The following is a 115,292-nucleotide window of genomic DNA, read 5'->3' as shown; positions in this document are numbered from 1 at the left end:
AAGGCTGGCTGATAGGACAACTGCAATTCCCCAGGGTACTGTGTACTCCTTACCTGGCCTGCCCCACTTCCTACACCTTACCTTCCCCTACCCCGAACCACTGCAGTTCAGTGCCCCCTGCTCACCTGAAGTCCTCTGCTCCCAGATACATCTCCCTCAATAGTACTGGGGTGAAGTGAATATATTGTTTTCCTCCTCTTACTGTTTCCATCAGGTCTTGCTGTGTTATTTGGTTATCAACATTAGATTCTAGTCTGGGTTGAAAAATTTCCTTTGGAGGAAGCATCTAAAATGGTGTCCAGCTATTTCTACTCAGGAAGGTTCCTTGGTATACTTACCTGACCTATTATCTAGAGGTGGGAGCTCTGTTGTCCATATGCTTTTATTCTAGAGATCTTCAGGTTTTCTTGAGCCTGGATTTGTAGAATGTCACCAAGCCCAGGTCCAAATCACTGCACATCTGGTTTGTTGGAAGGGTTGCACTGGCCACACAGACATGGGTGGTTGGGGGGGGGGGGAGAGGCATAAATGCAGGGTGAAGTGACAAAGTTGCCAGAACAGGTCCTCTGCTCAAAACGAGTGTTGCGGGATCTCGCCTTAAAATGGAGCAGTAAGCTGGGGCAGAAAAAGAAAATTGTGCTCCGTTGGGAAAACTTAGCAGTTCTCAACCTGTGGGTCCATAGATGATGTTGGACTACAACTCCCATCATCCCTGAGCTCTGGCCTTGCTAAATAGGGGTGATGGGAGTTGTAGTTCAACATCATCTGGGGACCCACAGGTTGAGAAAGGCTGTAAGGCTTAGAATATCTGCAAATCTCTGGGTGGTGACAAAAGGTATGGCCAATTGCATTATTAGAAAAACTGGTTAAAGAAGTAAGGGCATTAGCCAGGACATGGGACTGATGACTTCCTTGAAGTCTCATATCCTTCCATGACATTTTCAATCAAACATGGTATTCACCAATCACATCTACAATTATTGTGTAGAGTATTTCCTTGATTCTCTGTTTACCGAGATTTTAAAACAGAGGGAGAGAGGGAGAGAGGGAGAGAGGGAGAGAGGGAAAGAAAGAAAGAAAGAAAGAAAGAAAGAAAGAAAGAAAGAAAGAAAGAAAGAAAATGGCATTCCCACTCAATGATTGTAGGACCCACCATGCTCCATGCCCTTGCCTCGAGCATCTTCACCACCTCCACAAAATCAAACTGGCTGTGCCAGTCAACCTGGGGACCCCTCCCCTAACAGCATGAATGTGAGGGAGGGTTCCAAGATTGACAGGAAAAGGCAAAAAAAAGGAAAGAAATCTTTTGGTGTTTTATTTTTTACTTTTATGAGCACATGAAAGAAGGAAAGGTAAGGCCTTTAAAGGGGACCCGCCACCCCCAGGAAAAACTTGTAGGGAAGAAACAAAAACAAAAAACACCCAGACAGTCTCAAATACACCGAATACACCAAATTTAGAAGGAAGAACAATAGAAAAAGAAAAACCACGCATAAAATGTTCACATATAGGGATTTCCACCAGAGAAGGGAGAAAGAAGCAACACAACGCAGCCGCAGTCAGGGTTTAGGTCTGGAGGGTGGGATGCCTCCTCCTACTTGAAGAAGCTCTGAAGATCCTGCCACCAAGCCCAGAGGGAGGCTTCATCCTGTCCGCAAAATGCCTTCCAATCTAATCTAGCAAATGTAGCATTTGCCAGCCTAAGATCAATTGATCAAAGAGCTGCAGTAGGATAGCTGGGTTTATAACTCATGAAACTTTAGTTCTTAGCAGGGTTTAAGGATGGCCCTTGGGGAGAGGAGGGCACATGCATAGTGGGCAAAAATTCAGCATGCTCACCCTTTTCTAGTGGGAATTTTCAGAGAAGGTATAATAGCTGTCATGATAGAAGTTTATAAAATTATGCACGGCAGAGTAGATTGAGATTTTCTCCCTGCCTCGTAACACTAGAACTTGTGGACACCAAATGAAGCTGAATGTTAGAAGATTCAGGACAGAGAAAAGAAAGACTTTCAATTACGGATCCCACAGGAGGCATCCATGGCCACTAACCTATATGGCTTCAAAGGATCATTAGACAATTCATGGAGGAGATGGCCATTGATAGCCTATGATGGCAGCAATGCTTCTGAATGCCAGTTGCTGGGAACCACAGATGAAAAGGTTCTGGTGTTTGGGTGCTACTGGGTGGCCAGTGTGAAAACATGATGCTGGACAAGATGGGCCACTGGCCTGACCCAGCAGGGCTCCTCTGATGTTCTTGTGCATGTGTCCCTTCAATTCTGGGTCTCAAGCATTGCTGTCATTTGGGGTTTCTCTTAAATCTGAAGCAGAGTTCTTCAGTTGTCATTATGCCTCATTAGAGCACTGGAACCATTAAACTGAAAGAGCCAAGAACTCTGGTGATTCAAGCGCACTGTAAAAGGAACTTTAGCAGCTGCCATCCTCCCCGCACCTCCTGCAGCCCCCCCCCAGGGAATCAGGATACCCTTCTCTGCCTGCAGGCCAGTTAAAAGCAGCTTGTTCTGGTCTCTATGACGCTTGGTTCTAGGCATATTCAACACAAGGCCAGACTTCCCAGCATTTCTGCCACGTTTTTTGCAAAATGTTACTAAGTTAAATTTATCATTGGCCACTGGGCCAAAGCTATCAGAACCACCAGCAAAAGGTGATTAGATTTCATTCAACATCCGAGACCTGCAACTCTTGATTCATTTAAAGCTCTGGACCAGAGTGGAAAACGTCTTTCAGCCCAACGGCCTTATTTCCTTCTGGGGAACTTTCTGGGGCCTACATATCACTGGTGGGAGGGCTACAGGGGGAAATCGGCAGAGCAACAAATGTGTACTTTACAAAAGTGCAGCAGGCTTGTTCCCTTACAGGCAAGAGAAAGGCACAAAAGCAAGAGTTCAAGGGTATGTTCCATTCAGTCAAAAAACCCCAAGGGGGGATAAGCTGGCTGGTGCAGGGTGTGGTTTGGATAAAGTTCAGAGGGCCATAGAGGCCTAGGTGATCATATTTGGCCCCTGGGCCCAAGGCTCCACATTCCTGCTCTAGACAATGCCAATATGAAAACCCAGTACCCGCTGTACCTTGCTCCCCACCCCATGGCACTGCACTGCGAGTTACTTCCTGAGGTTCCAGTACTTGTCGTCCCGTCCCCCCCGCAAAAAAAACCCCAGATCATGTGGCAGGCTGATTACATGTCATTTTCTTCAGATCAGTATTCCTCCAAGATATGGTGGTATGATTAGGTGGAAAGATTCGTGCAATAGATCTTATCCACCTGGTTGCAATATGCATGTGTTCCGCACCACGAAAGCAGCAGGTAAGTGGTTGTGGATGTTTGTGAAAGCAAGACCGAGTTTCCCCATTTCCGGTACTAGTTTTTAATACAGCTTATGTTTTAAAGGGTTTTTTAATCATTTTTAAAAATCTGACTAAACCTCTACAGATTAGAGAAGCAGCAAGATGTATAGGCAGTGAATACTGCTCTACAGGGTGTGCAGGATCAGAGAAATGGTGTTCCTGGATCCAGCTCAGCTTAAAGCATAAATGTATAGTATTAATCCTTCCTCTCCCACACACAAAATTCACAATGGCATCTCTACCTGTCTTTTTAAATCCAGCAAAACTTTTGTGACCATGAATATGAATGGAAACACTTGGGATACCTTTGTCTTGTTAGGATGGATATTTGTTATTTTTTATATTGGTGTTTGAATAGCAAAAGTTGAGTTCCATGAACTGTTTCTATGAACTGAATTGAAGGTTCTCCACAGCAATTAAAGCAAGTTACCTGGTAAACCCTAAGGGGACGCGGGTGGTGCTGTGGGTAAAAGCCTCAGCGCCTAGTACTTGCCGATCGAAAGGTCGGCGGTTCGAATCCCCGCGGCGGGGTGCGCTCCCGTCGCTCGGTCCCAGCGCCTGCCAACCTAGCAGTTCGAAAGCACCCCCAGGTGCAAGTAGATAAATAGGGAGCGCTTACTAGCGGGAAGGTAAACAGCGTTCCGTGTGCTGCGCTGGCTCGCCAGATGCAGCTTGTCACGCTGGCCACGTGACCCGGAAGTGTCTGCGGACAGCGCTGGCTCCCGGCCTCTAGAGTGAGATGAGCACACAACCCTAGAGTCTGTCAAGACTGGCCCGTACGGGCAGGGGTACCTTTACCTTTACCTTACCTGGTAAACCTGCAAATGAAAAGCTGCTCAAACTGAGCTTTACAGGGAGCTGTTGGAATGGATGAACTAACAAGATCATAATCCATATTCAGGTGCATCTCACAGTACAGTGGTACCTTGGTTATCGAACAGCTTAGTTGTCGAACAAATCGCCTCCTGAACACCACAAACCTGGAAGTGTTCCAGTTTGCGAATGTTTTTCGGAAGCCTAACGTCCAACACAGCTTCCGCTTGACTGTAGGAAGCTTCTGCAGCCAATCGGAAGCCATGCCTTGGGTTTCGAAGGGTTCCGGGAGTTGAACTGACTCCCAGAACTGATTAAGCTTGAGAACCAAGTACCTCTAGTTATGAACTTAATTCGTTCCGGAGGTCCGTTCTTAACAGTGGTACCTCTAGTTACAAACTTAATTCGTTCCAGAGGTCCGTTCTTAAACTGAAACTGTTTTTAACCAGAGGTGTGCTTTCGCTAATGGGGCCTCTTGCTGCTGCTGTGCCGCCAGCACACGATTTCTGTTCTCATCCTTGGGCAAAAGTTCTCAACTTGAGGTAACTCTCCTAGGTTAGCGGAGTTTGTAACCTGAAGTGTTTGTAACCTGAGGTACCACTGTATAGAAAATGCAGCTTTTGGGAAGTATGTTTGGCCATGATGTATATAGGTCATAAATATTAGTGTTTCAGGAACATTACTATTCAGACAAAGTTTATGGTTTATCAAAATCTAGGGGTCTCTCAAATCTCCCAATTTGGCACTGGTTAGCTATGTCAAGAGCTCCACTTGTATTAGCAAAGCAGCACAACAGAAATTAATCCATTTTGGTCACTTTATTAAATCAGATATTAAATAGCTTTAACTACCAAACAGCACTTCGAATGGTGAAAACACAGATAGCGTATTGCCATACTTGAATGCTTCTCCTTAGAAACACGTTTCCAGTCCTTAATATATATTTTACAAAACAGCCTTATAAGAAGTGACATATTTTCTACAGTACTCTTATGATATTTAATACACAACTGAAAAACTGTCTTAAAAACAAAATAAAAACATAGGCCAAGTCTTAACAGCTGTATGATTTCAGCAGCCAAAGCTGGTCAAGGGACTGAAACATTACTATGCAACTGGGACAAAAACATGTACAATATCACAATACTAAGCAAAAACGCTTTACATCCAAAGGAATAAACAGGTTACAAAAGGTGGAGAATTTAGCAGGCAAAACTGTATTACGAGCAACAATTTATCATCTTATATAAGCTATTTCAACTAGGTAAACATTTAAAACAAATATAAAAATGAGTTTTTTTAATAATTGATGACATTTCTGTCATTAAATGTTGGTTAAAACTTGACGCTATACTAAAAAGCACGTTATTATGCAGCTATATGCCAAGTGAGAAATATGTATGAAAAGTGGTCCAAGTTTTAGTTCAATGCTTTTTGTCTCCAAGACATCCTCATCCACACTAGTTGCCTTTTTTCTGTTGTTGTTGAGGTTGAGAAAAAGTGTTGTTTTTAAAAAGTTGGTGAAAACTTTAGTCTCCTGAGTTGATGTAAAAATGCCACTCAGATTCCCAGCTCTATTTTACAAAATGTAGGAATATCCTGGGCAGCTACCATTTTCCTTCAAGCATTTGTCAAGGAATCTCTATTTTCACTTCCTCTGAAGCAAATATAGCAATCTTTGAGCACTTCCCTTCTCACCAAATTAAAGAAATGAATCACACCACTAGCTGAATAAGGGCTCAGGATGTGTTCCCATTGTTAAAAGAGCTGAAAACAGCAACTTATGGTTAAATCTGCTGCAATGATCAAGCTGTGTTCCTATTACCAACCAAAGCATTTTCACTGCAAAATTGAATCTTTCCCAAAATTAACATTGCCTGGGTGCTGACTGATTCACTCAGATAGGAGAAATAAAACGTAACCATTCTTCTAGAATGATTCATAAAACCAAACTTTTATTATTATTATATATTTATTTATACCCTGCCTTTTTCTCTGACAGGGACTCAAAGCGCATTATAGATAAAAAATAAGAAATTTTAGACTACAAATTAGCAACTCTTGCTTTTTCAGTGGTGTGAATCCTACCTAGCGTTCATAAATCTCCAAAATAACCCTACTCTTTACTTGCTCCTTCTCCAATGCCTCATATGCACCTGTCATTTAATTTTATGCCTACGTTCCAATAGCTGTATTTTCTTCTGGGGACATCAGCTAGACTAAAGCGAGAAAAAGTTTTAGTGGGTCTTCATAAGCCCAGAAAACAGACAACTATTCCACTTTCATGTTGTAAAAGTAGCTGTTAATGAAGCATAATTATTTGGAAATTTACTTCTCCCTCCAGCACAGAAACAAACAAACAAAAACAAAAAAAACCAAGCTGTTTCTTCCACTTTCATATTTATATTTTTAAAAAGGGGGAAATAGGGTGGGAAAGGAGTACAGGGTAAAATGAGATTCTTATCTATAAAACAAGGAATTATTTCACAACTCTTGACAGTACTGCAAACTGTGAAAGCACATTCCTTCATGTGGTTAAAGAGCAAATGGTTCTAGCCATTTCAAAACTGCTTACTGAAGACAGGCTCAATCCCAACCACTGCCACCATATTTGAGTGCCAAAGTACCAGGAGTATATTTCTCTTAGCCCGTCCACAACCATCCTACTGCCGGCAACAGGATGAGACCCTAGCACCAGTATAAAGGAGTCAAAAAATGTGCTTTGTATCGGAACGAGCACATGGTGGAAGTATACTGGTGAAGGATAAAAAATTATTGATATTATTCCATCACATACATGAAATAAAAGTGGCAGAAGGCTAGAGGAAACAGCAACTTCTCAGGCTTTAACTTAAGGCTGCAGAGAGTTTCTAAAAAAACCTGCATGACTTGGAAGTTTAAAAGCAGTAGTATTTAAAAATATTGCACTCAGTTCTGTTTTAAGATCATTTTTAAATCTTATGGTTTTTTCCCCATCACAAATTCTAAGATTAGAATAAATTTCCGTGTCAGTTCTGTCTTTACACTATTTTGTGAAAGATTATAAAAAGTTCCATAATTTGAGGAATCAACTTTAACCAAGAACTCAGCTGTGCACATTTGTGTGTGAGACAACCAAAATATACAGATCTGTGTTACTTCACTAAGTTTCTCCCATTTAATGGCTGTTTTTATGGCTATTAACAGCAAGCATAGGAGTTTAAACAGGAAACCTGTACAGCCCCTAATGTTATGGAAAGGACCTGTTTTCACTGAAAACAACTGGATATCTCCTGTACTCAACACATGTAAGAAGATTCTAGGCAACACCACTAAATATCGGGGAGGGGGCGTTATGTCTTATTAAAACAAAGTGAATAATTACAATGGAACGTGCCGATTAAGCTGGGGGCGGGGGGCGGAAATCATTCAAACTATTTAAACAGTTGAGTTCTGTTAAGCCATTGATTCCTAAAAAAATAAAAAAGTTCTCTCTCACTCTGTGATTTTAACAATCCTTAAAAACTTTTAGTGCAAAATAATCACATTGGTTTCCCTTGGGATGGTCCTGGGCCTTTGCCGCTCATTGGAAGAGGAGCCCGCTGCAAGGGGGGTGGGTGCTGCATTGCACCAGCAACAGATTGATACATCCCTCTCATATCTATCTGTTGGAAGCTGGAAGGATTCATAATCAAACCCGGCTTTGGCATCATTGCATGACTCATGGCTGCTTGCTGAGCCACGTGCTGCGCTGCTTGCTGGTAGGTCAGCTGCTGTGGCTGCTGCTGGCTGTACTGCTGATGGAGTCTTCTGCTCATCAGAATCCTCTGAACACAACCGATTAGCTGTGGAGGGAAAAGTGGAGCTGTTATAAGGGCATGACCTGTCTCAATAATGCCTTTCCCTTCAGCTACAGTATCCCTGACAAATTGATTTTAACCTGAAACTTGATACTTGTTGCACCGCTACCACCATCACTAATGTGGCGGCATTTTCAAGCTAGTGACTGGAGGCACCAGTTAGCAATACCATTTCGGACCACAGTCCCCTAATGACTCACCCATTGTTTTGCAAGCAACCTTTATCTTGGTTGCCATCGGGGCAAGCAATCTCTGTGAAATTGCTCCCATATATCAGTTACAACATTCTCTCCTCTAGTACCATTTTCCATCTCTCTACCCCACCCCCTGTCCAGCAACCTGAAAATTCTTATGTGAATGACCAAGCAAGTATTTTGTGGCAAACACTACACGAGAAAATACTTCCAGTCTGACAGAATGCCTCGGAAAAAGTTTCAGGTTTCATATAACATGAAAAACCCTGCAAGACTTTACATAACACGCATGTTAATTCCTTAGTGTTAAGAAGCACTGATTTCCAGCCAAAAGTATTTGGTTAGCAAGGAGGTGAACTTGAAAAGAATATCAATAATGTCTGGTGAAGGACTACTTCAGTTCTGCTCATTCAAGATTGTTTATATCTATTTCTAAAGAAATTGATTTTTCTTTCAGAAGTGCTATGAATTATATTGACTTTATATTGATCATCAAGGTCTGCATAGTGCTTTTAAAATAAAATACAGAGAATAAAACAAATTTCCTTGTTGCAGTAGTATTTACATAGAATAATTAATTTATTATTATTATTATTATTATTATTATTATTATTATTATTATTATTATTATTCCACCCTTCATCACTAGATCTCAGGCTGGTTCAAAGCATAAAAATACAAGAAAAAACACAAAATACATAAAAAAGAAGAAAAAACACAATATCCTCGACCCCCTACCCCAAGGGCTCAACAAACAGATTACAGTGGTATCTCTGGTTGTGAATGGGATCCGTTCCGGAGGCCTGTTCACAACCTGAAAAGAACGCAACCCGTGTCTGCGCATTGGCAAGTCACGATTCACCGCTTCTGCACATGCGTGTGATGTCATTTTGCGCATCTGCGCATGTGGCAAAACCCGGAAGTAACCTATTCCGTTATTTCCGGGTCGCCACGGGACACAACCTGAAAACACGCAACCTGAAGCAAACGTAACATGAGGTATGACTATCTCTGAAATTCTTACAACAGCCTTGTTAAGGTAGGGCAGCAAAACTATCTTCATATTACAGGTGGGAGGGTGGATGGAGGATGAAAGCAAGTTTTCCCCCCAACACTAAGCAGTGATACATGCCATCTATAAATTAGCTTATGTGGGTTGATACTGATTTAAAAAGGTTTTTTTGCCCGCAGATTGTTCCAGTCAGCTTCTTCAATTTTAGTGTCTAGGTCAGTTTCCCAAAGTTGTTTAGTAGCTGAGCATCACTCAGCTGCCAGAACACTGAGTATTTTATGTAGTGTCAGCAGAATTTTTTTGGGAATGCTGAGTTGTATTTAGAAATATTTTTTCAGAAGATGCCATGATGTGAGTGCTTGGGATTTAATTGCTTGGTTTAAATAAAATGTATATAACCTGATGTATGAATAGCTAATTCACATTGTACCCTCTCATTTTTTCCATAATTTGGTCTGCTGTAATAGAGTTATCCTTTTTATAGAGATTAGCCAAAGTATATAGGCCTTTTTCTTTTTTTCACATCAACTTGGGTTTGTTTTTGTAGGTGTGTACATGGAAGGATGCATTGCAATTGGGATTAGCGGTGATACAGGTGGAGCTAATTTGAAGACCCAGTATCATTAGATTTTCAATTCTGTTGTTATAACTAGCTCTCATTCTTGAGCCATATAAAGTTCCTCTTTTCTTTAAAACTAAAAAAATATATAAAAATTAACCTTTTCAGTACTACATATGGTTAAAACTCACTTGAACAGTACCTGTGCATGACATCTTTTTTTCTGCAGCAGGATTTCTTGGCAAGGTGATAAACACCCAGCTCTCACCAAGCTAAATCTAAGCTGCTAAAAAAGAGCTGGTGCAGATTAGGAGCAAGAAAGGCAAGCTGCATCACACTATGTAAATTACAGCTCAAGTATCTGCAGGGATGCCTCTAATCTGCAAGTGAGACCTAGGGAGGTGTAAGATTGATATCCACAATGCTAATAAAGGTCTTGTAAGCACTTGGGGTGGGATAAATCAGTTAATAGCTCCCCTTTTCAAATGGGCTTCTACATTACTGCCCTGTTTGTTTTTTCCATGAGTCTACCTGAATCAAGAAGTGTTTGTGAGTCTTACCATCTGCTGCTTTGTCAGGACATCATTATAGATGGCCTCCCGGCGCTTAACATCCAACTCCTGGGTTGCTTGTCGGCTTAGAGCTAAAGACTGGACCTGGGACTCTGTGAGCGTCAGATTCTCCTTCCACTGCAAATGAAAACACAACAGAGGGTTTTAGCAGTAGTTCTTATAGAGCCTCAATTTGTCCTGAAATGTGTCAACAGAGAGTTTTTGCCTTGAGAATACAGCAACACAGTTTTCAAAAAATGGTCTAAAATAAATCTGCTGAGACACTGCAACAGACTGCTCTGGCTGAAGACAGGCATAATATGGGTCACTGGGATTTTTCCTTCATGTGCATGTTTTGTCTATTCACATATTCTTCATCTCTACCTGAGTGTCTTGTTTGGTAGTAATGCTGTAGAGAGGGAAGGGGTGGTGCTTGTTCCAGTTCAACAGCTGCAGAAGGGCTGCTTGGAGGTCAGGGGCACCCACCTTGGACAAGACATGTGAGAACAGGTGAGAGCAAGGTGTCCCAAAGGTCTTGGATATCAGGTGGAGAAGGCAAACTGAGAGACGGGAGGAGAAGTAATGGTTCTCTGGGTAATCTACCATTTCCTCAAGGATTATGCCTGCTGAATGTACCAAGGCTACGATTCTAAAGAGGATCTAGGGCTCTAAGCGCTCTGTTAGGTACCTCTCTGACCTTAGCATGCCCAACAGATATGTGGAATTTTCCTCTTTGAATGACAGCTGGTAGACTGGGGAGAGGGAAAGGAAGAAGGGAGAGAGTACAAATTGCAAAGGGATAAGGACTATTTGGAAATGCAGATAGAGAAGTATCTGGTATTCTGCAGAAATGTAAACAGACAGTTATTTTATTAAGCTGCTCATAAAAAGAAGCATTCATATAGATCATGCTGATACAAAATTATGCAAATACAGTTTCAGTTCATAATATAATATAAATCCTAAATCTTTTACAAATTGAAAATGGCATATTTTGCTTGGCTGCTGATAGGATGCTGATTTAGTAACATTTTAGCACAAACCTTATTTATGAAGTCCTCCCCCCCCACAAAATATATAGATGTCATCCATTAAAATAAGTGCCAGAGTTGACAATCATTGTCTGCAACAATCTTAACATAACCTCATGTACAACCCACAACCTGCAACTCCAAAACACTTAAAAGCTCCACTGATTTTGACTGATGGATTAGAAGTATGTGCTTACATCTCCAAAGAAAAAAACAGAACTTAACTATGGCTGTATTGTATTCAGATGTCATTCATCCCATTTAACACTTAACTGAATACTATGCGATATTATAACAGAAATCAGTTTAGAAGAGTTTAATTGGCCAAGACAATAAAGAAACAAATTAATGGAGTCATCCTACATAGGCCTCCCTTAAAGAAAGCTCCCCCAGATACAGAATGGGTAGGCAACCTAAGGCCTGTGGGCCGGATGCGGACCAAGTGCCTTCTAAATCCGGCCCACAGATGGTTCGGGAATCAGCGTGTTTTTATATGAGTAGAATGTGTACTTTTATTTAAAATGCATCTCTGGGTTATTTGTGGGGCATAAGAATCCATTCATTTCCCCCAAAAAATATAGTCCGGCCAACCACATGGTCTGAGGGACGGTGGACCGGCCCATGGCTGAAAAAGGTTCCTGACCCCAGAGATACAGTATAGTTTATAAGTAAATTACCATTGGACTGGGCTTTTAAAATGCCTGAAACAGATTTCTTCCTCACAGCACTGCAGCCAATTGATTAATCTGCAATCTTAGTATTACTGAAGGAAGGGGGGGAAACATACTGCAAGCTATAATCAGCATTTAATGCAGTTCTCTGAAATGTATGCAACCTCAGAGCAAAAATGGCTCTTATCAGCAGTGAGTTTACTTACTATACTGGAAATGATGTCTTCAAGGGGTTGAATTCTTGCTCCAGTAACATTGTTGGTAGCTTCCAAAACTTTTTCTCTGCCTTGATTAATGAGGTCCTGAAAGAAAAGTATGATTAAGAGTTGCTGAATAACTATAGATTAAGATATCTACAAATATAGTGAAATTCCATTCCTACCTAGCTTCTTTATAATGCTTCCATATGATACAACTACCATGTCCAATCACATACATGTCCAATCACATGTTGGGCTACTGAATGGAAAATAATTTCAAACACTACTGTGTTTCTCACGTAAACAATTTAATTGTGAGAGGCAACTCTGCTCCTCTGGTTTTTATTTAACTACATTAAGGAGTAACTTTCACAAAACAGCCTAGAAACGAGCATCTTACAAGTCAATGCACACAGCACTTTCATTGTGAAGCAAAAGAACTAGGTTCATTGTCGGGCACAATAATATGACTATGTAAGGCATCCTCAGCATGAAGCAACTATCATGTTAATAGTATTTGAAACTTTCCCACCTACCTCAAGCTGCTGGTTGCTCATAGCAGACAATGCTGCCAAATTGAAAGGAATATATGGAGCCTGAGCATTAAAGTTGGTGGGGAACATGTTTGCCCCCACTGGCATGTTGAAACGCATCGTCAGGCCCTGAAAAACAGAGGTAGCTCTTCTGAGTATTCAAAGCTGAAGGTTTGAGAATATATGACTGGTACTCACCTGAATGATCACTGCAGATGGTGACAGCAGTCACGAAATTAAAAGACACCTTCTTCTTGGGAGAAAAGCAATGACAAACCTAGACAGCATCTTAAAAAGCAGAGACATCACCTTGCCAACAAAGGTCCGTATAGTTAAAGCTATGGTTTTCCCAGTAGTGATGTATGGAAGTGAGAGCTGGACCATAAAGAAGGCGGATTGCCGAAGAATTGATGCTTTTGAATTATAAGATTACTACTAGGTTGGGCTCTGGCGCCATCCCCTTGAAGAATGTAGGAGTGTAGTTTAGGAAATAGGCTGCTACCTTCCTCAGTTCTGCAGTCTCACCAAGCACAAGTAGACATCAGTCATCACAATATGCTTATTTCAATAAACCAAACCAAAATTTTGGGAGGGCTTTCTAGTAATTGGAGGGGCAAGGAGATGTTTGGTCTTTTACAGATAGCAATGGATAACACTTATTTTTCTGGAAATACAGTGTGCAGTTTTGTTTAAGCCCCAAACCAAATGTGTGAAATCATAGTAAATGCCTTAACAAGGCACTGAAATGATATATTCAGAACTGGGGCATGAAGAATTCCTGATTTTTGCTTATCTTTATTTTAACTGTGTCTTCCTTCTTGTGTGGTTTATATGAAGCAGTGCTTCACTGTCAATCCAGTCAATAACAAATTAGTAGTACTGGGGTAGGGCAGTGAAAACAATAAGAGCTCTTCACATTTAACAGCCAAACTCTACAAGGATTCCTCTAGCAAATGCATTTTTTGATCACAGGCCAAATCCATCTACTAAAGTCTGTCTATACTGGAAACTCAAGGCTCCTGTTTTCTGAGGTATACCTTGCCCAAACATACTGAAGATGCAGAACAATTGTCTGAGTCACAGAACGAAATTGATCTAAATGGCTTAAGGCATCCTACCTTCTTTTCAGCTTCATATTCATCCCAAGCCGCCTTCCTCTCCTCTTCAGTCAATTCTTCTTCCTCTTTGTGGTCCAGGAGGGAATCATGTTCATGATAGCCCACTATATGTTCTTTGCAGATCTGGAGGATTTCAGCTAGAATTGTATCCTGGTAAATAAAAATGCCAGAACATTCAGTAAGCACATATAAAAATTCTTTAATGGCAAGTGGCGGGTCCTGATGCATGCTTCTCATCAGGGGATATTAAAGCAGCGGAAGGAGGAAAGTTTGTTTCCTCAGCAGTCTCATTTCTATGGCCTAATCAAGCTTTTGGTGAAATTTAGCTTTTGAAGTCCAATTTGGTTCCCCCTGGGCGGGGAATTCAGTTTTTAACTGTGCAAATGCACTCCTGCCCACCGCAGAGACCTGTGCATCCAGCCTCAAAGCTGATTCCAGGAGCACACCCGAACTGTGAACCTGTTTCAGGGGGGAGGTGTTACAGGGCTAACAGGACAGATAGGCACCTTGTCTTCAGGTGAGATATAACCTCCACTTTTAAGTCACAAAGCCCCAAACACATCCATAGAATAAAACTGATCACAAAGCATATTAGTAACTGGGAAGAACAAAAAACTAGAGTAGTTTTCTATGTAGATGGAAGTTGAAAAAAGGCCAGATTCAAAAATTAAATTAGCACAAAGGAGCTCTCTTCCATGCTACGTAAGAGGACTTAAAATGGCTGGAGAGTTCTCAGACATGCATTTGCCTTCGTTCCTATGGTAACAATACTGTTGAATACAGTGCAATTTAATCCATATATACCATGCCAACAGAGTCATCAAAATGTGGTTTAAATTATACGCAACTGGGTAGATCTGCATTTCTTTGTCTGAAATGCAACTTGTATTCAATAAAGGTCAAGGCTTGAAAGGTAAAAACTTTATAAACTATTTATTGATGGTCTCCTACAATTCAAAGTGCATATTTAATGAAGGAATTTGTGTGAAGATTTATTTCAAAAATGTAAAATATCTTTGCTAGAATATTGATGTTACAAACGGCTTTTATACAGTATCATACAAAATCTCCCCAGCTGCTTTTCAAATCTGTACATTAAAAAATTCTAAGTTTCAGTATAAAGACAGCTTGAGCAAAAGCAACAACATGTGTAGAAAAGTAAGAACCACGAAAGTATCTCACTAACAAGTTCAGCTTTGGGACACAATGTATGTCCATCTTTTAAAGCCAATTTCTAAAAAGTTGCCCCCCAAAATCATCTCTATATTCCAACTTATTTCCTCCCAAAATAAAACTTTGAATTTTTTCATAAAGATGATATCCCAAGAAAGTTTTCAAGTTGTGTTCTTTCAATTTTCCTTTAAGCACAGGATAAAAATGTTTACTTTTTCAGTTGAGATATCATTTTAGATACTTCTCAGCTAATGAGTTCATGAACCAATCTGAAAGTTGTCCAATAATTTCAAGCTCATAATCTTAAGAAGCACACTGCAACATCTCTTTCTATTTAACACAGGGTTAGGCAATGAAACCAACCTGCCAAATATTCAATCTTCAAATTGATGAGTGAGAGAAACTTGTTGGGTGCAATACTATCAAAGAATGTAACATTAATTATGTAAGTTATGTAATTTCACCACAGCAGATAACAAGATGAATAATGCATTTTGGCAACAAATACCGTTTAGAATGGAAAGTTATGCCTTCTCAACATCTCTACTCAACAGTACTTTAAAAAAAAACCTCAACAACCACCCACCAACATGCCCCAGTAAAACATTTCTTAACGTTTGCATGATTCTTGAAACATTGTTTCAATGAACTCATCAATATCATCAAACCTTTATTGCATTAGCATACAGCCATAGCAGGATAAGACAAAAATGCTAGAGAGAAGCAACCTATCAAAATTCAAAATGATATTACTGGCATTGTGACATTTAAATTACCCTAAAACAATAATGTAAAAATTTAGTTTTGAATTTTGATAGGTTGCTTCTCTCTAGCATTTTTGTCTTATCCTGCTATGGCTGTATGCTAATGCAATAAAGGTTTGATGATGATGATGATGATGATGATGATGATGAACTCATCAATAAACACTTCAATATTGATAGGAATATTGTTTTCTGATGTGAATTGCACTCAACAAGTCTCCCTTCTTTTCAAAGCAAAGAAAACACAATGCAAATTGTTTTGTTAAAAAAATTCCCACAACCTTACATATCATATGCAGAGTGAAAGCATCAACTGCAAATACCCCCTCATTTGCTGGATTGATTTCCATTCCAGACATGGTACAAATAAATGAACTTTGGCAATTTTTGCTCTTTTTGGAATTTTTGCAATTCATTAACATATACTGTTCAGTACTATACCACATTCAGCAATATCTGGTTTCTTTATCGCACACTGTGGTGTAACATCAGTACTTATGGAACTAAGCATGGAAACAAACTAAGGAGAGCTGAAGGGGGTGGGGACTAGGAGTTGTGACCTTTTATATTCAATTTACTTTTACCAAAGTGACCAATTAAGGGCCAAAATAATGAATCTAAAAGGCTGAACTTTTTGTTCTTGTATAGATAGAAAAAATGTATGCACTGATTATTAATTTTTTTTAAAAAAAATGGAACCCTAACCTGCAATTCTGGAAGCCAAAAGTTAAGCAGCATAGGAAATTTGTAAAATAAGGTAAAAACACAACAAACTGCTGGCAGAGCTTCAGGTGCGGCTGCAATGTTCTAATCATTAGGACTGCTTGGTAATGTAGTATTAAGTGCAACAAAGTGAACCATCACTAGATATTATGGGAGTGGTGAGTCAGAATTCGTCAGGGCATTCTATTCAAGGAGCAATCTCCCAGGACTCAAAAATTAGTAGGCAATAAAAGCCAACAAGAGTTCCAAGGAATGTACAATATGGACTGGCACTGAGACATTGTTAGGTAGCTCTCTTGGTCAGGCAGCAATAAATCAAAATGAATGAAATGAAATATGTAAGAGTTCCTAATGTACAACTGAGGACTCAGGTGTTAAAAAAGGAAACTTGGCAGAGAAAGCCAAGCCCGCTAAATAAATCCTCCAGGAAACGAATCCTCATACACATCTGAGAACATTATTAAGCCATTATGAAACTAAGAAGCTGGATGCTGTGCAATCCCATGAATGAGGCAAGAGCGCAACCCTTCACACTTTGAGGCACTTGTCATGGGAGTGACTTGCAAAAACCACTTCTGCGAATTAAACTGTTATGTGGAAAGCAGTCCAGGGATTAGCAGCAGAATGATGACTCCATTTCATTATTTTTCGCAGGTCACGCCTTTTATTCTGGTGGAGATTTTGTAATGCTAACCCATCCCCCATTTCCTACTTCAATTTCACAGTGCCAAATTTGCAAGTGAAATGCCTGGACTTAGGAAATGCAATGTAGAAAGAAGACCTGATTTGTCTGATCTCTCCTACTCTCTGGTTCATCCAATCTTGCCCCCTCCCTCCCTGCCTGGTTTCTGCCTGAAAATGGCTACTGCCTACTATCAAACAAGCAAGAAAATAATTAAGTGAGCAAACTCCTAGTGTTCTGAGTTTATAGTGAGGATCAGACATAATTCTTTTCACATAGCGAGCAAGTGCATCCGGACCTGCATGTACTGCTCAAGACAGACAGAAGGGCTAAAAAGATCCTTGGTTTCATTCTGCATGACAATTCATATTTACTCCCACAAAAAGGCACATACCTAAATATTTTGGTATTGTAGGTGCTAGCTGTACATATTGACTTACTTTTGGTAACATAGGTGTATCCCTTTTTTTCTTCTTTTCTGAATTAGGATCATCCAACAAGTCTGGCTCAAAAGTATACAGCTCAGTGAGTTCATTCATGGTAAAATGGCGTTCAACCTGTTGCTGATCAACCACCCGGAAAGATAGTGACTGTTTAGTTACTTGACGATCGTAGATCTTGTCTTCCATTGTTCCCTTCAAAACAAAAATACATTACAATTTATGTCCACACGCACATATGAGAGACCCCAACCACCAACCCAGAGTTCCCTCAATCTCTCTGCCACTGTTTTGCAACACACACACACACCCTACTGCTGACGAACGAGATACCCAATGAAGCTGGTTGGCTGTAGTTTCAAGATGAAAGAAAACACTTTAACTCACCTGATGCAAAAATATGCCACTCTTTCAAACCTTATTGAATGCAAGGTGGCAAGTAAGTAAATCAAACAAAATTTAAAAACCTTTCAGAATTCATTGCAATGAAACATGTGGTGGCGGCTGCTGGTTCAGATGTCTTTAAAGGGGGAAATATGACAAATGCATGGATAATTGGATGGAACCTCTGTCTTTAGAGGTACTGCACCACTGAGTTGCTGAAGGGCAACTTTTGTGTGTTTGCTAAAATTTCTGAGAATGTCAAGTCACACAGTTTGAAAGAATATACAGTGGTACCTCGGTTTAAGAACTTAATCTGTTCCGGAGGTCCGTTCTTAAACCGAGGGGCGCTTTCCCTAATGAGGCCTCCCGCTGCCAGTTCCCTTCCACCTTTTGGATTCCGTTCTTAGACCGAGGTAAAGTTTTCAAACCAAGACACTATTTCCGGTTTTGTGGAGTTTGTAAACCGAATAGTTCATAAACAGGGCTGTTCTTAAACTGAGGTACCACTGTACATGGTGGGCATGGTTGATTTTTAGAGCTTCATGTTTTCTTCTGGAAACTTGCTTCAATTTCTTAAGTCTAAAACTACACTGAAGCTAACAAATATGAGAAGACAAAAAACAAGGGTGAATCTAGTCATACCACACTATTTTCTAGAAGGTATTGTTGAACTTATCTAGAACCATACACACATCACATGAAAAGCATTTAATTCAAACCTACCTGAGCCAAGAAGCGGTACACAAACACTGGTTTATTTTGCCCAAAGCGATAAACCCTGAAAATACTCTGGATATCATATGATGGATTCCAAGAAGCATCAAAAATAATTACTCTATTTGCAGCCACCAGGTTTATTCCAAGGGATCCTGCTTTAGTAGAGATAATAAACAAACGGCCTCTGCAAAACAGAGAGTAAATTTTAATTCCTCTCACAATCATTCCTAATTAATTTAAACAGATACTTCCCTCCCCTCCCCAAATCAAAGGAATATTCATTAGTTTGAGTGTCAAAACAAGATGGTGGTTGTTTAAAAATGTGGTATTATTGTGTTTTATTTTTGCAATATTTATAGTGTGTAGTATTTTTCATCTACTGGGAAATTCTCATGCCCATAGACAACCTTGTACCTTATTTCACATTGGCCCATAATTTAAATTTGTTGCTTAAGTGAAAACAACACTTGGCAGTTACTGTAGTAAATGCCACTTTGATGTCTTAGTAAACCATGAGAGCAGGACGGAGCAGATGTGCCCATAAGGAGCTCCAAATCACCAAGCCATGTCCCAAGGTATCGGAACAGTTTGTCAAACTAAAAAGCCAAACAAAATTTTAACAGGCTGGGGTGATTGTTGGTTATACTGCTGAAGCAATCTACATTCTGTGGAAGACAGTTATAAATATACATCAAAAAGTTTGAGTGGAACACTTGAAATCTTGGAAAACTATATTTAGTGAAGGAGACTATGTGCACACAATACTAAACTCGTTTATCTGGGTTTCTTTCCTTTTATTTTATGTGTATTTTATTTTGATGTTATGTCACTTTAAGGCAATTCTTTTTTGTATAAAACACCTAACAAATGCAATAAGAAACAAACATTGGGGGTGGTGTTAGTGCCGCATAGATAAGCCTGATCAAAACTGAACAAAGCATGGGGGTTGAATGCTCCCCGTCTCCCTGCGAAACTGCAAGTTACAATAAGGATTACATAAGGATTTATTTATTTTTTAGTTCAGCACTCACATGCAGAGGAATACTAGAGAGATTTACCTTACTATGGTCAAAAATTGTCTAAATCCACACATGTGTTGTGAACAGCAAGTTTGTCACATCAAAGGGCGGGACATGTGTCAGCACAAACCTATAAGCAACTAACTCAACAGGAAGCCTTTAACGTAGCGACAGAAGCCCTTTCTTAAATGAAATCCAAACATCAAATGCATTTCTTCTCATTAAGAGAGGAAGTAATTAATTATGTCAGCAGCAGGGACCAAAGCAAGGCCAGAAAAACAAGGACAGGAACTGAGTGGGTTAAAATAGGCCACAACTTTATTGATGGCAGATGGAACAGCAGGAACAGCAACCCCAAGTCTCAGAGTGCTGGACTGCTGCTGTTGCTAAGACGGCTATTGGGGAAGGACAGTTACTAAGAAAGTAGACAGTGTATGCTGCTCCACCCACTGTTGTCAACTAGAGTGTGTGGCAGGAATATCAGCCCCCAAATTGAACTGGCCCTTACCCCAAGGCCCCCAAAGGAGGGAGAGGAAGTCAAAAGGCACTGAACAATGCCTAGGATGGATCCCCAATAAAAGACCCAGGAGTTAATAAGAGGGGTGGGCAGGGAATTATGTCTTAGGTCTACTCCAAACCAACCGCACACCACTAGCCAATGACAGGCTGGCTCAGAACAGTCACATGGACTCTGGGTGTAGTAGGATGGTCTAGCCCAACTGGGTCTTCCTGCTCTCCCGCCTTCTGCGTGGTCTGGTCCCAAAGGAGAGTCTTGCCAAAGTCAGAATATGTATTAACTCTTCAAAATATTTTATTGAAATTAACTGTTTTTAAAATGTGCTTTAATCTAGTTTTTAGCTTATTGTCGATTTTAATTATTGTTTGAAGGTTATAATTTTTTTACAGGTAAATTGTTCATTTTGTAAAGCACTTTGAGAGTTTCTTTTTTTAAAAAAAAATCAAGCGCTATATAAATTTTATGAAATAAATAAAGCAAGTGTGACTTGCTGCGGTTAAAGATTCAATATTAAACCTACGTACATATAAGTTAATTCCCACTATTTTTATTTCCTGACAATGCAACACAGGCTTTTTCCTGGGCAAGTGAGTATAGGACTGCAGTCTGTGGCATTTATAAACTAGCTTGGGGGAACAAAGTGCCCCAGCACTAATGACTGCTTCACAGGGCTCATTTCCTAGATGCATTACAATGGTTGAAAAAGATATACTTTTATCACTTATATAAATTTACAAGCAGAAAAGGGTGTGGGTTTATTTTACCTGACATTCGTTACATCATTAAATTCTTCAGCCCACTTCTTTCTTGATTGTGCTGTTGTAGAGCCATCTAAACGATAATAATCTATATTTCTGAACCATTTCCCTTCACCTAGGAATTAAAAAAAACAAATTATTATATATCAATTGAATAAGACATAGGGGCAAGTCTTATGCTTACCGACCCCCATAGTTCTTCCTCTTTAGCTTCCCTGCTGAGCAGCATAATCCAAATCTTTTGCCCACACTGTATCCCTGGAAGATGTGTTTACAAAGTCCAGTAAGATATATTTTCACAATCTAAGGAATTCACATTTATGGAGGGGATAGAAAGGCAAACTGTTCAAATTTGACTGACCCTATTTTGGAGGAGTCAGATGAAACCTACTGGAAGATATGCAGGATTAGGAAAACATTTATTATGAATGAACTTAGTAAATAATGATATGGTTTACAAATTCAAATGCGGGCTGCTTGCATGATATGCATGCTTCAAACAAACAAAGTTGTGATGGGAAGCTTAGCTAGACCACAGTTTAGTGGTGCAGTGCAGCAGAATTTCACCACGGTGCTTAGCTGGAGCCTCTCTCTGATTGGCTGTGGGTACAGCTAGCCACACAGGGGTTAAGCTAGCACTTTGGGAAAAGAAAAGCAGTTCGAGGCGAGAGCTGCAGTTCTTGGCATTCAGCTTGATAGGAGTATACCTCCTGAACATCCACTCTGAGGAAAATATCTGCAGCCAAAGAAGAATAACTGGGAAGCTCAATTGGGGACAGGAAAAGAAGAGTTGTTACAGAACACTCTATATCTCAATACAGTAAGAAGGGAAGAGAACGTTTAGAGAAAGAGAAGAATCCCAAACCAGTTAGGAGAGGTATGGTGATCCCTTGATCTGTTATCAATGCTAGAGGAGCCTCTGGGTTGTGATTTATAGAAGACTGGGAAAGTGACAGAAAGTACCACCTTGGAGCCCAAGTATTAAGACCTAAGCTATAACACTCAAACAGTTATCTTACTAAGCTGAAATCAAAAGAAGCTGTGTGTTTACCACCTTGTTTAGAAGCCTATAACACACAGTTTCTTGAAAGAATCCTATCTCCTAATACATCTTTTGTTTTACCAATTTTGTTCTGTAAAATCAAAACCTTTCTCCTGTTGAACTTCCTTAAGTTTCCAAGTACCAGAGTTTTTTGTTTAAAACCCAAAAATTAAACAGTACAGTGGTACCTCGGTTTAAGAACAGCCCTGTTTTCGAACTATTCAGTTTACAAACTCCACAAAACCGGAAGTAGTGTCCTAGCTTGTGAAGTTTAACTCGGTCTAAAAATGGAAGCCGAATGGTAGAAAGGCGGCGGCAGGAGGCCTCATTAGGGAAAGTGCGCCTCAATATAAGAATAGATTCGGTTTAAGAATGGACTTCCGGAAGGGATTAAGTTCGTAAACCGAGGTACAACTGTAAACTGAGGTACCACTGTAGTTAAAAAATGACTTGTCTCACAATTCTTCTAGTTCTGCAAATCTTGCATTTCTACACTTGCCTTTATATATAATAGGTTTGTCTTCTTCTTTGTCCCGGTTTGCCAACTCCAGAAAATCTTCTATCAAATCCAGTGATATCAGAGACTGGCTGAACACTAAGCTGAAAGTTGAGAAAAAGAGGAATAGTTACTAGTTTTCAATTTAACTAGCACACCAATTTGCCTCACCACTCTTAGTATCATTGACACACTTTATGGATATAAAGCAGAATGTTAATCTAAATCTACCAATTCTAAAAAGCCAAGTCTGCTTAAAGCACAAATGCTTTGGAATTTTTCCAGAATGACTCTTACACTTTATCCCCGAGCTCCTCAGCCATGCGAAGAATTTCAAAAAGAAGCACCATCTTTCCAGAATGCTCCAACACTTCAGCATCCGCATCAGTGACAAAATCCTTGTACCAATCTGGAGCTGGGCTGCCTGGGTTGGAAGCAGTTTTACCTACAGGAAAATACAAAAATCAAACAAACACCTTAATATATGTATCTTAAGACATTTTTCAGGTGTTTTTTTTTTAACTGTGGTAGGTTTTATGCTGCTTTTATCCTGTTTTAAATGCCTGTAGCAGTAATGCTGTATGTTTTGCATCATGTATTTATGTCTGCTTTATTGACATATTTTCCATAAGGCATAAATCAGTAAGCAATACTTTTTCAGCCTTGACTGCAAGAAATGCATTTCAAAAAAGTGAAAGGGAAACGTCTTCAATGTTGGTTTTAACTCAAAATTGCTTACCAACTATGTTTTCTAATATAGTTAACACAATATCTGGATAGCTTACACAGCTGTCATTTCCTCTGAAACATGAACCATTTACAACAGTTGAAACTCAAATTACAGCAAGGGCTTAAAACTCTTCAGGAGAAGGCAATATTCCCCGAGCCCTGCCAGCTTGTGCTGGCCGGGGGGGGGGCTTGCACACTTCTCTCCACCACACTTTTTCCAGCACTCTCCCACTGTTCACAACTGGAGGGAATTAATGATGTTAGCTCCAAGAATGACATGATTTTCTGTTCTGATTTCTGCATATCAGTGGAGGCTTCTCACTAAGTGGAGGTGGTGCACTACCCATCCTAAACCCCCAGAGGGCTCTTTTTAAGGAACTCAAAGGCTAAGATATCCCTATGCCAAATTCATAGAATCACAGAATTGTAGAATTCGAAGGGTCCTGAGGGTCATCTAGTCAAACCCCCACAATGCAGGAATCTCAACTAAAGCATTCAAGATAGATGGCCATCCAACCTCTGCTTAAAAACCTCCATTGAGGGAGACATGGGAGTCCACTCCACTGTCTAAAAGCTCTTACTCTCACAAAGTTCCTCCTGATGGTTTAGTCAGAATCTCCTTTCTTGCAACTTGAAGCATTGCTTTGGGTCCTACCCTCTGGAGCAGGAGAAAACAAGCTTGGTCCATCTTCCATGTGACAGCCCTTTAGATGTTTGAAGATAGCTATCATATCTCCTCTTAGCCTCTTCTTTTCCAGGTGAAACATACCCAGCTCCCTCAACTGTTTCTCTTAAGGCTTGGTTTCCAGACCCTTGATCATCTTGGTCTCCCACTCCTCAGCATACATTCTAGCCTTTTAAAATTGTGGTGTCCAGAATTGGACACAGTACCCCAGGTGTAGTCTGACCAAGGCAGAAGAGAATAGTACTATTTCTTCCCTTGATCTGGATGCTGTACTTCTGTTGATGCAGCCAAAACAGCATTAGCTTTTTTTGCTGCTGCATCACACTGACTCATGTTCAGCTCGTTACCTACTGAGACCCATAGAACATTTCCACATGCCACCACTGGCAAGCCAAATGTCCCCCATCTTATAATTTTAAAGCTGGTTTTTCATACCTAAGTACAGAACCTTACATTTGCCCCTGTTGAAAATTATTTTGTTAGTTTGGACCTAGTCTCCAATCTGTTAAGATCATATTGAATCCCGATTCTATCTTCTGTGGCATTAGCTGCCCCTCACAGTTTGATGGCATCTGCAAATTGGATGCTGCATCATACTGTTGACTCATGTTAAGCATGACTTGTTTTTTGAGAAACACATGCTGGGTCTTAGTAACCACAGCATCCTTTTCTAAGTGGTCACAGAGTGAGCATTTACTCATCTGTTCTATAACCTTTTCTGGTTTCAAATTCAAGCTCATCAATAGAAACTGGGGTCCTTTCTTCCCCTTTTAGGACATCTGCTCATCCCCAGTCTGACTTCATCTGGCCATAAATAGACAGGCTCTACAAGAGTTAATCTACAAGCTCCTTTAGTACCATTGGGTCAGCTCATCAGACCCTGGAGATCTGAATTCATTTAAAGTAGCTAGCTGTTTCCTTACCAGCTATTTTCCTAGTTTGGGAGGAGGTCTGCTATTTAAAATTTAGTGAGGGAAAGGTTTAACTGTTGCACTCAGTTAGCTGTGATGCCTTTTGGACTGTGGAGCTATTTTGATGCGAAACATTAGATCTGAGTTGAATTAAAATTGGAAAATACTGGAGGTCCATTAGCTATCTGCATTCCTTTCACTGTGATGACTTCCAACACATACACAAATACATCTACAAATTTATAACTTGATACAAGATTCCAGGGTTGACTTTATTTATGTTACCTACATTCTTTAGGCAGTACTAGAAATATGTGGCTTTAATTTTGTGGCTTTAATTTTACTTCAGTTGTGTGTTACTTATTGTTAATTTTTTTTGGGGGGGGGTCTTGAAAACTTTGATATGGTTACTAATTGCAGCATGCTCTTCCACAGAATTCTTTCCTTGTATTATCTTGCTGGTAGTCCAAAACACTGACTTGCTAAAAATAAGATATAGACATTAAGATGATCAAGGCACAAATATACCTAATGCTCTCCAAATTAAAGGTAAGAAGCCTGGGTCAAATTTTTTTGCCTGATGTCTGAAAACCGATAAGGATGGCACCCTTGGGGAAAGCATTCCACATGTAAAGAGTCACCAATGAAAAGGCCAGTTCTCATGTTGCTATGCTCCATACCTCCCTTGTATGGAATGCAAAGGGCATATGGAATACAGCAATCAAGTAACATCTTAAGGCCCTGGATAGTGTGGGGAAAGAAAACAGAGTTCATATAAGTGAGAGCTCTAGATCTTCCAGCTAATTTTAAGACAGAATTGTTTGTAATGCTCCCAACCTAATACATCTCTCCAGCCTGACTGGCAGACCGAGTTCAATAGAATGCACTTCCTATAAAGAAGGCCTTAGATTGCAGTCCTTGATCACAATCCTAAAAGCATATGCATGGGCCATAACGCCCCCCCCCCCAAAAAAACACCTTCCCAGACTTGGTTTTCACTGAGCTGTCCCTATCTATCCTCATTATCTGCTTGGCTCCCTGGTACCTGCAATCATTGGTACCTGCTACGGACTGCTTTTTGTCATTTGGATGCTTTGATTACATCTTCAATTTTAATGCGCTTCCAGTCTCAAAGCCAAACTAGAAGGGATTCTGGCTGATCTGAAAATTTAAACATATATCTGTCCCAAGCACATACTAAATAGTATCTCTAATGAGGAAAGGGGTGCAAAGGAGGGGGGATGTATGCAACTTTTCCCTACCCACCAGCCCTTCCCATACAATCTGTCACCTTTAGACATTTTTCTCCTTAGAGAAGCTGCAATTATCAAATGTTAGTTCAGCTGGGAGAGGAGCTGCAAGGGACAGTTCTGCAATCCTTTCTCAAGCAGTCCTTTTGGAAGTTTAAAAAATTGCTTTAATGCCGTTTTAACACATTCTACTTCAGGTTGCCTTTTAAAAATATTCAAAAGTTATAGCTGGTGAAAAATCAGGTGACCCAACTAATCTCTGGTGTCAGCTTTTTGGACCTTATGACACTACATTCCTGTTTAATTTTTACTGGTTTCCAGTTTATTTCCAGGCCCAATTCAAAATGCTACTTAATACCAATAAAATTATTAGATGGATGGAACCCAGATATTTGAAGGACCTTTTGTTCCTGCATGAACAAATCTACAAACTGCATTCACCCTTAGAAGCTTTGCTATGTGTTTTGCCACTGAGAATATGGGGTGCAATGTTTTCAGTCATCGCACCAAAACCTCCCAAGAGAAATCAGAATGATTTCCCCATTAATTGCTTTCAGGAAGGTAGTAAAAACATCTCTCTTCCACCTTTGGTTTATTTTACTTTAACAGATTCATAAGCTGCCTTTCAAAAACCATTCACCCCCAGAAACAGAAACTACTACCTTTATGCAACTACTGGCTTGTTTTAACCCTCTCTGATTTTGTATGATTTACAATTTATTTTGATTGTGCTGATTTAATCTAAGCTTTGTGGGCCCTTCTGAGAGCTGAAAGGCAGTGTTTAAAATGCAGGATGAATCACAGGTGTATGGATGAAAGGAAGATCATTATGGGCCTGCACTGGAAGTGTTTCAAGTTTTGTAAATTACTTGGAAGCTTAACTTACATCAAACTAATAATATTTTTTACTGAGGGAGGGCTTTACCCAGAAAGGTGTCGTATAAGTACTTTTTGACTGACTGATTTACTTTGTTTAAAACATTTTTTAAACACTTCAGGTTACAAACACTTCAGGTTACAGGCTCCGCTAACCCAGAAGTAGTACCTCAGGTTAAGAACTTTACTTCAGGATGAGAACAGAAATCGCGTGCCGGCAGCACAGCAGCAGCGGGAGGCCTCATTAGCTAAAGTGGTACCTCAGGTTAAGAACTGTTTCAGGTTAAGAACGGACCTCCGGAACTAATTAAGTACATAACCAGAGATACCACTGTATAATAAGCTGATATTTTGAGTGAGCTTCAGAGTAGGACACCCAACATTATCGTTTCTACTCCAGTCCTGTATGGTGAATTTCCTCTGCAATGGTGTCTAAATTTTGAAATTTAGCTGAAATCCCTCATTACCTTCATCTGTCTTTGCAATGGCTGGAGGATTGTTTATTGGTTCTTCTATGTTTCCTTCTCCACCTCCACGAGATCTTGAATTCCAGACTTTAATCACTTCAACATCATTATCACTTCCACTTTCACTGCTGCTACTCTCCTTTTTTTTACCCTTCGGTTTTTTCTTCCTATAAGCATAACATTTGATGCTCATTATTATAAAAAAAAACCTTGCAAAGTTGGGGTGTTTTTTTGGGGGGGGGGGTTGTATGTTGTTGTTGTTGTTAAAAAATGTAATTCTACAACAAACACAAATTTCACCAACTCAGAGTAAATACATTTACAGTTTATGTGGAACGGTTCAACTTACTTGATCTCTTCCTCAGAGCTTAAGCTCACTGATGTTTCATCAGAATCAGAAGCTATGAATTCATCAAGACTATCTTCATCAAAATAGCCCTGAACAAAACACCAAATTGCATATTTTTAGAAGAGAAGTTTAGCTGTCCTTGCTTAAGCGTTTAGAACATCTGTTCACTCATCTGAACAATGCCAGGGTGAGCAAGGGACTATTTTGGTAATGACAAAACACATAGGAAAAATGGTTAACAGTTACAACTAAAATATATTAAAAAAAATAACTAGCTGTCATACTGAAAATAAATTTCAATTATTTCAGTGAAACTGTCTAGGACTTGGCATGTCTCACTGAAGCTTTCATTAGAGACAGACAGATGTGATTTACCTTATTTTCTTTGCTAATATAGTCCAGCTGCAAGCACCAAGGATGAGTCCAAATTCTGCTTAACATCTGGAAATCTTGGAAGAGCTTAGCTCCAGCTTTGCCTCTTCCACCTTCACTGCTGTTGCCGACACCTGACAATAGAGTTCAGAAGTTAAACTAAAATATTCATACTTGAAGTTAGCCAAATTAGCATTTGCTTCTTAAAAATACATCTCTCCTGCCCTCCTCTCTCTCTCACAAGCTTCTTCCACAGATACATCTCTTGTAACAGAGGAAGTTATTTAAATGACTGAATCAACATTTTCTTCTGCTTAAATTCTTAAAATTTTGTAATTCCTGCTGTTCCTCATATTTGATAATCTGTAACAACATATCTATACACATGCTGTTTAATTTCTTGGCAATAAGTTTTGGAGCTTATATGTTTCTAAATTCCAGTTTCTGGAAACCATGTGGAGTGGGTGGGTCTTGCACTTCGGTCTTGCTTGCAAGATTCTCAGACATCTGGTTGGCCACTGTGAGAGCAGGGCTCATTAGTAGGACTAGAAGGCCTACTGCCCTGATCCAGAAAGTTCTTTTTACTATCTTAACTAAATGCCAGCTTTATTTCTATGGACTTAAACCTGGTTTAAAAATATAAAACTGAATACTATATCCCTGACAGATGTTTGTCTGGGCTGCAAATTATAAGAAAGTCTATAAACATGGTGTTTTTAAGTATCAGAAATGTTAAAATTATTGGACCTTAACATTTTAAGCTGTGGTCTATAATTGTTATTCAATAACGATCAGAGAAGTATAGCTTTTCTGGATATTAAGCAGCAACACTGATGAGATATAAATTTAATTCAGACAGCAACACAAATGTCTATTTAACAATTCCGTAAGTGGCAGAGATTATGGAAATAAACCCAAAGAAATAATGAATGAACTTATCTACAGTGCCTCAAAAATTTCCGGAATTTCTGAGTATGTAAATGCTATAGAAATACTTTAGCTTGTGCAACATTCAGTATATTGGTGGTATTTTCCCCCAACATCTTAAAACAGTAACAATTCCTTCTGAATGGTGCATATTGGTGTACTTGGGCTTGCCACTCCTCCTCACACTGCTCACCAGCCCTGCCAGCCCACACAACCTTATTGCCAGCCCCCTCCATTTACATCTGGCCAAGAGGGTTTGAAATTAGCAGGGTGCCAGGAGCATTTTGCGTCTAAAGATTCTCCATTTGTGAGCATCCCAAAAGACTGGGTGCCATTCTTTTGCTCCTGGCTGACACTCAAGGATTACTGACATGTATGTGCTTTGAAGCCTCAAAGTATATGTTAAGGATAGACAATATGTTAAGGAATTTAACAAAAAAAGAGTAGAGAGCTTAGGAAACTGGAGTATGGTACCAATTTTTTATTGTCAGCAGCAAATTAAACATGTATTAACCATTTCTGCTAAAAATGTGATATTAACAATGTGTCACTTATGCGAATTGCTTATCAGTTCACGCTTATCACAATAATAAATATAAAGTGTTGCTGTCCCCCCCAGTGGCAACTAGACATTCTGTTTTGGCACCCACAACCCAGGTCCCAGAAGCCATTTGGTTCCTAGCTTTTCTATCGCAGTTTCTAACACTGCTGGCCAACCCTGCTCCCACTACACCTCGTCCAATCCTCCCTCACTTAACATCTCAACTTCTCCCTTTACACCTTGCCCTACAAAAACATTCCCTTCACAGCTTGTCCAAAAATTCAAGCTCCCTTTCATAGCTCATTCCCACAATATCCTTCCCCCCATTCCCTCACAGCATGTCCTACTTGGCTCACACTTTGCTCAGCCCACCTTCCCCCATAGCTTTTCCAATCCCCCTCCTCTCATGCCCTTAAAAGTTCACTCAACCCCAACCCTGAATCACTTTAGAGCTTGTCCCATTCCTGCCCCCCGCCCCAGCAACCTTGCTGGCAGAGGGAGGGGGGAATGGAGAAAGATTTCCTCTCCTTCATTCCGCACTCTCCCATCAGTGGCAGCAACAGTGCAGGAAGGCTACCAGTCTTGGATACATTCATACTCAATCACCAGCACAACAATAAAGGAGTCCAAATATAATATAGAGATATACTCTACAAGGGGTAGGGAAACCCATATGAATGGAAGTTCAGTATGATCTAAGGCAGCCCTTAAACAGAGAATTCTCCAAGCCCAATAAACTGAAGAGGACCTTGGAGATAATCTAGTTCAATGCTCTTCCTAATATAGTTAATCCTGACCTAGAGTATTCCTAACAGATGGCTGTCCAGCCTCTGCTTGAAGCCCTTTAGCCAGGGAAATCTCACAATTTCTCTAGCTCATTGGTTCCATTGCCAAGCTACTCTTACTGACAAGACATATATTCTCACGTTCAACTAATATCTATTCTCCTATAACCTAAGCCAATTAGACCTAGTTCTGTCCTCTGGGGCAGAAAATCAAGGTTCTGCTGTGCGAGAGCCCTCAGTCTTCTCTTCTCCAGGCTAAACATACCCAGTTGTTTTTCATACCTTGACCACCTTTCACTGCCTTGAGGGATTTGATCGTGCAATCCTGGATTACACACACTCAATTTTTCGCTAATAGGTATTATCAAAATGCGCTGCCCTCATGGGCTACCTATGGGTCCAGCGAGTAAGTGCAAATCCACTTCCACACCACACACCGTCAACAAGATCCCATGGATCAGCTCCTTGTTGGCATTAAAATCTGACGACAATAACGGACTTAAACTTTCACAGCAGCCTTTCCCCCTGAATGCCGGCTGAACACACAAACTGCAGCAGTTCACATGCAGGGTCTAAACTTTGAGGCTAGTGTAGAAATTTAACAAAACTGTCACAGCAAAAGGCCTCTGAACAGTTAGACCTGCATCCACACATAGAGCTCAAGGATGCAATGGAATCAAATAAAATAAAGCCCAAAGTGACAATGGGCTATCACTTACCTGTTAGATTATCCAAGTAGAACTGATACAGTTTACACTGAAGAGGAGTCATTCTAACAGCCAGAACATATTCATATTTTGGTGGCAGGAACTTTGTTAATGCTGTATAATCTTTCCTCTGTAAATTGTAAGTATTTTTTTTAATGTGTCATATAATATTGTTATAGAATAGTACAATTAGCAAACCAACTAAACATTGGACAGCTCCAAAATCTAAACTACAGAAAACAAAACTTGGTGAAAGACATTTATAATGTAGGAATCCGCAATCCAGAATTCGAATGTTTATCACATAATAATTTTTTTTGCTGGTAGCCATGTGTCCGACCTTGTGCCCCCCTTGACCCCTGTCCCTCCTGGCTTACTAAATCCAACAGAGGTGGCTGACTTGTTGGATGCAGAGTGTGATGAACACTTTGCTAGTGAAGGGGTGGTCCCTGTTGCACTGAAAGAGGCAGTGGTGCAACTGCTCCTAAACATATCAGCCTTGGACCGTTTGGATTGGAACAGCTATTGGCCAGTTTCCAATACCCCCACCCCCATTTTAGAGAACGTGGTGGATAGCACTGTGGTGGGGCAGCTGGAGGCATTCTTGGAGAACACAGATTATTTAGCTCCATTCCAATCTGGGTTCAGGCCTGGCCACGAGACTGTGTCACCCTGGTTTGCCCTGATGAATGACGTCTGCTCCATAACATCTGGATCAGGAGAGGCAGTGCGGTCCCTGGGCATAGTAGTGAAATGGATGAGGGAAAACAAGCTGAGCTTGAATCCTGGCAATATGGAGGAACTATGGGCAAGCAGCTCCTCTGAGAAATTGATCAGTTGCCTACTCTGGATGAAGTTTCACTCTCCCTGAAGTTCAGTTTTGAAGTGCTTCTGACACTGGAGGTTCAGATAACCTCAATGGCTATAAGTTCCTTTTACCAACTGCAGCTGGTTCAACAGCTACAGTCATTCCTGGACCTGGCTACAGTAGTTAAGGCATTGGTTACTTCCAGTACTAGATTACTGAAGTGCTCTATGTTGGACTTCTCTTGCACTTGATCTGGAAACTGCAGTTAGTGCAGAATGCTGCAGCATGACTGATGACAGGAGTGAGGCCTTGTCAGGATATAACATCTGTGCTCAGAGATCAGCACTGAATGCAGCTTTGCTACCAGAGCAAGTTCAAGGTGTTATTATTAGGATATAAAACCCCCTAACAACTGGGGGCAGTTTAAGTATGAAATTATCCCACCCCACATGTGCCCACTTTGATTGGCAGAACTAGCACTACTACAGCTGCCACATAATACCTGTTCCACAATTTTAAGAACTCACCAATCATATACTGTAGCAACACCTGCACTTTGGAACTCCCTGCCCATTGAACCGTTTTCGGTGCCTGCTAAAAGCTTTCCTGTTTAGACAAGCCTACCCAGATGCATTGAGGTAATTTTAATCTGTTTTGGTATTTTAACTTTTGTATGTACAGTATTTAAAATATTGTTATTTTTACTCAATTTTCTTTTTTCTTTTTGTAAACACTTTGAGGTTTTCTACAATCAATCAGTGTATAAATTTTGTGAAATAAGTAAATTTTGTAAATCATAAAGCTGCATCCTATACTCCATTGTAAGCCACTGTGACAACTTATAGTGATTTTTCTTTTCTTTTTTCTGCAAATTCCTATTGTCATTAAAGAACTGAAAGAAGTGTATCTTTCAGTACAAATAAACAGAATTCAAAAGCTGTTAACTCTCAAATTGCAAGGCAATAAAAAACAAAGATTCACATACCTGAACACATCCATTTAACATTTCATACAAGATGTGGGCACGTTTTTTCATCACCCTGACATCAGCCAGGGTAGAGTCCGCACACTGACCATTCTGGATGGGATTTATAAATCGATTTCGGAACTCCTTAATTGACCCAAGCAAATTCTCCTTGATAAAATTAACCATGCAGTGATCTAAGGAACCACAAATTAAACTTTAGCTATATAGGTTTCTATGCCAAAATAGCTTCCATGAAGTATTTTTTTAAATGCACCATGTCATTTCCTATTTGGCAAGCAAGTTCAAAAGAAAACTGTTTAAAGGGGCACTACAATCTTGTACTCTGCATACATTAATACTTCTGGAAGCCCTGGGGGGTCCAGCTAGGACTCTCCTCTCTGCCTACTGCAAAGCTCTTCCAGGCATCCAGTTCATTCACACCATTTATGAGCAGGTGACGCACTCCAGTCCCTTCCTTTCAAGACCTCTGGTCTGCATATTGCAGATGCAGGAGTTGGGTACACAGGGGAGAGCACACTCTGTGGGACAAATAGAGTATATGTGCGTGAGCATGCATATTGGGACCAAACAAAAGATCATTTGAATCCCGCCCTTCCATGGCACAGGATTGTAGCCTTGCCTGCTTTGCAGACTATGTCAAACCCGGTAAGTATACAATGCTTGCATACCCATATTAAATCACATGAAGTCTATTGCTAAACAAAGACAGGGATTAAACCTAAGCAAAGTTCTCTCAGGCATATTTGATAATTTGATAAATGTGGTAACACTGTGCAGGTAATAACAGCTGAAGCACAGGTACATGTTTAAAAAAACACCATTTACTGTATCCAACCAAGTTTTGCCGAAAGTAGACCCAGTAAGTTTACTGGACCTAAATTAGTAAAGTTTAATAATTTCAATGGATCTACTTTGAGTGTGACTGACAAAGGAAATAACTGAATACACCTGAGGATTACAAGTGAAGAAGAAAATCAAGGCTTCAGGAATACTCCCTCATATTAACAAGGCTTTTAAATTTTATTTTACTAAAATCACAGACATATATAAAGTAGATGTTCAGGCAGGAAAGAAAAAACTGAGGGGGCTGCACCTGGCTCCCAGAGTTCTTTGCTCTCCCGTATCCATCATGTGTTGAGGGATGATACCCAACCCATTCAGGTCATCAGCAACCAACTCAAATTGTACTTACATTCTATGAGGTTGTTTTGTAATGGAGTTCCTGTAAGAATGATCCTCCTCCTGGATCTTATAGAATTCATAGCTTTAGAAACAGCAGATGCTTCATTTTTCAGTATGTGTCCTTCATCACATATGACAAAGTCAGGGCCTGGTTTAAAAAAGGGCGGGGGGGGGCTACTTTAAATCTTGCTGATACCAAGAAGAAATACTTGACAGGCTTCTTACAAACATGCAGCTTAACTGCCACTTCTACTTTGATCCAGAGGTAACTACACCTACAAAAGGGAAGCATATGTGCAGTCTTTTGATGTGGCAAAACATTCACTCATGAGAGTCCAGATGGAAGGGGGAAGTTCTCTATCTGCCCTGTACTGCCATGGCACCTCTGTGCTCAAAGTAAGATCTTGCAAGGAATTGCTCATGTGCAACAGCTTTTCAATGTGCATAATGTGACCCTCCTGAACGTGGTAGAAGATTACTGGGTATTTCATACTAGCTATGATTTTCCTTGGCATTTTCTCAAATAGAAAACAAGAGGATTACCTTTGGTAGTTTTTAATGCCTATAGGCCAGAAAGGCAAGATAAACATGATAATCACAACTTTAATAGATATATGCAAGAAACAACATCACTTGATCCAACAGCTTATTGAACATTATGTGTTGGTCCACGGATTACAAAACACAGCGTTCTGTAGCAATTCCCTTGAAAAGTGTCCCAAGAAATTAATCTTGCAGATTCTCTCTAGCAATATTTCTCAAAATGCATTTATAATTCCAGGCTATACCACCATCTACTGGAACCTAGAAACAAAGTCAATCTTGAATATAATCCTGTAAAAATGATCGTTCTCCATAATTAATTTTCAGCAATATCCGAGTCAAGTTAGCAAGATGGGCAACACCTTGTACAAAACTATGTCTTGCAGTTAACCATTTCTCCAAGCTGAAAAAAAATGCCACCTGGCAGATCTATTCAGTACATTACCCTTAACCTACAGGTACATGTTAGTAGATGGGCAGTCATTAGGTGACAAGGCAGCCTTTCAAGTATTGGAGGGAGGGTAAACAAATATATGGGGGAAACTAAAGCAAAAATGAAAACAAGGCAACAGGTCCTACATACTCAGGGGACTCCCTTGGTACACATGAATGCATAGAGATACAATATAGTCACAGACCATGATGGAAAATGGAAATTAAGAGATTACGATGAGATCAAAGACCACTTTCAGAGTTGGTCACATTAACAACAACTATATGAAACACATAAAAAAGACAGCAAGAAAGGATTCAGCTACACAAGATCTAGGTTTCAAACGGAAGTGATCGAAGGGAAAGTGAAATTACTGAAGGCCGCATAGAGCATATTATTAGAATGGGAGACGAAAGATGAAGAGGTAAAATCAGTTATGATTAAATGGGCACAAGATGTAGGTCACAACATTATGATGGAAAATTATGGAAAACTGATTTAAAATTTACAGATTGTTCCCTACTGAAGAATTACATGAAGATGATGTACAGATGGTACACGACACCAGTGCAGTTAGGGAAAATGTACAAAACTGTTCAAATATATGTTGGAAGTATAAGGAAAAGGAAGGGACATTTTATCATATGGGGTGGGATTGTAATGTAATTTTAAAAAATTGGGAAATGATACACAATGAATTGAAGAAAATGTTCCATTTAACATTTGTTAAAAAACCTGAAGCATTTTTGCTAGGGATTGTAGGGAAAGATCTGCCAAAAAAGCTGAAAAACATATTCATGTATGCGACAACGGCCGCAAGAGTTCTAATAGCACAAGGATGAAAGACTGAAGAAACCCCAACTAAAGAATCATGGCAAGAAAAATTGATGGACTATGCAGAACTGGCAAAATTGACATATAAGCTACGGGACAAGGATAACTGTGACTTTAAAGATGAATGGGAACCCTTTACAAAGTATTTGAAGACGCAACAAAGCGAACTGGACTCCTTGGCTGGCTTTGAATAAACATTCACAAACCTTTTATTGATAATAATCAGCTAAATAGTTTGAGGATCTATACAACTGTGCAACATGCAGAAAACAGCATTCTTAGAGAAATCAAAGACTGGAACTGAGGGAAGCTGGGGGGTAGGGGGTGGGTTTTGTGTGGGGGGGGGAGGGAGGAAAAATGGGGGAAAATAAGAATGATGTTTCTGGATAGTATGTTTTGTTCTAATTTTGAATTAAAAAAGTTTTAAAAAAACAACAATATAATCACAGAAAAAGTAAGGATTAAATACAACAGGCTACAGAGAAAGATTTCAATCCTCAATCTCAGATACTATGCAGAAACATCATCATAATACAGAAATAAAAAACCAAACATATATAAACGATCGACAAAATAGGAAACACCAAATGTATTGCTGCAGCATTTCACACATCACCATTGTTCCAGGAATTAATATGAAACCCCAAAACAGTCTGACATGAAGACTGTGTGCTTCCAAGACATATGACATATTGAGGTATCCATTGAGAAGAGAGAGGGGAGAATGGGAGGGAGCTGGGAATATGTGGCCTCTTCCAACTCCTAACAACTTAAAGCAAATGATCCTTGATGATGAGGTTAGAGTTGGGGAGTTGCATGCCATGAGGTACAAAAAACTTCCCTTCCTGCACTATACAGGAATGTTTTAAGAGAACAGAAAGCAAAAACACCTTTCCCACTCTCCAGAACCCCCAAACAGCAGCATTTTATTGCAGAAGGGGTGGGAGTGTAGAAAAGAGAAGGGAGACCACCTCCTCTCCTCTTTTCTGAGATTTCATTTCATGTGTAGTCTGAAGCAGGTTTCAATGCTTCTGTTCTAGCATGGTTCGAATTCCTCTTGGGAAGCTGCAGAACACTGCAGAGTTGTGTTTGTGTGTGGAACTCCAGCTGCTAGAGGGACCCACTTTACACATACCTGCTTCCAAATATGTAATGGATGAACTACCTATCCATCAATGTCCCCTGCAACAGAGGAAGCATCAAAGCAATCTGATCACTATGACCAGTTCACATAAAATGATTTGCATAATATTCTGGCTTACCTGGATCAACCAGTGCTTTGTTAAATATTTCCTTGAGTTTCCTGCTCTTCACATTTCTCCCTTGTGCAAGGTTACGGTACATCTCATAGCCTATGATCATTACACCCCCTTCATCCTGCCATCTTTGGAGCAGATAGCTTCTCTCTTGAGGGCGTTTCACTGTTGCTAGTTCACAGACCTTGTGAAAACAGACAAAAAACCTGAATTTCCACCCCCAACCAAACATGCCATTAATGTACTTGCAGAATGTTAAATACTGAAAATGCTCATACTCAGTGGATAAACTTCTCACACATTCAACACAAATGTTACTGTTTGCATTTCTTAATTACCGTATTTTTCGCACCATAGGACGCACCGGACAATAGGACGCACCTTGTTTTAGAGGGGGGAGAACAAGGGAAAAAAATTATTCCGCTCTCTGCCCAGCACCCCTTCAGTGAAGCGGCAGGAGGCGCTGTGCAGAGAGTGGGAGAATTTCCCCCTCTTGTTTTCCCGCTCTAAAACAAGGTGTGTTTAAGGTGCGTTCAGGCGGCTACCTTGGAAGCCTGGAGAGCGAGAGGGGTCGGTGCGCACAGACCCCTCTCGCTCTCCAGGCTTCAGGTTCCTTTCGACCTGCTCTTTGGGGCTGGCGGGGGGAAGCCCACCACCAGCCCCAAAGAGCAGGTCAGGGAGCAGCGGAAAGGCGCAGCAGAGAGGCTGCTGCCATAGGCGCACGTCACCTCTCCAGCCGGGAGAGGGTCACGGGGGGCTAAAGAAGCGCCCCGCGACCCTCTCCCAGGTGAAGAGGTAACGCGCGCCTATGGAGGCTCCTGCCATAGGCGCGCGTCACCTCTCCAGCCGGGAGAGGGTCGCGGGGGGCTACTTTAGCCCTGCGCGCGCTCTCCCGGCTGGAGAGGTGACACGCGGCTATAGAGGCTCCTGCCATAGCCCCGCGTTACCTCTCCAGCCGGGAGAGGGTCGCAGGGCTATGGCGTCTTCGCTCCATAGGACGCACACACATTTCCCCTTCATTTTTGAAGGGGAAAAAGTGCGTCCTATAGAGCGAAAAATACGGTATGTAATTTTTCATGATTGAAACTGAATGTACCCTGAAGTCCATTGTGAATTATACATACCTCAAGTTTCTCATCGTCTTCTAAGCCTTCTTGCCATTTCTCAAATTCATTCAACCAATTCAGGGCTGTGTTCAGCGGACAAACAACAAGAGCTGTCCTGAAATCCATCTTGTCGCACAACAGAATAGTATGAAGAAAACTAACTACCTTCAAGAGAGAGAAAGTCAAACAAATCACCTTTAATATATGTCTTCATATTTTTATAAAGAAAAAAGCAGCTACAAATATGCTTTTTAAAAAATGTGGTGACTAACATGGGGCAAAACTAGTTGATTTTCATAATGAATTATTTATTAGGGGTTTGTGTGTGAATCAAAGCCTTTCTCCTTGTATTAATCTTGCTGTGTGTATTTGCTTGCTGTGTGTATTTGCTAATTTTGATTTCTTCCAATATAGCTGTTTAGTGGATCATCTCTCTCTAGGTAGTTAAATTAACTGCCAGATGTTTGTGTGTGAAAAGGGGCTTGTGCGTAGTATGTTAATCCATTCCAAGATGTACAACTTTAGTGTAGGAAAACCAAGGAAACTCTGGCACTTAAAGGTATACTTTGTTTGTATTCAGGTTGGGGGGAAAATGCTACCCAGAGAGGCAAAAGATACCCCCTCAAACACTCAGCCTTCCAAACTTCTGACTGTAGAACAACACATGTATAGCCTTTTACTCATTTACTGGGTGCAGTCCTGATATTTTCCTATTATGTTTTCTCCCCTGCAAGGTTACAGCATTTTCCCAGTACAGAATGCATTGTTATACCTGAAAAAATGCAGTATTTCCCTAAGATAGCACATCTACTGCTTTGAGACTTTAAGGAACAAAATTTCACAAGCATCACAGGGAGCCAACCATCACTCATGCTATAGGCTGTGATGGGCATGTGCATGCCCATGATATTTTGTGAGCTATTTCTCAATTTTCTTTTTTAGTTTTTTATTATTGTTTTAGGGGCTAGGTGTTCAATGATTGTAAAACAAAGGAACATTCTTCCAGTGATCAATACAGCTACACTATGCTTCTGCCACTGTTTTTTTTTAATTTTTGGAAAGAAGTAACATCGTGTGTGCACGCACGCGCAGTGTTAGAAACTCAGATATATGAGCTAGGTGCCAAATTAAGGTTACAGTCCCAAAATGGAATGTCTAGTTGCCATTTTTGGGTAAGACAGCTATAAGGTCTTACTTTTCAAATGATGGACTGACTGTGATTGATTCTCAGTTAAACATCTGGCTAGTTCAGATGACCACCTTGAGCTAGGTTAAGAACTTTGAAAACTTAAAGAAAAGTAGCTTGATCCAGGGACAGTCCACTTATACGTTGGCCTATTCCTACCTCTTTTCTTAATGATGACTGCCCCTGCTCAGGCTGCACAGAAAAAGGGTTCTGGTTCTTGAAATTTATTCTGATTGTGCAGATAAAATATAATGGATAGAATTCTACAGGATGTGGTATTAGTGCGTGCAAACAGTCAAGATGCAATAATCCCAAGGCATGCACCTCCTAATGCTGGAGATATCAGGTGCCATCGTGGTGCCCAGGCATCTTCACTTGATCACAAGTGGTCAATAGCCAGGTGCAAAATGCACCTGGCTAATTTCAAACAGTGTGTGTGTGTTTAAAGTCATGGCATGTATACATTCCCATACTGAAGAGGGAATGAACCACAGCTGCCAACGTTTCCCTTTTTTTTAAGGGAAATTCCCTTATTCCGAATAGGATTCCTCGCAAGAAAAGGGAAAAGTTGACAACTATTGAATGAACTGCAATATGTCACTGTAGTATAAACAAAATGTTGGATCAGCACAGGGGAAGCTAAAGTTCAAATTCCCAGATCAACTATCAAGCTCACTGGATGATTTGGGGACAAGCTGTCTTCTCAGTCTTACCTACCTCACACAATTGTTCAGAGGATAAAATTGGATACCCACCCTTCATGGAAAGTGTTTGAGCCCCTTGGAGGAAGAGTGGTATCGAGATGTAATAAAATCTCTCCTCCCTGCACCAGGCTATTCTACCTACAGCGACTACAAATAAACTGGACATTGTATTATTGCCTTAAGATGGAAAATATAACAATAAGGCTAAAAAAGGCAATGGGTATGCACACACAAACAGTCGGGAGAAGGCTTTTACATTTACATGATGCTGCAGCTTTAACCAAAGCTAGAATGAGCAAGTTCTATCCCTGCCAGCAAATCCTAGAAACATACCTGCAAGGTCTTTCCCAGACCCATACAGTGGGCAAGAATGCATCCAGAGCCTGCAGATTTCCTTGTTTTTTTCACAGATTCACAACAGCAATCCCACATAAACTGTACACCTAGAAGTAATATTTTCAGAAGATCCTTATATAAATTTTAAATACTCTGCACTACTTATTTTTTTAAAAAATCAGCAATAAACAAGCACTATTTCTTGCTTTGGCTTATGATGGCAATCACAGAACATGGCAACAACTCTCTAACCCTACCAGTTAAAAAGGTAAACTCATGGAAATCCAGAGTTTTGGGGGCAAAGCTCCTGCCACAGTTTCTTACCATCAACTTGATGTGGCTTCAGCTTTGTAACTATGTCACGATGAACTTGTACTATAGGTTCTTTGGTTTCTTCATCTTCATCTAAAACCAGCTTAGTTGTAATTGGACATTTCATTGGTGTATCTTCTAGTTCTATCACCTGGAAAGATTTTTGTGTGCAATTAATTCAAGCTGTTACAGAAACAACAAAGCTACTCAGAGCTAACACCAGAATAAATATTGTGAAGTTGCAAGAAAATGGATTCATATCCCAAGATATGAAACAACTACTCTGTATTTGACAGGGAGCATTCCATGCCAAGTCAACAAATGAGGCTTGCATCATAGTCATGGACTTCATTGGAAAACTGCAAATTGGTGCTTCATATGTGTGTGGGGACAGTGTTGGAAAATGGAGGCACTCTGGTCAAAAGAAATGAGCTAAAGCATAAATAATAGTTAAGCTAGAAATGAAAGTGCCCTGGGTTAAAGCTATATCCTGTTTCTGGGGAATGCAGTAATGCTTGCTTCTAACCTGCTAGCAGTTGCATCTTTGAATAATTTGTTCCATGCAACAACAGGAGAATCTCTTAATCACAAGCTAGCAGACGTAATAAATAACAAGATGAAAGATAAAGAAAAATTATTAAAAGATGATCCAAAAAGAACTCCCTTAAGAGAATCAAGTATTTTTGTCTTAAGACAGTCTTAAAAAGAATCTTTCATTTTTTAAAAAACAATTCCAGTAGCACCTTAAAAGACCAACTAAATATAAGCTTTCTAGGTATGAGCTTTCGTGTGTATATACACTCCTTCAGATACTCTGAAGCAGAGGTTGCTACCTCAAATATTGTGAAGCAGAGGTTGCTACGAGGTCGCTAGCAGATGCTTGTGGCTGTGCTTGGCTTTACATAGATTTAAAGCTTGAGAGACAAGTATCAACACAAAAGTAGATTATGCTAACTGCAAGTTAGAAAAACAAAGGAAGACAGGGAGGGCTTAGAGGGGTCAGAGAGGTGTAGTGGAAAGTCCCCTCAAAATATATAGTAAAGGTGACTTATAACTACTGCATTAAGGTGGGACAAACTAGGGGGGGGGAAGCTTGCAAATGGGTGACACAGGAACTGTGGATATGTGAATAACCTGTAACTGGGGTCTCTTGTATTCACCCTGAAGTGAATGTGACACAATTCTTGCACAAGAACAAATCCTTCTTTGCTTTGCTACCTGTTGCCTAATTATTGGTCTCTGCAAGATAACGAACCTCAAAACTTCCACATTGCAAGACTGCCCCAAAACTTTGGAAGGCATTTTGAACTAGACAAAATTATCAACCAAATCCTCGATTTACATCCAGTCTTAGCACTCTTCTTGATTGGAAGTGGTAATAATAATGGAGTTCAATATAGAGAATTACTAGCGATGTTACCGGCTGCTGCCCAACTGGAACTAGCTAGTCATTGGAAGGGGCTTTCTATGCCCGCAGAGAAGGAAAGGTACAAAAAGTTGGGGGGGGGGGAGAATATAATATGAACTCTTGTCCCAACACAGGCAAGTCATTAAGGTGCTTTACAATCAAGCAGAGTGTAAATTTTATGAAATAAATAAAAATTAAGTGATATGGGCCAGTTTTGATGTTACATGGTTTCTCTTCATTAGGTATGTCAATAAAGCTCATAGTCTCCCTTGGCCACCAGTGTCCCAAACAACATGACATTACCTCTAATAATGAGAATGACGACAGTAGTACTTTTTATGGTTATTTACATTTAATTCAGCAGACAAGTTGTTATCCTCATACAAATTTTTGTGATTTTGTAGGTATACATTTTGTGTAAAATTTTCTAATATACCTCTACAAAAATTCATTTTAAAAAACTGCAATAATTCTGAAGGGTTCATTGTTGAGGGCAAGGGCTATAGTTCAGTGGAATAACACATGATGTGCATGTCTATGTTGCTGTGTTCAACCCCAGTACTCCACATAGGGCTGGGTGAGATTTCTGTCTGAAACCTTAATGAGCTGAAACAAAAAAATTTTTTTCCTTCCAGTAGCACCTTAAAGACCAACTAAGTTAGTTCTTGGTATGAGCTTTCGTGTGCATGCACACGAAAGCTCATACCAAGAACTAACTTAGTTGGTCTTTAAGGTGCTACTGGAAGGGAAAATTTTTTTTTGTTTTGACTATGGCAGACCAACACGGCTACCTATCTGTAACTTAATGAGCTGCTACCAGTTAGTGTAGAAAACATTACACCAACAATCTTAACAGTTCCATGTTTTTACAAAGGATTGGATAATCAAGAGTAATTTTTCTTAAAGTTGTTAAATACATTCAACAAGTGTTTTCTGAACATTATTGTACTTTTCACACATGGGTACTATCCAGCTTGTGTTGCCCCACTGACAGAAGGCATCCATGAGCAAAACAGGGAAGGAGGCTATTTGGGAGGATTCATCTGGTCTGGAGGACAGCTGAAAACTGTCCTCCAAAGGAACACAGGAAGCTACTTGAGATCAATTGCTGCTAAGCCATCTAGTTCAGTATAGTTAACACTAACTAGCACTGGCTGTTCACAGTTTCAGACAGGTTTTCCTAGCCCTACCTGGAGGTACACCTATTGTTTAAAATATCAACTAGAATGGGCTTGGGTAAATAAAAATATCGTAAGCATGTGTCTGAAAGAGTAGATTGTTGGTAAGAGTAATAATAATAAATGAATACGTTTGCAATGTTTGTAAAATTTTACTTTTCCCAGGAAATGCTACTGCACACTCAAGTTTTCTATTATAATTCCCTCTTAGTGCTTTCAAGGTACTACCAGCACCTGGTAGGATTATTAAGATTCCCCAGCACCAAAGTGTTCCAAGCTAACAACAAACAGACTAATCCCTGATGCCCTTTGTATATAATAAGCTAACGTACTTCTCTTAGCTTCTCCCTCTCACGTTCCCTTTCCGCAATGCGCCGTCTTCTCTCTTCCTCTTCTTTCAGAGCATTTTGAGTTTCTCTTCTGAGCTTATCATCTTTAAGTATCTTCCGTATTTTTTTCCTGCCTTTCCCGGGAGATTTTGAATCATCGTTATCATCATCATCAGAATTACTCTGTCAAAATCAGAAGAAAATACTGGTTGAAAGTCTACCATATTTTCATGTATGTTGATGTGTGTTGTAATAAAAAGGAAACAATGAATAGTCTTGTAAATAAAGACACTAATATGGACCTAGCTACTTAATATTATTTTAAATGGTGCCAAATATAGTAGTGTACAATACACGGCAACCGTAGCTGAATAAAGTGCATGAGAAAAGAAGTTTTCAAAACTGAATGGCTAGTTTGTCACAATTGTATTTACTTATTCGCGTGAGCACTTACCAAACAAGGATGCCCTTAGTGTATTTCAGAAGCACCCTAAATACCCCAAAGTTGCAACACAAACTGTTTTTGAAGGTCCTCCTGTTTCAAAAGTGGCCTGCCATGCAGTGTAGGACAAAAAGGAGGGAATCGAAAGTAAGACGTGCAACAGTGGCAAACTACAATTTATTCTGAGTACAGTAATTGCAACATGTTGCAGTAATAAACTCTTCATGGGGCATATTTAATTCTTTCAGAAGCTCCACCAAAAAAATACTACCATATGGCAGTTGTATCAAAGCATATTCTATTAGATACTACCAATTGAATCCAACCATTTGTCTTACCTGAATGGGTGTTAGTTCACTACCTATTGTCCAAGGCAGAAAACAGGATTCAAGGCTGCTTCCTGCCCTCATTCAATCCATTTTCTGACGAGAATGACACAGAGCCAGAGCAGATGATTAACAAAATGAATACTGGAAGAAGAGAAGTCAACTCATGCACAAACAAACTTGAACCAATAGACGAGAGAAATGGACCTTGGCAAAGGAAAGAGCCTACATAGATTTGCAGCCCACCCATAGAAGGGGGTGGGGGGTTGTGGTGGTGTGACATCCATGAAATTGACTATTCAGGTGAGACCAATAGTCCACTTTCTATGGGTGGCAAGCCATCACATGGAATGTACCGAAAGAGACATTCTCAATAGTTGGGCGGGGGGGGGGGAGCAGCGGGTGTATGAATTAGATCTGCAGAAGCACCTGTTGTAAAAACTCGCCACCCAAGAGAAGCATCTGCATATGCAAATTTATCCATTTTGTAATGCTGGGCAAAAGATTTTGAAGTAACCCATGCCGTGGCCTTGCATATGTCCTGAAGCAAGGCATTGGTCGCAAAGGCCACCACAACCAAAGCTGATCTAGTAGAATGGCCTATGATATTTGAAAGCACAGGTAAATTAGAAGACTCGTAGCCAAAAGAAATACAGGCTTTCAGCCAACAAGTTATTGCACTTCGAGAGACCTTCTTGCCCAAGGATTATGGATGAAAGGAGACAATATTTTGCGCAGTTAATATACACCTCAACTGAAGGTCCACTGGACAGTGAGGGAGTGCCATGCATTCTAAAGATCAAGGGAATGACTTAGATTTGAACTGAAAGAAGGCAAAAAACTGCCCTGGGTTGTGATGAAAAGCAATAATTCCCCTTGCAAATGAAGGCTGGATCGGTTCAGAGAACCACAGAGTCTTTGAAGACACAGAGGCGCCAGTCAGTAGACAGGGGTCCCAGGTTGGAAACACACAGAGCTGATGTGATGGTGATGAGGAAGAGCACCTTAAAGGAACGAATTCCTAGAGGAACAGTGTGAAGCTCAAAGAAAGCCACTGGAGAGCTTGCAGCACTTTGTGAAGACTCCTAAGATGGAAAGCAGTGTGCTACAGGGGGCAAGAACAGGGAGGCATCTTTCAAGAAGAATTTCAACATGGATGGGCACTAAATGAATTATACCTTCAAACCAGTGCCACTCATGAATGGTTTGCCACATGCTCTGGTATCTTCTATTGGTCAATGGGATGCTAGAATAGTAGTCACCACCTATGCGGTCCGGAATGCTTTAGATGGCGCCACTCAAATGCTAGGCTGTCAGGCCAAAATGGCACCAGCAGTACTGAGGCCATTCCAATCACAGCTACCTGAGATTCTGGGCCAGAAGTGGAAGAGGAAAGGCAAACAATAATCAGGGGATGGGGGCTAGGTAGATAGGGCGCTGATGCCCAGAGCCCCTTCTACTTGCTACCTTGCACTGAACTCTGGCAGCTGAGGCTTCTGAGGTGTGGCAAACAAATGGCAGCTATTCTAAAAACTCACCCTGGCAATGGACCTCCCCCCAACCTTAAGAGACTAGCATCTGGCATGATCAGAACCCTTTCTGGATCCCGAAATGGGACCTCTTCGTTGAGATGTTGAATGGATGTCTACCAATAGTGAGAGGAACATAAAAGAGCTTGTGCTGAGAGTTGGAAGTAGAGCTGGTATGACAACAGGAACCATTGGTTTTACCAAGTGTGAAGAGCCGAAGACATGACCGGGATGGTTGACAGAAAGAGGCCTTGAGCTAGCAGCTAGGCTGCTTCAAACAAGGTGAGGAAAAAATGGTGAGAAATTCAGCCGGGGGAGGGAGAAAAACCACAGAATAAAGGTGAACTTTGAAAAACATATGATCAAGGGAACGAAAGACTAAAACACAGTGGTGGAGGAAAGCTTAAAAACAGTAACACACTCAACCACTCACACAAGTTGGAAAAACTCACAATGGGTCCAAGGTCAGCAAGTACAAAGAGAGGCAGGCTAAGTTAAGAGTAAAGCTGAACATGTCCACCCCAAGATGAAGGCAGGGAATGGACTGAATGAGGGCAGGAAGCAGCCTTGAACTCAACTCTATAATCATTTATTTCCTTGGATAATAGGTGGCGAAGCAACACCCATGTGATGGCCTGTCACCCATGGAAAACACCAAAATTATAAGAAAGCCTTGTAAGAAGCTGAAACATTAGGGGGAATGTGAGGAATGGTGTTTCTACATTCAGGGTGAAGCTCAGTCATTTTTGCCACCAGGAAATACATGGTTAAATTCAATGTTGTTACATATACAGCAAAGAAATATTACTTTTGTATGCTGCTACTTCTGTCATTATTTTGGTATTTTAGTCTTCCTGTTAATATGAAAGTGTTCCTGAGGTTTTAGATTTTGTGATGTATTGCTGCTCTCCTTGGTGTAAGCTGCTTTGAGCAACTCTTTTTTATTTTTGTGTGTGGAAAAGCAGCATATAAATAAAGTCATGGTAATTTATTTCACAAGAATAATAAAGAGAGGCCAGGATCCAAAGAGATTCTTAGGATCATGCAAAGGACTTAACAGCATCCTACAGAATGACAGTTCTGACTCCCTCACTCACCTTGAAGAGCTGACCCATCCCTCTGCCATACTAAACTTTTTTTAGAAACTCTCTTCAGGTTTAAATGGAGTTTGCCTTTTACTGTGGGGAGAGGTGCTATTTGACATGTGCACTCTAAATCCTCAAGGCCACAGAACTTATTTCTGTGCAATACCTTGTTCTCACTGGATGAATCCTCCTGGACTTTTATGCGTCTTCTTTTCTTCTTCTGCTTGTAACTTCGCTGATTTTCTTCTAATTCAGCTTTCTTGGCAGATCTGAAACATTGAAGAGGATTCACAGATCTTCTGTTCATGGATTTTCTGCTCAGTTACTACTAAACCAACAGATCCAAAACTGAACTTAACAGTGGAAATGTCATTTTCACTTCCTCTGCTAGAAGATTAAATATATCATGCATCAATTTGAACACAAGAACTGTAGCGGTTGTTTCTGCTCCTTTTTATTAACTAATTAACGCCTCTACTTTCACCTGCACCAACGTTTCATAATGAAGCACTATGATGATGGCCTCTTTTCCTATGCTCTACTAAAAAACTAATGACTCAGATAACCAGGAATGCACTCCTGCTTAAGGAATTAAGAAACTGGTAGTTGCAACAACTGGTAGTTGAAATTAATGACCCCTTAATAATGTTTATAAAACAATGAATTGTTTTGGTATAAGAACATAAGAACAGCCCTGCTGGATCAGGTCAAAGCCCCATCTAGTTTAGCACTCTGTTCTCACAGTGACTAGCCAGATGTACCAATGGGAAGCCGCAGGGATGTGGGTGACACTGTGGTCTAAACCACTGAGCCTCTTGGGCTTGTCAATCGGAAGGTCAACAGTTTGAATTCGCGAAATAGGGGGAGCTCCCGTTGCTCTGTCCCAGCTCCTGCCAACCTAGATGTTCAAAAGCACAGCAGTGCAAGTAGATAAATAGGTACCACTGTGGCAGGAAGGTAAACAGTGTTTCTGTGTGCTCTGGCTTCCATCAGTGTCCCGCTGCACCAGAAGTGGTTTAGTCCTGCTGGCCACATGACCCGGAAAGATGTCTGTGGACAAATACCAGCTCCCTCGGCCTGAAAGCAAGATGAGTGCCGTAACCCCATAGTCACCTTTGACTGGACTTAACCATCCAGAGGTCCTTTACCTTTACCCTTTTCCAATGGAAAGCCAGCAGGCAAAACACGAGCACTACAGAACTGCAACACCAGCACTTTATATTCACCTGCAATTGCCAGCACCTGTGATACCCAGCACTTGGTATTCAAATCCATGCTGCCTCCAGCAGTAGAGGTAGAACATACTATGCTAAACTTGTGGTAAAGTATTCATATTAATGAACTCCTTGTTGACTAATTGTTGACCTAATATTATGTATTGCAGTAGAGGAACATTGGTCTGAAGAGATTTAAGGGTTGTCTGTTTTACAACTTAAGCTGAAGATATATTAAATTTTTAGAATTGATAAACTGCTTAAAACTCTTTAAAATCTACAACATAAAAACATTATGCAGGATCATTATAAGCAATATGGACAGTAAAAACAGTAGAACTGCAGTATACAGTAAAATAGTAGTATAAAGGCAAATAAAAACAATGTCTGATCCATTTCTGATGGTTTACTAGCTAAGCCTCACATGAAGTTTGATGCACTGGCTTGGGGATTTCCTATCGACCATTGCCTGGGCTATGGACCAGTTCTGTTCTATTTTGGGGTGGAGTGGGGGATTTCCTGTGTCAGTTTCACACGTGTTCATCACTCATTAATCTGTTTTATCCAGCTTTCCTATATCAATCTGCATTTAGTCCAATAAGACACATTATATTGGTTTGCATTTTGTCCAGAAAGGCATGTTATTTTATATGCATTTTGGAACCTTTCTGAGCAAAGGCCTACACCAGGGGTCAGCAACCCGCGGCTCCGGAACCGCATGTGGCTCTTTTACACCTTTGCCGCAGCTCCAGGGCGGATACTAGCGAGGGGAGGAGGCGCATTGTGCGCCCCGACACTCCCCACTGTGGTGGGCGCTGTACTGGCTATGAGGTCGCATGGGGGCGGTGTGTGCATTAGTCACGCACCGTCCCGACGTCACCTTCCCGCCCGCCCGCCCGCTACATTGTAAGGGGCATGTACGCTGGTCACTGCATTGAAAGGGGGCATGTACACTGGTCACTGTTTTGAAGGGGAGTGAAGAACACACACACACAAAAGGGTAACTTGTTAATTTAACGTTTATTTCTATGAGGAGGAGTAATTCTGAGGGGTCAAACAAAGAAATAATAAAAAAGTGACAAAAAAGTTATTTTTATAATGAAGAGTTTTGCGGCTCCCAGTTTTTTCTTCTTCAGAAACGGGTCCAAGTGGCTCTTTTTTCTTAAAGGTTGCAGACCCCTGGCCTACATCAAAAATCTGTAGATGCTTAAAAACAGAAAAATGGCATTCTAGTTTGGGAAGTGCAAACCAGGTTGGTTTACTTTAAAACATGGACTGAATGAGTTATCCTTCAGTTTTCACATCTTCCCCCACCCCAGAAAGAAAGAAAGATATGCAATATAGTTCCTGGCTGAAAATCAAACTCTCAAGAGCATATTTTTAGAGTGAAGTACCTTGTTCTAGGACGCTGATCATCTTCAGATTCACTGACTTCTTCACTGACTCCAGATTCATTTGCTTCCGAATTATCTGAATCCTCACTGCTTACTTTAAGGTTAAACAAAAATTGGTATCATAATTGCTGCATCAGTATCAAAACACTTGTAGTTAAGTACTTGACCATCATTTATCAACATTTTAATAGAAAGCCACTAGAAGTACAGTTGACTCACAGCTTGAATGCAATTAATTTGCAAATTTTCAACTTTTTTTATTTTGGTCCAGGAACCAAGAGAATTCAGTTTTTGGCAAAGGGCAAACAGGAGAGAGGGTAATAAGAGAGATTTAAATCCTTTCACCAACCAGTGTTACCCACCCCCTGCTACTAACCTTGCAACTGCTGAAATACTCAGCTTCACGCAAGCCAGCCCACAGCTGAGAGCAGGAGTAATCTTGTAACCTCTGCACCTGAAATGTACATCTCTGGAGTGTGGAACCAGTTAAAAGCAGAGACTGGACCACTGCTACATTTTGACTGTTTAAATGTTTTTTAATTGTTTTAACTGTCTTCGATTCATGTGGGGTTTGTCCAGATAAGACTGAGCAACTTGTTGGTGGGTGGTTCCCTAGACTGGATGGATGGGATGTTGCCTGCTCTTGATGAGGTTACACACCCTCTGATGCAGCTAGTACTGCAGCTTGGGGATACTTATGGATCCACTGTTGTCACTTGTGGCACAGGTTGCCTCAGTGGGGCGGCATGCCTTCCAACAGTTTCAGCTGGTGGCCCAGCTGTGCCCCTCTCTAAACAGGAGTAGCCTAACTTCTGTTGCCTAGGCTCTGGTAACCTCTAGGTTAGATTAAATTAGTTGTATGTAGAGCTGCCTCTGAAGGTGGTTTGGAAATTTCAGCTAGCGCAGAATTCAGTGACCAGATTGCTCACCAAAGCAAGATGGTTTGGGCATATATTGCCTGGAAAGTACTGGTTTCAACCTATACAGGCTTCAGCAGCTCAGGACCATTATACCTCAAGGACTGCCTCTCTCCATATGAACCCTTAGATCATAATTTAAGACCTTTCTTTGTGTGCCTCCTGCACGAAAGGAGTATTCCACAGAACTGAGCCAATGACACAAAATGGTCAGTTTCTCATTTTTGCCAAATAAGCATCACCAACTCAGGGAATGACAAACAACGGTACTGCAGATGATCACAGTGACTGAGCTGGGACATAAGGACTCAGGGAACCCCTGAGGCACCTTGGACCTAAACTCTTCAGGGCTTTAAAAATTAATACAAAACCTTTAGGTAGGTGATGTCTGGCCAGTTGAAATCACACAAATCAAATGCATGGAAGGTGGAGAGCTGAAAAGCTCTTTTTGCACAGGCTTCTCCAGCCACAAAGAGCTTTTAAGCTTTCAGATTTGCTTACTAGGCTCTGGGAGGCTCTTCTAAGAACTCAAATGGCCCTGAGAGATTTTGCAGGAACCTTCCAGAGCCTGGGCCTTGCTTCAGGGGGTAGGACTCATTCAGTGTGCCAGCTCCAGAAGGTAAGGGTGGCCATGTGGGTATGTTCAATGGAGTTCTTTTTAACTATATGTAATTTTGACTACGTCCCCAGAATGTACCCACCCCCACACACAAGTTGCGAGTCAACTGTAGAAATATGTCCAATATTACAAAAAATAACAAAAAGAGAAAAGTAGAACCTGTGCCACCTGCTGATCACACACTGGCATGTTTCAGAAGAAACACTTATTTCATTATTTAAATGTGGGTGAAGAATAATGAGGGTTTAGGACTTCTGAGTTTCTAACAAAAAACAGGGGAAAGGGGCTAAGAAAAGTACAGAAGATACTGCTGATATTTACCTGTAAGGTATTTCAGAGGTACTAGGACACTACCAAGTGGGTATTATGATCCTCCACTTGCCTGAAGGCAATTCATTTTTTCCTACCTTCAAGCAAGTGAAGGATGGTGGCATCCTAGTGCTTACTGAGTAAAGATATAAAGCTGTTTCAACAGGTATATTATTTTCAGTGCTATCCAAAATAAAACTTATGCTAAAACAGTTCAGCAGAATTAGGCAGAACAATGAAATGTAATTATCTTATTTGTATAAAAATAAAACAAACAGTAGCAGACAATACCTGACTTTGGTAAACTTTTTTAATTGTGAAGAAATGGAAGAAAATAAACAGAGAAAGTGACACTGGATGCAAAACCCCAGTGCAGTCTCAATCTGCTTGCATTCATGCCCTCTAAATACTTATTAAGGCCAGAATCCAAAGAGCTTACTTAACAGTGAAATCCTAGAAATGTCTACTCAGATGTTAGGCCCAACAAGGCTGCAACACCATACACACCTACCTGGGAGTACGCTCTATTGATAACGAGACATACTTCCAAGTAGATATACATAGGATTGCACGGTATGTGTGTCTGTTGCCTGGCACGCATCCAGTGGGATTTCCTCTTCCACAGTAATCTCCCATCCCAAACAAAGAACACAAGTCAAGAGCCTCCTGGGGATGCGCAAGCTAGTTCTAAAACAGGAAGATAATTTAAAGTTCTAAATTAAGATTAGAATAAACATTTGGGAAAAGGTGAGAACCCCCTAAATCTATGTTTTTATCATTTCAAGACATACAATGTTCTTAAGTTCGCATACTGAATCATGTGGCATCATCATCATGATTTCAACTATCAACTAGCAGCTGATTCAACAGAATTCTAAACTTGCTGCTCAATTTTTTTTTATAATGACCAGCATGCAGAAGTAATTCCACAAGGTCAAGGGGTTTTAAGCTTCTGCATGTTCAACAACAACAATCTGTTTCACATGGCACTTGTGAGATCAGATAAAACTGGCCATATTCAGGGTGATATGGTTGTAGTTTGGGTAAGGGATATGGACTGCCATTTTTGTTTTTATGTTTTATACTGTAATGGTCATCGGCCTCAAGCAATAATAATTTGTCTCAATGTCATGGCAAAACGATTTTGGAACTAAGGAAAATAAGTTTGTGAATCATTAGATCTGCTGTTCAAAGTAAACAATTCTCACTGGGCATTCCCAAACCCTTGGGAAAACAAAAATGCTCTAAAAATACTGGCCTTTCTCTCCAAACCCAATAAACAACTAAAGTATCCCTTTCCTGAATTGTTTGACCTTCTGCATCATCCTACCTGATTTCATCTACTCTAATCAATGTGAGACCCCTTGGAGATATGCCATTATCAGTGAGGGATTGGCACACACATTTTAGAGGTTTCTGCTGCATCTACCCCACTACTCCATGCTCATTTGTCCAATAGTACTGGTATTCTATTGTTGTACTTTATTGATATACTTCAATGAGACTGTAAACAGCTTTGAAAGACCATTTCCTGAAAAGCGGTAAATAAGCCTTTCATGTGAATAAATAAGCATTTTTAATTCTTGCTTCAAGAACTGCCAGAGTATGGATTATCAGCTATTTGACAGATGCATTCCAATAAAGTAGCAATAAGAATTGTACCACTATCTTCAAGGACCAATATGTTAGCAAAATAATGGCTGCCTATACAGCCCCTGATATGTAGACACACACCACACATTTTAGATTTTGTACCTTTCCTTCTGTTCCTGCGTTTAACTTCTTTTGCCTCTTTAGCTTTTTCCTTTTTCTCTTCCTCAGACTCTCCATCACTCGTGGTCAACTTGTGTCTTAACAAGCGGTGTCTGTATCTGGGTTTCTTAGCCCCATCAGCATCTGAATCAGAGTCAGACTCATCCTCCTGTTCATTCTCTCCTGTCACAAAAAGGGGGGGAACCAACATAAAGCTTCTCCCATACAATTTATTTTTCCAGCTCGTATCAGTATCAAAGGGAGGTAATGACAATACATACCATCTACATTATGAAGGATTTGAGTTTAGCAGTTATTATTTTTTTATTATTTATTAAATCTATTCACTAAGAAGAACACATTTCAGTTCTTTTTAATATGTGAATGATATTGCGCAAATAATTAAGCATTCAAGTTATATTTAAGAGTGTCATAGGATTGAAGGCATTATATGAACGCTTCAGCACAACCTTACACTGTGAGCAGATGGCTATAATAGCTATCTGCTCACAACTAGCTGCCATATGAGTTCAATTAGAGCTTCTTTTGGTCTAAAATGAGGTGCTGGTACTCATATATGGATGAAAGTGCTGTGGGTACCAGCACAAAATGGCTGCCACATGTTCAGGAAAAAAGGAGTGTCAGTACTTACCGTTAAGTACTGTGAGAAATACAGTTCTAAGTTCTATGTTTGGTCAATTTACGTATTTTGTTTAAAAGGTGCTTTGCTGATTAGTCTCTTACTAAATATTTGAAATGACAATGAATTTGAAAATAACAGTCCCTCTATATGGTAGAATGCCCACCCAGGTCACAAATCACATTTTAGTACTCTTATTGTACTACTGTGTGGTGCTCACCATTGTCACCTCTTTTTTCATAATGCTTTCCTTTCTTCTTTTTCTCTTCATCAGATTCTTCATCAGAAGAAGTTTCATCCTCTGAGGAAAGATTGGCTTTGATTTCTTCTAAAAGCATTTTCTTGGCAATTCTTTGAAGTAAAACAAAAAAGGTGTATTCCATTGGTTCAGCAATAAAAATCAGTAAATGCCAAAGTAAATGCATAATAACCGAGCAAGATTAATGGTTGAAAACAAACCTGAACAGAGAATTTTAAGAACTGAGCAAGAGTAAAGCTGGCAATGGAAGAGTAATTTGGTGGATTAACCTGCTTGTGGAAGAAAAGGCTGATTTTTCCCCTAATAATGTCAAACAGCCTTGCAATTTCAGAAGTATTTATTTTGCTGACTTGGTACCATGACATGGTTACACTTTTATATGCCTCCTTTCAGTGTCACCCTCTTGTGAGTCATAATCATAGCTGCACAGCAATATCTAACTGAATATTAGATTCCCACATCAATCTTGGTAGCCTCCAAAATATCACAAGGAATCCGTATCTCTGAAGGGCAGAAAACCACATCCCAAGAAAGCATTTTAGATTATAGCACTGGTCTATCCAACAATCTCCTTACAGATTTAGCAGTTTATAAAAAAATACTGTATTTCTATGGCCACCAAATGCAGAGGTGAGTCGCATGAGTTATCAAAAATAAAGTGCATTCAAACAGAATTTAGTTACTGAGTTCTTGATAAGGACTCAATTTGTGAATCACCTTTAAAAAATAACTATCCCACATATCTTGACCAATCAAGTGAGCTTTATTCACTCATTTACTTATTCATTTGTTTGTTTGTTTGTTTGCATACTTATGGACTGACTTTAATTTATTTACTTATTTATTATGTACTTATTTACTCACCTATTTATTCACTTATTTGCTATTAGCTTACTATTAAGCTAATATTTATGTACTATTATTCATTTATTTATATATATAATTATTAACTTAGTTAACTTATTTACTTGCCTATTTGTTTGTTTGTTTGTTTGTTTACAAGAAGAGACAAACCATCTCCCTAACAGTAGGGTGGCTTTGGTGGATGTAGGGCACAATTCTGAAAGCAACAAGTCTGAAACCAGCCAAATTAGTCCACTAGATCCCAATTCTTTTCAGGCCACCACCCCCATGGTTCCATAAACTCGTTTCCAGTGCCCCCTACCCTATAAAAAGCAGAATTCAGAATAAGGGTCTTGCACAACCCACTAAGGAAGATATTAACACAAAAAATTCAAAATGTTAACAATTGCACATTTATTCAAAATACAATTGAAACTATTTAGTTTAATTAATTCAAGAATTTGATCCATTGGTACCAGATATTGCATGAAAAATATTTTATGCATTATTACTAAAAAATAGTAAGGTGAAGGAAATTTATAGCATAAAGTGTTTATATATTACTACTTACCAAACATGCACAAACCTTCACCTATCACAGATGTACTGTAACTAATTTATAAGAAAATCAAAAGCTATTACCAATGATTGGCTATCTTGTGACTCATGACAACTCAAAATCATAAATACAAACAAACATTACCAAAGGAAATAGCTTTGAAAGTGAAAAGAGAAGTAAAACTTTAAAAATAACACAAGGCTCTAGTGATCAACAGTGCCCCCCTAGGAAATTGCATCACCCTCCTGGGGGAGGTATCATTCACTATGGGAACCACTGTTTTAGTCCCAATAAAATATGCTGAGTTCCATTTATTTATTAATGGGACTTTAATTTACTTCTTTCTCTTGCTTGAACTTTATTATATGTATTAGCACAGTTTGCATGTCATGGTAAATAATAATTATTGCTTTAACACAGACATGGAGATCATTCCCACTTTGCAGAAGAGGTTTGTTTGCTCAAACCATGACTGGTAAGCTAAGAAGAAAACTTGGTTTCACCTCATGACTTGCTGCTCTTGCCCATACTAGGACAGGAGCCATCTGTGAATTTCTGGTAAGTCATTAACTTTGTTTACCCTAACATGTGAACAAAGCAACTGTTTTAAATCATGGTTCTGGTCAACCACTGTACTGTAATAAAACAATCATTTGTAAAGTATTTGAGGGATGAATTCCTGCTTTCATACAGAATTTGATTAATAAACTGGCACTCCTTTGCAGTTTTATCAGAGTCTAGGGCCTCCCGCCTCCGCCCCCAATAAGCATAGCTGATTAGCACATTGATACTCATTTCATTTACAGCACTGAAGAGAGACCACCTTTTGCCCCATTTCAAATACTGTGCAGTCATTTGCGGTTATAACTACAATGCAAGATTAATACCACGCATGTGCCTGCTGCCTTTTCCATAGACATCAATGGCAGCTCCTAAGCTGACTCACTCACACAACCAACAAATCAATGCAATACTCTTGATATTGTGGGAAGGAAAGTGTTATGCAATTTGCCAGCACACGCGCTTGCATCATGCAGACTATTGCATCTGAAAGAAAATGATAAATCCTTAATGCATGCACAAGTCTTCTGAGATATGTTGGCAACTCCAACAAGACACAAATTCACAATTATTTATTTTACATGCTCCTAAATTGCTTGAAAGTAGCTTATAAATAAGCTTCAACAGTGTGCAAACTATACACGTTTTGTTTATTAATGATGTTTCATGCTTTAACACAGCTTTAACCTAGCGGACCACAAAAATGACTAATATGTGGACACTTTTTTAATATGAAAGAAAATATCTCAATAAATTGTGCCCTACCGTCTTTGTAGAAAAACTGGCAGTCTACATTTCTTAAATTAAATGCTTGGACAAGAAACATGTTTTACAAAAATTTATTGCATCCATCAAATACTTCAAAGTCATTGTGCATGAATACACTATGAATCTCTTAATGAACAAAAATAACTCCAAACATATTAAAACAGTACTATTTCAAATTTCAGACAAACCAAGAAGAAACAAATACACACCACAATGAAATATGACACTGTGTTATATTATGACCCACTAAAATATTGCACTTTGGCAAAAGATTATTTCTACACTTTAGTAAGAAACATGTTAAAATAATAGTTTTGTCAGAAAAAGAAAGCTGTAGATACAGCCTAAGCTGTAACATTACAACAAATATCTAGCATCCCTCTTTGGCCTGGTGGAAATGGGTCTTTTGACCAAAAAACAAGCAATCATTAAATTGCAAACCTAAGTGCATTTACTTGGAAGTCTGGGATTGGTATATAAAGGAAGAAGTCACCAAACCCTTAACAGTAATCACTATGGTTGAGATCCGAACAGCCCCATATGCTGGAAGAAAGCATTTTGGTGTGCAAATGGGATGGGGAAATACCCCAAGCTGCATCCCTTTATTCCACAGCAGCCACTGCTTGGGGATGAAGGGTTGGAAGGAAGACCAGAAGTGCTCGTGTCTTATGGAAGTCCTTAGCAGCTCTTTGGATCTATCTAACATACATAGTCAGTGAATAGACTCTTTAAATTGCATTTTCTTAATTCTGATACAGCATGATTTTCTTAATTCTGGTACAACATAAAGCATTGCAAAAAGATATAATACAAGTCAGCCAAAATTCACCTTGCATACTGGTGAAGACTATTTGATGAACACCAACTCCATCTAAGAGAGGTAGATTTATTCTTTCCTGGATTAAACAGTACAAGCAGGCCCACTATTGGAAAGCTCGTTATCCAAAATCTCACTTATCTGAACATACCCAAACCTCACTACAAGAATGTCTAATTCAGGTATCTTAGCAGCCAGTTTTGCTGTTTGGCAGAAGCCATTTGGGGTAGAAACCATGGATAGAGAAGTGCTTTTTCTTCTAGAAAAAAAGTGCCTGTACTCTGCATGACGTTGTTACAGTAAGTGCCACAATTTTAACCAGTATTTTTCTTTTAGAAAAAAGTGCTAGTGCAGCACACCCTTTCAGTACCCCCAGAAAAAAAGCACTGGAACGGAAAAAAGCATTGCTTCATCCATGGTTTCTGACCAAAATGTTTGCTGCCAAACAGCAAAACTGGCTGCTCAGATATCTGATTTAAGGATCTAGGGGGCTTAGATCCATAAATTAGATGCACCAAAAAAAAAAAAAAAAGCTAACACTATTCTAGGCTGCATCAACAGAAGTATACTGTCGAAATCAAGGGAAGTAATAGTACCACTCTATTCTGCCTTGGTCAGACCACACCTGGAATACTGTGTCCAATTCTAGGCACCAAAATTTAAGAAAGATGTTGACAAGCTGGAACGTGTGCAGAGAAGGACAACCAAGATGATCAAGGGTCTGGAAACTAAACATTATGAGGAGAACTTGAAGGCGCAGGGTATGTTTAGCCTGGAAAGAGTAGACTGAGAGGAGATATGATAGCCATCTTCAAATATCTTAAGGAATAACACATGGAAGAGGGAGCGTGCTTGTTTTCTCCTGCTCTGGAGGGTAGGACTCGAACCAATAGCTTCAAGTTAGAAGAAATGAGATTTTGACTAAACATTCGGAAAAGCTTTCCGACAGTAAGAGCTGTTCAGCAGCGGAACAGACTCCCACGAAAGCTGGTGGATTCTCCTTCCTTGGAGGTTTTTAAACAGCAGTTGGATGGTCATCTGTCACGGATGCTTTAGTTGAGATTCCTGCATTGCAGGGGGTTGGACTAGATGACCCTTAGATGCCTTCCAACTCAAATTCTATGATTCTATTAAAAAGATTGGACATATTAGGGAGCAGGAGTGATTGAACAAATCAAATTTTCTTTTGTTTGGCTTTTGTTAATTGTCTGCAGCAGTTTCAGGCAAAAAACATAGGTTAGAAATGTTTCCATAAGAAAAAATGGAAATCATCAGCTTGTTATGCAAATGCTCACCTGACAAACAATTTGCTGGGAACGCATTTTGTTCCAATAGCGGGACCTGCTTGTATTCATTATCTCCCCCCCCCCCCTTTAAATAAAATTTCAGGAACTGATGTATTAGATATAATTATCCTTCATGATTTCAAGATACATCTGCTATGTATTAAGAAATAAAGTATAATACTCCATGCTATGTATTAAGAAATAAAGTATAATACTCCAAGCAAGCACCTAACAACTTTCTAACTAAAAATACCTACTAAAAATTTAAAATCTAGTAATTAAAAAGGGACTCAAGTTTGCATCTTTTTTTAAGTCCCATTTTGTTCAAAAGTATGCTCATCGTTTTATACTGCCAATCTTTAAACAATTATTTTAAACATTCCTTTATACATTTGTTTTAACGCTGTGTGTGAAAAGCAAGTAACAGCTAGATTAGCAGCATTTTAATCTATAGCCAGGTGCATATAGCAGAACAAGTATTAATATTCACTTTAGGGAGAAACGAAAAGCTCTCCTCTGTATGTAAAAGCCAGATAAATTGGTAACAAACAATTCTTAACCCCACAAAGCTGATTGCACATATCATTATCAAAGACACCTCATTCAAAACATAGTTATTGAGTTTTGTAGAAACAGTGCCCAGAAAAGAAACTTCCTGGTAACCAACATTAGAATTTAGATGCCTTGGTAGTAAGTACTCTTGGTATTCCAACAAATCTCCCAATAAAAAATTCACTTTACTCAACTGTTTCTTCTTCTCTTCCCCCCACCCTCCGGTCTACTATTTGGCAATTTCTTCCATTACAGAATTTAGGTATTAGGAAACCATATGGTAGGGCTGGGCGATATCTGGTTTTCAACACTGTGATCTATCATTAGCTAAACACGGCAATATACTGATATATCACAATGTCTGAAATAAGGATGGAGCTATGTAGAGACAATGGCTGGCTTCATGATTTTTCCCACATTGTGATTTTTTCCAGCAGCTGCTCTTGTGATTCGCTTCCTCCTGCAGGAGACAGCAGAAAGCTGAGCCACCAGAGTTAAGAGAGGCTGCAGCAATCAAGAGAAGCAGTGGCGGGTTTTACGGTTTTTCACACATTGTGATTTTTGTATAGTGCACACGCATGCACACATCATGATTCACAATATATTGCCAGGTCAAAAATTATGAAACCATTATTACGATATGGACTTCAAACCTGTTTTGCACGATGTTTTGATATATCGCCCAGCCCTATCATATGGCCTACGAAACTAAAAGCTTTTGACTACAGCAATACTTTAACATTGAACTTCAATATCATATATGCACGTTTAATTTAACATGTGACTGAACACCCCGAAACAATGCCAATAAAACCTCAATGACAGAAATGGGTGTGTGTGTTTTTTTTTAAAAACCCAGTCATTCATTATATTAATGCCACCAGATATTCACTTTTAAATTTAAAAGTGAATCTTTCTGGATACGGATTTCTTCAAAAGCATGGCTCTACTTTCTAATCAGGTTTTCTTAAGAATGAATGAGCAAACCAATTCAAAAATATTCAATACCCAAAACAAAGATTTGTGTCACAATACCAGCTAAACGGTATTTCTTATTCCTACAGGTAGCCATAATTATCAAATTGTGTTAAAGTTACACAAAATCTGCATTTTACATGGAAACTTAAAACAGACAGTGCTGCAATGCATTTATAACACACCCTATGCAAGGTGTGTGAATTATCACTATTTTCTTAGTTTCTTTTCATTTCTGGATTTGGGGGTTTGTTTTCTGGCCCCTCGTTCAAACTTGCGGGAAGCCTGTGAGCGAGTCTTTACAAGGCAGGCACTTCTGGTTTTTACAACCTGCTTGCTGTTCCGTTGCTCTTGTTTGCGCCCACGCCTAGGGTGTGTTATAATCTTTTTAAAGTCCTTACGGATGGAATCATACCTATTCTCGGGATCGTCGTCATCATCTTCCTCCTCTTCCATTGGAACAGTCTGCGATTTATTGTCTCCTTCGTCTCCTTGGGAAGGGGGGGTAAAGGGAATATATTTGGCACAAGCAGAATAAACTTTTGTCACATCAAATGCTATATCACCAATCACCTGAATAGTGATCATCGTTTCTTACAATTACTAAATGCAACTCATCCTTTTCTAAGGACTGCTATATAAAATTAATAACAGAATAATAAAAGTAATAATAAACAGAGGAAAATAAAACTAATACCATTTTTGTAACATTATCCTTTGTAATGATCACTGCAGTTTACATGCACACAAAAATAGCTGCCAATTGTAGATTAACCAGATTCACTGTGTGTAATATACTGGTACTCTACAGATTTGGGTCAATTCGCACTCATCCAGAAGAACCAGCCCCTCCAATTACAAGGCACAGCGGTGCAAGAAACAGGAAGAACATAAAGAGGGAGGCATTCTTTCTGAGGGTCCACCATTCTCAGCTTAGCTCCCTGCAGACTTGGCGGTGGGAGGAAGGAAAAGAAACAGTTAGAAGGGTAGGCAAGACCTCCCACTCTCTTACTCTTATAGGTGTGTCTTCTCTTTCTGCCCACCTCATCCCAATGTTTTCATTCTGATCTCCCCATTCACAATCTTTTAAACTAAAATTCATATGCTCTAGGAATAGCAAATATTATTTAAATGTCTATGGTAACTCCAAGTGCCCCATGCCAATAGAAATTGAGCTATAACAAGCTACTGAGAAGCAAGGAGGAAGTATCAGCATAGTGCCACCCCTCTCTCGAAAGAAAATAACCAAATGAAGATGAAGCATGCTCAGTCATCACCATGCGCTACAGAATGTTGTCAGTTTGTGAAGAGGAGGGTGAAAGGAAAGCAATTTGTCCTGCTTCTACTGCCTACAGCCCTGAGAGGGGCTGAGAGGAGCTGTAAGTCACCCATTTGAGAGGAAAGGGTGCTTGGCCTGGCCAGAGCTGTGATTGGGAACGCTTGTTATGGAGTGAAGCGATATTGCAACTTTCTGTGCATGGCTATTCTGTGCCTAAGGTGGAATTAGTTAGTACCCTGAATACTTCCCTCTTCAAGAAACTGTCAACATACAATGCAAATAGCTGTTCCAATAATGACAAAATGAACTTTCAGTTTTAGAAAAGGGACGGTGCACCATCATCAGAAGCTGCACTGCAGTTACCGTATTTTTCGCTCTACAGGACGCACCAGACCATAAGACACACCTAGTTTTGGGAGGAGGAAAACAAGAAAAAAAATATTCTGAATCTCAGAAGCCAGAACAACAAGAGAGATTGCTGCGCAGTGAAAGCAGCAATCCCTCTTGCTGTTCTGGCTTCTGGGATAGCTGCGCGGCCTGCATTCGCGCCATAAGACGCACACACATTTCCCCTTACTTTTTAGGAGGGAAAAAGTGAGTCTTATAGAGCAAAAAATACGGTAATTAGGACACATTATCCTTCAACATTTAAATCTAACAGTGCTCCTCTCTTCAAGTATTTCAGTTACATAAGGAACTATTATCATCATCATCAACTGAATTTATGTACCGCCCTATACCCGGGGGTCTCAGGGTGATTCACAGAATAAAATCAAGATATAAAATCACAAAATACCTAATAAATCCAGGAGTACCCCCAAGCTATGAACCTGCTCCTTCAGAGGAAGTGTAACCGCATCAAGAGCAGGCAACCTCCCACCCATCCGGTCTAGGGAACCACCCACTAACAGTGCCTCAGTCTTATCTGGATTGAGCTTCAGTCTGTTGGCTCTCATCCAGTACATTACCGAGGCAAGGCACTGGTCCAGCACTTCCACTGCCTCACCTGCAGATGTAAAGGGGAAATAGAGCTGAGTGTCATCAGCATACTGCTGACAACGTACTCCAAACCTCCAGATAACCCCAACCAGTGTTTTCATGTAGATGTTAAACAACATGGGGGATAGGACTGAGCCTTAAGGAATTCCACATTGAATGTTCCAAGGGGCTGAAAAGTAACACCCTCTGGGAGCGACTATTCAAGTAGGACTGGAACCACCGCAAAGTGGTGTTACCCACCCCCTTCTTCGGAGAGTTGCTCCAGAAGGATACCATGGTTGATGGTATCAAAAAAGGGCCTGTTTCCCTTGTCTCTCTCTAGACAGAGGTCATCATACAGGGCAACCAAGGCAGTTTCTGTGCCAAAACCAGGCCTAAACCCCATTTGAAATGGATCCAGAAAATCAGTTTCTTCCAAAAGCACCTGGATCTGCTCTGTGACTACTCGCTCCAGGACCTTGCCCAGGAAAGGGAGATTAGCAACTGGCCGGTAGTTAGTTAGGTTTTCCAAATCCAGGGAAGGTTTCTTAACGAGTGGTTTTACCACTGCCTCCTCCAAACAGGCAGGGACCACCCCTTCTCATAAAGAGGCACTGATCACCTCCCTGGCCCAGGCAGCTGTCCCCTCCCTGCTGAATTTTATCAGCCAAGAGGGGCAAGGGTCTAGAGCGCAAGTGGTTGCCCTGACTGATCCAAGCACCTTGTCCAATCCTCGAGCCTTACTGAGACTCATACAACACAACAGAACTAGACCAGGCATAGGCAAACTTGGCCCTCCAGATGTTTTTGGGACTACAACTCCCATCATCCCTGACCACTGGTCCTGTTAGCTAGGGATGATGGGAGTTGTAGTCCCCAAACATCTAGAGGGCCGAGCTTGCCTATGCCTGGACTAGACAGTGCTCGGAAAACCCCATGAGATCCATCTGCTACAACAGTCAAGGTCTTGGTGGATACAAGCAATTTTATCCTCAAAATGCTTTGCAAACAAATCACAGCAAGCTACAGTTGGTTCTATCACCTCCTTTGGGCCTGCCTGTAAAGGGCCCCCGTACAACCCAAAAAAGCTCTGCCGGATGACATGATGAGGATGCAATGCAGGCAGCAAAGGATGCCTTCTTCGCTGTCTTCACTGCCACTAGGTAGACTTGATAATGAGCCCTTACCAGTGTTCGGTTGCATTCATTCAGATCTTTCCTCCACTTGCATTCAAGCTGTCTCCCAGCTTTTTTCCTCGCTCTAAGCTCTGGTGTATACCAGGGGGCCAATCCTCCTAAAGGCTGATCAAACTCTAAACACACTGGGCTATACCACATCTGCTTTCCAGCCCTGATAAATTCAATCACCCAGGAATCAATTACCCAGAAACTACCAGGAATGTTTATAAATCTGAACAGCATCATATAAGTGCTCATCTTTCATACTACAGCAAAATTCAGCTTAACTGTGACTATCTTCTTGAGTATTTGAAAATTATAAACTGTGGACAACAGGATGGTATGAGAAAACTTTAGTTTACTCAGTTTTAGAGAGAATAAAGGGAAGGGGGATCCAAAGGGGATACTCATGGTATATCCAATCAATGAACTGGTGAACATTCAGATCTCAGCTATCACAGTTCTTTACGCTCCTCTGTGAGACCTTCTGAGGTGACATTCAATATAGTAAATGCAACTGGACTCACAGCACAACTAGACACAAGCCTAGTCAGAAGTCAGTCCCATTTTCTTCCATGCAGTTTATTCCTAAATGTGTATAGGATTGAAACCTTGGTATTCACCTTATCCCAGAGACAGGAAACCTGTAGTTTCCAGTGTTGTTGTACTCTAGCTGCTATCTGCCCCATGTAGTATGGCCAATGGCCAGGAATGATGTGATCTGGAGACAACAATAAGGCAAGAGCCACAGGTTCCCCATCTGTAACTTACTTGATCCTGGTTCCTACTGTATATACTTAAAACTGATGGACTGAATTTCACAACTGAAGTTATAATGGAAGTGCATGTTGAATTATTATTGTTACACCATGAACCTAGGGATGCAATTCTAGGTGACTTTAGCAGCAAGACAAATTCACAACTCCATAGGTCAAGTACTTGTTTACATTGCACATAATTAACCTTTGGAATTCACCTCCACAAGATGTCTGGATATCTCTACCTTAGAGGACCACAGGAGAGAATTAGACAAATTCATGGAGGAGAAGGCTACCAATGGATATCAGTTTCTGGGGAACAGCAGGAGAGGGCTCTTACGCATGTCCTGTTTGTCAGCTCCCCAGGACTTGGGCACTATAGGAAACAGGACAGTGCTATAGAAATCAATTTGAGTGCTATAGAAATCATCAACATTTCAGCATTTTTTGAACATCATTAAAAAACCAAAATGGGGTTTTGATACATGATTAAGTATCAACTAAAAAAATGGAAATTCACATCTTAAACTGCAAAACCCATACACACACCATACTAGTAAGGATTTCCAACTACATTCAAATTTTAAGGAACTTGTTTTGTTTTATCAGAGAAGTGCTAGAATTTCTAAATTATGCTAAAAGGCTGCAAACACTTTTTTGTATTAATAAAAAAAAATAGATTTAAAACTTTTGCACACCTGAAGACTGACAAAATCCAATTGTTGCTGGTGCCAATAAACTTTCTGTCACGGGCTTAATTTTCTGTTCATCACTGCTTGCCTCGCCTGCTGAATTCAGGTCCTCGTTTTCAGCTTCATTGGATGATGATGGTGATGTGGTAGAGGAATTGAGGGTTTCATTCTTTGCCTTTTTAACATTAATATTCCCTCTCTCTTTACGATTACTCTTGGAATTTCCCTTAGTGACTGCCCCTCTTTTTTTTTTCTTTTTCTCCTCATACAAGTCTTCCTCAGAAGAGGAAAGCAAGTCACCTCTAACTTGTTTGGAATTTCTTCTTTTGGGGCTTACTTTTTTCTTTTCTTTAGCATTATTTCTTTTTACATTTAAATTATCTTCTGAAGTATCACAGACCTGTTCATTTTTGGGAGACTTTGCAGTGTCTGAAGCATTACCCTGCAACTTCTTAGAAACCCTTTCTTTTGAGTTCTTTTTATTTTCAGCAGTACTTTGTTTCTTGCCTTTACTTCCAGAAGAACAACTCTCTTTTTCAGGAGAAAACTTCTCCATTTCAGAAGAGGAATCACCTTGTCCCCTTGTAGAAATTTTTCTCCGATTTCCACTTTCCTTTCCTTCTGTGCCTTTTTTAGCTTTATTTCTAGCATCATCTGATGATTCACCAGTTTGTTCTGGCTTTAGTGACAGTCCTATATCATCAGAAGAAACATCACATCCTTCCTTTGCCAGTGGTTCGCTTATCTTGCCTGAAATGCTACTCTCTTTTTCTGGAGACATATTCTGTTTACCTTTGGAGGCTCTCCCTTTGAAATCCCTTGTTCGTCTCCCCTTAAAACCTAGCTCTTTACAAGGTGCATCTTCCAAAGAATTGTCTAGCTTTTCTTTTCCTGGAGCAGAGACTTCAACATCATCCACTTCATTGCACACTTCACCCTTCTGCTTGGAATTTCTTTTTCCTTCTTTAATTTGTTCCTCTTCTGAAGAATCATTATCTTTCTTTGGTTCTTTTTTTGCAGCTTTTCTTGCAGACTCTGTTTTACTAAAATTCTCTCTCTCCAACTCAGAATCATTATTGGAAGAATCTGAACAGTTCTGGCGTTGCTTTTTCGCAGCTGCAATCAAATCCTGCTTTGCTTTTTCCTCTTTAGCATCGGAATCTGATCCAGAACTGGAACTTTTTCTTTTACGCTTTCCATTGTCCATCTTCGCTGGCCGCCTCTTTAAAGCATTTAACACATCCTTGGGTGTTTCACTGTTGCTGTCAGTATCTGAAGTACTGTGGCTGCTTGTGGCTGCTGCTTGCAGGACTGCAGGCACCTCATCAGAATCAGAGCTTTGGTCCATTGTGTCTGGTTTGTTTGTCTCAGAAAATGTGTTAGACTGAGGACTGTGAACTGTAGTAACAGGAGAGTCTGGCTTATCTTTTTTCCTTTTAGATGGTGTGGATTTTCTCCTTTGTTTTTCACTGTATGCATCATTGCTGTCCTCTTCTGAATTACATAGTAAGGTGTTTATGTCTGTTGGGCGTCTCAGAGGTGTAGTTTTAACACGTGGAGACCTTCTGAGATCATGATCTTCTACCAAAGGAGTAATTTTACTTTCAGGTGGACATTCAGTGCCATGATTTTCTTTCCCGTCTTCGAGCTCATCTCCCTTTTCTGGCTTTCCATCTGGATCTTCAGCTTTTACAGAAGAACTAGCGAGGGAAACCGGAGTCAGTTTCACAACCAATGTTTTTGTTACTTTTGTTGTTGGTATCAATTTCATTCCTTTCCTGCTGTCTTTAGATCTTATATCTGCATTTACTGCCCCTTGCTCTGTTGCTCTACTTCCACTGCCCTGTTCACCGGCAGCTTTTTGTGCTTCCATACAAGATTCAAAAATATCTTCAGGAACTGATGAGGGAATTGATACAATATCCATATCTGTTGCCTCAGCTCTATTGGGTTCATACTGAAGATCAATTTTCACAGCTTTTTTATCTTTGCAGTTGGGTTTTTTGTTTCCTGATTGATCAATTATTGGTACATTTGGATCTGTATGTTCACTGACTTCTAATCCAACTTTATGCTCTTTTATTTCTTTCCCTTCCGTTTTCTTCTCTTCACCGGTATCCAAATTAATTGCAGTTTCACTATCCTTGGTGTTTTTTTGCTTGGTTTTAGAATCTAGAGACCGAATCTCAAAATTCAGATCTTCGTCCAATGCCATATGAGCCTTTTTTATGTCACTCAACACAGATTTAAAAGCCTTCAGCTGACGTAATTGCACCGTCGGGTTTATTTCAGAATTTTCAATTGCCTGCTTCAAAAAATTAACAAAACTAGCATTCATATTTGTTGTCGTTTCAACTAGTTTTTTAGTTTTTTTAAGCAGGACTTTTGGCACCATCAGTGCTTTGTAGGAATAGGTGAGAGCACCAGAATGTGGATGGTTTTGTTTCTTTTCTTCTCCATTACAACTTGAACTATTTTTCTTCAGAGAATATTTAAGTGTATTATCATATATTTTACCTTTGTCATTGTCAACTCTGATTCTCTTTTTATTTTGCTGTAATAATTGTTCTAAATTTTCAAACACACTATCACAGGCAGTAACCAAGTCCAGCAAAGGTTCTGGTTGGCAGATATAGCAATGCCATTGACTGTTTTCATCCAGTATGGTTGATAGTTCTTTTCGTCCTAAGTTTCGTAATATACATTTTTTGCAGAAGGCGTTATGGCAAAAGTCACAGCAAATTAAGTTTCCACCTTCAGCACACCATCTGAAATTAATAAAGTTTGAATATATTTTTTAAAAAATATGTTGGCATAAATTAGGAAAACTCTGTTACATAAGTATCTAAAGTCAGTTATTGATCATCAAAAATATTTCTCAGAAGTGCAAATAGCTATGCTGGTATCAGAAAGATACAAGTATCCAGAGAAAACAAGAGAAATTTAGTGCTATTTTCACAAATACGGCTTTCAGGCAGAGCTAGTGACACATTTGCCTCAACACACATAATGTCCTGCACCGCTAAATCCACATCCTCCCCCCCCCCTCAATTTTATTGCACCTGTGTTGTACATGCACAGTGGCAAGACAGCATGCAAGTTAAATAAGAAAAATCATAGAATCAGAGTTGGAAGTGACCACAAGGATCATCCAGTCCAACCCCCTGCAGTGCAGGATTCTTTCATCCAAAAGGGGCTCAAAGTACACAGGAGCATGGAGAACTTGAATATAATTTTTTACTCCATACTAACTTTCCATTTCTTTCTGCACTTTAGAATTCAGCTATCCCCCACAGTCTAGGTGCCATCCAGTTGCCTTAGATTATAACTACCATTCACCCAAGACAGCACAATCACTGGCTGGGGCTGATGGGAGTTCTAGTCCAAAACACACAGAGGGGAGGTACTTGGTTGGGAAAAGCTGACTTAACCAATTGGCTGGAGTATACTTGTACTAGCAAGAAAAAAATGATATACAAAATGTTATATCATAACCACAGAAATGTTTTAATCAACTTTATACAATGCTATATACGATGTTACTTTAACATAACATTCATAATTTAGGTCAGAAGCCAAAAGAGCACTTGAGACTTGGGCTTTTGACATTTTTCTTTCAACAAAGAAGCCCCAGTATAACTACTCTATATTTCATTCAGTTTCAAAACAGCTTGCCATGAGTTAAGAGGGCAAAGTGCTGTTGAAGAAACTAAAGTCCAGAAATCACTTGCAGTGCAAGTAACAAGCTGCTTGGTTCTTTATATCCGGACTATAAATACTGACAAGCACTTCAAGAAATGTACTCGCTAATACTGATCAATGTAGGCTCAAATATGCCCCTGTTCACTCTATAAAATTTTAGGATATTGAGGAATCTTTATACACCTACCTACACTGTTCATCAATTCCATCTGCATCACGGCTGATGTCATCACTCATATAATATTTGAAGCAAGTCTATGAAGAAAATAAATTTCTTCTTTCAGAAACCTTAACAATTTTGCAGACTATGTAATAATATACACTAAACATTATTATTGACCTCATACTGCTGTTAAAGTGAATAAACTTCGCACAATAGAAAGAAACTTCTTCATACTCAAGGCACTGCCAGGCAAAACTTATTCTTGATGTGCAGATTAAGGATACTGGTTACTGTATTCCATGTAACTGTACTGGGGGGGGGGGGTAATTCTGTCATTTGCCTTTTTGAAGGACCAAGCCTGAATGTTCTGAAATATTGGCTGATTTTTTTCCCCTAAGGCTACATTTAATTGCTCTCCTTCTCCTCAACTGGATGGCTGGGTTTTACAAAGAGCTCCACCACTACAGTGAAGGAGCAATGTAAACATTAATACATGTCCTTTTTGTAGAGAGGTGCAAAATAGATTTACTTTCATCCTACTAAAACACCAAGGAATAACTTTTGAATGGCATCTGGGCAACTTACTGGCTGACATGAACAAAATAATAATAGAAACACTTGCTAAATTTCTCTTTTCTGCTGCAAAGTTCTATAAAAATATTAATTTTATTGCATCTTGGTTTGCTTTTATACTTAGTTTATATAACATGTATTTTAACTCTTTGTATGTTACAAATTGTATGATTTTAGTGTTTTCATTTGTCTGTAAACGTATTATAAAATTTGTTCCTGCTTACCCATGGAGCGCCAAAGCATGGTTTATTGTTAAATGAATGCAAAAATAGCGTCCCCCATTAAGCCATCTCTCTAAAGTACTATAGAACATGGAAAAGTAGAGAGCTGGCTTTTCTGCGGGGCTATCAAAATATCTAACACTTCATTTATACCCTGCCTTCTGATTTTAAAAATATCTGAAGTGACTAAAAATGAAATCCACAATAGAATAATGTGACAATGGATTGGAGAGTGGGACACAGAGACAGGACCTGCATATCACAAGTATCTGGTGGAAGCAAGAAATGAGACACACATATATATGTGTGTCCTATGCACAGAGATGCATTCCTTTTTTCTTTCACTAATGCATCCAGATTGTGTCCAGATGTCACGCTAAAACATAGTTTAGCATGAATGAGCCATAGCAAGCCCCTGACATAACCGCAAGGGGGAATTCAGAACCGCTCACTTCTGGTTAAGCAAAAACCTGGCTAGGTCATCTGGATCCTAAACTGTGGTTACTGTTACGAGTAATTTGAATCAAACCATAGGTGATGAAACTGGCTTTTACAAAATATTTACAAAGTTTGTCAAACCATATAACATAGCAGACTGAGATTAAGCAAAATGTAAGCTTCTGAATACCTCCTTGCAGTGAAGTGGGAGGGGCAGGCGCACATGTCCAAGGCTCATTGCAGTTCATCCTCATCATACTAACCAATGCATCTTCCCCAGAGAAATCTGCCTCAGTGAAGGCTAGGATACCAATATTTTGAATGGGAAAGATACATAAACTGCCCTCCTTGGACCCAGTGTCACCAAGTGCAGTAACTTAAAACTTATCACTGAAATAAAAGACTGTTGTTCCCTTATGTGAGAGAAAGTAAATGGATGTATCTATCTACATACACTGTGGGAATGGAACCACCTGTCATCTGCCTCAATGAACCCTGTCTCTTGTGGGTAGCAGGTTTTGTTCTAAGCCTGAATGAAAAAATTGAATTCTATATACACATAAGAGGGTATACACACACATCCAACATTTACATACCTTACATATAAGTACTTTTAATGTGGGATGTCTATAGATTGAATCCTTTTGAAAATGATTCACCTGCTGACCACAAGCTGTACAGCTCACAATACCATGTAGCCCTTCCTCTACAAAAAAAGTCAGAAGGACCATATCAATTTTTCTTCTACAAAAACCTCCTTTTTCCAACATAACAGCTTGCATGTCATTGTTAGAAGGACTCTGAGCGTCACTACTTCTGCAATATCACCAATTGCAGAGGTATCTTTAAAAGGCTAAAGAAAACTGTTGTAACCAGTTAAGAATTATTTTCTTCCCCCTGAAGCATTGGATTCACCCATAAATATAAAATTAGCTTCTTATGGAATGGCGCAACCTAAATAATCAGTAAAAAATCTTAAAGATTGACTTCACAGATTGCAATCCTGCATTCAGTTTTGCTAGAGATTTAACAACTGCATTGGGAATTTGATTGTTCAACAGGGTGCAGAATTGCAGTCTACGTTGTGAGCATAAAAATAATATTTAATTCACCCAAGAGCACAAATTTATGAAATCTTTTAACATTATTCACATTTCAAATGAGGAAAGACTAAAGAAGAAAACAGAGGGGGAAATGTTGTATTAAAATTATTTTTAAAAACTAAACAAAAACACCTAAAGAAAAATATTGCCCCTGAACAATTGCTGTAACCTGCTAAGCTGACTCCTTTCCATCCGACACACAAAAACATACCCTTCATCCCACCTCCCATTTATCTTCTTTCTGCTTCACTATCTCCCTAATCATCCGACTGATATTAGGATTTTCTGTAATTCACAAAAGGGGCTCCTCTTTTCTGATTGCTGCTTTTCAAAAACTAATTTTAGTTATAATTCTTCTGCAATCCTATTATGATGGAATATTAATAACATATTACTATATTATTCTTAAAGATACTGAAAAATCTTTTAAGTATTGATTGCAGCTTTAAAATAACCGACTACGTTGCAATCATCAGTTTTGGCATCCAAAAATAAAGTTGCACATTACAGGAGGCAAATTATGCAAAGAACTCCTCATCTAAATGTGTCCCGCACTATGTTCTTCTCTCACTATAATAATTTACTAATTATGAAATAAATTACTAATGTAATGCTGAGCTAATGCAAGAGCCCCCAAACCTGGTGGGGCTATCAATGGTCCCTTGATCTTTCTTCCCATCAACAACTCAGCCTTACTCCTTGCTCCCAAATTCCTTTAATGGCACAGCTGCCCTTGCACTTATGGTGAAACTCTTCTAGAATTCATTGATGCCTAGGAACACAAGAATTGCTGCACTAGGTCAGACCAAGGGTCCCATCTCATTATCAAGCAGTCTGTTTACTACAGTGGTCAATCCAGTGTCTCTAGAAAGCTCACAAGCATCAAGAGTGCAGAGGTAATTCAGACTTTTTAATAATAATAATAGAATGATTTAAATGCATCATTGAACTTAATTCAAGTGCATTTACCTCCACGCTTCTTTTGAGCTTCAGGTTTCGTTCTAGCAGTATTTCTGTTCCTAAATTCAGGTCCTTTAAAGTCATCTTTGTCTTCGTTACGTACTGGCTCTGGCTGTACAACAATTGTACCTAAGATGACAATTTAAAAATTACACCAAATTATTAAATGCAGAATTGTAATATAAAAGTCTAGCAGGGTTTTCCTATACTCTTACTGAAAGGATGACCAACTCATCTAACACAAAAGGCATCAAAGTTATACAGTACATGTGGCTCACATAGTGCTGGGCATACAAATATGGAGATTAACATACTATATACAAAGCCTAAAAGAGAAATTGCATTCATTCATGTTCCATATCTATCACACAGAACTTTAGCATAGTTCTGGCAAGACCATCAGAGGACCAGGAAAAAAATAGTTATGGGTTATATTAAGCCTCAGGCCACTAGCCGTCTATCCTTACTCTTTTAAACAGGTGGCGATGCTTCTATTAGTCCTCATTCCTTTCACCCCACATCTTATGCTGAAAGTAGACTAAATTGCCATGTTCCCCTTACCCTCACTCCCATGAAATGGCCAGGAACATTAATAGCTGTCATTATATTAGACTATTTGAAATTAAGGTTGCAACTATTTGTCATACGTGCACTGCAGAAACCAATCACAGCAACTACAAGTGGTCTTCCCTCTCTCAAAATACATTCAGTAATACAAAGCATGGACTATGACCTTTCTAGGCTACTTTACTGGCTGCCACTCGAGACAATGGGAAAATCAAAACAGAATGGCATGTGTTTTACCAGAGGATGTTAATGGTGGTGATACATGACTCTCTACTGAGGATAGAGACAGAAAGCAACAAGATGTCCTGGGAGGTGTGCTGTTTTTCAGGTGCAAAGATTCACAAAGTTGCCAGGTCTTATAAAGTCCACTGACCACAACCCCTTCCTTATGATGCATGCAAGTACAAACAATTCTGTCAGTCACAGCTTTCAATGTATGGCAAAGGACTCTGGCTGGGAAATTGAAGGGCCTTGGGGCACAGGTGTTTTTTTCATCATTTCTTCCTGTTGAAGGTCATGGCCCAGGGAGAGGAAAATACTGAGGTAGACCACTGACTGTGCTGGTGGTGTCATCAGGAAAGCTTAGGCATAGGCATCTTTAAGACCATGTTCTCCATTTCCTTGAAGAAGGACTTCTGGCAAGAGAGGAGTTGCACCTCAAAGTAGTTGGAAATGTGTTGGCTGACAGTCTCAAAAACCTGACTAACAGAACTTTAAATTAAATCCTGAAGGGGAGGGAGACAATATTAGCGATGACTAGGGAACAAATGGTACTGGGGATAATAGCTTCATTGATGCATAGGAAACTGAGGCAGTGCTACAGAAACCTGCTAAAGGGTAGAAAACTACAAGAAGGAAGCAGGTGGAGGAATTAACTCATGGTTTAAGTTATCTCTATACCAATGCACAGAGTATGGGAAACAGGCAAGAAAAATTTGAGCTCTTTATGCAGGATGTCAAATATGACCTAATAGGCATTACTGAAACTTGGTGGGATGAGACTCATGACCGGAATGTAGAAACTGAGGGGTATAACCAATTCAAAAGGAACAGACTAAACCAGGGGTTGTCAACCTGGTCCTTACCGCCCACAAGTGGGCATTTCAGGATTCTAGGTGGGTGGTAGGGGGTTCTACGGCACAAGCTGAATCCTTCTTCCCTAGAGCACTGGTGGGCGGTAAGGAAATTTTACCATCAAGAAAGATGCATTAGTGGGCGCTGGGAATAAAAAAGTTGACTACCCCCAAACTAAACAAAAAGAGAGGAGAAGCAATATATGTAAAAGATTATCTCTTCACAAGTATATACAATTACCTGGAGCATGGAAGGCAGATTGATATATGGGTAAAAAATGTACAAGAGTGACCTATTTGCCTTCCTACAGCAGATTGCAAAACATTCAAAAAAGTGAGATAAACGGTGGAAAGAATGGGAGACTTCTCCTGCCCTGGGGGGGGGGCAGGGGGGGGGGTAGGACTCAAGCCCAACAGCTTCAAGTTATAAGAAAGGAGATTCTGAGTAAACATCCTGGGGAGAACTTTCTGATAGTAAGATCTGTTCAACAATGGAATGGATTCCCTGTGAATCATAGAATTGTCAAGTTAAGGGACCGCGTGGGTTATCTAGCTGAATTCCCTCCAGGGCAGGAATCTCAACTAAAGCATCACCGACAGATAACCATCCAACCTCTGCTTAGAAACCTCCAATGAAGGAGAATCCACCACATCCCATGAGACATGAGAAATAAACATGAGGCTGCTCTTTTAAGCAGCAGCACTCAGCAATATTGCAACATCCATTCCTGGTCCAATGATGGTGGTTCCCAATTAGCTAAGTATAGCAGACCCCTCTCCTTCTTTTTCAAAAGCCAACCCCCTACTTTTGGAAATCATGGTATCACATGACCCACGCAAGATGCCACCCCCCGTCAAAAAAGCAGGCTGTCCCGGACAGTTGATGCGTATGTGCCATGAACCACCAATTGGGAACCATTAGGCTAGGATTTTGCAAATAATTATTTGCCCCACTTCCAACACAGTTATCACAGAAAAACATCCTACAGATGTTGCTGGGCTCCAGGATTCATATTCTCACCATCCCTGACTATGGGCCATGCTACCTGGGGCTGACAGAAGCTGGAATCCAACAATGTCTGATGGCTACACACTAGCCACCCCTAACTTGAAGTAACAAAGTAAAGCAGAGAGGGAAAACGTGTTTTACATAATGAGGGATTCGATATTTTGTTGCTCTGAAGCTTTAAGAAAATTCCCAGGAATGAGTTCTTGACAAAAGGAACAAAAATAATTTCCAGTTTTATCCCAGTTTCACTGAAATTACAAGTTTCAATGCTTCTAGGTAGCGTGTACAGGCAGTATCCTAGCTAAATTTTAATATACACGGTATGCTGTTAGAATATTTCATAATTTATGGAATAAGTTACCTTTAGGCAAGCTTTTCATATCAACTTCATTTTCGGAGTTTTCATTTGAAACATCTTGATTTGTGGTTTCATCTAAGGTCTGTTCATCATCTGAGCCAACATACTTTGTTACAACTGTAGGTTTCCTGCATGAGCAGCAGACACATATATTTATACTACAAACAGTACATGTGAAGCCAAATTATCTCCACTATTTATCAAAACATTCTTTTAGATAACAGAATCTAGTGAATAGTATTATATAGATAGACAATATAACGGCCAATGAAACTGAGCTGTAAGATGTGCAGATTACAAACACTGAAAATATAATGCCAAATTTACATAATGATGTATTAATTACCCATTACTATTTTTATTAGTATGTGTACTGTTTATATGCCAAAGTGGCTTATAACTAAGAAAGTCATATTTGACCCATTTTTGAAAGCTTAAAGGCTCACTGAATTACATGATTAGAAAAAGAAAACAAGAAATACCGCTATCTATACCTTCATTTATTAGTTCATTCATTCATTCAATTTATATACCACCTGGAATAGGCATAGGCAAACTTGGCCCTCCAGATGTTTTGAGACTACAATTCCCATCATCCCTGACCACTGGTCCTGTAAAAAGGGATGGTGGGAGTTGTCCCAAAACATCTGGAGGGCCGAGTTTGCCTATGCCTGACCTGGAGTATTAATTCCGTATTTGTAGTGAATCTATTAAATATTTAGGTATGCCTATAGCAAAAGATATAACTCAATTAAAGGTAACAGTAAAGGGACCCCTGACGGTTAAGTCCAGTCATGGACGACTCTGGAGTTGTGGCGCTCATCTTGCTTTACTGGCCGAGGAAGCCGGCGTACAGCTTCCGGGTCATGTGGCTAGCATAACTAAGCTGCTTCTGGTGAACCAGAGCAGCGCATGGAAACACTGTTTACCCTCCCACCGGAGAAGTACCTATTTATCTACTTGTACTTTGACGTGCTTTCAAACTGCTAGGTGGGCAGGAGCAAGGACCGAGCAACCAGAGCTTACCTTGTCGTGGGGATTCGAACCACCAACCTTCTGATCGGCAAGCCTTAGACTCTGTGATTTAGACCACAGTGCCACCCGCGTCCCTTATAACTCAATTAGTAATATGCAATTTAAATAAAATATAAAGAGAGGTTTCTTCAGATATTTATAGATGGGAATCATTAAACTTTACTCCTTTGGGGAAGGTGACTGCTCTCAAAATGAACATTATTCCCAGATTAATTTATATTCTAAGAGGAATCCTAGTTCATCTATCTGGAAAGTATTTTCAGAAAATAAAAAAATTTCTAGGGAGAGAGTCTTCGATTCTGAGAATATCTTTACAGAAAATGCAATTACAAATTAAGGAGGAAGGATTCAGGATTCTGAATCTGGAGCTATATTATCATGCATATTTATTGTCAAGTATTAAATGATGAAAGCCAACAATTGGTGTTACAGTGGTACCTCAGGCTACATACGTTTCAGGTTACAGACTCTGCTAACCGAGAAATAGTGCTTCAGGTTAAGAACTTTGCTTCAGGTTGAGAACAGAAATCATGCTCCAGCGGTGCAGCAGCAGCGGGAGGCCCCATTAGCTAAAGTGGTGCTTCAGGTTAAGAACAGTTTCAGGTTAAGTACAGACCTCCGGAATGAATTAAGTACTTAACCCAAAGTACCACTGTATTTTTCCAATTTGGACAACTTTGGAATATATACATATAGCACTTTTGTTTGGATAAACAGTATGAGGATCAAAATACATTAGAACTCTGGTATCTCTGGAAATAATTAGAGTGGTATCTTGGTTCTCGAACTTAATCTGTTCCGGCAGTACGTTTGACTCCCAAAACCATTTGAAAACCAAGGCGTGGATTCCGATTGGCTGCAGGAGCTTCCTGCACTCAAGCGGAAGCCACGTCAAACATTTGGCTTCTGAAAAACGTTCAGAAACCAGAAAACTTACTTCAGGGTTTGCAGCGTTTGGGAGCCAAAACGTACAAGTACCAAGGCATTCAAGAACCAAGGTACGACTGTATGTCTGTTAGAAAGTTATGGAATGTGATGCCTAATAAAAACAACTTGACCCCTTTTCCCACGGTAAATTGACTTTATGGAGAAAGCCATCAAAAATTAAGAAAAATATGGTGATAAGGAAAATTGGGTGGACGTGGATGTATTGACTTTGGATCAACTGAAATATGACAATGAATTTTTACATTGTGTTATGAGATAAATATCAGCTATCGGATGTAATCCAATGGCAATATTTACAACCACAACATTTTTTAACAATTATGTTTGGACCAGCAGCATTTTCAGCTTCTGAGACACCTGAGATACTAAAAAAACTGGTTAAATCCTTTAGAACTAAAAAACCCATGATTACTTTTTAAAGATATTTGTTACAAATAAATCAATTTCATATGGAGATGTTAAGAAATGAATGGAATAAAGAATTGGAGGTTCCTATATTGCCTTGACAATGGGAATGTTTTAACTTCTATAGCAAGGGTGTCAATGAACCTTAAATCATTACTTACACAACAGAAAATAATATTTAGAATTTATTGGTCTCCACTACGTTTGTATAGAAAAGGACTGTCTTGAGACAGCAGTATGTTGGAAATAATGCTTCTTTAAAACACACATTTTTACAATGTTCTATACTTACTATGTTTTGGAAAAAAGTAGTGAATTATATAAATATGTCTGTGCAAAAAAAGCTAAAATTTTCAGATGATAATGTTCTTTTGAACTACATACCTACTATATGGAATTTGACAGCTGGACAATGTAATTGGATTCTCCGTGCCCTTACTATGGCCAAAAGACTGATATTGCTGCACTGGAGCGATAAATGTATGGCTCCATTTATTCAATGGATTGAAGCTGACTACTGTTGCCACCTATGAGCAGATTGCTTATTGACGTAGACTTTGCATGGATATGTATAATGAAATTTGGAACTCATTTATACAAAATACAGAAGGTTTAAAATTGTGTTTGTTAACTGTTGACATTTGTTTTACTAATATACACTTCTTTCTCTTTCTTCATTTTTTATATAAAAAAACTCACTTTTTATGTTTTGTATTTAAGTTTTTAAAAATAAATAAGAATTTAAGGAGGGGTTATATACCACCCTTCTTCCAAGGATCACAAGGCAGGTTACAGTATAAAAACAGAAAAATATGTAACATAGTAACATGTTTATTTCTTAATCCACCATGGATTCTAACAGACAATGAGTTGTTCCTTCAGACTCACTGTAGCAAGCAATTCAAACTGGTAAACAGAATATCAAACTAACCTTTTGGAACGTGGTGAACATAACGATTTGGACTTTTCAGAAGAGCTGCTACCCTGAATATGAAAGGGAGAGGAAACACAAAATCGCAAGCCATATACAATTAAACATCCCTATGCATGCACATCAATTTATACATAACTTACTATGAAGTTTAAGGACAACTCTACCCTACTTTTATATATGTAAATGTAACTAACTGGGCTTGTGCTTTAGACATAAACTATAAAATGCAATGGAATTAAATAATTGTATAAAAGTAAACACTAGACTTCAAATCTTGATGATCTTACTAACTGCTTTCAGCCACATTAATAAAGTATAGCAAGGGCAGGAAGGTTTGCACATCTGTAAATCTCATACAGGAAAGCACTGTCCATATGAACAATATAGTTTGCATGAATATTATGAACCACAGGCCAGAACATACAATCTTTCTAGGTTAAGTAATCCTAAAATCAGTAAAATTATCATCCTCCACAAAATTAAAAGTCACAGTTGAGATGCTTAATGGGCACAAACAATTTATTAAAATTATTTGTAAGAAGAAAATTGCCTCTGAAACAAAAAACCAGAAACCAATAGCTGGATCTCATAAAAATGAAAGAACTGAAAAAATACTGAATTTATATGCTGAATATAAGATAATTCCTCAAGTTTTCAAAATACCAAAAAATAAAACCAAGTTATTATTGTTGTGGTTCATTTGTTATCACTGGCTTATTAAAGCTGCACTATACATCCTGGGAATTTCCAAAATTATAAACAAAATTATTTCTAAATAGATACTCTATACAAATTCACTCTTACACACCATGGAGAAAGTAACCTAAGCAATCTGAGCTCATACGAAATCAATCACCACTTTCCACAACTGTTTTTCATTATTATAAACTAAGCTACTAAATTGTTCTTACTTCTTCCCTGCAGTTTTCCATTGGAGTTGGAACTGGAGTTGGAATATTTTCCGTCATAGCAAATTTATCTGTAAGAAACGGATGGAATATGTTCACGCGTAAAGATGGATAGTAATGATTCACAATACACAAAACAGAAACAATGCATATAACTACACTGTAGGCAAAGTACTGTACTATCTTCCACAAACAACTCAAACAGATCCTGGCTGGGTTGCATTTATTTAGTACTAGATCAAATCAGAAAGAAACACTAAAAACCAAGGATTCTCTTCAGAAAATAAAATCAGATTGTCACAGAGTACCTTTAGAAAGTGACAACCAACAATGCAGGCCGATTCCCCATTTCCCTCTGGAAAAAGTGGGGGACAAGGGAGAGAGAGAGAGGAGTGTCAGCTACTAATGAACAAAGGGGTACTTCTTCCCAAAGGCACACAACAGTACATGCTCCCCCCACCCAGTGTTTGAAACTCCCCTTGTTCTAGGTGCATTTTGCAACAGGGAATTTCATTAGTGCGAGCTGTTTCTGAGCTCTGGGTACAGTATTGCGCCTAAGATTTCAGATTAAACCTGAAGAGTGGAAGGAAGACCTTTTTCTGCCTCCCCTCTTCCAGATACTCTCTGAAGAATAGAGAAGAGAATATTAGGGGGGTGGGCAAGTGAAAGACTAGACCATTTGAAAAATGAACACAATATTTTAGCTGCAGTTCATTCATTTTTAGCTTTGCATTCTTGTTATAAAAAAGTATGCCTAGACATTTCATTCTTGCGGCCATAATCTAGGTTTAAGGTGCCATTTAGCTTCTGGCTTTCATATCTCAATTTCTAACACTGCCCCCACCCTCCACATTTCCATGGCAACCACATTTTTTGCTTAGACAAAAATTAATCCATATCTGCAGTTTGTGGAAAAGAGTGATTCTCCAATGCAAAAACAGATGGTCATCATTTTTAGCACAAATATTTGCATAAAAATGTAAATCAGTCAGACTGTTATTGTTTACAGCCAAGGGCAATTTATAATGTAAATCAAAAAACAAACGCAAGAATAAGATAAATCATTCAATTTTTCAGAACTGCAAATTATCAAAAATTAAAGTTATAAAGTTCTCCTGATTATTTACATTTTAAAAATACCCTTGACAGGCAACAGAGTTTTGAATCAAAAAGGTTCAGCATAACTTTCTCATTGCTAGGACATATAAGGCTACTCTGAAAGTAGCTTTATATGTTCCTCATTTACCCAGCTTTGGGAATGTAGTGCAAGGGCTCTGTATTGTGCCGGAGCCCTCATGTCTCCTTCCCAAAGCTTGGCAGAATCCCAGTGTCCTGGCGCTGTCTTCCCAAAGCCCAGTAAGCATGGTGGCACCTTCCTTACCAGCTTCCAGCAAGGCACCTCCTCACTTACTAGGTCCTAAGACAATCTCAAGACCCTCCTGTGACCTTCCCAGACTCCAGTAAGCAGTCCTCCACCTGCAGGAGGGTGGTTCCAGGGGTTCCTGACTTTGTGCAATCTCGCCTTTGCACAAGGACCCAACCCTCGTGAAAGTGGTGGGCCTATACCTGTACCTATAAAGTCTAGCCTCTCAAATCCCAAGTGCAAACTACTAGACACTAGTAATCTAAAGAGATACTGAACATCAAGTAACCTGAAAACTGAAAGAATGAAGACAGAATAAAAAGAAAGCTGGAAGGCTGCAATCCTGTGTCCAGCACAACACTTTCATCTACTTGAAATGATTGGTTTTTCTTCATGTAACATGTTCAGTTTTGTTTTCATACATGAGCAGACCTTGTCACACAAACCTTGCCCATGTATGAAAGGATCCCTACTCACTCATATCTTAGTAGGGGGTTTATTTTACAGTAATTAGCATTAATTATTAGAATTCCCCAGATCTGATAATGTAGCAGTTATTTCTATGTTATTTTGCAACAGTTTCTGAATTAGCCACAAAACTCCTAGCAACATTCAATGTAATACATGAGAACTAAGGTTGGCATGGGCAGAAAGGTAATACCATATACTACTTAGAGCTGTGTAAGCAGAACTAATATAAAGAACTATGGAAACACTGAACACAGACTAAGGTAAACATATCTGACATATTTATTAACATATTTATTAATAAAGTGAATGATTTAGTCATATTGGTGGCAAGATCAGCCAGAATGAGCAGTTTAGGATGCAGCTGATTCCTGGCTAAGCCAGCATTAAGTCTTCAACTCCAGCTCAGGAAAAACACACCAGCATAATTTGCTCATCCTGGCTCAGTCCAGCTTAGTGTAAGGCCCCAAAAGGTGTTCCAGGAGTGTAGCGATACCAGAAAGGAGGTGCTTAGGCTGGATATGAAGCCTGTTCAGCTCAGTCATGTGACCCAGCCTATAACACTATTCTAAAGGCTTGTTTTCCATCCACCTCGCTTAGGCACAGCAGGGGGTTGGATCTGGTGCAGATTAACTTATACAAATTTACTCTGCACAAGGTTACTCCCTAAGTTACAGATGCCTAAACAATACATCAAAGAAGGTACAACTCACCTCTCAGAGTCATCAAGAATTATATTTCAGAACTAAATAGTTTTGCTGAATGGCATGACAGAATGAACATACAAGGAGCACAGATCTGAACAGGTTTTAAATAGTAAGGCTGTTTTACCTATAGTTAATCTTGGAGGAGACTTTGCATCCTCAGATTCTTCTGATGAGTGAGCCAAAAAGTCATGAAGCTTCTGCACCAATGTCGTCAACTTGCTTTCACTGTTTAAAAAAAAAAAATGCACCATTTGAATGTTTGCCTTTTTGTAAATATTTTTTTTAAAAGATATTTATTTCAATTTCCAATTTTTATACAAACAAAAAGCAAAAAAGTTTAAAAACACATATAGTTCACAATACTTAGTTTTCAATGACATATTTCCCTGACCTCCTCATACCTCCCCTTCTTGTAGTCCAATTCAAATTATTTATTCAGCAAATCCTTATCTCAAAGCATTACAGCTAAAAAAAACCTTAATTTCTATCCGACATCATTCAACATTCATTAATTTTACAATATTTCTGTAAATAGTCCTTGAATTTCTTCCAATCTTCTTCCGCCGACTCTTCTCCCTGGTCACGGATTCTGCCAGTCATTTCTGCCAATCCCATGCAGTCAATCATCTTCATCTGCCATTCTTCCAGAGTGGGTAAATCTTGCATCTTCCAGTACTTTGCAATAAGTATTCTTGCTGCTGTTGTAGCATACATAAAGAAAGTTCTATCCTTTTTTGACACCAACTGGCCGACCATACCCAAGAGAAAGGCCTCTGGTTTCTTCAAGAAGGTATATTTAAATACCTTTTTTCAATTCGTTATAGATCATTTCCCAGAAAGCCTTAATCTTAGGGCACGTCCACCAAAGGTGGAAAAGTGTACCTTCATTTTCTTTACATTTCCAACATTTATTATCGGGCAAATGGTAAATTTTTGCAAGCTTGACTGGGGTCATGTACCACCTGTATATCATTTTCATAATATTTTCTCTTTTTTTTTTTCATAATATTTTATTAAGTTTTTCCATAATATCTCCAATCATACAATTTTAAACATCACATATTTTAACTTATTGGACCTCCCTCAACTCCTCTGACAATCATCCATGCTTAAATTCCTATCTACACATTCCTTAATTATAGTATCGCCTTTTAATACATTTTTCCGTCCTCTTTTACATTTTTGCGATATTCCTTATTTTTTTCACAAAGCTTCTTTGAAACACACTAGCGTTATATTTTCCTCACATGCAGTCTTCAAATAATCTCTAAATTTTCCCCAGTCCTCTAAAAACTTATGGTCTCTCTGAAGTCTGATTTTTCCAGTCATAATATTTTCTCTTAAGGCATTACATGCCGTAAATTTCATCCCAGTGGTCCACAACTGTTCCCAGTCAACAAACATAATGTTATGTCCAACATCTTGTGCCCATTTAATCATAGCTGATTTGACAGTCTCATCCTGAGTGTTCCATTTCAGCAGCAAGTTATACATTTTTGACAAAATCTTAGTTTTGGGTTCTAACAGTTCTGTTTCCAATTTAGATTTTTCCACCTGGAAGCCAACTTTCTTATCCAAATTGTAAGCCTCCATTATCTGATAATAATGAAGCCAGTCTTGCACTTTGTTTTTTAGTTTCTCAAAACTCTGCAGTTTCAGTCTATCTCCTTCTTGTTCCAAAATTTCCCAATACTTCGGCCATCTGGCCTCCATATTGAGCTTTTTCTGAGCTTTCGCTTCCATTGGTGACAACCACCTTGGGGTTTTATTTTCCAATATATCTTTATATCTAATCCAAACATTAAACAATGCTTCCCTAACAATATGGTTTTTAAATGCTTTATGTGCTTTAACCTTGTCATACCACAAATATGCATGCCACCCAAAAACATTGTTGAAACCTTCTAAATCCAAAAAGTCAGTGTTCTCAAGAAGCAGCCAGTCTTTCAACCAGCAGAACGCTGCTGATTCATAGTAAAGTTTAAAGTCTGGCAGGGCAAATCCACCCCTTTCCTTTGCATCAGTTAATATCTTAAATTTTATTCTGGGCTTCTTGCCCTGCCAGACAAATTTAGAAATGTCTTTCTGCCACTTCTTGAAACAGTCCATCTTGTCCACAATTTGCAATGTTTGAAACAAAAACAACATTCTAGGCAATACATTCATCTTTATAGCTGCAATTCGACCCAACAAGGAAAGCTTCAAATTTGACCAAATTTCTAAATCTTTTTTCACTTCCATCCAACATTTTTCATAGTTGTCTTTAAACAAATTCCCATTTTTAGCTGTCATGTTAATCCCCAGGTATTTCACTTTCTTAACTACAGTTAAACCTGTTTCACTCTGAAACTTCTCTCTTTCAGTCAATGTTAAGTTTTTCTCTAAAACCTTAGTTTTTGACTATTTAGTTTTTGACAATTTGAATCCTGCCACCTGACCAAATTCTTGAATTAGTTCTAAAACTCTTTTAGTACTAGATTCTGGCTCTTGTAACGTCAAAACTGGGTCATCTGCAAATGCTCTCAGTTTATACTGTTTAGCTCCGACCTGTATACCTTTAACCAACCGGTCCCTTCTAATCATGTTCAGCAGGACCTCCAGGACCGATATAAAAAGCAATGGGGAAATTGGGCACCCTTGTCGTGTCCCTTTTTCTATCTTAAATTGTTCCATAACCACATTATTTACAATTAATTTAGCATTTTGTTCAGAGTATATTGCACCTATACCATTCTCAAAGCCTTGGCCTACCCCCATACCCTGTAGGTTCTTTTTCATAAAACTCCAAGAGATATTGTCAAAAGCTTTCTCCGCATCCACAAATATCAGAACTGCTTTAGTGTTTATATTCACTTCTAGCTTTTCCAAAATGTCAATTATGTTCCTCAAATTATCAGATAGATGTCTTCCCGGTAGAAAGCCCGCTTGGTCCTTATAAATCTCCTCAATCAATACTTTTTTCAGTCTCTTAGCCAAAATATCAGCAAAAAATTTGTAATCCACATTTAATAAGGATATGGGACGGTAGTTCTTGTGTCTTTTCAGTTTCCGTTTTCGATATAAGTGTAATATACGCCTCTTTCCACGATTCTGGTGCTCTTTTCCCTTCCAAAATTTCATTACAGACTTCCTTCAAAGGTTGTAATAACCACTCTTTCAAAGATCTGTAATATCTGGAAGTCAGCCCATCCGGTCCTGGAGACTTGCCTAATTGCATATTTTGAATGGCACCTTCTATCTCCTGGTCAGATATTTTACAATTCAACATTAGTTTGCTTTCTTGTGAAATTTTTTGTAATCCATTTGTTTTCAAAAAGCGTTCAATGTCCATTTCATTCTGTGGCCCTTGTGCATATAATTGTTTGAAGTATTTCTGGAAGCAATTTCTAATCTCAGTTGGATTGTGTATATCTTTTCCTTCTACTTCCAAATTTGTGATGGTATTTAGTTTTTGTCTTTTTTTCAATTGCCAAGCCAGTAGTTTCCCACATTTATTCGCTGATTCAAATGTCTTCTGTCTCATTTGTTTAATTTTCCATTCTATTTCCTGATTCATCAATTCCATATATTGTACTTGATATAATTTTATTTCTCTCAAAATCTCCTGCGACTTTGGCTTTACTCTCAGTTTTTTCTCCCCTTCTTTTATTTTCTCCAAAATTTTATCTTTTTTCTCATTTCGACTTCTCTTTTTTATTGCGTTCTGTTGTATCAAGAACCCTCTCATCACAGCTTTACTTGCATCCCAGATTACTCTTTTTTCAACATTAGTAGTCATATTTATTTCAAAATAGTCTCTCAAAGTTTTTTTGGCCTTTTTGTATACTTCTTCATCTCTAAATAGGGTGTCATTCATCCTCCATCTAAAGGAGCCGGGTGTTGTTTGCTTCATCTCCATCTTTACAGCATTATGGTCTGAGCAAGTTTTAGGGCAGATTTCCACTTTCTTTATCTTTGGTGCCATTCCTCTAGTAATCCAAATTTGGTCAATTCTAGTCCATGTCATCTTAGCTTCAGAGAAGAAAGTTCCCTCTCTCCCCAGGGGGTTCTTAGTTCTCCAAATGTCAATCAAGTCCATATTGTCAGTCAATTCAAAGAAAGTTTTTGGTAGTCTACCATCTTTGGTGACTACCTGTTTTTGTGCCTTGTCCATGTTTGTAGATACAACTCCATTCATATCCCCCATCAATATTATATTATAGTCCATATAGTCCAAAAGAGTCTCATGCAACTTCTTAAAAAATTCAGATTTCCCCTCGTTCGGTGCATACACCCCTACAATCAGAAATTTCTCTCCTTGAAATTGAATTTCGGTTGCCAAATATCTTCCTTGTTCATCTTTAAAAATTAATTTCGGTGAAAATTTCTCCTTTGCATATATCACCACTCCTCTCTTTTTGACCTTATCAGACGAAATAAATTCTTGTCCCAATCTCTTATTAATAAGTATTTTCCTGTGTAGCCTCATTACATGTGTTTCCTGTAAACAAATCAAGTCCAATTGTTCTTTTCTTAATATATGAAAAACACCTTTTCTCTTTCGAGGGGAGTTAAGTCCATTACAATTCCAACTTAGAAGTTGCAGAGCCATGGTGAGTTACTTAGTTTTCCCTCCAACTGCACCGAGTTGTTGTTCTTCTTCTGTCGGTGGTGTGCCTTTCCCTGGGCCAAGGAGCCTTTTTGTAAATATTGTCAGTATGTAGCAAGGTCTATTTCCATTATGACATGCAATCTCAAACTCTCTCAAAAATAGCAGTGTCCAGTTTTCGAGACATCTCTTGGGTTAAGAAACAAATATAAGCCTCAAGTGAAAGGGGGAGTGAAGGATGTGGGGAGAAACAAACTCATTCTGTTCTCCTGTCTTCCAAGGTCTACACACTTGACTGCTATGCATGTTCTATCTACCTCCTTGGAATGTTCTATGCCCCAATATCTGAGAAGCCTAATGACATTCTCGTCAAACCATTTCAGGGTCAGGACTAGGCCTGGGTGATGTAGCAACTTATCGCCCAGGATCAGTATGAGGAACATCACTGGCGAAACTGCTGCTGCTCCTAAGACCCTCTGCTGTTGGCTACTGTAGCCTGGTCCAACTTCAGGGAGAAAGGTGCAGAGTAGCCTGCCAACCCTGCACAAGCGAAGGCAACCTCAGAAAGGAGCCCTGGGACATCAGGGCTGGCTCAGGAGGTGAGCAGCAGGCTGGAGTCAACTGCATTGGCCCCAGCCCACCAGATGTTTGGGTGAAAGTGCCTCAGCTCCCGCGATGAGAGCTAAAGCAGTTTCACCCCAAACACGTTGTTTGGCTGATGATACATTGCAATGTTGAAAACCTAACATTGCCCAGCCCTAGTCAGGACCAGTGTTAGAAACTCAAATATATGAGCTAGGTGCCAAATGGCTCCTTAAACCAGGGTTACTTTCACCAAAACATAATGTCTAGTTGCCATTTTGGAGCCAGAAGGCTCAAAAGTTGTATCTTTCCATTCAACTTTTTGGTTCCTGAAATTCATTCTGATTGTACAGATAAAATATCATGGATAGAATTCCAAAAATGCGTTGGTCTGTGAAAACTGGCAAAATCCAAGGATCCCAAGGCATGAACCTCCAGATAGTGGAGACATCAGGTACCATCCTGGTGCCCAGGCATCTTCAATTGGTCACAAGTGGCTGATAGCCATGTGCAAAATGCACTTGATGCCTGGTTAATTTCCAAAGCTGGTCAGGACTACTTCTGACAAGTTAAATCAACAAAGAACAGTTCCATCCATGGACACTCCAAAAAGTATTCAACAAAATTTAACAAATGTACCCCTTTTGCATGCAGTGTCTGCAAATATGAGCATATAACTGGGATGTGAAATTTCTCTGTGTGCAGAGCCCACCACATGGATAAAGAGCTTTAAAATACAGCTTCTGCTACATTATCATGCCAATAATAATAATAATAATAATAACAATAAATTTATATCCCGCCCTCCCCAGCCGAAGCCGGGCTCAGAGCGGCTAACAACAATAAAATAATACAGCATTCTAAAATCAATTCATTATAAAATCAGTTCAAATCCAATTGATGGCAACCATTGGGCTAGAGTTCTGTGAAGAATTACCAAAAGAGGGGGTCAGGCTGTGCCTTGGCCAAAGGCCTGGTGGAACAGCTCTGTCTTGCAGGCCCTGCGGAAAGATGTCAAATCCCGCAGGGCCCTAGTCTCTTGTCACAGAGCGTTCTACCAGATTGGAGCCACAGCCGAAAAAGCCCTGGCTCTGGTTGAGACCAGCCTAACCTCTCTGTGGCCTGGGACCTCCAAGGTGTTTTTGTTTGAAGACCATAAGGTCCTCCATGGGACATACCAGGAGAGGCGTTCCCGAAGGTACAAGGGTCCTAGGCCGTATAGGGCTTTAAAAGTTAAAACCAGCACCTTGAACCTGATCCTGTACTCCACCGGGAGCCAGTGCAGCTGGTAGATAACTCCTCTTCCAAGAATCATCTAGCTGAGGATGAAACACAATCTTAACATTTTTCTCAAAATATAACATACGAGAACCACTCTAATCAGCACAATAAATAACAACAACAACCACCATTTGAATCCCGCCCTCCCCGGCCAACGCCAGGCTCAGAGCGGCTAACATCATAAAAACAACACAATATGTATAAAAACAGACATCAATTAATTAAAATACAAGTTAAAATCTTGTGGTGGCAATTATCAGGTTGGAATTGAGAGTGGTTAATATTTGCCAGAACCAACTGTTTCCACTGAGCATACAAGGACCTGTGACCGGGTTGGGGGCCTCCTTCAGGTTTATTTTATACAAAGGAAAATAAGTCAAACTGCATCCTGCCCAAAGGCCTGGGGGAACAGCTCCGTCTTGCAGGCCCTTAAGAAAGATGTTGAATCACGCAGGGCCCTAGTCTCTTGTGGGAGAGCGTTCCACCAGGCTGGGGCAACGGCCGAAAAGGCCTTGGCTCTGGTCAATGCCAGTCTAATTTCCCTGGGGCCCGGGATCTTCAAAGTGTTGTTCTTAGCAGACCGTAAGGTCCCCCGTGGGGCATACCAGAAGACGCAGTCCCGTAGGTATGAGGGTCCTAGGCCGTATAGGGCTTTAAAGGTTAAAACCAGCACCTTAAACCTGATCCTGTACTCCACCGGGAGTCAGAGCAGTTGCTACAGCACTGGGTGAATGTGATCCCATGGCAGAGACCCCGTAAGGAGTGTCACCATGGCATTCTGCACCCGCTGGAACTTCTGGGTCAGCTTCAAGGGCAGCCCCATATAAAGTGAGTTACAATAATCAAGCCTGGAGGTGACCATTGCATGGATCGCAGTGGCAAGGTCAGGGCAAAAGAGGTAAGGCACCAACTGCTTAGCTTGGCAGAGATGAAAAAATGCCGCCTTTGTTGTAGCTGTAACCTGCACCTCCATAGAAAGGGAGGCATCGAAGATTACACCCAAACTCTTGACGGAAGGCGCTGGCACTAATTGCGCCCCCGCAAGGGATGGGAGTTGGTCCCCCCAACCCCATATCATTCCAAACCAGCCAAAGGACCTCTGTCTTCAAAGGATTTAACTTCAACCAGCTCCCACGTAGCTATCCAACCACAGCTTCCAAACATCTAATCAGTGTGTCTGGGGCTGAGCCGGGATGGCCTTCCATCAACAGATAGAGCTGGGTGTCATCAGTATACTGATGGCAACCCAAACCAAAATTCCGGACAAGCTGGGCGAGGGAGCACATAAAGATGTTGAAAAGCATTGGGAAGAGAATTGCACGCTGCATTTGAATGTTAAAATGATGTGGGATGTGAAGGTAACATGGCATTTGGGACATGGTTAAAAGAGGTATGAAAAAAGAATTTTAAAAAAGAGAAGGGGGGTATGACTAGAATAATATTATGTCAAAGTATATAAAGTGAAATAAAGGACCAAGATAAGGGAAATTAGTGACATAATAAGTGGGAATCTATAATTATAAACAAGGTTTGAAAGAGGGTTAGAATTTGCTGAATTTGACGGAATAAAGAGGAATACAAAAAAGGGAGATGTGAGGAGGTCAGGAAAGAGGGATATAGAACCTTGAAATTTAAAAGTGGATCCTTTTTCTTTTTCTTTTCTTTATTAAGTGTGTACTTTCTGTTTTCTGTTTTGATATATGTGTTTGTTTGATTTCTATCTTTTGTAAAACTCCAATAAACATTTATTTAAAAAAAGAGAGAGAATTGCACGCTGCAGTGCTACACACACCAAGGAGTAGTGCGACAACAGCCCCCCCCCCGTGCCACCCTCAGTCCCTAACCAGAGAGGAATGAGCGCAGCCATTGAAGGTCTGTGCCCCAAATCCCCATGTCGGTGAGGGGGTGGTCTAGAAGTTCATGGTTGACTATGTCAAAGGCTGCTGACATATCTTAAAGAATCAACAGCCCCGACCCGCCTCAATCCAGCTGCCTACAGAAGTCATCTGTTAGGGCGGCCAGAGCCGTCTTGGTCCAATGACCAGAGCAAAAACCGGACTGGAATGGATCCAAAGCCGATTTTTCATCCAGAAATCCGCCAAGCTGTTCAGCAACTGGTCTCTCAACCATCTTACCCAGGAACAAAAGATTCAAAACTAGGTGGTAATTGGATAGATCTAAAGGATCTAATGATGTTTTATTTAAGAGCAAACACACCACTGCCTTCTTCAATTCCCCAGGGAATGTCCCAGAGCCCAGGGACAAATTGATGATCTCACCCGGGAGGCCCGCACCTCGTCTGGACATGCTCTAATCAGCCAGGACAGACACGGGTCAACAGGTGGTGGGCTTTCTGGCACAGAGTTTGTCCACCTCGGCTGGGAGTATCCGGTTGAAGTGGTCCAATAGTGGACCCGAGGACACTCAAGGAGCCTCCAGTTCCATTATTGTATCCAAATTGGCAGGGAGGTCACAGTGGAGCGTCAGGACTTTTTCCGCAAAAAAGCTTGCAAATGCCTAACAGCTATGCGCTTGATTCATATTTAAATTGGACATTAGAGACCTAATTATACTAAAAAGTTGCGCCGAGCGAGAGCTAGCGGGTGCAATGGAGGCTGAGAAGTAGGACTTCTTAGCAGCCTTCACTGCCATCTCATAGGTTTTCATAAACGCCCTATAAGATGTTCTTGAGGCTCAGTTGCGGGCATCCTGCCATACTCGCTCTAGCCATCTGAGGTCCCGCTTCATTTTCCAAGCTCCTCGATAAACCAGGGGGGCCAGTTTCTGCGGGGTCACAGAAGGCGCCTAGATGCGATCTCATTGATGGCCGCCAAGAGCCGGGTATTCCAAACCTCAACAAGCTCAGTCAATGAGTTGCCAGGGGGAGCAGGATCCCACAGGGCCTGATGGAATCTATCAGGATCCACCAGCCTCTGCAGGCGAGCCCAAATAGGATCGCCACCTAAGCAGGGTAGGAGCGGGAAGTCAATCCTGGCTTTCAGAGCATAGTGATCAGACCATGGCAGCTCCATAGTGGGGGATGTGATCACATCTACGCCTGCGCCGAAGATCAGGCCCAGCGTGTGACCTGCTTTATATGTGGGGCCCGAAACAAATGGAGAGAGCCCTAGTGTCGCCGTGGAAGACACCAGATCCAGAGCCTGTAAGGAAGGGGCGGCATCCGCATGTACGTTGAAGTCCCCCAATACAACAGACTGGGGAACTCCAAGGCCCAGGCGGTCACCACCTCTAGCAGGTCTGACAGGGTGGCTGCTGGTACACTAGATGGCCAGTACATCAGCAAGACAGCCAAGTTCTCCTCAGAACCCTACACCAGGCTAACACATTCAGTGCCGGGGATCAACGACAATGATAGAGGCCTGAAAGAACAATCTTCCCGGATTAACAATACCAATCCACCCCACCCCCCGACCCACAGTCCGCAACTGGTGGACAGAGAAACCTGGGGGCGCCATCTCTCGTAAGGTAACTGTTTCTCCTTTGCGCACCCAGGTCTCCATTACACAAGCCAGGTCAACCCCCTGCGAGGTAAAGAAATCTCAATGGTGGCGGTTTTGTTGCCTATAGACCTGGCATTGCACACCACCAGTGATGGAAGCGGGTGATCCTTGCTCACCCTACCTTCGTCCCTGGGGATGGGGTGCAGGTAGAAAGGGGTACAAGCATATCCATATCTCATACCCCTTCGCCTACAAGATCTGCCCCCACCGCCATACCTCCCTTGCCCTTCCACAGTAGTAATTCCAAGCCCCATTATTGCCTCCTTTGATAGCATTGGTGTTATTATTAGAGCCTTATAAGCTGTGGTGGTGAGTATGGGGCCCACCCCCAGGCCCAAGGTGGAGAATGGGCTTCAAGGGGGAGCGGTCCTCCCTAATACTCACAGGCAGAGCAGCAGCAGCTCAAATCTTTCTTCAACCTATCTATTTTGGGAATTTAATTTTGCTTGTTACTTTGTCTCTATGATGGTGATTCGCCAATATAGAGCAAAAAGAAAGCAGAGACACTGGAAAGAAGAAAAAGCAACTCAGTACCCAGGTTCTAGATATCCCCCAATTTAATCTCTGCTGGTTGTCAAAAGGAAGAGCCTATGGAAACATTTTAAAGCATTCTGTCTATAGATAAAAAATAAAAACATGAAAAAGGTATGGCAAAGAGATGTAAAGCCTGCTGGTAAGGAAGGAACACCAGTGTAAATAATAATCTATTTATTTCCTCGTATTCTGGTTTCACTTAAGGTCACAGCTGTGCTGGGGATAGTAGTAGCCGTCTTAATGATCTGATACCCTCTCAATGGATGTCCAAAAAAACGCACCCAAATTCAAGTAATTAGAATATCTGTAAGGTTCAGGAAAATATTCTGAGGTTGACTGATTATGTGTTTGACCTCAAAGCACTGCTGGAAGACCACAGGGCAAGGGGCATTGCTGAAAGCACCAAACAATGAAGTCACCAGGCTTTGACCTGTGCCATGATATCCCCTTCCTGTACCATGTACATGATAGGAAGGTGATGAAGCTTCAGACTCTGCTGCAGGAAGCCCAGGTGGGTGGGTGGGTGGGCAGCCAGACAGGACAATCTAACAGACAAACCCATCTACTTCCCCTGTAACAAAAAGGGTAAACTGGGTTACAGATAAGAGCAAACAAAAAGATTGGGAGCTGAAGCAATTTCCTGAGAAGTAGAGCCTACCTACTATGAGCTTTTTGTGCAGCAAAGGTGAGCTGAGGGGGTGGGATAAGGGAAATGATAATTTATAGTTAGATATGATGTGGAGCAAGTGGGTGGCTGGAGACATTTTTACTCCAAGTTTACTCCAAGGCAGTTCTAGATTTTAGAGCCACCTGTCATTCTTTAGATGACAGGAACACTTCCAAGAGAACTGCACCAAGCTAACCTCACTTAGAGGCCCATGAAGCAACACAGTGCAAGAGGGCATGCCTATATTGCATAGCTCCAGTGTTCGAAATTCCCTGAATGCCAGGGGCATTTCGCACCCGACAACCATCCAATCATGACTTAGTTGAGATTTCTCATACCCTGACTGGCGCCTGAGTTTTCCAACATCTAGCTGGCTGGGACTTCTCTCTGGAACAAATCAGTTTTCCTCTCTCCCACCCCCAGAGAGGATGAACATGTCCAAGCACAGGGCATGAAGGGGCCACCACTATCAGAGGGATGGAGACTGAGAAAGAATGAGACAGAGAAGTAGCAGGCAAGTGGCATTTGTGGGGAGGGGGAGAGCTGTTTCCAGCCCTGATCTGGCGCCTGCTTTTTTCTCAGAAGACCCAAGTTCAATGGGGCTTCCCCCAAGTAAAACATGCATGGATTGGGGACCTGAATGGCTAAAACCATTTGTGTGTGTAATTGTTAAGGCTAGGGTGAAAGGACACGTCACTGTTTTGTTATAAATGTAGTAATTTTTTAAAAAGTATTTTCCCACCAAAAAGTGTGAAGACAACAACTTTTGTCCTCTCCATTGTGTCTTTACCCTGTCATCCAAGGACAGAAGGTGGGGGGGGGACCATGTTTGGGAAATGTGCCACCACACTTGGTGAAAAGATAAAGAGAATATATTCCAGGGTTTTACTTCTTCGAAATCCCCTCACAAATCCATTCTTTTATATCTCTATTCTCCCTCCCAATTCTCCCATTTTTTTTCTTTTAGGATTTGTTTAGTCATTTAGTCATGTCCCAATCTTCGTGACCCCATGGATCTTTTAGGATACATACATGTATTAAGAGTGCAATGGATATAGCAGGGAAAAAATATTAATCTCACCACTCTCCCCTATTTCTGCAGGTGTGGTGACTATTTTCATAATTCATATTGGCGAAGGAGAGGAACCAGCACTTTATTAAAATTAGTGCCAGTAGACTCCTTTAGACTCCTCCCCCTCAACCTCTTTCCCCAACGAACACAAATTATTTCACAAGCAATTGACCTAAATCCATTTACTTTTACAAGTATTATTATTAAATGAGTGGTTTGCATAATTAGGTTATCCAGAAATGCTAAGGAGAACAAGAATCTCCTACTTCTTTCCAAGATGGATTTTAGGGCGAGTAGAGAACAAAAGGAGATAAAGAGGGGGAGAAGAAATCCAGTTAATAAAAACAACAAAAGTCTTTCCAGAAGGCACTTTGTAGATTTTGTGCCAAGCAGAACTGATTTGTCCAGTTGAGAGATGGTGAAAGGGAATGTTTAAAAAATATATATAGTATTGTACAGTGGTATCTCGGGTTAAGTACTTAATTCGTTCCAGAGGTCTGTTCTTAACCTGAAACTGTTCTTAACCTGAAGCACCACTTTAGCTAATGGGGCCTCCTGCTGCTGCCGTGCCACTGGAGCACGATTTCTGTTCTCATCCTGAAGCAAAGTTCTTAACCTGAAGCACTATTTCTGGGTTAGCAGAGTCTGCAACCTGAAGCGTATGTAACCTGAAGCGTATGTAACCCGAGGTACCACTGTATATGGATATATGGTGCGGCTTTTGGGAAGTGAAGCAGAACAAAACAGTCACCAGTTCTTCCTTGATTTAGGATGAGCCGATTTATTGAAATCAACTGTTTCTCTTCTTGGGGGCAGGGAGTGGGCGGAGGAGGGAGGAGGAGGAGGAGGAAAAAAGAAGAAGAAACCACATTTCTCAAGGCTCTGTATGCAGGCAACTCCCCATTTATGTGCATTCAAGGCATGCACAACTGCACGTGTGAATCACTGCAAAACTGGAAGCGGCATAAAAAGGGGCAAAAATGGCCCTAAGAGAGTATGACAAAGGCAAAAATGGTGCAAAAATAGCATCTAGCATTGCCAGGAGCCTTGGCAAGTGCAATACAGGCGCCTCTGCACCTATCTTTGAGACCTGTGGAGAGTTGGAAGTTTGAACTAAGAGGTTTGGAGGGAGCAACTGTGGTGGAGTTTGGGTTTTTTAAAGGGTTTCCAGAGGTTCAGAGTGTGTTTGCAGGATTTTTCAATGGTGCTCCCAATATGCGCAATTTCTCTAAAACGCATGATGCCTCGGAACATAACCCCAGTTTAAATGGGGAGGTGCCTGTACTTAAGCTCTCTCCCAGTTTTCTCTAAGCTTAATTTAAAATGGAAGGGGTTCGGGGAAGAGAAACCTTGGCAAGCAAAGGCGATCAAGGTTTTCTGTAAGGCAGAGAATTTTTTTAAATTTGTTCCACTTGTGTTTGGTATGTTAGCATGCGGGGATGACGGGGTTTTGAGACACGCGAAACGGCTAAGCCTTTTCTTTGGGGGAGTGAAGCAGCATGGGGGGGATATACAGTGGTACCTCAGGTTACAGACGCTTCGGGTTACAGACTCTGCTAACCCAGAAATAGTACCTCGGGTTAAGAACTTTGCTTCAGGATGAGAACAGAAATCGCGCAGCGGCGGCGCAGCAGCAACGGGAGGCCCCATTAGCTAAAGTGGTGCTTCAGGTTAAGAAGGGACCTCCAGAACGAATTAAGTTCTTAACCCGAGGTACCACTGTAGTAGAAACTCAGGTATATAAACTAATCGCCCAATGGCACCTTGAGTTACGGGCACCACAACAGAATGTCTAGGTGCCATTTTATTTTTGCAATGAAACATTATTACAATCATACCTTGGTTCTCAAATGCATTGCGGCTCAAACGTTTTGGTTCCTGAACGCCGCAAACCCAGAAGTAAGTGTTCCGGTTTGTGAACTTTCTTTGGAAGCCAAACGTCTGATGTGGCTTCCAACTGAGTGCAGGAATCTCCTGCAGCCTTTATTGCATTAGCATATAGCCATAGCAAGATACGACAAAAATGCTAGAGAGAAGCAACCTGATAAAACAGAATTCAAATGATATTACTGGCATTGTGACATTTAAAATTACCCTAAAACAATAATATAAAAAATTTAGTTGCCAGCGCCGGGAATCTAAAATGCAGATGTATATAAAACATATAATGGCCCCAAAATAGGCTCGGCACATTTGGTTAAAAAGGTAATACAAAGAATTAAAACAGGTCCAGGTCTGGGACACACTACCCAGTCAGTGTAGCCCTAAGTTTCAAAGCCTGCACTATAAAGATTGCCACCCCACGTGAAATTTGGGGATCTCCTGCAGCCAATCAGAAGCCGTGCTTTGATTTTCTAACATTTTTGAAGTCGAACAGACTTCTGGAATGGATTCCATTTGAGAACCAAGGTACGACTGTACTATTATTATTATTAATTTCATTTATATACCGCCTTATATTTCAAAGAAAAATATCAAAGTAATTTACATCACATTCAAACATCTAACAATCAAGAATAAAACAAATTCAAGCTTCAAGAAAAATATTTCAGATCATTCTCTAAGTAGTATTTTCTTTCCCCATATTGATTTACCTACTTAATTTATATAGCTGCCCCATAGAAGTACTCTAGGAAGCTCACTGGGTGATCCAGGGCCAGTCACAGCCTCTTAACCAACTTCACAAAGTGGTTGTAGGGATTAACTGAGGAGGAGGCTGAACTGTGTACTCCTTGGAGAAAAAGATAGGATATAAATGCAGTAAATAAGCTCTTCTGCTTACCTGCATAGGAAGCCTGGGGCCAGCCAGAGATATCAGTCACCACGCAGAGATCTCCACATGGTCGGAACTGGACCCGCACCAGTTGTTGGTCCAATTGAGGATTTCTTACACTGTAGAATAGTCATCTAGGCCTCTCTTCAAACTATTACAGTGGTACCTCGGGTTACATACGCTTCAGGTTACATACGCTTCAGGTTACAGACTCCGCTAACCCAAAAATAGTGCTTCAGGTTAAGAACTTTGCTTCAGGATGAGAACAGAAATCGTGCTCCAGCGGCGCGGCAGCAGCAGGAGGCCCCATTAGCTAAAGTGGTGCTTCAAGTTAAGAACAGTTTCAGGTTAAGTACGGACCTCTGGAACGAATTAAGTACTTAACCCGAGGTACCACTGTATATAACTCCTTCTAAACAATATGTATTTTTGGGCTCTCTAACAGCCGGAAGATAGGGCAGGATGCAAACTTACAAATAAATAATTAAGTTGGTTTCTTTACAGGAATAGTATTCTTTTGTTTTACCATGTTTCTACCAAAGTCCATTAAAAATTGAAGATACTAATAACACACAAGAAGATTACTGCACTCTTCTTCAAAACATTGACCATACATGTTATAAGAACTATGTAATTTCCATTATTAGCAATTATGAAATTCAAGACCTTGTGGGAACAGATTCCTAATGAAAACTTGCAGGCAAAGATTTATTTCTAATGTATGGTAGGACTTCAGCTTCCCTTACCTTTGCACCTGCTGGCCCTATCATCTCAGTTCAGTTCGTTTTCCACTTGTTTATGTGAGCTACATCCCATCCCAAACCAGCAATCAACTTCCAAGTGTGCCTTGTTTGACTCCTTTTCTTTCTTTCCAAGGCTTGTCTACCATTCTTTTTCCACACAGTACAGCAACTTTACCAAAGAAACACATTTGTGTCTGCCACAAACCCCTATAACAGCTCAGTCTATTTCCAGACCCTTCAACACCATCACAAAAACCCCTGGTGGATTACAACCAGGGTGTATTTGATTTAAATCAAATCAATTTAAATCACGAATTAAATCACTACAGTGGTACCTTGAGATGCGAACGGGATCCGTTCTGGACCCCATTCTCATCCTGAATGGAACGTAAGACGCGATGGCGCGTCTGCGCATGTCGCGTTTTGCCACTTCTGCGCATGCATGTGATGTCATTTTGAGTGTCTGCGCATGCGCGAGCGGCCAAACCCAGAAGTAACATGCTCCGTTACTTCCAGGTTGCCACTGAGTACAACCCAAAAGCGCTCAACCTGAAGCACATTCAACCCGAGGTATGACTGTAGTTAGTAAGACTTGATTTAAATCACTGGTCAGTAAGACTTGATTTAAATCATATTTTTTTACAGAAAGACTCATTCTTGCTGGTATAATCTTAATATTTACAACCATATGAAGGTTTCATTTTTGGAAGAATAAATTTTCAGAGTAGGTTTTAGAGATAACAAAAATGTTTATACTATTAGAAATACACAGATAATTATGAAATTATTGTGAGGTTTAATAAGTTAACTGTTTGTATTTGGACAACTTTTCTGCTGTACTTTATTGGAAGAAGAAAAAGAATCATTTCCTTAATAACAATTTAAACCATTTATTTAATTAAAGCAATAACATTATAGCATATGTATCCATGTTTGTTAACTGATGTGGTTAAACATTTTTTAATTAAAAAAATTTTAATTAAATGTGTGTGAGTTTTAGCACACATGAAAAACTTAAAACAAATCCATATTTCCTGATGAAAAGCCTTTGGACTATAATGTAACTTATATAGAAAACTATCTTTAGAAAGATTTTTTCTCCAGAAGCATTTTATTTTAAAAATCTGATTTAAATAAAAAAAATCCTTTTTAAAAAATCATTGATTACATGATTACAATATAGATAAGGGTGGTCCAACATGCAAACCACAGTTTTTAGCGGCCCTCCATCTCCCCACCCTCTAACTCCACCCAGGGCAGCATGAGCAAGGCCGGTGGAGAGCGTGTGCCACAGCCAAAGGCGCAAGCTACTGCTGCTGTTCCTCCACCACTGCTAGAGATTGTTGGAGCCGCCATGCTGTGCTCTTGGGCCAGCTTGGAGCCTGGCAGCATCCCTAGGCTGCCAGGGCTCCAGAGTAACACAACTTCCCAGGGAGCAGGTGATTTGAGTGCAGACAGTTCCAGGACACTAGGAACTGCTGCAGTGGGAGCCATCCTCACTTGGAGTTCGTCTTGGCTGGGCTGCAGAGATATAAGCCACCTAGCACCCCCAGGGCTGGGCTTCAGACGGCCAGGGCTCATTGAGCTGGGTGCTTTGGGTGGTCCCTTTGGATGCACAGCCGTCTCTGAAAGGTTTGTGGGGAGCCTGCGGGGGGGGGGGGGAATCCTGGGGCACCAGATACCATGGGCTGCCTCCCTCCCTGTACCAGATTTGATCTTCCAACTTTGGCGCCCAGTTGGTGGTTTGGGGCAGGCATGGCAGCCTCTGGCCCAGGGACTTTGGGGGAGTGTACACCCCCAAAACCCTTCACCAATGGCAGGCAGGCAAGATGGTGCAAGCTTACCGCCTAGGCACTGAGGTTGCCATGCCTCTATCTTAGCAGCAGGCACCACCACCACTGCTGACCCTTCTTCTGGAATTCTTTGTCAGGCAGACTGCTGTAGTTTTCAGGGGGAGTATTTTATAGCTAGGCTGCAAAATCATGAAGTGGGAGAGAATGGAATTTTGGTACAGATAAGAAGTGCAAGTGTAGGTGTGTGAACATGTTTCAATACAGAAGAACTCAGTTTCTTTCTTTTTTTTACAATGCAGATAAGTCTGAGCTTTAGGATTCACCAATCGGTGTGGAAGAGAAAAGAAATTATATATTTATACAGTGGTACCTCGGGTTAAGTACTTAATTCGTTCCGGAGGTCCGTACTTAACCTGAAACTATTCTTAACCTGAAGCACCACTTTAGCTAATGGGGCCTCCTGCTGCTGCCACGCTGCTGGAGCACGATTTCTGTTCTCATTCTGAAGCAAAGTTCTTAACCTGAAGCACTATTTCTGGGTTAGCGGAGTCTGTAACCTGAAGCGTATGTAACCCGAGGTACCATTGTATACTCTCTCTCAACTGTGAATACTATAATTTACGATAGGGAATTCTAATTCCATGTGCAGCCAACTTGTAATGGTCACATTGTGAAATACTTAGCACTACACACAAGCCACAAAAACTACATCACACACTTTGTACATATGAAGCATTGCACATATTTACACTCTGAATAATTTGTTGTTGAACAAGAATTTACATACCAGCCATCTATCATCAATTGTGATACAACAGAAAGAAGCCTACAAAGAACTATACTGCAAGTTAAGAGGCAATGGAAATAAGAGTTCCAAAGAAAGTAACTAGACATGACGTAATTCACACAATTAGCAATTATGTTAACCATTTTTCCCAGAGTAAATAGCCATGCAGTAGGTGGGAGATCCAATTCAGGTCTGCAGCAGGGTACCCCACCCTCCACCAGGGTCCAGATCCAGATCCGCCCTCCTTGCCTCCCCATTACTCTAGAAATAAGCTGGAAAAAGAAGGAGAGGTTACTCTCTTAGTAAGCTGTTGCTTCTTTGGTTTGTTGCTTGCATTTACTGTATTGTTTCATTTTATTATTTCATGTTATTATGCTTACTATAATAGTCATCTTACTATTCTGCTGGGGACATAAAGTTTATATACAATGTGTGAAATATTTACTTACATAATTTGCAAATAAAAAAAATTTAGAAACCAATGTTTTACAATACAGTATAAACAAAGCACAAGCACTAGTTCAAAACAAGCACACAGGTAAGATAACCAATAGTCAACCTAGCACGTACATGTGATGAATCATCAGCATTTTAAAGAGCAATGTACATTTATTCACATATCCATTTCAGATCCCATTTCCAAGCAACCTCTTAATAACTTATTCAAAATGTTTCCATGACATAGATAATGTGCTCTACTATGAATTATTATGCTCGGAAGGGAAAATAGCATCTCTCATATGAACCAATATATGAACCAATATATCACATTAGCTAAAAAACAGGGCAACAAATCTGGTATGCTTTCCATGCAAACAATTGGTCGCAGAACACACTTGTGGTGGTTAATAATTGCTATTATGTATAGGTGTGTTTTTGTGTGTGAGTACTCTCTCTCTACTGCACATGTAGGTAACTATGATTTCTTCCAACTTTTGCACAATGGCACTTACCACCAGGTAGGCAACATGGAACTACAGCCCCACCCTCTCTGTTACCCTTCCAAAGATGCCAGGACTGCAATCTGTGACTCCTCCAGATGTTGTTCAGCTGCAACTTCCAGCATCCCTGAGTACTGACCACGTTTTGAGGAACGTCTGTAACTCAGTCGTAAGGCAGTTGCCTTACATAGAGAAAGCCCGAGGGTTCAACGCCGCCCAAGCCGCTCCAGGTACAACTGGGCAAGATTCTTGCCCAAAACAATGGGCAGCTGCTGCCAATCCACACAGAGGCAACACTGGGCTAGACGACCCTCCCCACAACTCAGTACAAAGCAGTTCCCTAAGCATGGACGTGGTCTGTAGCTGGGTGGCAGAACAAAAGTGCCCAAATTCAACCCTCGACATCTTACCCTAATCTGAAGCTCCGGAGGGCTACTGGTGCAGTCAACGTTGCGCTACCGTGCACCGGTAGCACAGCACGAGGCGGCTTCCTAGCATAGCTGTCAACTTTTCCCTTTTCTTGCGAGGAATCCTATTCGGAATAAGGGAACTTCCCCTTAAAAAAGGGGAAACGTCGACAGCTATGCTTCCTAGGCGATACCCCTATTTAAAAGGGCGCCGCAAGGTCTCTGGGAAAACGTGTGCAGAGGCCGCCGATCAACATCAACCATGCCGCCGGCCCCCCGACGACCGAGGCCTGGTTCCGGCAAAAGACAGGCCGCTCAGGAGCCCTATGAGCAGCGCGCGCGGTTGGGTGGGCGTGGAAGGGGACCCGCAACTCTGATCAGTGACCGGCAAAAGGGGGGTGGCAGGGAAGGGAGGGGACGGGTGGCAAGATCTGCGCAGGGAGCCCCGCCCCTTTCCTCTGCAGTGGCCCCGCCCCCTCGCCCGCCAGGGGAAGAAAACGGCCTCTCAGGAGGGGGCGCAGTGGAGGGGGGAGGGGGGACGTTCGCCTCACACTGGGCATGCGCAGGCGGGAAGGGAGACACCCGGCCCTCCCCAACCTCCCTCCCCCACCCTGAGCTGCCGCTGATAAAATGACCTCGAAGAAATGGCGGGAGGAGCCGGCGGGAGGGGGGTGTTGTCTAATCTGTCCTCCGCGCCCTCTCGGCAGGCCACGCGCGTGAGGCAGAGAGGGCGATCGCCCCTCAGCTCCGGCTCCTCCCCCACCCCCCCACGCCTTCCCATTCCTCACCGCCCGCCATGGCCGGGAGAGTAGCGAGGCGCCGCCGCGTACCTCACGGGCTCCGCAGTCATCTCTCCCCAGCTCCTGTCACTTTCGTTCAGGCCTGTGGGAGGCGAGCTTCAAGCCCTGGTGGGAAACAAAGCAACTGGCGCGGCCATCCCCATCGCTGCTGTCGCCATCTTGTCGGCGAGTGTGAGACCAGCCTCCTGCCGCCTTCCCTCGCCCACTCCGGTGCGCCTGATAGGTTCCCGGAGGCCCGCTTCTTTTTTTTTCATTGGACGAGACAGAGCTCAGTCTGTTGCTAGGGTCGTTTACGTCATCCCGGCATCGTCGCCACTCCGGATTGGCCCCAGCAGGAGCTGCCGTCATTCAAACCTGCGCATGACGTCATGGCGCGGGACGTTAGGCTGCCTCGCTCGCGCTCTGCGCTTGTGTAGCTTCAGCTCTCCCGCGTTGTCGGAGAAGGATGAGTTGAGCTTTTGACTCTGTGGCCGCACTGTCACCTGCTCTTTCCTTATCCCAAGTGAAGGTCAGCCGATTCATTTTGACCTCGCCAGAAACTTGCTTTCCTACAATACGTAGGGCCGTGGTTGTTGCCTTTTTGCAATTTTCCTTTATTGTACCGTTTAATATTCTGTGCAATAACATTAAGAAAAATAAAAACAGTCGAACACTGCCCATAACTACCCTATAGTGGCTGTTTTGTGAGAGATAATCCAGCTAGAGTTTTTTAGGTTTTTCAGATCTCATTTTTGTTTTTTGCAGAAACTGTTTCCCTACAACATGTAGCTACAGTTGCTTCTGTGTGTTCGGAATTTTCATTTATTCATTCTATAATTGTACAATAAATTTTAGAGAGGAAATAAAAGTCCAGCACTGTCCATGACTACCCCATAGTGGCTCTTCTGTATGAGAGATAATCCAGAATTACAGGTATTAAACATATCATTTTTTCGCATATAAGATATTATTTTAACTGAGGGTAGGTAAGGATTTTTCATTGCTGAGTACAGTATATAAAACTTATGCTAATGGATTCAGAATCAGGGTTTTCTGCTAAATATGTTTCTTTTCTTCGGCATTTATTTTATCCATTATTCATAAATATTTAACAAACAATGCTTCTCAAACCAAATTATCATACAATTGATGAAAACTTCAGTTTAAACAAAAATGAATTTAAATTTGGTGATTACAAATACAAGAAGAAACAGCAGGAAAACTATGGCCATTGCTTCTAACCAGTCAGCAATGATAGCACTGAAACCATTTTCCTTCAAAAGGGAAATGAAATTTTGTTTGTCAATAGTGTTGTGAGTTTTGGATGTTAGCCTCCATGATGCCTGAGACCCTTGTAATTTCTGGGGTCCTGGATCCAGCAAAGGTTAAAATATAAGGGATGGATTCCATTGTTTGTCAGGTAGTTTATTTGTGAGTTAATAGCTCTAAGTACTGTTGTTAGTATAACAAAAGAAGAGCAAATGGATGGGGCCCTTCCCTCACCTGGCTGGTAGACAAAAGCCTAAGTGCGTGACAGCTGAGAGCAGGGTAAAAGCAGAAGCTGGCTGTTTGAATCCAAGCCTGTGACAATAATAATAACAACAACAACAACAACAACAACAACACATTTTTATTTATGCCCCGCCCTCCCCAGCCAAGGCCGGGCTCAGGGCAGCTAACAACCAATAATAAAAACAAGTTGATTAAAATACAATTAAAAAAAAAAGATTAAAATACAACATTAAAACATTAGGATGCAGCCTCTTCACAGGAGGAGAAAGGAAAAAGAAAGAGGGGGAGGGAATCAAACTGATTCTAAGCCAAAGGCCAGATGGAACAACTATGTCTTACAGGCCCTGCGGAAAGAAATCATATCCCGCAGAGCCCTGGTCTCATGAGACAGAGCGTTCCACCAGGCCTCCATGGAAAGGGAGGTATCTAGGATTACACCCAAACTCTTAACAGAAGGCAATGGTACTAATTGGGCCCCTGCAAGAGAAAGGAGTTGGTCCCTCATCCCCATGCCATCCCAACCCAGCCAGAGGACCTCTGTCTTTGAAGGATTTAGTTTCAATCGGCTCCCACAAAACCATCCAGCCTCAGCTTCCAAACATCTGGTCAGTGTGTCCGGGATCGAGTCGGTATGGCCATCCATCAGCAGATAAAGCTGAGTGTCATCAGCATATTGGTGACAACCCAGCCCAAAGCTCCGGACAATCTGGGCAAGGGGGCGTATAAAGATGTTAAAAAGCATTGGGGAGAGGATTGCGCCCTCGGCACTCCACACACCAAGGAGTGGCGTGACGACATCTCCCTCCCTTGTGCCACCTTCTGTCCCCGACCAGAGATAAATGAGCACAGCCATTTACGGGCTATGCCCTGTATCCCCAATTGTCTGCGGAGATCATCTGTTAAGGCGACCAGAGCCGTCTCGGTCCCAAAACCAGGATGGAATCCTGACTGAAATGGATCTAGAGCCGATGTTTCCTCCAGAAACCTACCAAGCAGTTCAGCAACCGCTCTCTCAATTACCTTACCCAGATATGGGAGATTTGAAACTGGGCAGTAATTGGACAGATCTAAAGGATCTAGTGAAGTTTTCTTTACGAGTGGACATACCATTGCTTCCGTCAGCTCCCCTGGAATATCCAGGGGACTATGAGAAAAGCAAGACATTTTGGGTTAATAATGATATGAGCCCAACCCTTCCAATGTACAGTAGGCTCAGGTTGTACAGACACTGCAGTCTCCGCTCCCTCATTTCAAGGAGACCAAACCCTGGGAAGTTTCTGGAACCCCTGGAATTTTGTGCAACTCTGAGATTGGGGTGGTGTGCAACAATATGATCTGAAGGGGCAAGGAATGCCACATGCTTAGAACTCCTATGAAAGGACACTGCTCCTTACTTAAATTCTCTAATTAATGGAACCTAGGTCCTAAATTGAGATCCTGGTGGCGCTGTGGTCTAAACCACTGAGCCTAGGGCTTGCCGATCAGAAGGTCAGCGATTCGAATCCCCGCAACAGGGTGAGCTCCCGTTGCTCAGTCCCAGCTCCTGCCCACCTAGCAGTTCAAAAGCACGTCAAAGTACAAGTAGATAAATAGGTACCACTCCTGCGGGAAGGTTAAAAAAAGGTAAAAAAAAAGGCGTTTCTGTGCAGTGCTCGGGTTCGCCAGCAGCAGCTTAGTCATTCTGGCCACATGACCTGGAAGCTGTACGCCGGCTTCCTCAGCCAATGAAGCAAGATGAGCACCACAAACCCAGAGTCGTCCGCGACTGGACTTAACGGTCAGGGGTCCCTTTATCTAGGTCCTAAATTAAAATTAGCTGCAGGGGGGAAAAGTTAACCAAAACAGGGTTTCAAAAATACCAATTTTTAAAAAGAAATGTACAAGCTGAGCAGCTGTGACCAGAAAGACAACAGTGCCCACCCCAAAACTTAACCCAAACAAAATCAAAACCCTTGTCCCTAATTTTTACGACTTCTTAACCAAGCAGTGCATACTGGTATCAGTGAAAAGATATAGCAGAGGCCACAGCACTGCTGCCTATCATGGGTGGATGCAACAGGGAAGCAGGGGATTGGAAAAAGGGTGGCCAGAGGCCCCACAGAGAGACCTGTAAGGGCTGTATTTGGTCCCTGAGCCTCACATTTCCTATCCACACTCTAACTCAACAGCCTTAACAAACTACCATTCGCAAGGGATGCTATTTCCTACTATCATTCCAGGCAGCAAAGTGTCTTCGGCTTTTGTCACTGTTATGTACTGAGTTGAATAGGATCCAAACTGCAGCAGTCTGATTGGTCCTAGAACAATAGGATCCAAAAGGCAGCAGTCTGATTGGTCCTAGAACAATAGGATCCAAAAGGCAGCAGTCTGATTGGTCCTAGAACAATAGGATTCAGAATGCAGCAGTCTGATTGGTCCTAGAACAATGCAGCAGTATGATTGGTTGGCAGGAACCACCCAATCATGCTCCAGATAGAAGTGAATCCACAACCTGATTGACTTACAGTAGAATTCCGGAATTAGCCAATCATGTGCAGCCCATTGTGTAAATAATGTATATAAAGCAGATGCTTTGAGGGGACTTTCATTCATTCCTCCTCACCACTATGAGCTGAATAAAGAGCATGAAATCACTTTGCGACTCTGAGTATATTTCAGTCACTAAACTCTGACACTCTTCTTGCCAGGTAGTGCAAAATGGTGTTTGTGAAAAGATACAGCAGAGAGCATAGCACCACTGCCTTTCCTAGGTGGTGGATGCAACAGGGTGATAGGGTTACCACCATCAAGGCCACACTTGACGTCATAGTACAGAACGTGAAGTTACCTGGCACTTACTCTTCTCGGATAGGCTTATGTTTTTCAAGGTATTGTGGAAAAAGATCAGCTTGGCCCTATGCTTTCGCTCTTACCTGTTCTATTTTAAACCACTGAATAATCCTTCAGGAAGACTACCAGCCTCATTTTGTAGACAACAGCATGGTGCAGATAGCCTCACCAGATAAGGCTGTATGCATAAGCAACTGATGAATCTGAGCTATAGTGAGCCAGACTGCTGGTCCTTCTAGCTCAATATTGTCTACATTGACCGGCAGCAGCTCTCCAGGGTTTCAGCCAGTGCTCACCTGGTGCTGCCTGGAGATCCAGTGATTAAGCCTGGGACTGTCTACATGCAAAGCAAATGCTCTGCCACTGAGCTATGGCTCCTTGCAATTAGTTCAGGTGTGGCGGAGGATGAAAAACAGAATATGAAAAATAATAAATAAATAAATAACTTTTGTCCAAAATGTACAATTTGTTGTTAGACTGGTAAACAAAAGACAAGGTTGTTAAAGTCTCAATGACACACTGGGCAATAGATATAGGTCATAATATAGATTTTAACCTCTGGGGGAAAACTCTGGAAAAGTGATTTGAAGTTCACAGCATGTTAATTCTTTGAAGGAGAACTACTTGAAAATGATTTACATATGGTATTTAACTCCAAGTAGGCTTGCTAAGATGTATAAGACTGAATCAGATAAGTGCCAGAGATGCAAAGAGGTTGAGGGAATGTTTTTTCATATGTGGTGGACTTGTAAAAGGGTGAAAGAGTATTGGGAAATGATCCATAATGAATTGAAAAAAATGTTTAAAAGTCATTTCTCTCCCCCAAAAACAGAGTTCTTTCTGTTGGGGATAATCCAGACTGACATTCCCAGCTGTCAAAACAGGTTATTTATGTATGCTACTACTGCGGGCCATGTTTTGTTAGCCCACAAATGGAAAAGGAGCAAGGTCCCAACCAAAGAAGAACAGCAACTCAAGTTGACATAATATGTGCAGCTTGCAGACTTAACATATAAAATAAGAGAACAAGAAGAACATAGGTTTAGAGAAGATTGTGAAATGTTTATTTAATATATGGGAAATAACTGTACAGCTGAAAACGCTAGCAGCATTAAGATAAATTCAACAGTGTAAATAAGTTTTGATGGATGCAATAATGGAATACTGAATAGTATAGTCTTTGTAAAATATGCAGGCATTTATGATATGTAAAATGAACCATGGAAAGAGAATAAGAGAAGTCACTGGTATTTTGATGTAAAAATGAGTACTTTAAATTGTAAAACACAAAATTAAAATTGATTGATTGGTTGGTTGGTTGGTTGGTTGATTGATTAGATCTTGTACCTCTTTCCAAAACAGAAGATAGTCTTGTGTCACTTTAAAAGACAAGCACATTTTTATGCCAGAAATATTTGTGCCATAATTCAGGTCTTTAAGGAGCTGCAAGACTTTTGTTTTTGCTGCTTGAGACTATCGTGCTTAGCTCCTGGGAACTGAAACTAGATTGAAACATCTCAAATACTGGCAAAGAACAATTGTTAAGTGTTGAGTGTGTGAGGGGCAGTGGTTGGAAGAGTGTTGGACTAGAACTGGGGAGTCCAAGATTCTAATTTCTACTCAGCCACATAACTCACTGGATGACCTTGGGAGAGTCGCCATGACAACCTAACCTGCCTCACAGGTTTCTTATGAGGATGAAATTGGGAAATTATGTCACTTTGTGGGAAAGGGGTAATATATACGTATATATAAATATTATACCCTATTATGGTTAACATTTGTCACAATCTTGCAGATTGCAATTCTATGCTCCCAGAGCTAGGGATAAGCCCAGTGAAACACAACAGAACTAACATATTCACTGAGGGAGTAAGTTGTGTGAGACGGAGAGGAGGTATGATAGCCATCTTCAAATATCTGAAGGGCTGTCCCATGGAAGATGAAGCGAGCTTGTTTCCTCCTGCTCTGGAGGGTAGGACCCAAACCAGTGGATTTAAATGACAACACCATTTCCCACATGCCTTCAGTTGGTGGGCTTCATGGGCCCTAGGAAATGCAAACCAGATTTTGCAAGCATGAACTCCTTCTGTGACTGTGCTATCATATAAAAACCAGTGTGTACTTAGTTTGTGGCCCACTTCTTAAGCCTTCGGACACACCCAAACTAATTACCGTATTTTTCGCTCCATAAGACATACTTTTTTCCTCTTAAAAAGTAAGGGGAAATGTCTGTGCATCTTATGGAGCGAATGTGTGGTCCCTGGAGCCAAATTGCCAGAGTGCGGCACCCTCCTGAGCTGCTCTTTGGTGGTGGTGAGGGAGCCGCGCTGCTTTGCCAGCAGCCTCCGCTTTCCCCTGCAGCCCCGGGAAGGTTTGGGAGCAGTGGGCAGGCTGTGCGCAGATGCCCCGTGCTCCTCTTTGCTGTTCTGGCTTCGCTGAAGAGGCTTTGCGCTGCTCTGCTGAACCCAGCACAGCAAGAGGGAGAGCTGCGTGGCGCCTCTTGTTGTGATGCCTTAGCCTGATCCTCCCTCCTTCCTCTTCAACAACATTTGATTCAGAATAATTTTTTTCTTGTTTTCCTCCTCTAAAAACTAGGTGCGTCTTATGGTCGGGTGCATCTTATAGAGCGAAAATATGGTATTTGGATCTCATACTGAGCTCTTTCTCCCACCCCAAGAAAAGATGCTAGATAACCAGGGTTCTTTTTTCCAGAGCGAGAACTCACCAGAACTCAGTTCTGGCACCTCTCAGGTGGGCACCATGCCATTATAAAAGAAAAAGGGAGGCATTTGTGGTGAGTTCCAGCATCTCTTTTTCTAGAAAAATAGGAAAAAATAGCACTGTGGATAACTATCACAATATCTTGTAACAGGATTGTAATTATGTTCACAATGCATCCTCATAAGTATTGGAAACATTAGTTTACATTATGGCATTTATTTAACATAAGGAAATTAAAACGTGGGAAACAATTTTGGTGACTTTTGGCCAAAAATGTTGATTTAGCAATAATCAATCTCTAAGCTACAACAGAACTGGCCATCTTAATACTGGAAGACACATCCAGGTAATAGACTGATCTAGCACAAGTCAGTTCATATACTTAACTTCTAAGCGTTTCAAATTACATACAGTATTAACTATTCCTCACTGCTTACCCCAGTGACCATGTGTATTTTGGGTTAAAACCGGGTTGGTTTTCTTAGCTGTCTGGGGACTTGCTTGTGTGCTTTACCATGTCCTTGATACAGTAGGCAGTCTGAAGGGGAGGAGTTGCTGCTTAGAGCAGGTGAGGCTGAAGGGAGGAGTGAGTCACTGACCTTCGAGGGGGTGGATATATCAGCCACCACACAGCTGCTCTCAGTCTCCGGGAGCTCACAACCAGGAGAGTTTGGCAGGGGATTTAGCTGAAGTGCTTGAGAGCGGACCCCAGAGAACTGCACCACAGTATACATGGCAGCAAAAAACATGGAAGTTAACGGAGGTGCTGCCGTAACTTGCGACACCTGTCTTATGTTTGTTATTCTGCCTGAGAAGGTACAGCGCTACACATGCAGCAGGTGTAAGCTAGTTACCTTGCTGGAAGACAAGATACAACTGCTTGAAACCCAGATATCGCAAGTCATCGAGAAAGATAAAAAAGCGCTGCAGACTACTGTGGAAGAGCAGCAAAGTGAGGGTACCCCTATGGAGGTAGACGAGTACCAAATGCAGAAGGCAAACCCTGGGGATGTGATGCTCAGTAGCGGAGCTGTCGGGAACCAGGCTGCTGCCCAGGTCATTTCCATGGACGTGGATCCTGTGCCACAGCAACAAAGTCAGCCATTGCAGAACTCGGTGGTTGGACAAGGTTCAGCGAACAGAAGGATTCATGCCACTTCCCGGAAGATGAACCATTGCTTTTTTGCAGCCATGACTCGCCAGAAGACGCTTCCAAGATAATGAGCACAAGGGAGGCGTTGGTGGTAAGTTCTGGCACTTCTTTTTCTAGAAAAATAACACTGGGAGAAAGAGACGTATGGTGGTTTTAGGTGGCTATGTGGTGAGGGGGGGCAGAGGGAGCTGTGTGTATATGTGACAGAATGTCCTGAAAGGTGTGCTGTCTTCCAGGTGCAAGGATTCAAGAAGTGACAAAGAAGTTGTCAAGCCTTATCAAGCCCACCGACCACAACCCCTTACTTCTGATCCATTGTTTAGAAATGATACTGACAAACAATGTACAGCGTTGATACTGCCAGACATCGATATAACCTACAATGTACAGCATGGGACTATGAGACTCTAGATATGAAACTGAAAGGCTTTGGGTGGGGGGGTGGAAGAGGAAAATATTGGAAGTACACAACTGGCTGCACAGGTGGTGTTGTCAGGAAAGGTTTGGCTTCTTGGACCATGTTCTCCACTTCCAGGGAGGAGGACGTCCGGCAAGAGATGGACTGCACCTCGCAGCGGCTGGGAAGAATGTGTTTGCAAACCTTATCAGAATAACTTTAAACTGAGTCCTGAAGAGGAGAGAGACAATATTTCAGAGTGTGGGAGTGGGGGCAGGACACAAAATACTGGGGATAATAACTTCATTGATATATATATTAAAAAATTTTAAATGTCCAGTAGCACCTTAGAAACCAACTAAGTTTGTTCTTGGTATGAGCTTTCATGTGCATGCACACAAAAGCTTATACCAAGAACAAACTTAGTTGGTCTCTAAGGTGCTACTGGACAATTTTTATATATATTTTGACTGCGTCAGACCAACACGGCTACCTAACTGAATCTAACTTCATTGATGTACAAGGAACTGGGGTGGTGCTTTCAGAACCTGCTAGCAGGCAGGGGGAAAGGAAGCAAAATTCTAAGTGTTGCCTCTAAACTATTAACACTTCTGTTTCAAGCAGTGCCAACTGATGTCAGAGAAGGCACTGAAGGCACAACATTGCTACCTTTCATGACTGGCTGCAACAGGGAGGTAGGGCTGCCATCATGCCTGGCCACACCTGACATCAGTGTGCAGACGGTTGGGTTACCTGACTCTAACTTTGGGCATATAGGTGTATCTTGTTTATTTATTATTTATTATTATTTATCGCATTTCTGTAACGGTTCTCAGACTAAATCATAAACAGAGCTTACAGGTGATCTATAACAAGAAATGATCAGGCAGGGTTTATAAAAACTAGGCAAGCATCAGAAAATATTGGTCTAATAGATTTATATAAAAATAAAGACCAGTTTGTGACCTTATCGTTAGATGCTGAAAAACTTTTGATAAAATCCATAAACATTATATGCAGGATACATTAAACAGATCCAGGTTCTCTTTGGAATTTATTAAATGGGTTAAGATGCTATATGGTGCACCTATGTTGAGAGTTAAAACAACAATTGTTAGATGAGAATGATGAATTCTACAGGTATGTTATATTAAAAGAAAAATACCAATTGGCCCGGATTCAGCCCAATGGCAATACTTGCAGTTGCAACATACTGTACATTACTATATTTTGTTCGCATCAGCAGCTTTTACAGCAACTATCATGCCTCAGATATTAGAACAATTGACTAAATTCACTGAGATGAAAAAGCCAGTGGTTGCTTTTTATACTGGTTTCAATTAGTCAGTTTGATGTACAACTTCTGAGAAACAAATGGCATAATGAACTGATGCAGTGGGACACTGTTTTAACTTTGGTAGCTAGCGTTTCATTAGATTATAAACAGTGTCTTATACAACAAAAAGTAATGTTTAGAATTTATTGGACTCTACGTTTTTACAGAAATGGACTTTCTACGATAGCACACTGCTGGGGATGTGATAAGGAAAATGCTTCTTTGAAACGTTTGTTTAGGCAATGTCATACGCTTTAAAAATTTTGGAGGGAAGTATTAAGATGTATAAATGTTACTTTGGGAGGGAAATTAAAATTGTCAGATGACAGTGTTATTCTAAACCACATACCAACATAAATGGACTTTTACACACCTTTACTTCTACTAAAAGACTGATATTGATACATTGGAAAGAAAATGCCATGGCCTTCTCTGGATGACGGACAGAAGATATGAGTACACTTGCAAAATATGAACCATTTACTTTTAGATGTCGATTGTGTGTTGATAAATATAATGATATTTAGAATCCATTTATAATAAGCATAACAATTTCTTAATATATTTACACTTGTTAGAATAACTGTAATTGTTACAGACTTACATATTGTTCTGTGCCACAGTTTTAAGTACTTTCCGATTTGCTGTGCTTTGTGTTCCCATTCCCTCACCTTTATTATATTACTTTTTTACTGAAATGTTATAATAAATAAAAAAATGTTAAAAGTTAAGTAAAAAATATTTATTCCTGCATTGCGGGAGGTTGGACTACATGACCCTGGGGTCCCTTTCAACTCTACAATTCTATGATTCTATGAAGAAGACCTACAGAGGACTCGGCAAGAAAGGACTCATTTGCACTACCTTGACCCCTGTTTGGGTTGCTCCCCCAGCCAGCAAGTGTTTGTGTGTGTGTATGTGTTCTGCCTGCATCAATCTTGTGTGTTGTCTGTACTGGTATGTTTGCTGCATGCCTGCTGGGAAGTTTTTCTGGCTGATGATAGGTGTTTTGTACTGTTTGGTTGCTGGCTGAGTCGATACAGCGGGGGTGTGGGTGGGATCCAGGGCCTGTCGCATGTAGCAAGGTTGACCCCGAAAGTGGTTGCTACTTTGGGTTGCCACAGGGCAGGAGTGCCCCCACTGTCAGTCAAAATACAGTGTAACACAAAACCCCACATATATTACCGTATTTTTCGCTCTATAAGATGCACTTTTTCCCTCCTAAAAAGTAAGGGGAAATGTGTGTGCGTCTTATGGAGCGAATGCAGGCGGGAGGCTCTGGTCAGTGCTCCCTTTAAAGAGCCGTGTGGAGCGTGTATGTGGCTCTTGGGGGCTTTTCCCTGAGGAAGGAGAAGGGCTCCTCTCCTCGGGGAAAAGCCCCCAAGAGCCGCACACACGCTCCGCACGCTCTTTAAAGGGAGCGTTGCTCTTGGGGGAGCCTTAGCCTTGCACAGTCTCTCCTGGGCAGGGGGATGAAGGCTCCCCCTGCCTGGGAGAAGCTGCGCGCAGCTAAGCCAGAAGCCAGGACAGCAAGCGGGATTGCAGCTCCGCGATCCCGCTTGCTGTCCTGGCTTATGGGATAGCTCCACGCAGCCTCTCCCCGGCAGCAGGATGAAAGCAGGAGACATTGCACATACCTTTGTAAATCAATAAAATCTTTAATAAAAAATACATTTAAAAAATAGTGATACCTTGGGTTAAGAGCTTAACTCGTTCCGGAGGTCCGTTCTTAACCTGAGGTACCACTTTAGCTAATGGGGCCTCCCGCTGCTGCTGCGCCGTGGCCGTGCAATATCTGTTCTCATCCTGAGGTAAAGTTCTTAACCCAAGGTACTATTTCTGGGTTAGTGGAGTCTGTAACCTGAAGCACCTGTAACCTGAAGCACCTGTAACCTGAGGTACCACTGTATAGGATTCGCAGGCCACTGTGGTAGACAGGCCTGTGACCCTCACCCGGGGTGAAAGCCTGACTGAGGGGGAGTTTGGTTTAGTGGGGTTCCCCTTAAGTGAGAGGCAAGGGGGGGAGAGTTGAAGAGGATTTATCATCTTCTTTCTGACAACATGGGACAACATACTACTGGGCCTTCGTTTTCTGCCTGTGGCCCTCAGCTGTATACAAGGATAAAAAGCGGTACACTAATGTGTCTGAGTGGGCAGGTAGCAAGAAGTGGTGAAATTGCTGCTCCAATCTCATTGATTGTGGGCAGAGGAAGGTACAGTTGGAGTGGAGGTGCTGACCACCACCCAAGTGTTTGGTCTCCATTTCTAGTTCCAGCCCTTTGACTCCTTTAGCATATCCACTGAGCCCTCAGGTCTAGTGGTGCTGTTGCTGAATGCCAGGCCACCATTAGACCACGCTTATCCATGATCTGATCATGGATGAATGGACAGATCAAGTC

The 115,292-nt window shown here is 40.8% G+C and overlaps 1 protein-coding gene across 8 annotated transcripts; it reads right to left on the bottom strand.

The window, feature by feature from the left end:
* Positions 1 to 4,985: 4,985 nt before the first annotated feature.
* Positions 4,986 to 103,177, bottom strand: ATRX (ATRX chromatin remodeler). 8 transcript variants are annotated; one of them, XM_053374465.1, is made up of 35 exons: positions 102,952 to 103,176; positions 82,599 to 82,699; positions 79,940 to 80,007; positions 79,026 to 79,078; positions 75,710 to 75,834; positions 72,709 to 72,828; positions 71,233 to 71,342; positions 69,429 to 69,496; positions 65,546 to 68,307; positions 61,070 to 61,145; positions 54,255 to 54,385; positions 53,398 to 53,577; positions 49,798 to 49,891; positions 47,356 to 47,458; positions 43,811 to 43,990; positions 40,905 to 41,043; positions 40,578 to 40,687; positions 38,373 to 38,519; positions 37,255 to 37,432; positions 34,193 to 34,330; positions 32,998 to 33,173; positions 31,217 to 31,334; positions 28,248 to 28,378; positions 27,873 to 27,961; positions 27,524 to 27,690; positions 22,903 to 23,050; positions 22,609 to 22,709; positions 21,074 to 21,182; positions 18,780 to 18,957; positions 17,673 to 17,867; positions 13,891 to 14,040; positions 12,776 to 12,901; positions 12,246 to 12,341; positions 10,347 to 10,475; positions 4,986 to 8,006 (listed from the first exon to the last, which is right to left on the bottom strand). In XM_053374465.1, exons 1-35 carry the CDS (start codon positions 103,011 to 103,013, stop codon positions 7,704 to 7,706), a joined length of 7,161 nt encoding a protein of 2,386 aa, XP_053230440.1. In that variant the 5' UTR covers positions 103,014 to 103,176; the 3' UTR covers positions 4,986 to 7,703. The 8 variants fall into 8 exon arrangements, with proteins under 8 accessions (XP_053230440.1, XP_053230441.1, XP_053230443.1 ...); XM_053374466.1 differs by having other exon boundaries at positions 102,994 to 103,176; XM_053374468.1 differs by lacking the exon at positions 72,709 to 72,828 and having other exon boundaries at positions 102,952 to 103,177.
* Between the last annotated feature and the right edge of the window lie 12,115 nt (positions 103,178 to 115,292).

The sequence above is a fragment of the Podarcis raffonei genome, chromosome Z (assembly GCF_027172205.1).
Source record: "Podarcis raffonei isolate rPodRaf1 chromosome Z, rPodRaf1.pri, whole genome shotgun sequence".
In the NCBI taxonomy this organism is placed as follows: domain Eukaryota; kingdom Metazoa; phylum Chordata; class Lepidosauria; order Squamata; family Lacertidae; genus Podarcis; species Podarcis raffonei.
Note: the sequence above shows the minus strand (reverse complement) of the source record. Positions and strands in the feature narration are given on the sequence as shown.

Coding starts and splice junctions, on each gene's coding strand:
- ATRX (XM_053374465.1), bottom strand. CDS start 103,013: ATGACTGCGGAGCCCGTGAGGTACGCGGCGGCGCCTCGCTACTCTCCC. Junction 33,174..34,192: donor ACAAAACAACCTCATAGAAT/GTAAGTACAATT, acceptor GTGGTTCCTTAG/ATCACTGCATGGTTAATTTT. Junction 18,958..21,073: donor AATGATGTAACGAATGTCAG/GTAAAATAAACC, acceptor TCTGTTTTGCAG/AGGCCGTTTGTTTATTATCT.